At 35.1% G+C, this 130393-nt stretch overlaps 11 protein-coding genes, 2 long non-coding RNA genes and 1 pseudogene across 19 annotated transcripts; 9 read left to right on the top strand and 5 right to left on the bottom strand.

Annotated features, from left to right (window-relative positions):
* Positions 1–30705: 30705 nt before the first annotated feature.
* LOC147536075 (uncharacterized) lies at positions 30706–31485 on the top strand. The gene is made up of 3 exons (XR_015225358.1): positions 30706–30815; positions 31131–31191; positions 31434–31485. It is a non-coding gene; the product is annotated as an uncharacterized LOC147536075 (long non-coding RNA).
* Positions 31486–33009: 1524 nt separating this feature from the next.
* On the bottom strand, positions 33010–35723 carry LOC147536074 (F-box/LRR-repeat protein At4g14103-like). 2 transcript variants are annotated; one of them, XM_086643855.1, is made up of 5 exons: positions 35464–35723; positions 34267–35277; positions 33727–33891; positions 33586–33624; positions 33010–33481 (listed from the first exon to the last, which is right to left on the bottom strand). In XM_086643855.1, exons 2-5 carry the CDS (start codon positions 35257–35259, stop codon positions 33185–33187), a joined length of 1494 nt encoding a protein of 497 aa, XP_086499981.1. In that variant the 5' UTR covers positions 35260–35277; positions 35464–35723; the 3' UTR covers positions 33010–33184. The 2 variants fall into 2 exon arrangements, with proteins under 2 accessions (XP_086499981.1, XP_086499983.1); XM_086643857.1 differs by lacking the exon at positions 35464–35723 and having other exon boundaries at positions 34267–35382.
* Positions 35724–39743: 4020 nt separating this feature from the next.
* On the bottom strand, positions 39744–41721 carry LOC147536073 (cytochrome P450 94A2 pseudogene; annotated as a pseudogene). The gene has a single exon (XR_015226189.1). The product of XR_015226189.1 is annotated as a cytochrome P450 94A2 pseudogene (transcript).
* Positions 41722–46732: 5011 nt separating this feature from the next.
* Positions 46733–51058, bottom strand: LOC147536072 (uncharacterized). Of its 2 annotated transcripts, XR_015225987.1 has the most exons (7): positions 50745–51058; positions 50444–50524; positions 49560–49599; positions 48845–48948; positions 47915–47985; positions 47396–47488; positions 46733–47246 (listed from the first exon to the last, which is right to left on the bottom strand). It is a non-coding gene; the product is annotated as an uncharacterized LOC147536072 (long non-coding RNA). The 2 variants fall into 2 exon arrangements; XR_015225986.1 differs by lacking the exon at positions 47915–47985.
* Positions 51059–65895: 14837 nt separating this feature from the next.
* On the top strand, positions 65896–66442 carry LOC147536071 (large ribosomal subunit protein eL42). Its single transcript, XM_086644436.1, has one exon. It carries the CDS (start codon positions 65969–65971, stop codon positions 66284–66286), a length of 318 nt encoding a protein of 105 aa, XP_086500562.1. The 5' UTR covers positions 65896–65968; the 3' UTR covers positions 66287–66442.
* A 342-nt stretch (positions 66443–66784) lies between these two features.
* Positions 66785–70082, top strand: LOC147536070 (uncharacterized). Its single transcript, XM_086639154.1, has one exon. The coding sequence runs from the start codon at positions 67473–67475 to the stop codon at positions 69732–69734; it is 2262 nt and encodes a 753-aa protein (XP_086495280.1). The 5' UTR covers positions 66785–67472; the 3' UTR covers positions 69735–70082.
* Positions 70083–71539: 1457 nt separating this feature from the next.
* LOC147536069 (flowering locus K homology domain-like) lies at positions 71540–80323 on the bottom strand. The gene is made up of 7 exons (XM_086639153.1): positions 80137–80323; positions 78755–79053; positions 73539–73791; positions 73116–73264; positions 72755–73036; positions 72239–72433; positions 71540–71997 (listed from the first exon to the last, which is right to left on the bottom strand). Exons 2-7 carry the CDS (start codon positions 79040–79042, stop codon positions 71800–71802), a joined length of 1365 nt encoding a protein of 454 aa, XP_086495279.1. The 5' UTR covers positions 79043–79053; positions 80137–80323; the 3' UTR covers positions 71540–71799.
* An 815-nt stretch (positions 80324–81138) lies between these two features.
* Positions 81139–82771, bottom strand: LOC147536068 (uncharacterized protein At2g34160-like). The gene is made up of 5 exons (XM_086639150.1): positions 82564–82771; positions 81969–82017; positions 81808–81870; positions 81650–81714; positions 81139–81557 (listed from the first exon to the last, which is right to left on the bottom strand). The coding sequence occupies exons 1-5, from the start codon at positions 82678–82680 to the stop codon at positions 81414–81416; spliced, it is 438 nt and encodes a 145-aa protein (XP_086495276.1). The 5' UTR covers positions 82681–82771; the 3' UTR covers positions 81139–81413.
* A 5389-nt stretch (positions 82772–88160) lies between these two features.
* On the top strand, positions 88161–92888 carry LOC147536067 (protein ACCELERATED CELL DEATH 6-like). The gene is made up of 4 exons (XM_086639145.1): positions 88161–88876; positions 89536–90131; positions 91766–91864; positions 92139–92888. The coding sequence occupies exons 1-4, from the start codon at positions 88213–88215 to the stop codon at positions 92748–92750; spliced, it is 1971 nt and encodes a 656-aa protein (XP_086495271.1). The 5' UTR covers positions 88161–88212; the 3' UTR covers positions 92751–92888.
* A 372-nt stretch (positions 92889–93260) lies between these two features.
* Positions 93261–94512, top strand: LOC147536066 (photosystem II reaction center W protein, chloroplastic-like). Its single transcript, XM_086639151.1, has 2 exons — positions 93261–93482; positions 94118–94512. Exons 1-2 carry the CDS (start codon positions 93380–93382, stop codon positions 94438–94440), a joined length of 426 nt encoding a protein of 141 aa, XP_086495277.1. The 5' UTR covers positions 93261–93379; the 3' UTR covers positions 94441–94512.
* A 984-nt stretch (positions 94513–95496) lies between these two features.
* On the top strand, positions 95497–99294 carry LOC147536065 (FRIGIDA-like protein 1). Of its 3 annotated transcripts, none has more exons than XM_086639148.1 (4): positions 95497–95979; positions 97026–97927; positions 98136–98311; positions 98397–99294. In XM_086639148.1, exons 2-4 carry the CDS (start codon positions 97132–97134, stop codon positions 99111–99113), a joined length of 1689 nt encoding a protein of 562 aa, XP_086495274.1. In that variant the 5' UTR covers positions 95497–95979; positions 97026–97131; the 3' UTR covers positions 99114–99294. The 3 variants fall into 3 exon arrangements, with proteins under 3 accessions (XP_086495274.1, XP_086495273.1, XP_086495275.1); XM_086639147.1 differs by having other exon boundaries at positions 95702–95979; positions 97118–97927; XM_086639149.1 differs by having other exon boundaries at positions 95835–96410; positions 96535–97927.
* Positions 99295–102644: 3350 nt separating this feature from the next.
* On the top strand, positions 102645–106924 carry LOC147536064 (F-box/LRR-repeat protein 17-like). Its single transcript, XM_086639146.1, has 11 exons — positions 102645–103400; positions 103580–103681; positions 104288–104432; positions 104535–104719; positions 104843–104947; positions 105522–105619; positions 105718–105947; positions 106025–106091; positions 106175–106260; positions 106389–106487; positions 106610–106924. The coding sequence occupies exons 1-11, from the start codon at positions 102799–102801 to the stop codon at positions 106670–106672; spliced, it is 1782 nt and encodes a 593-aa protein (XP_086495272.1). The 5' UTR covers positions 102645–102798; the 3' UTR covers positions 106673–106924.
* Positions 106925–115108: 8184 nt separating this feature from the next.
* Positions 115109–116704, top strand: LOC147536063 (auxin-induced protein 22D-like). The gene is made up of 3 exons (XM_086639870.1): positions 115109–115481; positions 115611–115916; positions 116013–116704. The coding sequence occupies exons 1-3, from the start codon at positions 115261–115263 to the stop codon at positions 116086–116088; spliced, it is 603 nt and encodes a 200-aa protein (XP_086495996.1). The 5' UTR covers positions 115109–115260; the 3' UTR covers positions 116089–116704.
* Positions 116705–121373: 4669 nt separating this feature from the next.
* LOC147536062 (mediator of RNA polymerase II transcription subunit 14-like) lies at positions 121374–129410 on the top strand. Of its 2 annotated transcripts, XM_086641893.1 has the most exons (6): positions 122597–122978; positions 124326–124473; positions 125018–126025; positions 126531–126794; positions 127173–127542; positions 127666–129410. In XM_086641893.1, exons 3-6 carry the CDS (start codon positions 125198–125200, stop codon positions 129195–129197), a joined length of 2994 nt encoding a protein of 997 aa, XP_086498019.1. In that variant the 5' UTR covers positions 122597–122978; positions 124326–124473; positions 125018–125197; the 3' UTR covers positions 129198–129410. The 2 variants fall into 2 exon arrangements, with proteins under 2 accessions (XP_086498018.1, XP_086498019.1); XM_086641892.1 differs by lacking the exon at positions 124326–124473 and having other exon boundaries at positions 121374–122978.
* Positions 129411–130393: the final 983 nt, after the last annotated feature.

Genomic DNA, 130393 nt, shown 5'->3' with positions numbered 1-130393 from the left:
CGGTTAAAGAGTTCCGACAACGTTACTAAGAGAAAGGATATATAGTATGTCACCGAACAACTTATCAGAACAGTGCTACATGTCGAGCTCAACTTTGGTTGAAGATATCTATTTTTTTTGTAAATTTTTTGACTCCTATAGACGGGTCCTTCTGTTTCCAATCATTTTATCAATTGTTAACTGACACAAAGCTTTTATTGTTGATGCTGTAATTTATGTTTTTCGCTAAACTATTTTTATTTTACAATTGCCTTGTAAATTTCTTGCATATTCTTGACAGATCATTCTGTTTCCAGACATTTTATCAATCGCAACGGACACAAGTCTTTGGTCATTAACATTATTGAATTGGTGTCGACCATCAAATTAAATGCTAAGAGAAATACCCCACGTTCTACTCATATATTAGGTGTCGTCCAAAAGATGCTTCTAAAAAAACATTTTAACAATATAACATATATCGAAAAAGAAATTGACAATAACCAAATTGCTTTAAGAAAATATAAATTACTCGGTTTCTTCTCAAGTATGTAATTAACAGAAAATATTGTTTTAGAGCAATTTCGTACTTGCTTAAAGCAACATCCAACCTCTCGTTACATTCAACATACAACAACAGGTAATGTTAACAACAAAAACAAAGTTAATAATGTCTACAAAAAAAATTAGAATTTTCACATACTAGTGCTCCAATTTCACTATCATTTCTTCCCTACAGACACATTTCATTGAGCTTCCTCTGCCAAATTGGCCAATTCTTAGGTTGTCCACGTTCCAAGTCTGGGTTTGAATCCGTGCTCATCTTTTTGTTTTGTTTTTCATTAACTCCTCTTTGACCCTTCCTCACTCTACAATTTTGCATTCGGCCATTAATTTATCCTGGTTTCATGTTTAACGTTTTAAATTTGCCCCTTCTTGTGATCGATTTCTTTCCTAGGCCTTTACTTTTTAAGCTAACCCACCTTGACTTCAAATCTTGGCTCTGCCCTTGGGATTGTCGGAGACAAACAAACAAATGACACAACATTGTTATTTTTATTTTAGAAACATCGAAAAATGCTAACGGATGAATAAGATATTTTCAGAATATTTTCAGTTTTCTTATGTAAATATCAAAGAATGCAAAAGTCATAACACTTACGTGAATATTGTTCTTGATCATTTGGTTCCTCAAGAATTGTGGGAACCTTTGTTTTCTTTCCATGACCAGTCATTTTCGTCTCTTCCATTGCCTTCTCAATATACTTCGCATATTTTTATTTTTTTTTTGAAACCAAGGGAACCATTTCCATTAAAAGTGACAAAATCACATTGTTTACATGGATGATACATCATTCTTATTTCTCTCCTATGAAAACTTCATGAGAGTTACATACCTTTAAATGTAAAGTGTCTCATGAAGAGAAAGAAATTGGACTAGACACAGACTCAATAAAATGACCCTAAAGGTCGAGAATGAAAAGACCCTGAAGGTCGTGAATAAGAAGACCCTAAAGGTCGCGAATAAAACCCTAAAGGTCGACAAAAGAAATAATAATACAAAATATTAAATAATACAGAATAAAAAACTAATATAAATCCCCGTCGCTCTTGCCGGAAAACCGCCATTGTCGCCGAAAACCGTCGCCGGAAAACCACCGTCATCACCTGAAAACCGTCATCACCATTGAAAAAATCCGCCGTCATCATCGGAAAGCATAATTCACTCAGCCGAATTGCTTCTACTTGAAAAGAAGAACATACCCAGATCCTATTATAAATCTCCATTTTCTGGAACCAAAAGAAATCTTGATAATGTTGTTCAAACTCATCCAAAATCCTCCACTGATGAGACTCAAAAAAACCAATTTCTTCAATCCAAACCCTACATACCCAAATTGTTCAAATAGAATAAAAACTCCAAATCCCAATTTCAATTTGTAACTCCTCAACTGTTGAATTTCTTCTTGATAAAGAGAAGTAGAAATGAGACTAGAAGATGATGAAGAAGAAGGGAATAGGGATGTGATCTCTCCATTGATGATTGGTGGTGAAAGAAAATAGATTTTCGGTGAAAGGGGAAAAGAGGAAGAGGAAGAAGATGAGAATAAAGAGTGAAAATGAACAATTCTACAACATTGAAATCCCTAGAAACTATTAACGGATAAAAACAAACTACATGGGAAATATACTCCGCATATTTAATTAGCATTTGCCAAGCAAATTTTGGCTGGTTGTTTATCAAAGAACATCGAGTTATAATGCGTCCACCCCTAAAGATAGAAATCGTACACTAGCACGATTCAATGATGACCTCTGCTCTTATATCCTTGTGTAGCGTAGCACATCGTTTCACATACGTATTTTGTTGTGTTTCCTTCCACACTAGCTTTCATTTTCGCTTACAAATTCTTGTAAATCGAATCTTTGTTGACTTTTGAAATTGATCATCGTCTTCTCATTACTCACTCGTCTTCTCCTCTCAACAATCACCACGTTTCGTCTTTTTCTGGTGAATAATAGCTTTCAACCGACACTTCCTTGAAGATGTCGTGTTAGTTTTTTTTTTTTTTTTTTTTTTTGAGGAACGCAACTAATGTTAACAGATCTTCGAAAATGGAGAAGGATAGTCGAGAAAATTAGAGAAAGAAGTAGAAGATGTAGAGAGCGAAGTTAGGTTGTGGGTTTCAGGGGGTAAATGTAGCGAGAGAAGAAGACACAAGAATGAGAAGTGTTTGAAAGAGTAACGTGAGTAAATGAAGAGAGAGAAAAGGTTTTGGGTTATTAACCCAAGTCTGACATGAGAGGACTCTATAAGTTTTGGGCGGGAAGGGCTCCGAGATTTGATGGTCTTGTGTTTGTTTAACGAGGGGTAAAACTGAATTTGACCAAATGAGTTTTTTTTCAATTCTTTTTTTATGATTGGGCCTTTTCTTATTATCATCCGGGTTATGGACTTTATAATCTTTGTTAAGATTGGGCCTCTTTTCCTATTACCATCCCAATTATGGACCTTATAATTACGGGTCTTTGAGTTTGAGTTAGGCTCCTACAAGCTACAACAAGAGGGATTTGAAGAGCTCGGAATATTACTGAAGCTATTGGTCTTGGGAAGGTCTCTCCAAGAGACAACGATAAGGAGGTTAGAGTTAGGCAAGCAAGAAAAACAAAGTTAATAATGTTTACAAAAAAAATTAGAATTTTCACATAATAATGCTCCAAATTCTGTTGAATCATATTATCTCTCAGGATCAAGAGGGTCAATTCAGCTCTTCATCTTTGTCCACTTTTTTCCCAATTTGTTTTCAATTCCTCAGCTTTGTACATGTGCAAGTTGTCTTTACTATCATTTCTTACATACGTAGAATAACAAAAAGACCACAATCAGTATTGTCCAAGGGAGGAGCCAAGCATCGCTACACATGGCTGCAGCCAGGAGTAGAAAATGGTTATTAAGGAGTCAGACATACACATTTTATTAAGCTTCCTTTGCCAAGTTGGTCAATTCTTAGGTTGTCCACATTCCAAGTCTGGGTTTGAATCCCTTCCACCCCTGAAGATATAAATCGTACACTAGCACGACCTGTTGGGGTTCCTCCTTATATAAAAAGGATTCCTAGTTGAAATAGGATTTCCCTTATTTCTTATTTGGGGAGAAATAGAAGTTTCTATTCAAGCCTAAAAAAGAATCATATTTCTAGTAGAATACCTCCCTAATTATCATTATAGAAGGGAATGAAAGGGAAGAAATTATTCATACTTTCAGTCTGAGAGTATCCTTCCAGTTGGGATAGTTACAAGAGAATCCTCTCAGATATATCTTCTCAGGTTAGAGAGAGATGAGACTTTTCAGAACAAAGAGAAGTCAGAGAAAGAGAGATTTCTAAAGTGTTTCTTTCAAGAGAGATTGAAAGAGAAGAATATTTGTTTGAATAAAAGAAGATTATTAATCTTGTGAAGCAATTTAGTTTGTGGTTATCTTCTTCAGCGTTTGGTAATCTAGGATTTAAACAAATCCTAGATTACCAAAGGCTGGAGAAGATAACTCTCTATTTGTTTAGGGAAGAATTTGTTTAAATCCTAAGGAGTAAGAGATTTCTATTTCTTTGTTTCTTTGTCCAGTTTATCTAGGAATTGGTTTAAATCTTAAGGAGTAAGAGATTTATATCTTCTTCAACCTTTGGTAATCTAGGATTTGTTTAAATCCTAAGGAGTAAGAGATTTTTATTTCTTTGTTCAGTTTATCCACCATAGTTTTGGTGAAGAGTCGGTTAATCCTCTATTTGTTTAGGGAAGAATTGGTTAATCCCCTATTATTTTAGGGAGGAATTGGTTAATCCTCTATTTGTTTAGGGAAGAATTGTTATCCAAGAGTGTTTCTATACATCTTGAACAATTGGTTTATCCACCATAGATTTGGTGAAGAATTGTGTAACCCACTATTTAATTATAGTGAAAGATTTCTGGACTAGGTATCGTGGTTTTTTACCTTCTATCTTGCAGGGATTTTTTGCCACGTTAAATTATCTTGGTGTCTGCTTTTACTTTCATATTGTTTATTTTCATATTCTTGAACAAGTGAATTAGGTTATTTTTTCTAACACGGCCCAGTGATGACCTCTGCTCTAGATCTCCTTATGTAGGGTAGCACATCAATTCGCATACGCGTTCTGTTGCGTTTCCTTCCATACTAGCTTTCATTTTCGCTTACACATTCTTGTAAATCGAATCTTCGTTGACTTTTGAACTTGATCATCGTCTTCTCATTACTCTCGCTCGTCTTCTCCTCTCAACTTTCATCTTTTTCTAGTGAAGAGTAGCTTTCAACCGACACTTCCTTGAAGATGCCGTTTCAGTTTTATTTTTTTGTTTGAGGAACCGCAACTAATGCTAACAGATCTTCGAAAAATGAAAAGGGATAGTCGAGAAATTTAGAGAGAGAAGTAGAAGATGTAGAGAGCGAAGTTAGGGTCGTGAGTTTCAGTGGGTAAATGTAGAGAGAAAAGGACACAAGGCTGAAAAGTGTTTGAAAGAGTAAAGTGAGTAAATGAACAGAGAGAAACTTTTTGGGTTATTAACCCAAGTCTAACATGAGAGGACTCTATAAGTTTTGGGCGGGAAGGGCTCCGAGATTTGATGGTCTTGTGTTTGTTCAGCGAGCGATAAAACTGAATTTTGACAAAATGTTTTTTTTTTTCAATTCTTTTTTATGATTTCGCATATTTTCCTATTATCATCTCAATTATGGACTTCATAATATTTTTAAGATTGGGCCTCTTTTCCTATTACCGTCCTAATTATAGACTTTATAATTACGGGTCTTTGAGTTTGAGCTAGGGTCGTACAAGAAGAGGGACTCGAAGAACTCGGAATATTACTGAAGCCACTTGGTCTTGGGAACGTCTTACCAAGAGAAACAGATATATGGTTGACTAAAATTGCTTTAAGGAGAGAACGATAAGGCAATAAGGCAGTTAGGCTAGCAATAAAAACATTGAAAACTTAAAAAATATAAAAAAATTCAATGTTGTTATAAATATTAGATTTATGGTGGATGACCACCACACCTTATAACTCCCACCACAATAAGGTCTCCACCATTACTTTGTATTAAAGCACCATTACTCTCCATTTGTTTTGTAACTCATCAAGAGGCCTATATAAAGAGCTTTCTTGTTAGTGAATAAGAGGTACCAAACTAGTGTACCAATGCACCTAATATATCAATGTATCAAAGTAGAGAAATCATCTACAAACTTATGAATACAACTCTAGTTATACTTGTCTCTATATCTTTCGTCTATATTTCTATTGTTTTTCTTCTTCCCTCATTTATTTTTCACAACACGTTATCAGCACGAATTGCTCTATCATCAATGATCAAAGGGAAGAAGAAATTTTTCACTTATTGATCAAGATACAAACAAATGAAACATGGGTAAGTTTGGTCAATTGTATTTGGTAAATCAAAAGGTATTTACACATTTTTTTGTTGAATTTTTAAGCTTATTATTCTTATTTATCTCTAACCATTGATTTTGTGATTGTTGAGGCATAGTGAATCATATCAAAAGGATATTAGAATTACATAGCTGATAATGAAAAATGGTTGGTATTTCAAACTAATATGATTGTAGTGCAATCTATTCTATGGTAAGGTCAAGGTAATTTATGCTTCAAAAAAAATGATATTAGTCTCATAACTAATGTTTATTTTTGTATGAATACGTCATAAGTGCATATTTTGATTTGTTAAAGAAGGTTTCTCCGAAGAGGAAACTCAACCACCAAAATTTGATTAAGATCAAACTGAATCATCTTTTTGTATATGAGGTTACCAAACCTGAAGTTTGGTGTATATACTTCTTCAAATCTAGAAAATTCTAAAAAGAATTACTAGAGTAAATAATCTCTAAGGATGAAAAGATATATCCCTATGAGGATTAATTATCAACAAAAAGGGTAAATCCTTGGAAATCAAATTTACCTACACATTCCTGAAGAATGACAAGTACTGGTATTTCAGTTTGGAATTATTTTCCATTGATTATTAAAGGATTATAATTAAACGGTGATAAGAAAAATCCTACACCGAGTTCATATTGGAAATGAAGTAACAAAGTTGAGAATCTCATTTTACTATACCAACATATAGTTTGATTAAATTTGACAAAGTTCTTCATGATGGAAGACAACCAAATTTTGCGAAATTCTTTTAAGGAGAATAAGATATCAAAGTTTTGGTTGCAATATCTATTCAAGTGGTGATAATATTTTTTTTCCTCCTCTTTGGACGGTGATGATATATGCTTGCAAATTACACCTGAAGTTGTATACCTCAAAGAAAAAATTATGATAAATTTTAATTAAAAAGAAAAACAAATCACATGAAGATGATACATCTCACATAAAATCAATCACACCTGAAATTGTGATATTATAACAAATTGCTCACACCTGAAGTTGTGATCAGATAGTAGTTTTTGTCTAACGGAAAATATGATATGAAGATAAAAATCAAATTTGCCTAAAGCAATTGATTTTTCCTTCGTCTTTGTCACATCCTTGAAGTATGTGCTCGTAAATAAGACAGAAATCTATCGACATTAGGGGGAGGAAGTCCTATATTCAATGTCGTAAAATACTTGAAAATGATCGAGTTTCTCTCATTTGGAATCAATATACGAAAAACTTGCTACCTCGAGATATTAATATTTTTCAGAGCTTAATATGCTTATATCCAGATAGAGGTAATGGAAAATGATTAGAGTTTATCAAAGTGACATATACTCTGTGACACTGAAGGAATAATTTTTCCTCCTGAAGAGGCTATCAAATTAGAAATGAATGTGATTCATATTCCTAATAAAATCCCCTGAAGAGGATATGTGTAAAAAGGGACACCGACCTTTTACAAAGGCACATATATGAGATCACTGAACTATGTATGCTGTGAAAATTTGAAAAACCAAATAAATCATTTCAGACGATGTATTTCTGAATATAGTAGCTACTGGGAGCATATTGATCCGGAATTACTCTAAGTAATATTGGTCAACTATTGACGAGATACTTCATTACTTGTGGATTTTCTTACAAAATAATTAAGTCTTCAGACATGAAGTCGAAACACCAATTAAGAATTACCCCGAAGGTAATAAAGTAGACATGTGTAAGAAATGTCTTTTAGTCTATAAAAGATTTGACGTCCACTTATAAAATTTCAATGTGAATTACAAATCTCCGAATTATATTAAAGTATTTATAAATCCTATTGTGACTCCTGAAGAGTCTATCAAAGTTTGACAGTAGAGTATTGAAAAAGATTATTCGAGTAAAGAAAATCTTGAAAATGAACATATTCTGAAATACTAAAAGGATATAAGCTTCAAAGCAACTCATATTGTCTTAACTTATCATATGTCATGGAAATTCAGGTCCTGAAGTACCTAATATAGTACAGACAATACATTACGTATGTTGTAATGTGGTTTTAGAAAACAACCATCATTTATATATAAAATGTTAATCGCGTTGTACTCTTTTTCCTTCGTCAAGGTTTTGTCCCATAGGGTTTTCCTTGCCATGGATTTGATGAGGCAACTATACGTATTGAAAATTATTTTAATTTTCTAAAAGTTGTAGTCTTTTTCCTTCGTTCAGGTTTTATCCGACTGGATTTTCCTGACAAGGTTTTGGCGAGGCAACTATCTTTAAATAATAGGCATCAAATGATGAATGTAACACCTATTATGTGTGTCAGGTGGACCGTGCATAATTTATACTGAATCATATTGAAGTATGATTAATACATCAGTTCCACAAAATATTATAATTATCTTATCAATGTATATGATACACAAATATGAATCACCAGAAAGTGAATTCAACTGAAAATCCCTGAAGGATTCAACAAGCTTCAATCTAAAGTATGCATAAAGTTAAAGCATTATATGAATGCCACTTGAGATGTCAAATGATGCTTGTTATATTTTTGTGTATATATATACCAAAAGGAAGTTGATGATAAAAGTTGACCAATGCCCTCAACCTTCATGAGGGGGAGCAAGTTTATGAAGACACTGTATACTACATTTTTGTACTGTACTCTTTTTCCTTCGTTAAGAATTTTTCTCAATGGATTTTTCATACCAAGGTTTTAATAAGGCGGATTATGTGAACATCAAAGATGAATGGAGAGAAAGAATTTGTACTCTTTTTCCTTCACTATGGTTTTGTCCCACTGGGTTTTCCTAGTAAGGTTTTAATGAGGCAATTTCTGATGTGGTGGACACCCAGGGGGAGTGTTATAAATATTAGATTTATGGTGGATGACCACCACACCTTATAACTCCCACCACCATAAGGTCTCCACCATTACTTTGTATTCAAGCACCATTACTCTCCATTAGTTTTGTAACTCATCAAGAGGCTTATATAAAGAGCTTTCTTGTTAGTGAATAAGAGGTACCAAACTAGTGTACCAATGCACCTAATATACCAATGTATCAAAGTAGAGAAATCATCTACAAACTTACGAATACAACTCTAGTTATACTTGTCTCTATATCTTTCGTCTATATTTCTATTGTTTTTCTTCTTCCCTCATTTATTTTTCACAACAAATGTAAGATAAACTAATAAATATAATTAACCATTACCATGGTATGCTCCATCACTCCATCCGTTCGTTTACTTCTTCATCTGCCACTCCTCAAATGAAAGAATACAAAATAAACACTAATAAGATAAACACAAATAATATTGAAAGTAACACTAACCATCTTTCAAGTTTCAACAACCAAAAAAAAGAAAAGTAACACTAACAATGAAGGGAGATAAAGAGATCACAAAAAACTTTAACACACTTTTTTACACGTGCAAGTTGAAGATGGATTGACCACAGATGTGATTGTTTATAATTATGAGTGAAAATTTACCTCCAAAAAAGAAAAAAATAATAAGATGAAATAAATAAGCAAATAGACATTCTTATAAACAATAGAAACAAAACTTTCACTAAATTGAGGGTGTTTGATTTTTGCACTTATTAAGTAATTTTCACTTAATAAGTGTGGGCCGGTCATTTAGGCCGTTTGGTTTTTCACTTAATAAGTGAATATTATTTGTAAGTGCAAAAACGTAAGCTCCAACTTGGAGCTTATTTTTTTGCACTTACTTTCTAAGTGCCAAGAAAGACATTTTATCCTTCTCAATATAATAATTACCATTACAATTATAACTAAAAAAAAAAATCTTAAACAATTGATAAGTAAAAAATCTTTTTATGACTTAAGCGATGACTCTTTTCCTTCTTCACTTAGTAAGTGATATCACTTAGTAAGTGATATCACTTGTAAGTGCTATGGCGTTTGTTTTCTATCATTTCTAAGTGTTTAATTTTTGTTTTTATGTTAATTTTAAATGTCATAAAAATGAGAAATTGTCTATTTTGACCTTAAAGTAGTTACATTTTAGCATTTCATGCTAATTCATTATGCTCGCGAGTTTGGATACAAGATAATTACGATTTATAAATACTTTGTGTTGAAAAATATTAACCTCAAATATTAAGAATTATGAACGAGAAAAACTTACGTTGCGTTATGGAGTTTGGGTGGTTCCGTGATTAATGAAGGAAGAGATGCGAAAAAATTAGAAGAAAAGCTTAGGTGAAGGATGAGTGGAGAAGGAAAAGAGTCATCGCTAAAGTCATAAAAAGATTTTTTACTTGTCAATTGTTTAAGATTTTCTCTTTAGTTATAATTATATTGGTAATTATTTTATTCGGAGAAAGATAAAAATGTCTTTTTTAGCACTTAGAAAGTAAGTGCAAAAAAATAAGTTCCAAGTAGGAGCTTACTTTTTTGCACTTACTTTGACCCCACTTACAAGTAATATTCACTTATTAAGTGAAAAATCAAACAGCCTAAAATTGTCGGCCCGCACTTATTAAGTGAAAATCACTTAATAAGTGTGAAAATCAAACACCCTCTAAGTTTTTCTCCTAAATTTTGTTCACATCTGTTCCTTCGTCAATCACGGAACCACCCAAACTCCATCATGCAACGTAAGTTATTTCTCCTTCATAATTTTTAATTATTTGAGGTTAATATTTTCAACACAAAGTATTTATAAATTGTAATTCTCTTGTATCCAAACTCACAAGCATAATAACTAGTATGAAATGCTAATATGTAAATACTTTAAGGCCAAAATAGACAATTTCTTATTTTTATGACATTTAGAATTAATATAAAAATAAAAATCAAATACTTAGAAGTGATGAAAAACAAACGTCATTGCACTTACAAGTGATATCACTTCCTAAGTGATTATCACTTAGTAAGTGGTAGCACTTATAAGTGCTAAAAAAATCAAACACCCTCATGTTATTAAGCTTCTTAACTGGGAAGTACAGAGAAAGAAAAACCAAAACACAGTACATCAAATGTCAAAACTCCAACTTACAAACAAAACAAATAGAAAGATAAATTAGAAGATAAAACAGTTCTGTAAACTAACCATGTCTCCCATTTTTTGTCCGTGCTAAGATAATTTTTTTTTGTTGAACTATCCTTTCATTAACGAGAATAAACGTTATTACAATATTTATCAACTAAGATACAAGGAACATTATTCCACTTTTTTGCTTCTATTTTTCTTTTTTGCCCATTTTGCTAACTTGTCTGCTTGCGAGTTGAGATCTCTTCTGGTGTATTTGAATTGCACTATTTCGAACGCTCTTCTGGTTTCTCGGATTCTTCGAATATGGATCAGCGATTGCCAATGCAGTGTATGCCTATTATTATGGATGTGCTTGATGAGATTCATGTTGTCGCTTTCGATAATTATTGACTTGTAATTCTGCTCTCTAGCCCATTCCTTGCCATGTAGGATAGCCATAGCTTCACTTTCTTCACTGTTTCTCGCCCTCGAGGATTTCACTTGAGCTCCAATGAATTTGGATTCTGCATTATGAGCGATTAAGCTAATTTCCATACTGGATGTTACACTAATAAAGGATGCATCAACATTTATTTTTATGAAAGGGTTTGTCGGCGGTTGCCATTTCACATGATGTTTTTGTTTATTTTCCTGAGGTTTTTTTTTGGATTTTGGAAATGTTTTGATCATTCTAATGATTTTATCAAGATCATTTATCTCATGCTGGAAACAGTGGTCACATCTTACTTTCCATAGCATCCAAAGAATGCTCACAATATGAATACCGTCACTGCTGTAACATTGATGTGTATTGTCTTGCCACGAGAAGATCCAATCTGAAAGTGATGTGATGTTCTCAGATATAATATTAAAATTAAACCAAACATTTTTTGCCAAAGCACAGTGTAACAGTGCATGTTCAATGTCAATACTCATGCAATTTGGGCAGGTGATGTTATTGTCAATGTATTTTCCTATTTTCTCCCTTACCGGGAGAGCTTTGGTACAGATTTTCCAAATGAAGATTTTTATTCGCGAAATAGTTGGAAGAGACCAGATAAAATTCCAGTTAGGCGAATTAGGAGTATGGATGATATTTTTAGTGTTCAGATGTTGGTACATAGATTTAACCGTGAAGTTTCTCGATTTGGTTAGCCTCCATTTGAGCTGATAATTATGTGGGAGGGAAGATTTGAATTTAAATGGATAGAGAGAAGGTTTGGTTGTGTAGTCTGAACCGAATTTCTGGAGAGAGATTTTAGAGTGAAAATAGATAATTTTGGATATGGGTAGTTAAAACCGATATTCTTAGAGAAATATTTAAGGATGGCGACAGTTTATTTTTTTTTGCTCTTACTTATAAATCTAGACCATAAAATGAAGAGATGTGAATCGTGGGTGGGCGGAAAAGTTGTGACGCAGTTTAGTATCAGTAGTTATTTTTTAAATTCAAATTCAACCATTAAATCGTAAAGTTTTTAATGAAAATATGAAGTACGTGAATATCCAGGAGATAAATCTACCGCTCACCTCAAAAAAGATCATTGTGTTTTATATAATAGATCATATATAACGCAATGGTCTTTTTTGAGTTGGATTGTCGATTTACGTCTTCGATATTCGTGTCTGCCCGATCTTCATCGGTAGTTTATTGATTTAATGGCGATAATTGAATTTGAAATCAACTAAATCGTAACTTATTCTTTCATGTGGGTTATTTTCTCCCTAAATTAACTAACTACTTCCTAAATTAAATATCACACGGTTATTTTTCTTTTAACAACTCTTTTTTTATCGATCGCTTTCTCTCATATTCGAATCGAGAAAATATCCACCCAAAAAATATCTAATGAAACTAACTCACACCCTTCCCACGTATCTCTCTGTCTTCCCACCAACTACTCAAAATTCTTTCAACAAAAAAAAAAAAAAACTACTCAAAATTCATGTTAATAATATTTCTCTCTCACGTATATGACAATTGACTGCCCTTCAACAAAAAAAAAAAAAACAATTGATGGCCCACTTCGTTTAGATTTTCCAATTTCTTACCATTTATTTCTCTACTAAATTTTCTTCATAAATATAAATATAAATAATCATCTAACCTCTTTCTTCATTGTTTTAATTTTTTTGTTATGATTTTTTTCTTTGTTCTGACAAATAATTATGATTTTTATTTGGGGTATTTAGCGATACCCCCTCATCCCTAACGTCCAATTAGGGGTGTCCCTTTTTAATTGGATATTAGGGATGTCCCCTTTTTTTACTTAAAAGTACAAAACTATCCTTGTTCTTATTGTTTCTTTTTTTTGTTTGATATCTTATACCTCTTCGATGTTATGTTTATCAACTTATTTTCGTTTCTCATAATTTTTTTTTCTCTTGTCCATCTTTTTTTAATTTACCAACAACATTTATCGAAAATTTAAAATTGATAAATCACGACGACCGACCTATTGTATTTTATTTTCTTCCCTTTCATATCATTACGACCGACATAACATTCCAACTTTGGTCTTCTCGTGAATTTTTCTATCTAGTTTGTAAATTCACGACTGATTGACACTCTAATTTTGCCCGTTCTAACAATTTTGAAATCTCATTTGCAAGTTCATTGAGTAATTTCATTTTAATTTTTTTTTTACTTTTTGTTCGATTCATAATCTCAATTTTCATTTGTATTTTTTGAATGATACGGGTTATACTTAATAAAAAGAACAATAAATATCAAGAGGTCTTCTTCAAATGGGTAACGTACATTTATTTTATCGTAAAAGAAAAAACAAATGGAAAGTTAAATTTTTCTTAGAATTTATGATTTTTATTTCGAATTGTTGTGATTTATCAATTTTTTAAATTTTTGATAAATTTTGTTAGTAAATTAAAAAAAGATAGATACGAGAAAAAAATTATGAAAACCGAAAATGAGTTGATAAACATATAACATCGAAGAGATATAAGATATCTAAGAAAAAAAAAACAATAAGAACAAGGCTAGTTTTGTACTTTTAAGTACAAAAAAGAGGTATCCCTAATATCCAATTAAAAAAGAGGTAGGGATGAGGGGGTATCGCTAAATAATATTCACATTACTTTTAAGAGTACAAAGTGGTGGCTCATAGTTCACGAATACATTCGAGAGTCGTAAAGTCCCGACCTTCAGAATTTTATGGATTCAGTGATTTTGTGTTTTTAATCAGTCGAGGTTGGGTTGATATTGTTTCCATTGTTCTGTCTCTCTTTTCATTTATTTATTTTGGTTCAAATTTGTTTGTCGTCTACGTCTATGGACTATGGAGAATAGTAGTTTTGATTTATTTCTTTTTCAATTTGGCTTTTCTTTTTACTGATTTTCTATTAGTTTTAACCTTCTTCACTTTTGCAGAGACTAAAGACACAATGAAGTCCTTAAGAGATAACAAAATATTTAGAGAAGAATTTATTCTCCGCTATAACCTTCTCCAAATTAAAGTTCTAAAAGATGTTAGATACAACGAGCCACATATGTGTTTTTTCTTTTTTTGTTGAAAGGCCAAAGAGGTGTTTGAGGGTGTATCTTTAATTGTTTATAGTTTCTCCATCCTCGCGGCTAATTCAGAGAAAAAACTTCTTTTATTTGTGGTATATAATATGGAGTATAACTTTTATGTTTATCTAATTAGTGGTTTATATAAAGTGCTTCTTTTTATTTAAAGAAAAGTCTCTCACATTTTTAATATACCACAAGTGAAATTTCATTTATGAAATTTGGAGAGCTTTTTTTGTTGAAAAGAATCTAGAAAGTTGATCATAGATTCTAATAACCAGGTGTCCACCGCGTCCTACGGATGTAGTAGATTCCTTTTGGCTAACGCCGGTGTTAGTACATTATGCAAGATTATAAGACGTGTCAGTGAAACTTTTGCGGTCAACATAAGTCGGGGTCGAGTATACACTCAGACGTGCACGTAATATATGTTCAATACTTCTCGTATTTACGGCTTATACCGTTGCTCCACTGAATCTTTACGTCCGTTTACCGGATGGTACTCGTGTTCATCACATTGGAAGTGTCTCTTTCGACTCTTCTCTTAATCATAAAGATGTTCTTCACACCCCTTCTTTTAAGTTTAATTTTATTTCGGTATCTCAAATTACGAAATCTCTCTTATGTATCGTCTTATTTTATTCTTCTTCTTGTGTCTTTTAGGACCAAGCAATGACAAGGACGATTGGACTTGGTGATCAATATGGCACCTTATACTTCCTTCACACGGAATCAAGTATCTTAGCTTATTCTTTGTCTACTAGCAACCTCTCTAGTTTTAGTATTTGGCGTTGACGCTTAGACCATCCATCTATTTCCCGTTTCAAGTTTTTAGTTGATAAATTTCCTTTTAGTGACGTTGATTTTAATAAATTTAATAAGGATTCGTGCGATGTATGTCCTCTTTCCAAGTTAACTCGCTTACCTTTCCCTATTAGTACTTCTACTTCTTCCGCTCCTTTCGAGTTGGTCCACATGGACTTTTGGGGACCTTTTCCGGTCCCATCCACATCCGGTTGTAGGTATTTTCTTACGATAGTCGACGATTCCACTCGTTGTACGTGGTTTTTTCTTATGCCCGTCAAATCCGATGTGTTTCATCACATCTCCAATTTCTTAGCTTTTGTCAAAAATCAATTTGACAAATCTATTAGAACCATTCGTTCCGACAATGGAACCGAATTTATGAATCGCTCATTACAACAATTTTTCGCCACTAATGGGATCGTCCATCAACGGAATTGTGTTTATACCCCTCAACAAAATGGCGTTGTTGAACGTAAGCATCGACATATATTAGAAGTTGCTCGAACCCTTCCTATTGAAGCACATCACTCACTTAATTTTTGGGACGAGTGTGTTCTCACCGCTGTTTACTTAATCAATAAGATGCCTACACCGATTTTGGATGGGCTCTCCCCTCATGAGAAATTACTTGGCTCTATCCCCAACTTCTCAAATCTTAGGGTTTTTGGTTGTCTATGTTATGCACCCTTCCCCCACAACTAAACTTGACCCTAGGGCTTCCAAGGGTGTTTTTCTCGGTCACTCTCACGGCCAAAAGGGTTACAAAGTGCTTGATCTTTTGACCAACAAAATCATCATATCACGCGATGTGATTTTTCATGAGACCATCTTTCCCATGGCTCCCACCGAGGCTTCTTCTCCCTCTTGTTCGCCGGATGCCCCTCCCTTCATCACTATCCACGATGATGGGTCTTTTGTCTATCCGTCCATCTTCGACTTTCCTCTTTCCCGTGGCAATTCCTCATAGAGTGAGGTTTCTTCTGAAAATGCTACAGCCACCCCTCATGTTCCCGAGACTTCAGCGCCCTTGTCGATGACTATCGTCAACATCCCCTCACATGTGACTGCGGGCACCCCAGTTCGAGTGTCTAGTGACACAGCACTCTCACAGGTTTCTGAGGGCACTCCAGTCACCGAAGTATCCATCGGGACTGCTACACCGCCACCACGGGTCGAACCCCCTGCTGCGTCTCTCCCGTCGGCTACGGCCGACAGAATTGATCGAGCTAGAAAACCGTCGGCCTACTTATCCGATTATATTTGCAACGCGTTATCTCGATCTGATATCCCTTACCCTCTTCGGGATTTCATCTCGTTTGACAAATTTAGTCCGTCTCATAAGGCGTTTATTTGTTTGGTACTTTCCACTTCCGAACCCACTTCCTTTACTCAAGCGATTCAAAGTTCTCAATGGCGAGATGCCATGGCCGCTCAGATCGAGGCTCTCGAAGCTAATAATACTTGGTCTTTTGAAAATTTTCTGGCCGGCGACCTACGTCGGAGAAGAGAGGTGAGTTGGAGAGAGAGAGAGGCGAGTTGGAGAAAGAGAGAGGTGAGTTGGAGAAAGAGAGAGGTGAGTTGGAGAGAGGGAGAAAGGTGAGTTAGAGAGAGAGGTGCGATGGAGAGAAAGGGAGAGAGAAGTGACGTGGAGAGATATGTGTGGGGGAAACTACTTGATACCATGTGAAAGTTCATGTTAGTTGATAGATTAGAAGATATAAACTAAAATAAAGAACACAATAGTTTACGTGGTTCGGTCGGAGGATCACGACCTACATCTACGGAGAAAGCCATTAATGGTTGTATTATATTATCTCCACAATCGTGGTATTGATTGGTTACATACTCGAGGACTCAATGCAACTCAATGATAAAATACATAGAGGTCACTAGTATTTGCAGATTGACTTGGGAACTAGTTTCTTAGGACTTTATGTAGGATATATACAAGATAACTAAATAATATATGTTAAATCTTCATATATCTTCATCCTACCATAAGATTGATAAACCTACTCATGAGAATCACAAGAATAACTTGGACAAGAAATATCGACAAAGTGATTTATCGATTACTTAATCACAACGACTAAAAAAATGTCGAAAAATTGCAGAAGCTTAAATCAGGATTAAACTGTTGGGCATTTTGGACATATATATTGATAAAATTAATATTATAAAAGTTAAAAGAGATTTTGTAGTAGTTGTGACTATTCACAAATGATAGTTTGAATTCAAGTTTAATTACTAATAGTTACCTTTTGGAAAAGATACAATCTTTCACTACAAATGTCTTTTGAGTCCTATAAATAAGTGTTTTCTCAAATCTGATTTGGGTAATCAAGACATATCAAAGTGTAGAGAATTTGAGAGAGAAAAAACTATTATATTAGTTTGTGTGCCAACACTTATATTTGCCATAATCTTAATGTTTTTATGCTTGTATCGTGAAATCTTCATTAATTACTTGATGCAATTTCACAAAAGCTTGTTATATCTTGGGAAGCAATTTGCCTAGTAACCTTCAAGTAATCTCAATGAGAGGGGGCAAATATTTCTTTAAAGAAAGTGTACATAGTACACGTTTCAAGCCTCTATTCTCCATCCCTCTTATTTGTGTGTTCAAATACAATTTTTCTAATATAAACTACTTGCTCTGATACCATGTGAAAGTTCATGTTAGTTGATAGATTAGAAGATATAAACTAAAATAAAGAACACAATAGTTCACGTGGTTCGGTTGGAGGGTCGTGCGGAGAAAGCCATTAATGGATGTATTATATTATCTCCACAATCGTGGATTGATTGGTTACAAACTCGGAGACTCATTGCAACTCAATGATAAAATATATAGAGGTCTCTAGTATTTATAGACTGACTTGGGTATCTTAGTTTTCTAGGACTCTAACTAGGATAAATACAAGATAACTAAATAATATATGCTAAATCTTCATACATCTTAGACGGTTGATATTTGATATCTTCAGATCTCGATCCTTATAGTCTAATAAGGTGGATAGTCAAAATTCGTAACGGATGGACTGAAGAGAGGAGTAACTCACATTTATGTTCGTCTCTTGATGGATTGGCAACTTCAACTGACGGGTTGAAAAAAGGGATAACCCTCACTTAATTAAGGAGGACGGATGATTATTGCAAACTAAAGAGGAGCAATATGATCTAATGACGGTCCATGGATATCCTATTAATTTCACTTGATCAATGGTAATCAGATGGTCTTGATTCATTGTCTTGTTTACTTCTTGCATTATAGTTGCTTTACATTATATACACATAGGCCTATATTTGCATGGTGTATAGTAGCTATTTTTCAGCAACTTCATATTTTGATAAATAGTGATTTAAGTCTCTTTCTTACTATGTCTAAAGGGTATGACTTTCATAACTAGACATCTCTTGCTTGTTAACATGAGTAGGTATAAATACACATAATTTGATGATTAAAATTTAGCAATAACATTAATATTATTCGATGATATTTTGATTACATAAATCATGATTTATTTGTCAATTCTTGATAAATTAATGAATTCATATATATTATTGTCGAACATGAAAGTATACCGTATGCTATGATGATTGATTTGTGTATGCGTGTGATGCGGTGAGTTGGTGAGAAGTTGATGAGTTTGGTGGTTGGTTCGACCCTCTCTATTGAGTATTTATGCGATGACCGACGAGTTTGCATGGAAAGCGTACTGAGGTATGACCGAGTATTTATGCGATGACCGACGAGTTCGCATGGGAAATCTTGTGGACCACACTCTCATGCAACATGGGTTATGGGAGGGTTCGGATGATGGATCTGATTTCCCTGGATGGGCACTAACTTACCATATCACTCATGTTGTTTGTGGAATGTTACTTGCCTATTTCTCTCTTGCCTCAAATCTTATACATATGTATATACTGACACCTTTATATGTAATGAAGAAATCTAGTGGACTTGATGGGTCTTGAGACTGTCTATTAAGGTTTTAGGAATTTAGAAATCTACCTGCTGGGTTCTGACTCAGCCTATTATTTTTCAGATCAAGAAAATCAGAAAGTGCCACCTGCTTGAGTCATAGTTTTCCTTTGGAGAAGCTTTCTTAGGAGTTTTCTTTTGTTTTAGGTAGTTAATTATTTCTTTTATGTTCTTTCGACTCACGTGTCGATGATGTAGAGACATCGTTTTGATTTTGAGAACTAAATAAAGTTTCTTTTAGTTGATTTATCGTTACTTAAGAGCTTCATACTTGGTGTTGTTTATCTCTTTTGGTGAATACATCAATTTTGTTTACTGTTCTGCCGAGAAATGCTTTAAATTTAGGTTTTCATGGAACCGACGTGGAAATCTAGACTTGGGACGTTACAAGTACTACCGTAAACAGATTAAATCTTTAACACAGATTAGTGAAATGCTAGTATAGGAAGTGAAATTAAATCAAATTTCCAACAATTTCAGACAACTATGGCGGTGAAAAAGATGGAGATGATACTTGGAAGAACCAACCCTAGGTTCGCTCAGCTTTTGCACCTCTTCTCATCTTCTTCTTCTTCTTCCTCTGATGGGGGAAGACGATAACGCGCGAAAGGTATCTCCTCCTCTTATCTTCTTCGTTCTTCATAATTCGTAAAACCTATTCCCAAATTCCTCGTCTTAATGTTCTTTCGGTTTCTGTTTCTTCTCGATTGATGACCTTTGATCTTGTTATTAGCGCGAGGAGTTGATGACTAAACATGGGATTAATGTTCCACCACGAAAGGTTATAAAACAGATCCTAAGAGCGCTTAAGATTGATATTGGAGGAGAGCTTTTCACTATAAGTGAAATTCGTACGGATATAAGATTGTCTCGATTATATTATAACCAACTACAACAACACAGAAAACAACAACAACTACTTCGTTGTCTCACCATTCATGAATATCAGATTCTCTCTCTCTCCCTAGAATCTTACTTGATGTTCTTATAGTTCCTCTTTCTTCTGTATTGATGAATGACATAGGTTTGATCTTGTTATGAGGGCGAGGAGTTGATCAAAAATGGGATTTATGTTCCAAAAGGAGTTGTTATTTCTTCTCTTATGAAGGATGTTAATGAAGTTTTTCCTAGTCAAAATGAGGTATTGTTGAAAGATGTATTCAAAATTTTATATTCTATTAATCTTGAATTTAATAGAATATAAAATTTTATATTCTATTAATCTTGAATTCAATAGAATGTAAAATTTTATATTCTATTAATCTTGAATTCAATAGAATGTAAAATTTTATATTCTATTAATCTTGAATTTAATAGAATGTAAAATTTTATATTCTATTCATCCTGAATTTAAAAGAATATAAAATTGTATATTCTATTAATCTTGAATTTAATAGTATATAAAATTTTATATTCTATTAATCTTGAATTTAATAGAAAATAAAATCTTATATTCTATTAATCTTGAATTTAACTTAAAAGAAGATAAAATTTTATATTCTATTAATCTTGAACTTAATAGAATTTAAAATTTTATATTCTAGTAATCTTGAACTTAATAGAATATAAAATTTTATATTCTAGTAATCTTGAACTTAATAGAATATAAAACTTTATATTCTATTAATCTTGAATTTAATGGAATATATAATTTTATATTCTATTAATCTTAAACTTAATAGAATTTAAAATTTTATGTTATAGTAATCTTGAACTTAATAGAATATAAAATTTAATATTCTATTAATCTTGAATTTAATATAATATAAAATATAATATAAAATTTTATATTCTATTAAATTTGAATTTAATAGAATATAAAATTAGCAACTCCTTTGGGAATAGAATATTCTATTATAATAGAATATAATGGAATATTAAATTAGAAACAGGAATCGAAAGAACATTAAGACGAGGAATTTGGGAATAGGTTTTACGAATTATAAATAACGAAGAAGAGAAGAAGAGGAGGAGGTACCTTTTCGTGTGTTATCGTCTTCCCCATCAGAGGAAGAAGAAGAAGAAGGAAAAAAGTGCACGAGCTGAGCGAAACTAGGGTTAGTTCTTCCAAGTATCATCACCAACCTTTTCGCCGCCATGACTGTCTGAAATTGTTGGAAATTTGATTTAATTTCACTTCATATATTAGCATTTCACTAATCTGTGTTAAAGATTTAATAGAATATAAAATTTTATATTATATTAAATTCAAGATTAATAGAATATTAAATTTTATATTTTATTAAGTTCAAGATTACTATAATATAAAATTTTATATTCTATTAATTTAATAGAATATAAAATTTTATATTCTATTAATCTTGAATTTAATAGAACATGAAATTTTGAATACCTCTTTCAACAAACAAACAAAAAAAAAACATTGAATATCTCATTTTGACCAGGGAAAACTTCATTAACAACCTTCAATCGAGGAGTTGATAAAAAAAAAACATTGAATATCTCATCTTGAATTTAGGATCTCTTTTATAACCTTTCGTGGTGGAACATTAATTCCATGTTTGGTCATCAACTCCTCGCGCTAATAACAAGATCAAAGGTCATCAATCGAGAAGAAACAGGAACCGAAAGAACATTAAGACGAGGAATTTGGGAATAGGTTTTATGAATTATGAATAACGAAGAAGAGAAGAGAAGAGGAGGAGGAGGTACCTTTCGTGTGTTATCGTCTTCCCCATCAGAGGAAGAAGAAGAAGAGAAGAGGTGCACGAGCTGAGCGAACCTAGGGTTAGTTCTTCCAAGTATCATCACCAACCTTTTCGGCGCCATGGCTGTCTGAAATTGTTGGAAATTTGATTTAATTTCACTTCATATACTAGCATTTCACTAATCTGTGTTAAAGATTTAATCTCTTTACAGTAGCACTTCGCCAGTCTAATTAAAAAAATTTAATCTCTCTAATTTCAAAACAAAGGTTTAATCTCTCTTAAACAGAATCTAAAATGAGAAAAATTAGTTATAACTAACTATCTATTAAACTGACTAATGACATTCACACGGGCTTCTTAGCTCATGAGATAAACTAAATACAACGGAATGAGGAGTGCCTATAAACGGAATATAACTAGGGGTGAGCAACGTTAGGCCAAACCAACCTCACCGGACCTTTTTTTTGTCGAACTTGACCGAACAAAAACCAAATGACTTTTGGGCCGAAGCGAATAATGTTCGACTCTTTGGAAAAACGATCAATCGATCTTGATTTAGCAGTTTGTTTAATTATCTTCATCTTCTACAAGACATTCAACTGGTCCCTCTCTCTCCCTCCTCATTTCTCATTTCAAACTACAAAACAAATTTACAGGGTATAGTATCAAACCCGCTATCCCTAGTTTAAATCTCATTTGTTGTTTGCTGACGATTTGATCTTATTTGGACCAACTACATCAAAAAATTTAGAAGCTATGGAAGAGTTAATTCACCAATACTCCCGACTCTCGGGCCAACTTGTAGATCTCGAGAAGTTTTCTATCTTCTTTAGTACTGGAGTACTCGAAGTGAAGAACAATTATTGTGTATCGCTTCAGGAACCACTGATGCAGGATCAAGCAAAATATTTAGGGGCTCTTATCCTGAAACCTGGAAATAAAATTTATAGTCATCAATGGCCGAAATAAAATTTTCAAAAAGCGCTTTCAGCGTGGAAAGTTAAATTGATTCCACTTGTTGTAATGGTTGAGAAAGGTTGTCTGCCAAATAAAACAGGGAGATTTTAAAGGGTCCCCCATTGTTGTTAAAAGACCCCCTCCTTTATAAGGCCCCCCAAATCAACCATTTTGGTTAGAAGGCTCCCTTCAAAAAAAAAAGCACTCCCCCTTCCCTAGTTTGACCTAACGGCAAAGTTAACGTCGTTAGGTCAAAGTTATTCAACTCAGCTATATAACCGATCAACACAGACCACTCTTATTTCATCTTCCTCATAACTCGACCTTTGTTTGCCTTCATCTTCTCTCTCTTCCTCTCTCTCTCACTTATCTCGTTTTCTCTCTCTGTCTTTCTGTTGGTGAAAACCTAACACCCAAGGTTTAGTTTTTTTCGATTTCTTCAAACAACATTGCTTGAATACTTAAATATACTGGTTAGCAACACAAGGAAGAAGATTTGCGTACCTTATTTCGTCTGGAAGTGGATGAAAAACCCCAAGTGATCTTTCCCGTCGCTCCAGACCGAAAAGCTACTTGTGGCATTTTCGGTGGGCTCCAGGCCGAAAAATGTTGCATAATTCGGCCCGAGCTCACCGGATAATGTTGCATAATTCGGCCCGATCCCACCAAAAAATGTGGCATAATTCGGCCCGAGCTCACCGGATAATGTTGCATAATTCGGTCTGGTCCCACAAAAAATCAGGTCAGTAGCATCAGTAGCTACTGGACCAATTTTCGGTGGGGTCAGGCCGAATTATGCAACATTTACGGCTCGAGCCCACCGTAGGTAATGAATCCACTACGGTGTTTTCCCATCGATTATACTTTTTACTAAGAGAAATCATATTCGGTATGGTCTCACCGTATCATGTTCACATTATTCGGTAAAACCAGACCGATTTGAGCTTCGTGTTGAACAAAAAAAATTAATACAACCAACAAATAGATCATAAAACATGTAAAAAAAAGTGTTAGGAAATGATCATATACCTCTTGGGAGACTGAATCTTGTCCAGAAATTGATGCTTTTGGATTTTGCCATTTCTCCAAAAATTTTGGAAGTTGCTTCATCCATGGTGGTTTGCAACAAACCCCCTTTTAGGGTGTATTTCACCCACGTTGGCAATTTAGTTAAGAAAACAATAAATCTTCCCAAAACTCAAAGCCCTAGAGATTCCTCTTCTTCCACTCTTCTTCCCTATCTTTTATAGGACTCGTCATGTATCACCGACAACCATTAGTAACAGGGAATCCTAGAAGCTATAGGCCGAGCAATTGAAGTCCAGCTAAGAACTGCAGTCTGGGCAGTCGTCTTCTCGTATCTCTATTCTTGAGAAGCAGCTCGAGGCTTATAAGGAGAAGGAAGTTGGTTTCCTGGCTGAGAGGGAGAAAGACAAGTTCTCCCTCCATACTTCTCGTCGTAACATCCTTGAGCTGTCCAACTTGAATCGGGGGAAAGTGGTTGCCAACTTTAAATGTAGTGATGAATTTTTTGATATCCAGAGGAAGCAACGTAAGTTGCGCTTTAAAGCCGCCTGAGAGTGTGCTCGTCCTTTTTACACCTCTAAGGAATCTCTTCCTTTTACACAGTGGCTAGCCTTATTAACTCTGTTTCTGTCGAGAGGAGGATCAAAGAGGATCTTCCTTTCAGCGACGATGAGTGGGACAATGAAGCTGCTGACTCTGTGGTTAACGTGGATGATGACTCCGACGAGGGCTCTACTTTCTCCCTTCATCAACATCACTCGGGTGGTCCACAGGACCCTTCTCTCCTTGAAGAAGAACTCTGATTTATCTGAGTGTCTATTACTTTTTCTGTTATTTCTGTATTGTTCTTCTTTGTGCTACTTTTGTTTGATTGAGTGAAGATTTTTTTTAGTTACTTGTTTGCTTCATGTTGTTCCTAAAAATATATAAACACTCCAATCGAGAAAGACGTTCATTGTTAGTATAATCTTAGGCTTACTAATGCAATCTCCTAGCTTACTACGTTTAACTCCGAATGCCTTCTCCTGCACACGATTAAAGAGTTAAACTTATTCTAATTACGCATGACCTAACTTACTAAATCCGTCTGCAAAATAGAACCCTAGTTAGCCCTGTATAATCAGTTTATAGTTTTGTTGACTTCTTAAATTTATCTAGGGTTTCCCCTTGACCCCTTGTCGTGACTCTCGCTATCAGGGTTGTTTTGTCGGCTTAATCACGACTGGTTTAACTAGAATTTCTCCTTGACCCCTGGGCGTTGCTTTCACTATCAGGGTTGTTTCGTCGGCTTGAGCACAACTAGTTTAACTAGGACTTCTCCTTGACTCCTGTCGTAGCTCTCCCTATCAGGGTTGTTTCGTCGGCTTGAGCACGACTAGTTTAACTAGGACTTCTCCTTGACCCTAGGTTGTGGCTCTCGCTATCAGGGTTGTTTCGTTGGCTTGAGCACTACTAGTTTAACTATGACTTCTCCTTGACCCCTGGTTGTTGTTTTCGCCAACAATTTCTTCATATCAAAATCTCCTGAAAAATCTGAATCCACATATCTAACTACCGATCCAGAAGTTATTGATTTTCTTTGACTTTAGCATTATGCAGATTTTTCTACATAATCAGAAATGTTGGAGACTTATCGTAAAAAATATCAAGCATATCATCCATGGACAGAAATCCATCTTAAATGTAAAAAAAATCGAAAATGTTTCAAACACAAAGAAATCTATTAAGAGATAATCCACCTCTTTATGTAAAATCTATTTTACAATAATAAAGAACCTCAAAACCTAGATTCTTCCCCAAATAAAACCCTAATAATCTTCACCAGGTACGTTTTTTAACAAAAAGCCCTAATCGCTCTCCTCTTACCTGAAATCAGACATAATCCACTTCTTAATAAAGTTTTTTTTAAGATTCAGTATCATTCTTTTCTACCTTACGAAAGATGGTTGCTTCTCAACATCCACCACGTTTCGTCTTTTTTCAGTTAAGAGCAGCATTCAACCGAAACTTCTTTGAAAATGTCGTTTCAGTTTTAGGTTTTATTTGAGGAACCTCAACTAATGCTAACAGATCTTCAAAGATGGAGAAGGATAATCACGAAATTTAACGAGAGAAGTAGAAGATGTAGAGAACAAAGTTCAAGTAATGGGTTTTGATGGGCAAACGTAGAGAGAGAAGAAGAACACAAGAATGTGAATTGTTTGAAACGGTAAAGTGAGTGAATGAAAAGAGAAACTTTTGGGTTATTAACCGAAGTCTGATGAGAGGACACTATACATTTTGGGCGCGAAGGGCTCTCGAACTTGATGCTCTTGTGTTTGTTTTGGGAGGGGTAAAATTATATTTTGACACAATGTTTCGTTTTAATTCCTTTTTAAGATTGGGCTTGTTTTTTCCTATTACCATCCCAATTATAGGCTTTATAATAACGGGCCCTTCTTTTTCTAGGAATTGATTGATGTCGATATTGCCTATAGATAGCCGCTCGAGCTTCTAAGAGCATCTCCAATGTAACACTCAAACTCTAAATCTTAGAGTGCCACATAGGATTTTTTAGAGTTTTTCTTTAAAATCCATCTCCAATGCAAAACTCAACATGAATCTCTAAAATGATGTGTCAAGATTTATTTTAGAGATCCTCAAGAGGACACTCTAAATTTAGAGTGTCCTCTTGAGGATCTCTAAGTGCCACATAAGCAAATCAATTAGTTTTAAATCAAAATATAGGTTTTTAGAGTTTATTTTGAGTGTTGCATTGGAGAAGGTTTTGCAATAGAGTGTCTCTAAATGGTCAAATAGAAAAGAGACCATTTAGAGATCTATTTTCCACACTTGACACAAAGAATTTTTAGAGTTTTTCTTGAGTCTTGCATTGGAGACGCTCTAAGAGGGTAGTAGTAGCGGGCCTAGTAGGCGGTTTATACAAGTATAAAGGTTATGTAGGTAAAGCCCAAGTCCGCCCATCAGATATAGATGGCTGAGGCATGCACTATTAGTTATTTAGTTACAGGCTTTGATCAATCTGTTTGTCTACCAAACTCGGGCGTTCCAGGTCGGGGTTCAGACCCTGCATTAATTTCTACTCTTACCTTAGGGATGACGCTTCGGTGGGGGTGGGGGGTGGGGGGGGTGTAATTATACATTTCATACGGATCGGACATGTGTCATTTAATGAATCTTTAGTGTGCAAGAAACTATGTAGTAATTTACTTGTAGAGGTGGTGGTGTGGTGCTACCTAATGTTTAGGATACAACACCAAACAATATATATAAACTTATCACATAGGCTTGATATAGCTATAGGCATCATAGACATGTGTCCAACTTTTAAGGGATATCTTGAGGTGGTTAAGGCTTCGACCAAGATTAGTGTTGGCTTGTTTATGTTGGTCTAGCCTCTGTTGTCCAGAGGATAACTATGAAACCGAAAATTTGGGAATAATAAAAAATTAGACCCAAATCTGAATAATCTATTATATAAAATAGGATGGTGAGTGCTGACTAGGACAAACTAAAGATAAAACCAAAGACAAACCAAAGATAAATCTAGCCGTCCGATACCCCATAATAAATCTTGGCCGTCTATTTATTTAAGATTAACAAAGCAAATAATACGTGCATAACTCTAATTTGTTTTGACGGGTTCACATCTAGATTCAGCTCTAACATTGACCTTTGGATCTATCTCCCCTTCACTAAAACGTTAATCCAATATTTATGATTAAAAGAAACCCCCCAAATTAATTTCACACCAATTAAAGAATTAATACCCTCTCTTTATAACTCACTCTCCCATAACATTTATGTTCATTGTTCTTTTATGCCTGCAACTTTTCATTTCTTCCATTAAAATCTATTGTCGTTTCTAATCATTTTTCTCTTTCTAAATTTTTTCATGGCTTATTCTCTAATTGTTTTATTCATGTTTTTTTTGTATTGCTTTTTGATTATAAAGATTAATAAATTTTTCGGGTATCTTTCTTATTCACTTAATCTAGGGTTTGTGATTGGTTCTCATCAACAAAAGATTGGTGTTTTGATAAGAAAGTTTGGGTTTTGTTTAATTTTTTAATTGAATGTGTTCTAATTTTTCATTTTTGCTTGACTTTCAGGTTGGTCCCATTATTTCATGGTGATTCTAGCAAAACCGAATTCAATTACTTTTGCTGGTATTGTATGTAAATTTTCTTTGTTATTATTGTTTCATCCATCACAAAGGTCATCCCTATGTTCAAGTTAAATCTCCTTGGTTCCAACCAGTTTCATTTCGTGGATACAGATTGTTCATTGTTGGTAATTTTTGCTATTCTCTTGCCATTTCCACTCCTTTCTCTCTTTCTAAAAATTTTCATGACTTATTTCTCTAATTGTTTTATTCATCTTTTTCTTTTTTTTTATTGTTTTTTTGTTATAAAGAATCAAAAACTTTTCAGTTATCTATTCTTTTTCACTTAATCTAGGGTTTGTGATTGGTTCTCATCAACAAAAGATTGAGATTTTGATAAGAAAGTCTGGGTTTTCTTGACTTTTTTTAATTACTTAATTGAATGTGTTATAATTTTTCATTTTTGCTTGATTTTCAGGTTGACCCAATTATTTCAATTTTTGGAGATTCCATGGTGATTCTAGCAAAACCCAATTCAATTACTTTTGCTGGTATTGTATGGAAATTCTCTTTGCTATTACTGTTTAATCCATCACAAAGGTCATCCATATGTTCAAGTTAATTCTCTTTGATTCCAACCTTTTGATTTCGTGGATACAAATTGTTCATTGTTGGTAATTTCTGCTATTCTCTTGATGTTTCTACTCCTTTTTCTCTTTATAAAAAAATTCATGACTTAGTTCTCTAATTGTTTTATTCATCTTTTTCTTTTTGTATTTCTTTTTGGTTATAAAGAATCAAAGACTTTTTTAGTATTTCTCTTTTTCATTTTATCTAGGGTTAGTGATTGGTTCTCAACAACAAAAGATAGGGGCTTTGGTAAGAAAGTCTGAGTTTTCTAAACTTTTGTTTAATTTCTTAATTAAATTTGTTCTAATTGTTTTTATTTTTTCTTGATTTTCAGGTTGATCCAGTTTTTTCAATTTTCGGAGATCCATGGTGATTCTAGCAAAACCCAATTAAATTACTTCTGCTGACACTGTATGGAAATTCTCTTTGTTATTACTTTTTCATCCATCACAAAGGTCATGTGTATGTTCAAGTTAATTCTCTTTGGTTCAAAGATTACTTGATCCCTTGATATTTCTGTCGAAGTTAGTTTAACCTAAATTGATTATAATGTCGTTGATTTTGTTTTGCATTTCAGAAAATTTTTGTTGTGTGAGCTCTAATTCTTCGAAAAAAAAATCCTCAATTAATCTATACGTATTTACCAAAGTACTCAAATTTGTTATTTTCTTTATGTTCGAAAAGATGAAAATCGTGTCATTGTCAAAAATGTTTTAGACAACAGGAGATCAAATTGAAAAAAAGTGAAGTCGTATCATCTACGTCTTATTAAAAATGTGAAAAGGGCGCGTCTAAAGGGGCCTCCCCAAATTGCTGTAGGCGCCTCCTCATAAGGGTTGACCGTGGTCAAACCCCCGACAACTGTAGGCGCCTCTTCTCGGACTGATTACTCCGAGGCCCAAAGCCTCGTTACGGTCTAGACAGTCCGAAAAGAGACGGACGGTCCAGTCCGGATTGTGTTCGGACTAGGGCCAGTCTTGAACCATGCATTAGGTCTCGGACTTGACCAGTCCGAAACCATGCATTAGGTCGGACTGACGAGAGATGAAATATCACCAATCCGAAAAAAATGGAGGAAGTTGATATTTCGTCCCCAAATTTAGGTTGGTTTCTTCATCCACTATCTACTGTTTATTCATCTCAACAAAACCTAGAATCTTAAGCTTGATAATTAATGGTTTTTGTATTTCCTTTAAGCTTGAAGAGTTAAAAAGAAACCTAGGTTTTTTTGTCCTTCATGATGTTTAATCTTTGATTAGTAACGAGTTTTTGTTGATAGTTAATGAATTTTGTTAGGTTTGATCTTTGATTGATTTTTAGGTTGAGAATTGAGAAGGTAAAGAGAGAAAGAAATTGACGGAAAAGTGGGAGAGAAGAGGGAGGCGCTCGTGGAGGCGCCTAAGCAATTTAGGGAGGCCCCTACAGAGGGGAGACCCCTATAGCATTTTTGAGAGGCGCCTATAGAGGCGCCCATGTGAAAATCATTGTCAATGTCAAAAAAAAAATGTTAAAGAAAGAAATCCGTAGAAGTTAAAATAGTTGGTTGGTAAGGACTTTATTATAAATTACTTTTTGCAAAATGTATAACGGTTGCAACCAATTATAAGTTTTCAGTAAATTTTAATTTGGTGTTTTTCTATAGTTTACTTTTAGAGATTTACATTCTCAAATATATGGTTTGATTTGTTCCTGTTAAGTGGAGATGAAATATTTGTGATTACGAAAGGTTTATTTTTGCAGGCAAAAGGTCATTCATTTTGATAATTGGTGATCGACGACTTTATAATGTATAAAATACTTAGCGGAAGCTCCCGTGCCGGAGGCACGGGCTATACCTAGTCTATATAACAAAACAGAAAGAGTTTATAGTGACTGGGACAAAATAAATGAAAGCGCCGACTAGGATAAAATAAATGAAAGCTGACTGGACTAGTGCTGAATTGGACAATGCTATATCAAAATCCAATGGTCATTTTCCAAAAGTCCAACCCATTAAACCAAAATTAATGATCGTAAATGTGTTACAGACCATTCATCTCCTCCCTTTTACTTTAACATCCTCCATCTTCAAGGGACATATCCTAAATCGCTTCTTCTTCTTCAATTTCATGGCTGTCCAAATTTTCATTCTTAATGAAAATTTCGAGAGAGAAAATCATTACAAAATTATACAAAGAGGTATAGGATTAAATTTCAATTTTCTTCATGTTGGTCTTCATTTCTTGCATGCATGTATTCTTTTTGTTTTCTTTGTTCCAACTTGAATGAAAATTCGCTCCATTTCGATCATATTCTATGCAATTGGTTTAGAGATAATTAGGCTTTCGATGAATGTTTTCCTAAACCCTTAATATTGCCTTCTCAGTCTGATTTTCCTTTCACGACAATTGCTTTATTCACTCTCAGCTATTTTTGTTTTTTCAATACAAATGTTTTTTATGATGGTTTTGTTACACCTCTCTTTTCTAATCTGTTTTGTATTTGAAATTTTAGTCGATGGATCTGTGGAAGAAGTGATACGGGTTCATCCAATATATATTGTCGTTGTGGATTTGTAAGTTTTGATTACGGATAAAAAATATTTGTATATATTTTTTTTGAGAAGATAAAATAGTATCATTAATAAAAAAAAAAATAAAACAATGCAATGGTAGAAGCCTAGATGGCTAACCATCCATTACACAGACAATAGACAAGAAACTTTATATTTTCATTGATCACTTTATGTTTCAATCTTTGCTCTGTAGTCAAAGGGAGATGTATACAACACATGTTAATTCTTGAACTTGTATGCAGGTCCCAATCTTCGGAACTTACCAAGATCGTTTAATAAATAGCATTAGAAGGTAAGCACATCTTCAGGAAAATGGTGATATTCTATATACAATATAATTTTATTATTTGAGTTATATGTTTAGAAAGTTGGTTTACGTTGTAGTTAGATAATTGTCGTCTTAATTTTTTTTAATGAATTTTCAGTTTGGTTTACGTTGTAGGTTGCGTGATTTTTGAATCAACCAATGGGGTTCAAAATAGTTTTTTTTTTTCTTGAAGGCAAATCCAAAACAGTTTGGGTTATAGCATTGTCAAAGGATACGTTTGCGTTTCTTGTTAAGAAATCTCAAAGATAAATTATTCAATTTACCTCAACTTAATTTTTTTGATAGATCATTGATGACTTTCACTTCCCATGATGTTTTTAATTTATAGATGAGAGAACAATTGATGGCTGAAAACACTAAATCTTCATCAATTGACATGAAAAACAATTTGGAGGTTAAGTTCACATCTAAAACATGTTTCTGTGTGCTGAGTGTTTTGCTCTAAATGAGAGGCATTAAGAAGCAATCAATCCGTAATATATTTAGAAGCAAGAATAAGAAACGAAGGCAACGTTTTTTATTCGTGGAAGTGCAACAGGAAATAAAATCGTCAATCACTAGCGTCTATACAATTTACAAAACAATGACACAACCTTGGTGAAGAAATTATCTTCAAGTAGTACTAAATTAGCAAAAAGTAATATAAAAAAGTTGGCAATTCAAATTTTGTGGTGTCTTGGAAAAGAAGAAGAACAATGATGAGACTGGACTGAGTTTCGGTTATTCAACATCCTTCTTAGAGGCAACCTATAGTTTGATCATTCAGGGATGTAGTTACTGCTTCATGTATATTTTCGAAGGAAAACCTTTGGAGCCCAATTTTGAAATGTTTGAAGAATTGCATTACAGATTGGATGCCAAAATTTAAAGTCGTGCAAAGTTTCTTTCTTCATCATTCAGTCACCACAACCATTATTTGGAATTGATGTTGATATTCTCATGCTTATAAGATATAGATGCATCAATAGATGGAACTTACACAAAACCAACAAGAATCATATTAGCACTCTAATATCCATGAAAATAATTCATGACTAGCCATTTAAGAAAGGTCATCAAACATTAACTGAACTTTATTTTTTTAACGGTGATCCTATTAAATCAAATAAAAAGATCCTTATAGAGATTTAAAACCTAAAAGAACCTAAATATGTTAACTATAGATGAGACCAGATTTAGTTATTCCTGTTAAGCTACCAACTCTATGACAACTAAAAGATGAGGGGCCGATTCGAAGAACGGGAGTAGTATATCACGGTGACTTGGTAGGCTCTTAACCGACCAATTACCTTAAACTTCATTTAATGTGTTAGTACTTATACTTGATTACACGTCATGAGTTGGAGATATACTTTTGTTCTTCATTTGCCTCACTTAGAGCATCTCCAATGAGTTGAGAGTCTACTTTACGATCTTCCTCCATTTTTATGACGCACAAAATTGACCGTGCCGGAGGCACGGGTCATGGCTAGTATTGTAAAAAAAACTCATTTTGTCAAAATACAATTTTACCAAAACATTTCCACTAGGAATACTGTCTAGAGATAAAGTCTATACTCTATAGTCTATACATACAAGAATAAAAGATGTAAATCATGATAATACAAGTTACCATGATATACCTGCCTTATCTACAGAAAACGAGATGAGAAATCACCTTTTCCATTAAAATGTGAACTGAAGCATATCATTTGCAGCTTCAGAGGCTCTTGGAAAGCTTAGTAGCATCTCACTAAATCTTTTCATTCGTTTCTCCGTAACCGATGATTTTGGGGGATAACCACTGACGAGCTCCAATTTTTGTAAAACAACAGAGTTCTTCAACAAAATTTCCAAAAATTTGAGTTCATTCACGCATCCCAAAAGTCCTTCAATCCTGACAAACTTGAGGTTATAGAGAATACATGGCAATGAAGACCCTGCGTCCCAATACTCCACGTTGTTTCCTGCACTTAATGTTATCTAAACAACACAAACGATAAAATTAAGCGACAGAATTTCCGGACTGTTGAACTACTTAACAAATGAAAAGTAAAGCACACAAAATATAGTGTTGCGAGAGTTACCTCGTCAACATAGGGAAAATGTGGGTCGTCACCGTCCACCTATATAACAAACAAAGCGCAGCGTCAAGACAAGGTTACTTTGTCTAGGTGGGAGATATGAAACAAAATTAATGTACCCAATAAGTAAGACATTTTTATTACCCCATTTACTTCCAGTGAAAGATATTCAATATTAGGAGAAACCTGCAGCATGTATGTTATAGCACGAAAAGAAGCTCTTGAAAGCCATGTATCCATCTTGAAGCATCGTAAATTGCAAAATTGAATGGGGGAACTGTAAACTAAATCAGGCACTCCCATCATTACCTGAACACATAAAAGGCATATTATATATAAAACATCAATTTGGTTAATCCATGTCTGGATGTAAAGATGTATCCATTTTCTGGCTTTTCTTGACAAGAATAGGATAACATATATGGAATAGGGGAACCGTAAACTATTCATGCTAGTTAGCCACTTAGGTCAAACAAAATGCAAGCATTGTAGCTATTTTCTCAAGACGAGAGGAAGGAGGCATACCCTGCTAGAGCCAAAAACAATCTACAATTCTAGATAGTACTAAAATTAGGTGCTCAGACGGTGGAGTCTACCTGTCAGACTAGTCTTTTCATTAAGGACGTTAAATGCAAACATTTCAGCTTGATTTATTACGAAAAGAAAGGATGGACGCAATTATACCTCAAGGAAGCCATCTGATAAGCTAAGATCCTTTACTTTATGAAGTGCTCCTAGAAAATCCATCAGACGTTGAGCGTATAACTCTTTCAATGATAACGGAAGATCTGAAAAATCTTCAAGCGGTTCATCTGGTTCAAGTACTGCTATTTCAATATCAGCAGTTTCCAAGCAATCAAAGCTGTCTAGACAGTATTTGTGTTCAATGACATCTTTGCAAGAGAAGAATCTAAGTTTTGGCGCATACAACTTCACAATTACGACCCCATTTACCTCTGGAGATTTAATTTGTTCCAATGTAAGACGCTGAAGTATAGGAGAAGTAATGTTGAAAGTTATAGGGCTATCTTTTACACAACAATGGTCTAACGTTAAAGATTTCAAAGACGGACAACTTGAGAAGATCTTATTAGTTAAGTTCTCATCAATTGAAAGACCAAATAGATACAAATATTTGAGCTTAGGTAAATCCATTGGATATAGATTAAGCTCTGTAACATCACCATTAAAATTATTTATGAATAAAGACGTCAATGAAGTAGAGGTAAAGATAGATGGAGGAAAGTGAAAGTTAAATTCTTCAGGTAAGTGAATAGATAGCACTTGAACATTTTTTCTTACAGCAACAAGAATCCATGTAATAATATGGGATGTTCGTGTTTCCCATTCGGTACACGAAATGAAAAGAGCAAACTTTTTTATAGCAGATGAATTGTGAAGAAGCAATACAGTATCGACAAACTTTATAAACCGACTCATCCATTCTGTTTCGCTCGAATAAAACATATCGTCGTCGAAGTGTAGATTGGAGAGTGAAGTCCAGAGAGGTCTCCATCTTTTAGAAATAAGACTGGTGGTTTGAATAACATATCTTGTATCATCAAGGAAGGAGAGAATGTGAAGAATGATTGAATCAGGTAACTGGCTAATTCTATCTTCAGTAGTATTAGAAATTTTAATCTTCTTTTCTAGTCCTGAATTTGTTGTTTCTACCATTGTTTGTTCCTTAAAAAGCTGAAAAATACAAGTATATAGACAATCACAAATCAAATATGGGGTTGCTTAGATTACTAGTTACAGTAAAGCAGGACTAGTTAGTAAACCCTAATCTCTAGTTAAATAGGCAAACAATGTCTGATACTCATATACATCTATAAATGAAAGTATCAGAAAACCTAACTGAGACAGAGAGAGAGAGACCTGATATTGTGGAGGGGAGTGTTGGTGATGATGGTAGAGAGGTAGATCTTACTGCTGAAATCAGAAGCTCCTCCAAGGACTGAAGGAAACATAAAAGTGAATGGAGATAGAAACCCTAAACCTCCATTCCCAGACAGAGGGGAGTGAATCAGAAGAATTTTGATTTTGACCTAAATGAGAGAGACAGAGAGACCTGAAACAGCATATGGCAGTTTGAAATTTTGACCCAAAAACTAACATTATTTTACAAATCACCCACTAATTATTATTTTTTTTGGAAAGACCTTTTATATTTATTTATTTTTTTCATAAAAGATTCGGTTATGCCACTTTCCCAAGGAGATTGACAAGGGGTTTGCCATAATGATGAAGTGGATGTCTTTCATAAGTAAGAAAGTGGATGAAAAATTTGTTTAAATCCGAGTCGTTCGATTTGAACGGTTCATATTTGGGTCATCTACTTTCTTACTTATGAACGGCATCCACCTCATCATTATGTCAAACCCCTTGTCAACCTCCTTGGGAAAATAGCATTTCCCTAAAAGATTACTTTCATATTACAATATTGTCTTTGGAAAGAAAGAGAAAAAACAATCGCAACAACAAAGACAAATTATATCAAGTTAACTGAAAGGGTCGAATCTGAAGAGAGCCAGTCAATAGGGGCCGAAGTGAGACGCGCTAAGTTATGTGCCTCCTGATTGTAAATTCGCGGGCAGTGTAGGATCTCCACCTGTTGATATCTGAGCCTCCCACGTATAATAGAGATAATATTGGATATGTACCACGGGACGGAGGTGGAAGCCACTGTTGAACCTGCGAAGTAACAAGAGTTATGCTGAAAAATGAACTGTGTGTAGAGAAGCTAACCTCATTTTTTTTATCATCCACCAACATCGTTGTATATCTGGAGCTTTGGAGTTGAACACCATAATCTTCCACCAATTCCAGAAGAGATGAATATATAAAACCCAAGATTCATTGTTTTGTATGCCTTGATTTGATAGATCTATTATATTTACCAGTGTATCTACGTTTAAATCTTGAATAATATTGATATGTGTGACTGATATTAATGCTCTAAACTTCGGACACATGCCAAAGAGATGAGATAGTCTCTACTTCTCCACCATCACAAAATTTGCATGTTTGTTGAACAGGGTCGTGTGTGCGGGAGGGCATATAGGGCGTCCGCCCTGGGCCCCCACCTCAAAAGGGCCCACTTCCTATAAAAGGGCCAGAGTTAACGGATATATAATATACAGTACCCACTTGATCATCTAAGGAATACTAGCTCCACTGGGAAGGATGATTGTCGTCCATGCAACTGACTCGAGTGCCACATTTTGAAATTTTTTTGGATGAGAGTATAATTGCTAAATCAAACTTTATTTTTGCTCCATTACACTTTGTCTTGATCATTTTGTTATTTCAGGTGTATTTCGTTAATTTTTTAAGTGTTTTTTTAAGAAGTTAAGTGTTTTTTTCACAAAAAAACCTATAATACATAAATACACATGTGAATCATCTATGATTTTCACCATCTTACATTTTATTCAATTTTTTGCTAGTAATTTATTTTTGTACGAAGGATTCGCAATTAAATTTCGCTCAGGGCCCTCAAATTCTCAGCCACACCTCTGTTGTTGAATCGATGAGTTGTATTTACCAATGTTGTATTGGTAACTCGTTATGTAAGATTTTCCAAATAAATAGTTGGATTTTAAGAGTGATACCCGACTCTTTCCAAAGTTTAGCCCAAGGAACAGTAAGTAAATTTTGATTTAGGATTGGTCTAGTCTTGATGGACGAGTAATGTACAATATAAACTATACCTTCGTAAGGTATTGTGTGATATAACATAATGTCATGAGAGAAAAATTGCTAAACTACCTCCCATGTTGTTTAATGAAATTTTTCAATAAAAATTGCTAAAATTTGTTAAAATAGAATCGTATGTGAGATTTGTTAAAAGAATAAAGCGGATCAATGAAGAGAAACTTTTTAGGTTATTAATCTAAGTCTGACCTGAGAGGACTCTGTACATTTTGGGCGGGGAAAACTCCAAGATTTGATGGTTTATGTTTGTTTAGAGAGGGGTAAAATTGTATTTTGACAATCTTTTTGTAAGATTGGTCTTTTTTTCGTTACCACCCCAATGGTGGGCTTTATAATAGCGGACCCTTCTTTTTCTAAGAATTGGTTGATGTCGATATTGCAGACAGACACTCCGGCTTCTAAGACGGGTGGTAGTAGACGGGTTATACAAGTAGGTAAAGGTTTTCTAGGTGAAGACCAAGTCCGCCCATCAGATATAGATGGATGGGGCGTGCACTATCAGTACAGGTTTTGGTCAATTTGTTTGTCTACTGAACTCGGACACAAAATTAAAAGACTTAATAATCTTCTCGGTGAAATAGTGAATTGTTGTGAAAAATAAAGGAGGGAAGAAGAAAGATAATGGAAATATATAGATAAAGACAAGAAGAACTTAGAGTTGTATTCATATGTTTGTAGAGAATTCTCTACATTTACTATGGTACATTGGTACACTTAGGTACATCTTATTCACTAACAAGAAAGCTCTTTATATAGGCCTCTTGATGAGTTACAAAACTAATACAAGAGTTACATATAATCAATGGTGCTTGAATACAAATAATGGTGGAGAACTTATGGTGGTGGGAGTTACCAAAGTGTGGTGGTCATCCACCATAAATCAAAGATTTATAACATGAATAACATTGTAATTATACATTTCATACGGATCAGACCGGTGCCATTTAACGAATCAGTGTGAAAGAAACTATGTAGTAATTTATTACAGTTGTGGTTGTTTACTTGTAGAGGTGGTGGCGTGGTGCCACCTAATGTTTCCGATAGAACACCAAACAATACATATAAACTTATCACATAGGGTTGATATAGCTATAGGCATCATAGACTTGTGTTCAACTGTTAACCGATATCTTGTGGCGCCGTGGTGGCAAGGAATGAAACTTCCCGAAATTTCGCTGAAATTTTGCGAAACGTTTCCTAAAATGATATTAGGTGCACGAAATAACACCTACAACTATTTCTTGCATAGTTTCCACCGACATGATCGAAATTTCCACCGAAGTAGTTGGAAATATCGAAATTTTCACCGACATGATGGAAATTTCGACCGACATAGTAGAAATCTAGCAAAAAAAAATAGAGAAACTAATACTAGAAACATATCCCTTCATTCGTCTTTTTCATCTTCATTTCTCTTAAATCTCTCTTGATTTTATGTTATGTTTTACATGATATTTATATCTACTTGAATGATTTACGCCTTGACTTAACTGCCTAAATTGAATTTATCTTTGTAACACCCCTGATATGATTGTGCAAATGACGATGTCTTCTCAAACTAACATAGGTTGTTAACTATTAACTATTATCAGTAAGAATGTTATCGTTCGGGTGTTGTACCTAAAAAGTTATTCAATTTACCCCCAGAAGTAACTGTGTAATTGTTAATACTCCCTCAAACTAATAGATAATGTGAAACATCATTTTTATGCTTCATTATGGTTTAATTATTTTGTTATACATAATTGCATCATATTTCTATCATTTCTGTAGATTTGTAAAATTTACACACTGACCGAATAGAAATGTTTCTACTTTTAGACCGACCAAAATTTCCACCGGAACCAAAATTTCATTCCTTGCGTGGTGGTTAAGGCTTCGACCTAGATTAGTGTTGGCTTGTTTATGTTGGTCTAGCCTATGTTGTTTGAAATGGGTGTATGGTATTTTGTAGCATATTTGCCAGTTCGATGTACATAAATCTTTCTTACTTTTTTACTGAACTCTAATTTTTGTCAGTGAATTGTCGGAAACGTCTCTTATGAGTTAATTTTGGGCACGGGAAGTTACACTAATCCACACAGGGGGAGATAGATAGATCTGGCTCACTCTCCCTCTTCTTCTCTGTGAGAGGTGAATCACCACTCGCTCCGATCAGAGGCCAGCCGTCGACTCGTTTCCTTTCAAATCTATAATGGGTCGGTTGGCCTCTTTTTCAATTCAGAATATGGGCCAAATCTGTCTCAAATCAGATGCCGACTGTCACATTTCGCCCAACAATGTTAGAGAAAGAGAAACAGGGGCCGAAATTTTTCGCAGGCTTCGGCCTGCCATTCAAACATTTCTCAAAATATGCTGTCTTTGCAGGGAAGACCAACATGATCTGCAACAATAGGAAACTGAATAACAGAAGTTCCCCAGAATCAAACATTTGTGCACAATTTAGAATTTGAAGATGATGATTTAACCACAAAAAAGAAAGAAAACCACATAACTACTACTAGCAAGTTAGTAATAGACAACAACAAAGATATAGAATTCACCCATAGCAACAAATATCATAACATCCGAAGAAGACGGAAACTATATATCAAGCATGACTTGGACCTTTTTCTCTCTTTTCAATCCTCACAGGGAACCCACCTTTCATTTTCGAAGTAAGATATGAAACGAAAACCGGTTCAAAACCCTTACCTTCTGCAGGAACCACACGAAATCGACGTAAAATTTCAACAACTAACATCTTCATTTGTAAAAATGCCATCTCCTTGCCTAAACAAATCCTGGGCCCTGCTTGAAAAACAGGATAAGTGAATGAATCTTTGGCAATGAAGCTCAATTTCCCACTAGTTTTATCTTTCTCTAACCATCTCTCTGGTTTGAATTCCATCCAATCTAAACCCCATAAATTCTCCATTCTTCCCATTCCATATGGATGAAATGTTACTCTCATACCCTTTTTTATAATCGTCCCATCGGGTAAAATATCGTTACTAATCGCTTCTTTTGTATCGGATGGAACGGGTGGGTATAATCTCATGCTCTCACAGAGTGAAGCGTGGATATAAATCATGTTTTTTACGTCTTCATAATCGGGTTCTTCTTGAATCTCATTTATCTCTTTAAGTATCTCTTCTTCTACTTTAGGGTTGCAAGAAACTAACCAGAAAAACCATGTCAATGCTGCTGAAGTTGTATCTCTACCTGCTAAAATAAAACTTATAACAATATCAATAACAAAATCATCTTCGAAGTTACCATTATTCAAGAACCTCGATAAAAGATCGGTAGCTTCTAACGAATCCTTCTTCTCTATCAACTCTTCTTTCTTCTGCTTCACAACAATTTTCGCAAACTCTTTGATCTTTAAGTTGGATTCTTTGAGTTTCTTCTCTGATCCAATACTTAGAGCTCTTTTAAGCTTCCAAACTAATGGGGATATAGAATTGAATCGTTCTCCGCTTAATTTTGTAGCTTCTTCGAATGCAATGGCGAATTCTGTTTGTGGGAGAGACAATGAGAGATACCCAGGATCGAAACCGAACGAAATCTTGCAAATATTATCGAACCCAAATCGTTGAAGTATATCTTGAAGATCTAATACTGAATTCTCCTCTGCTGATATCGAAAGTATGGGTATTAATCGATCGTAAAGCTCCGTCTTAACGACGTTTTTAATAAACTTTCGAAGTGATTTAGTGTTGAATTCATGACTAGCTATTTGTCTTTGAAACTTCCAATTTTCACCATCACTAGTGAAAATTCCATTTCCAAGGAAATCAGTGAGAGTTGTTCTAAAAACTTCACCTTTTGGGTAAAGAGAGAATTGAGTTTTGAGAATGTGTTGAACATTACTAGGGTTTACAGTGAACACTTGACGTGCACCGAAAGAACGATGAAGAATGAATGTTCCTGATGAACTAGAGCTCAAAATCTCTGATACCCATGGATTGAATCGATCTCTATTCGCAGAGATAGCAAAGAATGAACCAATTAGTGGGTATGATTTAGGTAGTGGAGAAGATGATGAGGATGTTTTAATGAAGAAGAAAAAGAAGGAAGTGAAGAAGAGGGTAATGAAAAGAAGCCATGGTAGTAAGAATTCAAGCTCTAACATTGTTGATAAATTCTAGAACTAATTGGTTTATCTATGGAAGTGGAGAATTGGGGAATCTGGATATATATATAGACTAGGGTTTTGGTTTATCTCATGGATGGCGTCATTGGAGATCAAAGTTGATTTGATCTTCAATTTCTATCAAAATTAAGTTACCCTATTAAAGAAGAAATATAAATTGAGAGTAAGGACAATATCCACCATTAACAACTTATCCTCTGAAAGATTCCAAATCCATTTAAATGTTTTTGGTGAGACAATTTGGGTAGTTGACTGTGACACTTGTTGCAACACAAAAGTTTAAGATTAGAGAAGATGAAGAAGTTGAGGCAGTAGATAGGCTATTCAAAAAATTGTTTTCTGGTCAGTTACACTATGAGTTTGCCCCTTCCAGTAATTGATAATTGAGCTTATCCCCTTGAATTTAGATTTTTGTCAAAACTACTAAGAATATGTTTGGTATGTGATAATAAAATCAGAAAGTAAATAATATATAAATAAAATTACTCTTTACTAATCATATTCCTGACCAAATCAAACAATAAATGAGGTAGAATCCCTAATATGATTCATATTGAAGATTAGTTATTCTTGGTAGTGGCAGTTATTTCACGTACGCCAAACATAATCTTTGTGTTTTTGTCACTAATAGTAAGTCCAAGGGGGTAAGCTCAATTACCCATTATTGAGGGGGGTAAACTCAATTACCAATTAGTGACGAAGGGTAAGCCCAAAAAACCCTAAATTCAAAAGAAATTGGTAACTTAAATGTAACACATGATATGATTTCTCGTCGGCGCCACCATTATGAGTGGTGGTTTTTGAAATTCGGTGGTAGTTTCTTCTCTTTCTTCTCTCTTTCTCTCCCCAGATCCATTATCTATTTTGTGGTTTTAGTTTTGGGTAGTAGTTCTGAACCCTCGCCGGATCTGGCAAGGGTTCCTCTCTCCCTATTTTTTTTGTGGTAGTGTACGGATCTGGTGGTGGAGAGATTTGATTTTAATGATTGAATCTGGTTGTGGCAATGTTGGGGTTCGGATTTGGTGGTGGTATAGGGGTGATGTTGGTGATCGGATCTGGTGGGGGTTAGTGGTGGTGGTGGTGGGTTCTGTGATTCAGTGGTGGTGTGGTGGCGGTGGCGTGGAGCAATGAACAAGATGGATGTGGTTAATGGTAATGGTGGTGGTGGTGTGGTGGCGGTGGCGTGGAGCAATGAACAAGATGGATGTGGTTAATGGTAATGGTGGTGGTGTGGTGGTGGAGAAGAGGGTTGTGATTAATGGTGGTGGTGGTAGTGTGGTATGTGGTGTTTAGCAATGGTGGTGTTTTTGGTGGTGTGTTCCGTGGTGCGGAGAAAAGTAGAAGAGAGAGGTTATTTAGTATTTCACTATATTTAGTTCAATAAAATTGGCAGTTCCTCAGTGGTGGCGGCGATTTCTTGGTAATGGCGGCGGCGCCTCTCTCAGTTGGGGCTGTCGACTTTTAGGTTCTTTTATTCACGATCTATAGGATCTTTTTTGTCGACCTTTAGGGTCTTTAATTCTCGATCTATAGTTACTTTTGTATCTGTGTCTAGTCAATTCCTTTTCCTTCATGAGGCACTTTACATTTGAACGTATGTAACTCTCATGTATACCTCAAAGGAATAAATTATCATCCTTGTAACATTGTGATTATATCACTTATGAATAAATATGGTTTCACTTGGTCAAAAAAAAACACATGATATGATTATTGGCAGGAATTTGATTTATTTGCATTATTACATATAAATATTAGTCAAGTCCAAGTTGGACAGTAAGTGACGAAATTGCTCTAGACAAGTCGCTTGGTGGAACATTTTCGTCAATTGATCAGCGGAGCGAAGGTGATTCGTCTGAAAAAGACCAAAGTGAAGCTTCTCACTGACGAAGTGGCACTCGATCAAGCTAGATATTCTATAGAATTTGCTCTCAGATAGCCAGAGTAAGAGAAAGCTGCCTACGGAGGGATTCAGCTAGTCGGCCAAGTGCAGATGAATTATTGAGTTTCTGCCCCAAATCCCAAACTGTCTCTGCTACTCCTAAGAACCTTATAAACTAATCTAGTACTCCACAAGAATTTCACACCGTCTGGTGTGCTGAAACCTCATCAACTTCACCACCATTTTCGTTCTCAAATTCATCTTTATGGTTGCTACTATCAACATAAACTCATCCCAAATTTACAACTCCCTCATCTGGCAACCAACTGTCTCACAAACTCTTCAATCCCTCCCCCCTAAATATACAACCTCTTGCTTACAAATAAACAAAACCCGCACAGCATGACCGGGCAAAATTCCGTCACCCTTCATTTCCTTTAATAATACCTCAAGCAGAATTCTAAGTACATTCAGGCAATATATCAAACCCTCCAAGTGCATTTTTCAGAACTCGCAAAATAATCAATCATAACAGTTCAAGCCTTCGAATTAGAGTTTGCACCTTCCTCACTCATAACTGTGTAAGTTTTCGAATTACGGGTTGCACCTTCTTCACTCATGACTGTGTAAGTCTTCGAATCAAGAAAGCAGTGGAAAACCGAGAGTTAAGATAGTTATGGTAAGTGGATGAAAATGAAGTTTGAATACAAAATGGTCCACCATGATAGTAAACTAAAAGTGGGAATTCTGATTTGGGTGAGTGATTTTGGGTGAGTGGGAATTTGTGTAAGAAGGAAAAAGAAGCATGGAAGGAAAAAAGAAGCATGTATAACTTGTATCAATGATTTCGAAGATGTTGATTTAATCTATATTAAGATAAGTTTTTCTATCTAAATAGTAAATAGTCATTTTCCATTTTGATATTAGTCGCAATTTTTGTTTGAAAAGCTACATGTAAAACTAAAATATTTTTACCATCCAGTGATTTGTTATGTTAAGAGCAAGTCCAATGGGGAGCGGTCCCGGCCCTTAATTCAAATTAAGGGCCCGGGACACCCCATCCTCTCCATTGGAGTGGAAATGGTCCCGGACGAAGGGCTGAGGGAAATAAGGGTCGTCCCCTAGCTCCCCAAGGGACCGTTGGGGCTCCCCAACGGTCACATTGGGGAGCAAATCCCACCGTTGGATCACATCCAACGGTGATCCAACGGTGGGATTATTTTCTTTTTTCTTTTTTTTTGTATAAACAAAATAAAAATAACTCATTAATTTAAAAACTTAAAAATTCATTAAAAAACTTAAACTAAAAATAATCTAACACATTATTCAAAAACTTAAAAAACTTAAAAATTCATTAAAATTTAAGGGTCCGGGACCGCTCCCCATTGGAGCTGATTTTGAGAATCTGAACCCGGACCCTTAAATTTGAATGAAAAGGTGAATTAAAGGTCTTTGGACCACTCCCAGTTGGACTTGCTCTAATGGTTGAAGAGTTATTCGGGTTGAATTGTGTTGGGTTGGAGTTAGTGGAGTAATTCTTGGGAGTCCAACCTCAATCAATAGGATGTATTTCTTCTTCTAGTTGATATTCATATGTTGGTTGTGAAATATGTTGATTCATTATTCTCCCTTGGTTGGGGTTTCTAGAGCAGTAGACCAGTCAAGATGGTAAGAATTGTTATGGGTCAACGTTGGACCAGTATTAGAATAACAATCTTGGACTACTAAGACACACCCAAAGTTAAGTTTGTCAACAAATTTTGTTTAGCCTCCCCAAACCGACCAACTCGTCCTTTTTACCTTTAACCCCGAAACTTTGCCAAACCCAACTTAGACTCCCCTTTCAAATAATCTGTTAAGAAAATTTGAAGTGTTATATTGTTTTCTTTATACAAGTTTCACGATCTTTTTTTATTTCCCTTCAAATAGTTCACGTGAAAATGTGGATTTTATACTCAAGTTTGTGGTATACCGCTCTTGTATAATTTTAAGTAATTTTAATTTAGCCAACCACTGGTAGCCTAGTTGGTCAGATTGCAGAGTTTCCAGGTTCGATCTCATGGAACTGTAAATCTAGAAATATTAAATTTGGTTATAAATAAAGTAGTTTATGTAGGCTATAAGCTATTTAATTCGTCGGACTTTAGTCTCAGTAGTATTTCATCAGTTATTGTGCTTATTACATCGTCTCGATGTATCAATGACTTGTAACTTCCAACGTAGATCTTAGTCGATTTCTCAAAAAAAAAAAAATGTAATTTTAATTTAGTGATAATAAACTAAGAAAATAGATATCATGGCCTTCAAGTACTACTTATCAAGAAGTTACTTATGGATGTAGTCATGTCATTTATAAACCATTTTACGGGCCTAACAACATCCATCTTTATGATGTTTTCATGCCATATATTGTAAAACAGATAATAGGCACTCATCATTAATCATGATGTATGATCTAATGATCCTTCTGAAAATACACATAGTGATGTGAGACTCACTAGAACCGATCCATCATCGGTTTTTCTCTTATCAACGGTTCAAATGTGAGATCTACTTATGTTTAACTACTTTATTTTGTTAACGATCCTGCATGAACTACCACGTTGATACCACATTGATCGCCCTCGACTTTTTTTTTTTGTTGAAAGCCATCGCCCTCTACTTGACCATATTTAACAATGTGTTTCCATCTAACTTTATGAAATATTAAAAATTAACCAACAAATAGGGAATCAAATAGAAGGTCAAAATGGGAATTGATCTAGATTCATTTGATGTGATTAGAGTGTCATATCCCAAAATACAATCATGTCATGTATCATCTCAATATGACTTCTTCAACACTCAAAACAGTAACATTTTGTATATACTAGAATATAGCCCGTGCCTTCGACACGGCAAAATTTGTGGAACACACTATAATTTAAAGTATCCAAGTAATTCAACTCCCCCCAAATTCAAAATACATTAACAATAAAGACCATATAATGTATATTTATGCTACCTACTATGTAAACACAAAATCATCAAAATGTAGAGGAAGAAGTGTAGAGAGACAAAAGTATTAATTTTTTTTTGTAAGGGTATAATTGTAATGTTGACAATAATAAACAAAATGAGAAATAAAGGGTTCCCAAAAGATTGCACAAATAGAAAATAAGACATCTATCGTAGCCGAAATCCATCATGCAAAGTGTTCGTTCAATAAGGGATTTTACAACTTGAAGGTGCTTCTCCATCTGAGGGATGTGTAATATATTGCACCATATTAGGACCATACGACGATCCGTTCAAGGGTGGGACCAAATATATTATTGGGTAGTTGCCTAAAAACATATGAAACACCAATCCAATTCAACTGGAAAAGAATATAGCTTAACGAATTTTTTTAACTTGAAGGTAAGCACCTCAGTTGCAAAATAAATGGCTTGGAAGCAACTGAGAGTTTAGATCTCTTCTTTGCTTCAACATGAAAGAAAAAAAAACTTTTGTTGTTATGTTGGTTCAGACTTCACGATCACATTCTCTTTCTCTTCATTTCTTGCTTTTTTTTCTTTCTTTCTAGAGGCAATACACCAATCTCCGAAATTTTGGACTTTCACAGACTTTTAAAGATAAACATAAGATTCAACTCCCATATAATAGATTGTGAAGCCGAATGAAAGAGTATACCTCCTATACCAACAAAATTATCTCCGTTTTTGGTCTTCAAGTTTGTATTGTCATGTGTCTACAAGCTCTGGCATTGTCTTCTTTGGAGAGCTTAAAGCGTTTTGTGATTTTCCATGAGTTATCTGAACCTCGGCTCTCCTTATCAGTTAGACCAGGGAGATCATTCACAACCTTCACAATCCTTAAGTTAGTAACAAAGAGGTCTCGACTGTGCATTCGCCACCCAATTTCCTTCTTATTTCTCCATTTCTCCTTCCAAAAGAAACAACCAGATTATTAAGCCACAAGTTACGGTAATGTGTTAGACCACTATAAAAATGAATGTACTGAATCAACAGACAACATTATTTACTAAATTGCAACACATAAAGAAACAAATTTTTGAAATATATAGAACTCACCGACTGTAAATGAAAGAAAATGGCTATTAATCAGAAGGTTGGAAGAGTCCCTGGTGAAATGAAAGAGCCAAAAATAAAAAAGCCCATGGCAATCTACGAAACAAAATTAGGTCAGGGTATCAACAAAATTACTACTTACTCATTAGGCCAATGAATTAAAAATATGATTATTTACTAATTTTAAGTAACAAAAACAAATGAATTCTAGTGCAGCCAGTAAATCTATAGTATGTGAATCAACATATTTTACTATTTACTAATTTGAAGTAACAAAACCAAATCAATTTTATTGTTCTAGTTTCTGAATCAACGAAGCGAAATCAACCGAAATAAAGCAAATAAACTGAAATAATTTCAAAAATTTAGCAATGAGGCAAAATGAACTGAAGTAAAGCAAATAAATTGAAAAAAAGCTAAACCAATAGAGCGAAATCAGTAATTCCCGTGAATATATAGTTTATTGACCCAAATAAACAACACAAGAATTTGAAGAATAATTTTTCGTGTCATGAGAAATACCTGCAATTGTTTCTTCTAAAGCAATGTTGCACCTACAACTGTGGTTGCAACTACAATAGAAGCGACAGTATCTGGTAAAGCGTAAAACATCAAATATTTTCTTTTCCTTTGTTTAAGTGGCTTCAAATGGGAACAAATAGTGGAGTATGGATTCCTTGAAATTTATTTATTTTCTTTAATGATTTGTAAAAGTTATAACAATTAGGATCAATAAGCTTATTTAGTTACATCAAATCTCATGAACTTTAGTTTTACAAGTTTTAGGGCATCAGCCCATAGAAAACATACATATAACTGTCAGTAAGAATTAACAAATGAATCATATGCTAATCATGTACCTTACACAGACAACGATTGTTTCTTGTGGCTCCAGCCTTGCGGGTCATACCGCTTGCAGCTGGAGTCTAACCCCACTAACTGTAGAGAAGCGGTTCATAAAGTGTTGAATCTCACATTATCAAAACTGATTCGCTTTTCTCATTTATCGTTTGATGGTCTTAGATCGATTGATGAAATTATGTGAACAAAGTAAACAGTAATCAAAATTCAGAAACAAAAAAACCCAATTATTTTCTACGAAAAAGATTCGAGTTGTAGAATGATATTGAGTTACAACATATTTCAAATTCATTCTGAGCAGAAAATAACAGATGCATACGTACAAAGTCTAAAATGAAAACTGATGTGCTAGGAAATACTTGTCTGTACGTAGGCAACATGTACAAGTGTTTAGAGACACCTATATGAAACAGAAATTGGTTATCTTTTGATCTCTATGATAGAATAGATTTCCATATGCCCATAAACTCAAGTCCTCATTTGATGAGTACAATATAGTCTTGATCTCAAAAAGGTTATAGCATAAAACATGAGAAATTGGCGACAAAGATAAATAGAGATAGAGGGAGAGAGAGCATATAAAGGACTTACTCAAATATACATCCAACTTGAAATTGAATCTTCGACATGGCAAGTCTTAACAACTAATCTTCACGGCCATACATTAATTAAAAGTCCCTAAAGAAAGTTTTCGCCTACAAGAACATTATCAAGATGTAAATGATGGGAAAAAATGTTCAATGGCTCGAGCCAGACTAATATTATTCAATGAAGTGCAACGTTAAAATTCAACCAAAGCAAGAATGAAATAGAAGGTCCGGAGCAAAGTTTCAAATCAACTCTTTATAGCCTTTTGATATAACACGAAGATAGAAAACCAGGAAAAGAAACTTATCCGTTCTCAATATTTAATTTGAACACTTCGACGAAGTCATTACTCATGACAGATTGTAAAATGGTGCATCTTCTGATGTATAAACAATGTGTCAAACATCTCCACAACATACCATTGGTAATGAAATAGCAAGAAATTCAACAAAAGAATAAACAATAAATTTTATTTACAATAGAAAGAAGCAAAATGATTTGAGTTCCTCGAAATAACAGGTTCTGAATTGATTGAGGAATTTTATCGAACAACTGGAGCTCGCACTACATGAAGTTCCTTCATCGACATTAGTAATGTAAGAGTGGGAGAGTGAGAAAACATATAAAACCTAAGTTGGAATTTGAAGGGAGAAGATTTGCAAACTTTAGTCAAGTCATGGATTAAGAAGAAAAACTAAAGACAAAAGAAATAACTTACCTGGAAGTGATCGAGGAGGACAGGAGTAGGACCGAATCCCCTGAAAAATACAATGGTAGATAGAGAATTAAAAACTTTATTCCCTTCTTGAATTGATAGATCTGCGGAGAGTTCATTTGATGGAATCACGGATTCAGGCTCATCAGATTTTGCTTCTTTCGAGGAGTATGAAACCATATAGAAGAAGCAATGGAGACTGGATGGATATGAATAAACAACTTTATATAGACAAAGTCAGGATTTACTTATTGACTAAAATTCTTACTTTCGAATATGTGCAAGGATTTCCAAACTTTGTGAGCATATAAACTCTAGTCTATATAACAAAACAGTAAGATAAACCAAAAGTTGAAATTGGATTTTGAGAAGAAAATACAAACCTCAAACACAATCAAAATCGAGAACGGTAAAATCAATGCTACTGCATATTCATTTCTATCAATGAGACTTTTAAATGAGACTTTTGTGTTGATGTGGGTGAGACAGTAAAATAGGATTTTGTTGTTCCATTTGCATATGAACAGTAAAATCAATGCTCACATAGAAGATTTAAGAAAAAATAGAAACTACAAATGATACTTTTTCCATGTTTGTTATGTAAAATTATTGAGACATTTTACCAAACAATGAGAATATCTTCACATTCTTGATTGAAAATTAAGATAACTTGGATTTTAAAGTGTTTGAGACATTTTGTCAAACACTTTGTGAGCATATGAACTCTACTCTAACCAACTACAGTAACATAAACCAAAACCGAAATTATGATACAAAACTTCAAGATCAGAACGTATTTCATAGAGGAATACAAAAATCATAATTCACCAAATCAAATTAGATGGAGACAGAAACTCCGAATAAAATAATTACTTCAGAAATTGTACCTCTGACTGTTGAAGACATAGAGAAGTATGAGATACCAGAAACCCTAAAGGAGGATAATTTAACGAACACCTCAATCGTTTCTAGTCGCAGCAAGCAAAATTTCAAGATCAGAGCATATCCCACAGAGGAATATAGAAATTGTTGGACTAATAAACATATACACACATACAATGAGTTCATGGGATAAAACATGTAATCGAAAAATTCTTCCCATGACATAAAATGATCTAGAGACATCATGTTCATCACAACAATAGTTTATCTTTAAATGAAACTTGAAGTTCTTGATAAGTAGTTTACCTTTCTCCATGTTGTGTTTAGATAATAGATGATAAGCTTCTTCTTTGATTAAAGATGAACAAGTATACTCTTTCCTCTTCTTTTCTTCAACCCTATAGAGATGGAAATTCTAGCTTGAACTTGTATGAGCAAGAGCATATTTTCCATCCATATCTATCTCCTATTTATACTACAACAAAATGCATTTCCATCATTGCATTTTGTCTTGCCTACCACTAACAAGTTGTGTTCATATTGGTGTCAAACATTCCATGTGTCAAGACAACAAACCATGAGGTGTAAAGACAACATGACAAGTGCATCTTATGTGTCAAACACCAAGTCCATAAGGTGTCAAGACAACATGACAACACAACTCATTCTTGAACTAGATATAGAGTTTCCTAAGCCCAATACTTAATGGGCTAATTGGATGGGACATACTATTGGGCTTGTACGTATTAGGCCCATTCGTAAAGTACAAGGCCCAAAGTTTACAGAAATCATAAGACACCAAATCAAATTAGATAGAGAAGGTTGAGATAGGAGATCGATTCAGAAGCTTGAAACATTTAGAATGACTAATGAACCAAAAGAATTATGATCACTGAAGCCAGAACATGAAGTAAATGTTGGAGAAGTATTCCTAAAAGGATGGGAAGTGAGAAGATATGAACTGGGACGATGTGTCCATTCATTGACTATAGGCGCCCCGGTTGTCAACCTAAGATTTTGCTGAATCCAATGGCTGATGACAGAGATGATGTGGGTCGGACGGCTGGATTTATCCAGAGTTTTGTCCCAGTCAGCACCCATCCACCTATTTTATTATATAGACTAGGCATAACCCCCGCCCGGTGGGCGGGGGAATGCCCTTTACGCAACAGAATAATAGACATGATATTTGATTATTTAAATTTTCTCTTCTTTTCAACATTTAGTACTTTCTCACTGTGGTATCAACTTTTCAAATCAATATTCTCCACATTTTGTATTTTCGCCCTGTAGTTTCAACTTTTCAGATTAGTATTCTCCCCAAGTGTAGTGTTCTAGGAGTATAAAATTTATCTTAAGTTATGAACGCAGCTGAACAGTTAAATGTAAATAACTGTATACTAATTACTAATTGTGTTACTAAAGAGAGATATATACAATGATATTAAAGAATCTTGTCTCAGGCACAAGGGGAAAGAACAATTCTAACAATTGTTCTTGTGGATGAAAAACTAATTTCTGAAACACTTCCAGAACATTGCCATTAAACATCAAGCCAGCAAGATAGAGAAAGCATCTACCTTCTTCAATGTTAACAAACACCTTGCACTCTGAGGTCACTAAACATTATCCTGTTTAAAGAACCCTTCGCTACTATAATAATCTAATTAGCAAGGCATTCAACAACGGTTTTGAAGTTTGTAAAAACGCTTTCTCTAGGTGTAGTTGTGACTTGTGAGGAATATATTGCCTGGTTCATATTCTTCTCAAAAGAGAGATATCATCAGCTAGACATCTTACCACATGCACCAGTGGAACCAGCTCTTGTAGTGTCTTCCCTTAGTCCACTGATAGAAGCATACGAATGTGTGGAACAAACCAATAAATATAAATAATTTAGTTTCTTGTTTCAGTAGAAGATGACTGATATCCATTGCATGCTTGCGACTCGTACAACCATTGGCTTTCTTTTGTTGCTCACGTCGTGCATAAGCTGGTCTCATAACCTGTATGGGGGACATAGGTAGCATGCTTTGATGCATTGACCATGACATAATCAGCTAGAGATATATCACCGACCTGAAAGAGAAACAAAGAAAACATAATCAGCTAGAGATATATCACCGACCTGAAAGAGAAACAAAGAAAACATAACATTAGGATTTACCAAATTCAGATAGAATTTGGAAAAAAAAAAGTACACAAAAGAAAGTAAACCGGTTTCTTCGTTCCGAGGACCAACATATCTGACCAGAAATATTCTTACACAATGCTACCAAATAATAATGAAGATGTATGGACCTTTAGACTATATGAAACGGACGTAGCTAACTTATTGTACTTATATTATTTTTAAATTCTAAACACACACAAATAAACCTAAAAATTAACTTATGACTCATTTGTCCATCATAGCATGTGTTTGACAAAACAATGCCCGGAGATTACTTAACCACGGTTTAAACTAACAAAAAATATCATGAGCTCACAAAATAAATGCCACCTTGTTACAACAACAGATCATCTTCTTGACGCCAAGGGGATAGCAAAAATGAGCGTGTGTACAGGTCTGTCCATTCTTACTACCAACCTCAAAACCTCAAGTGGTGGAGTCAAAGATAAGGGCAGTACACTCCACTAAAGAGGTACCAGCTATCATGTTCTTGATAAAGTTACGACGTCCGAGAGCATCAACGACCGTAGATTAGTACTTGGTGGTCCTAAACTTCCACAAAGTGATGTCGATGGTAACACCGCGCTCACGCTCAACCTTGAGATTGTCAAGAACCAAGTTGTACTTGAGCGGCCTCTTGATCATCTAAGGAGACTCATTCTGGAACCTTTCGACAATGCAATTGGCAATGCTTCCCAACTTGTAAATCAAGTGACCAGCGGTGGTCGACTTTCCAAGGTTGATATGTCCAATGTCAATGATACTGATACAAATTTTTCTTTACCCATGTTTATTTCTTCATATAATCAAATAATATTTAAATAAATCAATGGTAAAGCTAAATAATTATAAAAAGAAAAGTTGGCATCTACTAATCAACAAAAACTCTTTAAGTAAGCAAATACCATAACAAAAACTCTCAAAAAAAGATAAAGGAAATAGAGTTCTGATTCACCAAGATCTTGAAGATTGAACTCATCGATGATATTTGAATAGCGCTTCTTCCTTGACAAAGAAAAATGGAGCTTACTTTGAACACCTCTATCCTAACAAAAATTGTTAATGTGTAGGGGAGCTTTAAACAAATATCAATTTGTTCTAGATATAATGGAACTCAAGATCAATTTGTAAAAAGATAAAATTAGTTCCTAATATTACCTCGACTTTTTCAAATTATAACTCATCTTTAAGCTCAATTTTTGGATCGACATTCTCCTTTGTAGACGAAGTTCTATCATTCTCTACAGAAGGTTCATCTTGTGAAGAAGTCTCCGCAAAAGTTGTTTTTTCAGTCTTAGCCTTTTCTTCTTTGTTTTCAATTTCGTTCTTAGTACTCCGGAGGTTTCTCAACTTTCGGCTTTAGTTTAGAGATTTTGTTCACTTTTCTAATCTATATAAATTCAAGTTTAGATTGTCGATAGAAGTGAATATCATGTACAAGTTTTTAATATTTGAAGAGAATCGTCAACAATACCCTGTTCTCTAAATCAAACATTCGTAATAATCGTCAGATGAGAATGTTGGAGTACTAAATGGAGAAGTCATGTCAAAACATATCGAAACTTGATTTTTAGCAAATTCAAGTATGAAACGATTAAATCTCCAAGCTCTAATCGGTGATTAAAGATTTTCTCATATAACTTAAATATTCGAAAGTGGCAGGAATTGTTCACCAAATTTACATGAAAGGAAACCCAGTTAATATATTTTATCATCTTATGAGAAGAACCACTACCTTTTCTGTTCGGCTTCCTTCTCTTCCAGCCACTTCTTGAGCTTCTCAGCCGCGCTCGTACCTGAAAAAATCATGCCACAATTGTTAATTATAAGATTTACGTTCATCTTTACTAATATAAATGGTACAATCCCGTATCGAACACTACAATTATCCAAAAAATTCGACATATATTGAATTACAAAAAGTGTACACATTGTCGATGAATCAAACCTGAAGTTAGGCACAATAGTCTGGTCATAACACATAGCCTAATTCAAATTGCAAACCGGATTTAGAGTGTAAATCTCGGGATCTAACCTTTAAGCATCCAATATTCTCCAAATTCATTATGTTTCACCTGCCATCCAAAAGCAGTATAAGCTCCAATTACATCAAAAATATGTTTTTTACTCGAGGCATTTGGTTGTTGTTGTCCTTGTCTGAGTTAAACTTGTCACTTACCCAATGTCAAATCTAACTCACCTTCGATAATCCTTCTTCACAGACCCTGAAAAAGAAAATCGGTCTAATAAAAGAGGAAATAAAGGTAAAAACAAATCAACAAGTTTGGAAACAATACAAATAAAACTATTCAAAATTAAACTTACTTGCATCCACTAATTGTCAACTTATCTTCTACTATAAGTACTTTTGGTGGTCAGAAGGAATTAAGTAGGAAACTTTTTTGAAGAAGAAAACCCAATTTTACAAAAAATCAAATTTAAAATGCAGGAGAAACACCTTTAACTGAATTCTGCTCAGTAAGATTTCTAAGTAGCATAAGAGACAGCAAGAATATGCAGAACTCAATATTAAAAGAGACAATATGGAGGATCGTGGATTGAAATGAATCATTTATCAATGTAGTATTCAGATAGAGTGCATGAGAGTGAAAGAAAAGAAACCTAAGACCATACCAATCAACAATGAAGAGCCAAGCAGAGCAAGAGAAGAAGACCATAAACATAGCAATTGATGTTTCATTGTTCTTGAAAGATATTGATTGATTATAAATAAAAAAATCAGTTCTCGGTTAAGAAAAACCTGAACCTGGACAAGACTGACATAATTAAAACAAATTCAACTATAATATACAGAAATAATATTTCACTACTACATATTCAAGATTGTAGTTCATGATCATGTAGACCCTCTATGTTAAGTTGTCTCTAGATCTCTCTCTCTCTCTCTCTCTCTCTCTCTCTCTCTCTCTCTCTCTCTCTCTCTCTCTCTTAGTTTACAAAATATATGGAGTACACATAGTTTTTATTGTATAGGTAAAAGGACTTCATAAACACCTTAGAAATCTAATTGAGCTGAGGTTAGATGTTTGATTTCAAGCTATGAAGGACCTTCCTTTTTACCCCGTTTCCCTTCAATTGTTTCTCTAGAATTCTAATTCTCTCGCTCATAGTTGAGGATGAAGGTACTCTTCTCTATGTAGTTTTGTATGGATCGTTAAGTAACGAAGACAACCAAGAAGAAGAACAAAAATTCTGCAGTTCTTTCTTCAGCTGAAAACAGAGACAAAATGGAATGTGGCATTGCAGGACAACAGGAGAAGTAGTTATAGATGGAGTCAGAGCAACGTTTTAACGTAAGGTCACTTAAGAACTACAAAGGACGACGAGTACACATATGGAGTTAGTAAAGCAAAACATATAAAAATATATAATAATCATGTTTCATGCCTACTTCACCATATTTGGAGAAATTTATTGTAAGACATGGTTACCTATAGACATGAATCGAAAGTTTGTTAATCTTGGGCTTCATAAGTTAAATATAAGAGGCAGCGCTATCACTTTTCTTTTTCAGATAAAAAGCTACTTCAAAATTGGTTGTCAGTTACCATAAAATAATCTTTTACAAAAGCGAAGGGATTCACCTAATCCATAAAGGAGAGAAAATAAGTTGGAGGTTACCACTAAATATTACTTGCATAAAAACTTGAAACTTGAAACCAATAGTCTTGATGGTTCTTCTACATAACGTCCTACATAAAAATATCAACCAACTACTCTTTTCATTTTGTTTCGTGACTAACAGTGAGGAAATATACTTTAGGGTTTAGAAAAGATAACGGTGTTCACCATTCAAAGCAGTTGTGCTTCAAAATATTGTTCTTTTAAATCAAACATGGTATACGTGATATAGAAATATTATGTCAGACTACATCATGATGTCTTGGCCAAGTTTGTTATTGTACACCAATAAGTTGAAATTGTTAGTAAATGACAACTATTAGGGTATAAAGGTGAATGCAAAGATATAGAAGAGCTAAGGATATACAAATTTCTATATGAAGTAAAAAAATGAAGTTGTAGCACATGAAGAACCAGGAGATCTGTCCAAACAACACTGTCATTGTCATTCCATTATATCTTTCTCCTTAGATAACTAATAATCCCTATAGTGGAAATTTGTGGTGACAGTCTAGTAACAACACTTAGCTGCATAAAAATCACTCAATTGCATATTTCTCTTTTGAAGCAGGTATCCAAACTTCATAGTGTAATTTACAAACTTATACCAGTGAATATGAAAAAATAAACACACAATGTCGATAATGAAATCAGTAAAACAAACTCACTGTTTAGCAATTTCACGTATCTAAATCTTCAACTACCAACAAACACGTATCCAAAGAACCAAAATCGCTTCAAATTCTCTTGTAATCATTTCTTTAATCTGCATACGTTAACAAAACATTATAAGCTACAAGAAATATCGATAAACCTGGAAGAGAAATTAGAATCCAAAGTATTTAATAACAAACAGAGGTCATGTGCGCATATACACGCTCATAATGGGCTCAAAGTATTCATAGAACTAATCTTTCATCTACTCGTGAAAACACCAAAACTTTTCAGCTTACAAGTCAAAATAACATACCACTGGAATTGTATCCACCAATTACAGGATTAGTTGTCAACAAAAGTAAACTTATAACTAATCAATCAGAAACTATTAGATTCTTGTCAAAAATTTGAAAGTAAGATAAAAGTATTTACATTTAACAACCTGATAGGGATTCCAAGTGACAATCATCGAAAGTACCGAAAATCTCAAAATATTTGGACAAAGTTAGGTTTATAGATGTGCTTCATTCCAAATCCAAGCAACAACCATGTTTAACTTACAAAACCCCGCCCCATTTCTCTATTTATTTAAACTGCTAATAAAAGTTCAATTTCTAACCAGTATTTTTATGTTTAACTTGCAGAACCCTTCCCCATTTCTATCTATTTATACAACTCAGAAAAGTTCGATTTCCAACCAGTAGTTTTTTTTTTTTTGCACACCCATGCATCTAATGCTTCTAATTATCTTTTTCTATAAATTTTCGGTTATTTCCGAAGTGACATTAGTCCAAAATAATTACCTGATCAAGAAGCAACATCTTCTTGTTCTATCTATCTTGCTTCTGTGAAATCACAGTGAATCTCACCACCTCACTTCATCAAAATACAGAAGAAAAGCAAGAGAAATATACTATGATTTTCCAGAAATGGAACTGAGTATAGGTGACTTACAAGATTGAACTTGATAAGAAACAAAATGACATTAATGTGAATTTGCTAAACTCCAATTCTAACAATCCAACCCAAACCTAATCTTATGAAAGAATACTGATCAGTATTTCAATTCCAAGAAAAACAACCGAATAATATCAAACATCATACAAATAACAATGTACGTGAATTATCTGAACAACTACTTCAATCAAATTCATTGACCTTCATGAAGATTCTTTAATCGAAGACGATTCATCAGAAACTGATTAATTTTTTTTAAATAAGAACAGATTTGGTTGACAATCGAAGTGAAGGATATTCATGATGAGATAGTTTCCTAATGTAGATTAATGGTGTTCAAACATTTGTTCTGACCTTCAAACCCTAGTTTTTGGTACCAAAGCCTATCAAAAACATTAAAGCTAAAAAAAATTAATGGTAACAACAAAAAAAAACATATTAATCAAGAAACAAAGTTGATAGAAAGATTAAAAAAACGACTATAGTCAAAGACGTTCTCTGCAACATAAAGAGGGACTGGAAAGAAGATCTGAAGTCGATGGTTAAGTGAATCTGTGTAGAGTTAATCACTTAATCCAATTGAATAGGGAGAGTTCTCAACAGAAAAAGAAACTGAATTGGCTATATATCAAGTAAATAATGTAATAATTTGTCGAGATTTAGGCCTCTTTCATTACTAACGTAGGTCGTAGTCGAGTTCTAAAAAAAAAGTAACCCCAAAAGAAACTATAGATACCCAATTTAGATCAACTAACAAACATCAGAATCAAAGTAAGAAATAAGATAAGATTTAATCTTGAAAATAGTTGAACTTCATACCTCAATTCAATGGCCGGAATGAATACCTATCAAGGGTTTGACCTTCATATGGATGCTGATAATGGTGATGCAAACGAAGATGGACCTTTGGATCCGGCATTGATAAATTCAACCCAAACGACACTTCTCTGCTCAATTCAGTTTCTAATGCTCGCTTCTGGATGATCTCTTGAGCAATAATCTCTTCTCAAATCTTTTCTTTTTCAAGTTCAATTTTAATCTCTTCTCTCAACTGATCATAATCCCTTCTCCTTATAGGATCAGCTTTTCTTCCTATTTCTTCGTTAGTATAACCCACTGAAACAAACAAAAAAATATGAAAACAAAATTGTTGAGAAATGAAAACAGAATTAATCAAAGAAGTAAAATAGGGTTTTGGGTCGTTGTCCATACTACTTAGTTTGTCCGGAGAAGTAAGTAGAACCGCCGGAACTGGAAGGAGTGGAATACGTAGAGAAAAGGTTAGGTTTATCTCAATGACTGGAAAGAAGAGGGGAAGAGGAACTGTGTAGAGTTAATCACTTAACCCAATTGAATAAGGAGAGTTCTCAACCGAAAAAGAAACTGAATTGGGAGAAGTGAAAACGATGATTGACGACTCATGGGAGAGGGAAGAACCGTGAAGGATGACGAAGACGCCAAGGGTTTTGGTTTTCAATGTGCTATTCAATTGAAGGTCTTGATTAAAAGATGAATAATCATACATCCATTTGAACGACTAAGATTAAAAGAGAAAGGGTTGTCTTTTTAAAATGTCTATGTGGCAATCAAATTATGTCCTACTCAGATTTTGTTTTGTCCTAGTCATATTATTTGTATTAATTGTGTCCTAGTCACAAGGATCTGTTTTGTATAATAGATATTTATGTATATAAACGTAGCCCTTACTCATACACATAAAATTATGGGATAAACTCTGATGTGGTCTTATGTTCCATGTCATTTAACTTTGAATGTGAGACCATGTATATTTGGAACTTCAAACTTCAAAACCCAGACTAAGTATATTCAAACTAACCCTAGTTTTAGTTCTTGTATAGTAACTTACCTGTTTACTTTGCCAAGAATATAACAACATAAATACCAACTCTTACATATAAATATATCCCCTCTCACCCATTGCTCAATATCTCCAACATAAGTTAATATTATCCATTAACACCCATCTCTCTCTCCCTCTCTCTCCCTCTCTCTCAATCTCTCTCGATCTCGATCTCGATCTCAAAAGAAAAGGAGAAACAAAGGTTTCAAAAACTAAATAAATTAACTAACAAAACCCACTTAAGTTGTGATATTAAGGACATGGGTTTATTCATTAATAAGTTGATAATGATCTTAATGGTCATAATGTGCATTACTAAACTTACTAGTCGGGTTGAGGGAGCAAGACCATTGAAATATGAAGAATGGTTAGATACTAAAAATGGGTACTTCAATTACAATAACCATATTGTTCTTAATACTCAATCACTTCAAAGAGAAGTTCCTCCATGTCCTGATTCTTCATGTACAGGCCTCCCTGGCAGACCCCAAGGATGTCACTGTCCATCGAGTCGTCCGACAAGCCAACCTAGTAGGGTTGCATTGAATATGAACATGGCTCATCAATCAAAACCTAGGGCACCCATTTCTAATTATAGTAGTAGTAAGGTTCTTACTACTCAATCATTTCAGAGAGGACATGATAAGCTACCTACTAGTAATGGCAGAACCTCAAATTAATAAAAAAAGGTAATGGTAGTCTTTTAATTTGAAGCTCATTAGATAGTGGTGAAGACTGTCATGAATAAGTGAAAGAAGCTCTTGTCATCCATGAACATGAAGAACTTTCTTCATGGTTGACCTAAACTATCTGCATGCACGTATTCATTTAATTTATTACATATGAAAATAAAACTTAAGAATAAATTTAATTAATAATAATGGGAAAAGATAGCATTTATCATTCTTTTTTTAGTGAGCATTAATTATAGAGTTGTGGATGTTCTTGTAACCATTAATTTAGTCTTTTTAATTACTTGTAATACTATTATTGAATTTAATAAATTATTTTATTTGAATTTTTGTATTTTGAAGTATTTGCTTACTTTTAATATAAGTGTAATATTATAAATGTGATATGCTTGGAACCATATGATTCAAACTTACATTATTAGGATATATAGGTTAAGCTCATAATTAGCCTTGAAATACATTAAACATTAATAACTCAAAAGGCCATGTTTACCATATTGGCATTAAAACATGGGAGATGTTAGAGTTACTTAGAGGATGACTTAAAGGGTGACATAATGACGTGGAATTCACAAAAAGATAAAAAAAATCAAAGTTTGACTATGGTGCGGATCGCTTTTGTTTCCAAACGAGGAAACATGTCATCTCCTAAGTACCAAATTCTAAGACGCTCTAGCATTTCCCCTAAAACTTTGTTTAGATCTCCAACCTCTGAGGAAGTGTTTATGAAATGATTAATCAGAGTTAAGGACTAGGTTCGGGCTGTTTTTTGGTAATCAAATCGGTGAGTTCGAACATATTTTGGTTTACAAAATTGGTTGAACCCTACAGCTACTACTAAAGAAGCTCGATTTTTGTGTGGTCCAACCGATATTAGTTCACCGAATGACTCCAAAATCTTCTTCAAGCTACTAGAGTTGAAATTCTTGAGAACAAATCGATTTAGTGAACCAAAGTAGGTTCGACCTCGTCGATTCAGAGGGCGAGGCACACAGTGTGGGGTGGTCCAAACGAATTTACCAGTCACCTCAAAGAGGTGGGGCGCTTTTAACAACAACTAGACGCCAAAAAAATGGCTTATGATTCTCCTTCTCCCACGTGTCCTTACAACCCCACAAATTTCCACATTTAATATTTAGAAAACTTTATACACTTTTCATTTTTACTCGGCTCCACGCAATGTTGTTCTTTTTTCTTTTCGAATGATGTGCAGCACGTGTGACTTTTAAGTCTATTATTTATGAGTTTAACTCTGATATCATGTTAAGTTTGTGGTCATCCAACTCAAAATCAATTGACAATGAACGGATATGACCTAAACATTATATTTTTGACTGTTATATCGGTCTTCCCCTATGTAAGACTACTCTCACAAATGTGAATGTGTCGTTTAGAAAAAACTGAGTATATTTCTTCAAAACAAAATGGAAGTTTTAAATTAAACCCTTCCAGTAACAAATCAAACAAGTACAGTAGCATCTACAACGGCAAGGAAATCACAATTTATTTGATTACCAATTTATTTGAAGTGTTATTTTATTTTTCTGATATACGTTTCACAAATTTATTTTTTTTCGTTAAAATAGTTCACGTAAAAATGTGGATTTTATACTCAAGTTTGTGGTTTACCGATCTTGTATATTTTAATGTAATTTTAATTTAGTCATAATAAACTAAGAAAATAGATATCATGGCCTTCAAGAACTAGTTATCATGAAGTTACTTATGAATGTAGTTACGTATTCATCACCACCAGTCATGATGCACGATGTAATGATCCTTCAGAAAATAAATATATTGATATGAAACTCACTAGAACCGATATTTTTCTCTTATCAACTGTTCAAATATGAGATCTACTTATGTATAACTATTTAATTTTGGTAGTGATCCTGCATGAACTACCACATTGATCGCCCTCTACTTGACCATATTTAACAATTTGTTTCCATCTATAAACTTCATGAAATTTAAAAAAAATTCGGACGAATAGGGAGTCAAATAGAAGGTCAAAATGGGAATTGATCTAGATTCATTTTATGTGATTAGAGTGTCATATCACAAACTTCAATCATGTGTCATCTCAAATCTCAATTGTTTTTTTTTTGTTGTTGAAATGAGCCATCTCAAAATGACTTCTTCAACACTCAAAACAGTAACATTTTGTATATATATAAACGTGGCCATTACTCACAAACATAAAATTATGGGATAAACTCTCATGTGGTCTTATGTTCCATGTCATTTAACTTTGAATGTGAGACCATGAATATTTGGAACTTCAAACTTCAAAACCCAGACTAAGTCAGTATATTCAAACTAACCCTAGTTTTAGTTCTTGTATAGTAACTTACCTGTTTACTTTGCCAAGAATATAACAACCTAAATACCAACTCTTACATATAAATATATCCCCTCTCACCCATTGCTCAATATCTCCAACATAAAATCACCACTTTATTTATCCATTAACACCCATCTCTCTCTCCCTCTCTCTCGATCTCAAAAGAAAAGGAGAAACAAAGGTTTCAAAAACTAAATAAATTAACTAACAAAACCCACTTAAGTTGTGATATTAAGGACATGGGTTTATTCATTAATAAGTTGATAATGATCTTAATGGTCATAATGTGCATTACTAAACTTACTAGTCGGGTTGAGGGAGCAAGACCATTGAAATATGAAGAATGGTTAGATACTAAAAATGGGTACTTCAATTACAATAACCATATTGTTCTTAATACTCAATCACTTCAAAGAGGAGTTCCTCCATGTCCTGGTTCTTCATGTACAGGCCTATCTGGCAGACCCCAAGGCTGTCACTGTCCGTCGAGTCGTCCGACAAGCCAACCTACTAGGGTTGCATTGAATATGAACATGGTTCATCATTCAAAACATAGGGCACCCATTTCTAATTATAGTAGTAGTAAGGTTCTTACTACTCAATCATTTCAGAGAGGATATGATAAGCTTCCTACTAGCTAGTAATTGCAGAAGCTCAAATAAAATAAAATAAAAAAAGTAATGGTGGTCTTTTGAAGCTCATTAGATAGCGGTGAAGACTGTCATGAATAAGTGAAAGAAGCTCTTGTCATCCATGAACATGAAGAACTTTCTTCATGGTTGACCTAAACTATCTGCATGTATTCATTTATTTAATTACATATGAAAATAAAACTTAACAATAAATTTAATTAATAATAATGGGAAAAGATAACATTTATCATTCTTTTTTATAATATCATTCTTTTCTGGTGAGGATTAATTATAGAGTTGTGGATGTTCTTGTAACCATTAATTTAGTCTTTTTAATTACTTGTAATGCTATTATTGATTTTAGTAAATTATTCATTGAATTTTGTATTTTGATGCATTTGCTTACTTTTAATATAAGTTTAGTATAAATGTGATATGCTTGGAACCATATATATAATTCAAACAATTGAAAAGGCATGTTTACCATAATGGCATTTAAAATTTAGGACCGTGTGGTGGGGGGGGTGCAGGCAGGGCGCCCGCACTGGCCCCCTACCACCAAAGGGCCTGCTTATCAAAAAGGCTAGGTAAACTTAAATATATAAGTAAAGATAGAATACCAGACCATAGAGTGCTGCTAGCTCTGCTGGTAAGCTCTACGGGTTTCATGCAAGCAGCATAGGTTCGATTTTTAACAATCATGATACAAAGTCTCAATCTTCAAAAAATCACTTTAGATTTTAAACTATACAATGTACTAAGATATTATTTTCTTTCTATCTTGAAGTCTGCTACGCTCGCTAAAAGCCTTCGTTCACCCCTAGTGTTGTTTAATATGTTGCGAAATGAATATTCGATATGAAGTTAAGATCTAAACATTCTATGAAAAATTAGAATTTCATTATGTTAAATGTAGTTATAAGTATAACTTAAAATAGAATAAAAATTATTTTTTGTTCACAAAACACAAGCGATAGTGGATTTTTAGACTAGATCTCGTATAAAAAGGATATTAAAAAAAATATTTTTTCCTACGACAATTGTCTTCAAAATACACTTGGATTTTCTTCAAACCATTATTTCCTTTTTAGCAAAAATTTGTTCCATAAATCATAACTACTTATTAAGAATTTCTAAAATCTAAAGCGATTAGATGTATTATATTCAATTATTTTCTTTCCCTGAATACAAAAATTGAGAGACATCTGTAAATCAGTCACCAAGAATTCAACCTTATATGCTTTTCACTCTTCGAAATCAATATTGAATCATGAGGACATAGTTTATATATATATATATATATATATATATATATATATATATATGTTTTTTTTCTAATTTGTGTACTTACTTTATGAAGTATAAAAGTATGAATATGTCTAAAATGTTTAAATTTCGAATCTCTTAATATCAATTATTTGTGGCTATCAATTTTATCAATAAAAATATTTATTATTAGCTTAAGTTTGTGAAGTTGTAATTTTTCAAAGAAGTTGTAATTTTCTAAAGAAGTTGTAATTTTTCGAATTGAAGTGGTAATATTTTAGACCCCCCTCAAAGTAAATCCTGGATACGCCATTGAGCACGTGTGACTTTTAAGTCTATTACCTATGGGTTTAACTCTGATATCATGCTAAGTTTGTTGCCATCCAACTCAAAATCAATTGACAATGAATGGATAAGACCTAAACATTATATTTTTGACTGTTATACCGTTCTTTCCCTATGCAAGACTACTCTCACAAATGTGAATGCGTCGTTAAGAGAAAACTGAGTATATTTCTTCAAAACAAAATGAAAGTTTTTAATTAAACCCTTCCGAGTAACAAATCAAACAAGTACAGTAGCATCTACAACTGCAAGGAAACCACAATTTATTTGATTACTAATTTATTTCTAGAAATTCCATGCACACTACCACATTGCTAATAACCTGTTCCCTTATTTCATCAAAAAAAAAACCTATTCCCTTGTAGTATAATATTTAGTTTGATTTCTTTTTTTTTTAGGTGGGTTATCCGTTATAAATAATTCCTTTCTTTGGCATATATCATGTCTGTGTGAGAACACCCGAGGCTTGTCCTCCTCGATCTAATTATCAAACTGAACTAGATAGAAAAGACAAGGTGCGCAATAACGAAAGTTAATTATTTTCTTAAGCGGTGCCTCCTTTGAGCAGTTAAACAACCATATATCGACCAAGAACACAAATTTTGGTGATTTTATTTGTAATTTGGTGCTTTATCTAGGTTTTAAGCCTTTCAATGTTATTGAGACTTTTTGCAACATTTTCGGCTACCATTAATGTGTTTCTTAATGAATTATATTTCGCTTTTTTCTAAAAAGCAATAACCACTTGAATACTAATTTTCTGTAATGTTACAAAAATCATACTATGTCAAATATATACTCATAAATTCTATTGCGAAATATGTTACAAAAATCATACTATGTCAAATATATACTCAAAAAAAAATCATACTAATTTTTTTTTTTTTTTTTTTTTTTTTTTTTTTTTTTTTCTCCATACTCTGAAGACCGCATCTCTCCGTTCCTCCACCCACTTGCAGCCATGGTGAACGTACCGAAGACCAAGAAGACTTACTGCAAGAACAAGGAGTGCAAGAAGCACACTTTGCACAAGGTTACCCAATACAAGAAGGGTAAGGACAGTCTTGCTGCACAAGGGAAACGTCGTTATGATCGCAAACAATCTGGTTATGGAGGTCAGACCAAACCCGTCTTCCACAAGAAGGCCAAGACTACCAAGAAGATTGTTTTAAGGCTGCAATGCCAGAGCTGCAAGCACATGTCCCAGCATGCAATCAAGCGTTGCAAGCATTTTGAAATCGGTGGAGACAAGAAGGGAAAGGGAACTTCTCTCTTTTAGACAACAGTTGTTTCTTGTTAGGTTTTCATTTCTTACTTGTATTCAGTATTGTGTTGATCTACTCTTTTTGACAGAATTTTGAAGTTGGAAGATACTTATGGTTAAATTGAAGTTAAGGTCTTGACTTAAAAAAAAAAAAAAAAAAAAAAAAAGAAAGTAGAAGGCTAAAAAGCTAACTGAAATTTCCAAACACATTATATATTAACAGGTTATACATTCATTATTCATTTATTACATCGATACGTATACCTAAATCTCAAAAAATAATAAAAACAACGACATAGATCTTTATCTGTTAATGTGTAAAAATAAGTTGTGTCGACCAAATATTATTGAATTTCCGAAGTTCTACTTTAGTTCAATGGTAACCTGTTAAATTTGTTAAATTGTGCAAAGAAATACCCTTGATTCAAAAATTTGTTAAATTAAGTTAAAGGGGTAGTTTAGTAATTGAGGGATTAGAGAAAAATGGTATTATATGTTGACCTAAATACCCTCTTTTATGTATGACGTAGCCCTAGTTTTTGTTCTAATAGATCGTGAATATCTTCCCAAATCTCAATCCCTTCTTCTACCCCTTTACCCTTTCAATTCTTCCTCTCCCAATCTCTGCCCTTCTCGTCTTTCTGGTTTTCCTCAATTACCCACCACCGCCAATCTCATCTTTCTCCCCCCTTTTTTTCAAATTTCAGTTTCTTTCTCTCTCCTCTTCCAAACCCTAGTTTTTTTCATTTTACCAGATCTTTTCTTTTTCTTCTTAAAGCTTGTCTAATTAGCTCTTCTAAGTTGTGGGTTTTGTTCTTCAGCTTTTGTCTGTTACTGTTCTTGATCAAAGGTTTCTCCTTTAAGCTTGGATTACTTGGAATTTGGAAATTTTGGGGGTTTTGGGTTGTTAGATTAGGGCTCAGATTGAACTTTGATTACTTGGAATTTGGAAAGTTTGGGTTTTTGGGTTGTTGGATTAGGGCTCAGATTGGAGTTTTGAAGACTGAGGTTTGCTTTTTCTGAAGTAAAGTTCTTGTACTTTCTTTTTTCTGTTTAGATTTACTCAAAGGTGTCTCCTTTTAAGTTTTTCAACTTAATTAGGGTTTGTTTTATGATGAAGAGGGATTTGGTTCCTGAATTGTAGAGGTTATTGGAATTTATCTATTAGTAATTGTAATTCTGTGAGTAGTTCATTTGTTGAATGGCTAACCAAGAATTAGTTCTTGGACAAGGTCGTGATTTAGCTCTTGGACAGAACCAGCAGTTAGCATTAGGGCATAATCATGGACTTGGATTAGGTCATAGCCGTGAACTGAATTTAGGGCAAACTCATGAACATCATCTTGATTTAGGTCATTCTCAGAGCGATGAACTAGCTCTAGGGCAGACTCGTGAAATCGCCCTACTACAGAGTCATGGTCATAATCATGGTAACCAAAATGATTTAGATCTAGGTCAAAATCAAATTCCTGAAACTGATCATGGGCATGTCGATGAGAATCATGAACATCAATTGGTTATTTCTGCACATAATCACAACTTGGGTATCGGAGAAAACCATGAAATGGTTGTTTCAGGAAGCAATGAACTTGATCAGAATCTCGATTTAGTTATGGATCAGAACCAGGAGATGGGTTTAGTAAATTCTGATGATATGGTTGATGAACATCATTTAGTTCTTAGTACTCCAGTTGTTCAATCCCGTGCTCTAGTTCCAAACCCTAATTATGAATTAGCAGTTGGGCAAGAGTTTTCTGATGTTAAGAGTTGTCGGAGGGCGTTAAGAGATGCAGCTATTGCTCTTCACTTTGAAATACAGACTGTGAAGTCCGATAAAACACGGTTCACCGCCAAGTGTGCTAGTGAGGGATGCCCATGGCGAGTCCATGCGGCTAAGCTTCCTGGTGTTCCTACCTTCACTATAAGAACCATTAATGAAGCACATACCTGTGGAGGAATCAATCATTTAGGTCATCAGCAAGCTTCGGTTCAATGGGTTGCAAATTCTGTTGAACAACGTCTTAGAGAAAACCCACATTACAAACCAAAGGAAATATTAGAAGAGATTCATAGAGCTCATGGGATCACATTATCATACAAGCAAGCGTGGAGAGGTAAGGAGCGAGTCATGGCTGCAGTTCGCGGGTCATTTGAAGAAGGATACCGGCTTCTTCCTCAATACTGTGAACAAATCAAGCGGACAAATCCTGATAGTATTGCATCAGTTTATGGTAGTCCTGTTGATAATTGCTTTCAACGTCTTTTTGTTTCATTCCAAGCATCAATCTATGGTTTTGTTAATGCTTGTCGACCGTTACTTGGTCTTGATAGAACTCTCTTGAAAAGCAAGTACTTAGGAACCTTGCTATTTGCTACTGGTTTTGATGGTGATGGTGCTTTATTTCCTCTGGCGTTCGGAGTTGTTGACGAAGAAAGTGATGATAATTGGATGTGGTTCTTATCTGAACTTCACAACCTTCTTGAGATTAATACAGAAAACATGCCTAGGCTCACTATCTTATCGGATAGGCAAAAGGGTATTGTCGATGGTGTGGAAGCGAATTTCCCAACCGCTTTCCATGGATTTTGTATGCGACATCTTAGTGATAGTTTCAGAAAGGAGTTCAATAACACAATGCTTGTTAATCTACTTTGGGAAGCTGCGTGGGCTCTTACTGTTATCGAGTTTGAAGCGAAAATTCTTGAGATTGAAGAAATTTCTCAAGATGCTGCATATTGGATTCGAAGAATTCCACCTCGACTTTGGGCTACAGCTTACTTTGAAGGATCACGTTTCGGGCATCTTACCGCTAATATAGTTGAATCCTTGAATGATTGGATACTTGAAGCTTCTGGTCTTCCAATAATCCAAATGATGGAATGCATTAGGAGGCAACTTATGACTTGGTTTAATGAACGACGTGAAACAAGTATGCAGTGGAGCTCAATACTCGTGCCGAATGCAGAAAAACGGGTGGCTGAAGCTCTTGAACGAGCACGGAATTATCAAGTTCTCCGTGCAAATGAAGCTGAATTCGAAGTTATTTCTCATGAAGGAACGAATATTGTGGATATTCGAAACCGTTGCTGTTTGTGTCGTGGTTGGCAACTTTACGGGATTCCTTGTGCTCATGCTGTGGCAGCACTTCTCTCTTGCAGGCAAAATGTTCATCGATTTACGGAGAGTTGCTTTACGGTTACTACATATCGGAAAACATACTCACAGACCCTTCATCCAGTTCCTGATAAGAGTCTCTGGAAAGAGTTGTCTGAGGGAACTCAGAATGGAGGAGATCAATCTGCTGAAATCATCATCAACCCACCCAAGTCCCTTAGACCACCGGGTAGACCGAGAAAGAAACGGGTCCGTGCAGAAGACCGTGGGCGTGTGAAGAGAGTTGTGCATTGCAGTCGGTGCAACCAAACGGGTCATTTCAGAACAACTTGTGCAGCACCTATATAAGCCTTCTCTGTGGGTTATCTCTCTTCCTCGTCGTTGTTATCAGAGAAATTGGAATTCGCCATTCGTCTTCATCTGAGAGAAACATCAAATATCAAAAGCAAAGGTGTGTCGAATATGTTCCATTGAAGCTAAAATTACTCAAGTTTTGCTTGTCTCTGTTGTATTTTAGGTAAGAATACTTAGTTCATACTAAGTACATAAGAGATTGTGATATTGAGTGATTTGTTTATTTCAACTGTTTTAAACTACTGGGTATTGGTTAGTATATAAAATTGTATGGCTATGAACTAGTTGGTTCTGTAATGTACAATTTTAAAGACTTGAAAGACCTGTTGTGTTAGCCAACAACACTGACTCGAGATCTGAATTGAATTTTGTCGATATTTTGGCCTTCGCATTCGAAGATGCTTAGCTTTCACTTTCAGCAACGCTCTGCCTTCACTTTTGGATGTACTTCTCCTACACTTTTATCATCACTTCAACTGTCACTTTAAATGATGTTTTACTTCACTACTGTGCCGGCATTGACTCCACTTTTCGGATTCACTTGGGTGACGGTTGTGATCCTCACTTTGTGTGACAGTTTTGATCCTCACTTAGCATGACGGTTTTGATCCTCATTTTGCGTGTCTAACTTTGCGTGCCGCTTTTTATTCTAACTTCGCGCGATGCTTTTTATTCTCACTTTGCACCACGCTTTTTATTCTAACTTTGCGCGACGCTTTCTATTCTCACTTTGCGCGACGCTTTCTATTCTCACTTTGCGCGACGCTTTCTATTCTCACTTTGTGTAACGCTTTCTATTCTCACTTTGCGCAACGCTTTTTATGATACATGTGTATTAGAACAATTATACAGTAAGATTTCTCTTTTGTGTTTATGTCTTTTAGATGACCTCCTTTATGGACGTGGATTTCCTAATTCATTTTCATTTATTATTGAGTTAATTCCTATATGGCCCCCTACTTTGTGACCAGCTTTCTTTATGGCCCCCAAATTTCTGTAAATTCAAATATGACTCCCTATTTTCATGGAAATGTCATAACTACCCTTCCCATTAATATATTTTCAAAATAAAATTAAAAACAAAAACCTAAATTCCACCTCACTTCCCTCTCCACCACTCATCTCTTTTCACGTCACCTCTCTCTCCAACTCACCTCTCTTTTCCGGCCGGCGACCTTCAAACTTAAATTTTTTTTTTTTTTTTCACTCACCTCTCTCTCTCTCCAAGTCAGCACTCTCATGAAGGTCGCCGGCCGAAAAAATTTTCGGCCGGCGACCTTCATGAGAGTGCTGACTTGGAGAGAGAGAGAGAGACAGGTGAGTTGGAGAGAGAGGTGACGTGGTAGAGAGGGAAGTGAGGTGGAATTTAGGTTTTTGGTTTTAATTTTATTTTCAAAATATATTAATGGGAAGGGTAGTTATGACATTTCCGTGAAAACAGGGGGACTCCCTGGTCACAACTTGTTATATAATTGGTTGTAAGCTTGTACCAAAACTCAAAAGAATTACTAACTGACGTATTCTGTGTTTTAGCAATGTTCAGACCACTCCTATCAATTTTGTATGACGCTTTTAACCCGTCTTTTTACTTAGTCACTTTTAGCCACGCTTTTGTGGAATTCTATTTCCACGCTTCGGTTCAACTTTTACCCACGATAAGGGCCGATCATTTTGGGGCGTTGGTTCGTAGCATCGGTTTTACCCGTCCCCTACCCACACATCATTCTATAGCTCATTAAACTGTAACTGAACTTGATCAGAATAGAGAAAAAAGAATTGTATAACAAGGACAGAAAAAATATAACCATTACAAAAACTTCCACTAAATACAAGTCACTGAATTCTCGACATCAAGAATTCACTAGATCACCTTTTTATTACAAAATAATGAATCATGCAATATCTTCATCTTCATTTTCTAGGAACACATTTTGTAATTTATAAGAAATTAGGTATAAAAGGTTACAACAATTAGACCTTAACCTACAAGGAAATAAAAACACAGTTTAGAACATATCAGGTTTAGTCCTCTTAAATCCACAGAAAACCCTAAGTTGTATTAATTCCAATAGTTGGAACTATAAACTGAACCATAACCTCCTCCTCCTCCTCCAGTGCCTGGTGCAGCTCCAACGTTCGAAGATGGTGATGAATAGATTGTACCTTGTTGAGGATAACTGTTGTAACCGGGGTCGGTCAGTCCACCGCTCACTGGGTTCTGTGCGGATATTGCTGCAGCAGCTTCCGCCATGAAATTCTGCAAGTTAACAAGAAATGGAGTCAACATCTTTAAATGAAAAGCGACATCAATCTTTGATTTGTGTCCAACCACATCAAGAGTGAGTGGAAAAATAAAGAACAAAAAGAACATCGAGAAACGAGGATAAGAGATCATTGACATAAGCCGGATTAGAATAAAGCAAAAAAATATGAAACAGAATGAAGATTATCTCTGCAAAATAGAAAGGAAAAAAAGTAGGCTTTATCAAGAAATATGCCTGTATGAGTTGCTGAGCAGCTTGGACTTGTGAAGCGGTTCCGTTAACTTCAACCGTCATTTCTCCGGGAACGCCTCTTGTTTCCTGTATGGTAATAGTTGCTCCACTTGCTCTTCGAATATAGCTAATATTTGCGCCTTCTGTTCCAATTACAGCATCGGCATAGGAGAGAGGTACTTGCATATGCTGTGTCACCTGCACATAGTCGGAACTCACAAAATCAAAACCAATAAAAAAAGTCGGAACTTGGATATCGCGTCTTAGCTAAGTTTATTTTATACTTTTGAACTAAGAAATGAACTATGAACACCAACTTCTGATCTTATAGAAATAAGAACACGAAAGTTAAGATTTGACCAAATTACACCTATTATTAGTAGGGTTCTCGTGCCATAAAGTTTTTCTACTTTAAACTGAGACAATCAGGAAACCGTGAACTTCACTTGTTAAAAATGAAAAGAATTTACTACTTAAAATAGGTTGACAATGCATATCTGCTTCAGGTGTAGACAAGACCTGTGTGACAGGAGCTGATTGAGGTTGAGGGTTAGTTGGATAATGAGTCCCCACGGGCGGTTCTCTCCCGTACATTGATAGACCCTGATGAGGCTGCTGCGTCTCCATAGGTGGGAAATCAGGTGGCTGATAAAAACCATTTTCATGCCGTGGAGGTGGCATATAATGGGGAGCCCCACCAAAACCGAAACCACCACCAGCATTTGGTGGTATACCTAGAGGAGGACCCCATGGCGGGAATGGTGGCATGTTCTGTTCCATTTGTGAATGTCGCGGCTGCATCTGGAAATTTTACGAGAAGGGAAAGAGTCAAATGAGGGTACGAGGTAAAGAAGATTAAATCGTAAAAGTTTAAACTTACTTGAACTTCAAATATGCCAATTACACTACGGTCAACTAAGAATTTCCTCAGTTGAGCAGCAATCAGTTCAACTGCTTTATGCACTCTTGATGGTTCTCCTACTATCTCCACCACTCTGTCATCTTCGAGAGAGAAAATAGGAAGATCTTCTGCAATGACTCATAAATAACAAATGAGAAAAAGGAGCACTAGAGACCCATTATTGAGGCATGGATCTTAGTTTCGCCAACACGATGGATAACCGATACGTTCAGCATTGTTAACTGCCATCATCAAGTTTTCACCCCATACTAGTAGTAGTCCCATGACATGGTTTGCAAAATGCACTCCAAGGATTTCTTTTTGGAAACAAAGGAAGGACAAAAACTATGATATAGTGACATGAACAAGCAGAAGGAAATAAGAGAAAGTGCGCAAGAATACCTGGTCCAAGAACTCGTACAATACAATTTGAAGCGTCTTGAATTGTTTTTATGTTGGCACCCTGTTTCCCAATCAAGCTTCCAGCTTGTGTAGCTGGTACAAGCAGCCGTGATGAAACATTACCACCAGAAACTTGTGAAGCAATCGCTGGATCACTATCTAAACCATCACAAATGCGCTTATGGACCCTCAGAAGAGCATCAATTGCTGGAGGTAAAGAAATATCAGGCTCCTCTCTCGCTGAAACCATTACCTGTTAAGGAAGCAAAGTCCCAAAGTAATCATCTACAAATAACCCAATTCTTTGAACTCGAATTTAGAAGTACTCTAGTAATCATAAAGGAAAGAAATCTAGCATTTACCCTTTTGCTTTTGTTAATTTACAACTAAGAAAAACATCTGAAATTTTAACTGTCTGAGTACATAACTATAAGACATATTCTTGTTGGAGAACAACTGGAATTTTTAGAGTTTATTCTGATAATGTACCAGCATTGTGAACTTTTGCCATTGATTACACAATTTAGTCTTTGAGTATCGATCCACCCATTTTTTCCTATTTCAAGTTTCTCAAACCATCATAGAAAAACCGAAAAGGAAATTCTATGTAACATTTTTTAAATCACGAGAGAACAAAGGTGTCGAGCACTCACTATTGAAACGGTTAAAAAGGAAAGTAATCTATGTCAGCACAATTCACAGTTCCACTTTGACTTGGGATATGACTTAACGATCTCCAAGGACAGTATATCATTTTCTTACGTGGTTAACTCATGTTCGTTATAGATGGGTGATAAAAAAAGTTGGTGATCTTTCGAACCTTTTAAGTAAATTGTTGTTTTTTAAGGATTTCAATTTAGTTATTGCTTATGACAATTCTCTTAGATTATCTTAGGCAGGAGCAATTAGAAGCAGTCAACCAAGTATTAAGGTTACCAGATAAAACGCAGAGCTTGTCGGTAAGAATATAGCTCACAACTGAGTGGGTAGTTCGATCAAAGTTTTACGGCAGACATAGTGTCAGTGTGACAGTGTTGATCCCAGAACTTCGATTCTTCTACTTTGAAGTCATACGTGGTAGGAGAAATTTGGCCTTAGGTTCACGGACAGAACCTGCAAAGACTAATTTTTGTTATAATCAAGACATAAATTTTGGATTTACAGCTTGTTCAGCATTATATTTCTTCTTGTTGATCTCCGTATACTTTTACCGATTTTTTTAAGTGATTATTTGGTCACTCAATGGTCTTAATCACATTTCCATTACATTGGTTGGTGTTAAGAGTTATTTTATTGTTATTACACAAAGAATATTAATTATAAAAGAGTAAAATTCCAAGTGACTCAAGGTAAATTAATTAACAACGGGGGCTTAATCTTAATCAGGTTTCCATCGGTTGGTACTGAGAGTCATTTGACTGGTTATGTCACCAAGAACATTAATTAGAAACGAGTAAAGTTACAAGTGTCGTAGAGTAAAATCCTTAATTAAATTCCATAACATTTTTCTATGTGTTTTACAGTGGTGCACATGAAATAAAGTAGAAGCCAATGGATAGGATAAATACTTTAGTTTAATTAAGAATTCTACTTTAAGTCACTTGGAATTTCAGTCATTTCTTATTAATATTTCTTGTATACTAACCGGTAAAATGACTCTCAACACCAACCAATGTAATGGAAATATGATTAAGCTTAAGCCCATGTTGTTACATATAAAAATAGTTACGATGAATATTGAGTGATCTAATAATCACTCAAAAAAATATCTACAAACTTACGAAGATCAACAAGAAGAAACATAAAGTTAAACAAATATAAACCGAAAATTTAATGTCTTGATTTTAGAAAAAATTAGTCTTTGCAGGTTTTGTTCGTGAACCTAAGTAAGGAATTCTCTTACCACGTGTGACTTCAAATTAGAAGAATCAAAGTTTTGCGGTCAACATTGACACTATACCTGCTATAAAACTTCAATCGAACTAACCACTCGGTTGTCAGCTATATTCTTACTGACAAGCTATGTTTTATCTAGTTATCACAGTACTTGGTTGACTGCTTCTAATTACTCATGCTTAAAATAATCCAAGGGACTGTCATAAGCAATAACTAACTTGAAATCCTTAAAAACAACAATTTACTTAAGAGGTTCGTAAGATCACCAAGTTTTCATCGCCCATCTATAACGAACATGAGTTTACCACACAATAAAATGATACATTGTCCTTGTTGATCGTTAAGTCATATCCCACGTGAAAGTGGAACTGTGAATTATGCTAACTGAGATTGCTTTCCTTTTTAAGCCTTTCAAAATAATGAGTGTTCGACAACTTTACACTCTATCATCTAAGAAATGTTAAACAAAATTCCCTTTTTGATTTTTCTAAGATGGTTTATGAAACTTAAAATAGGGAAAAAATGGGTGGACCGATACACAAAGACTAAATTATGTATCAATGGCAAAACTTATCTCATTATGCTAGTACATTATCATCTAGTAAATAAAAATCGAAGTGTTCTAAGATATTTTACTAACTTATTGTGTTAAAATAAAATATAAAAAAAGTTACATTATCACACGAAATGTGATTGTAATGCTTCCTTTCGAAGCCTGACTTAGTGAACTCGTGTCTTTAATTCTCTTTTCTTGAACATCCACGCCAGTAAAGCAATAAGAAGCAAGGTTTTCATGTTCATATAAGATTACATCAAACGCGACCAAAAAGTAAAATAAAATCAAATATCGGAATAATTTCCTTACGATGACCTTTCTATCTTGTGCTTATATTCTCAATGTTTTTTTTTAGTAAAACAACACATGTTGCTATTCACAAGCCAAGTAAGCATTGCCCATAAAAACAATATTGGTGCAAGCTTAGTGCTTATAGATATTATCAGCAGTTACTGTCTCCAAATCGACTAGCTAATATGCAAGCTAGGGGATCGTTTTAGCTTTTAAGTGCAAACAGTGGTACGTCTCAAAAGATACGTGAGTTGAAACTATTTCCTATCCACCCCTTTGCAGCTCAAGTAAGCTTTAAGATTAAGCCCTTGGATTTTCTTGGCATGTGTCGTGTACAAATGTTCTGGCTTTTAATTTTTGTAATTGATATCACTATTTTATGTTTTGACTAATATTCAACAGTAACATGTTTGATGTAGAACCATGTAGCGACAACCTCTTGCTTTGATAGACAACTATTTCACATTTTTGTAGCATCCACTAGAACAATAAAATTATTAAAAAAAAAAATCCATTTGCTTGTAAAAATGTAAATTGGGACTTAGACCCCGTTTGAGTAACTTTGTAACTTAATCCAAGTGCTTTTTATTCAGTACATCAGTAAAAGGGAATGTGTTGTTTCAGTTGTTTTTAGTATGACATTTCAAAAGTGCTTTCATATCTTAAAAAGCCACAGTGTCTCATTCATAAATATAAGATAAAAAGTATCATTCAAATCCTTTAGTTAGAATAGATGAAATATAAATTGAGAACTATGTATCCAAGGTGTACTCAAAATTGGTCCTTTGAGAACAAAAACAAATCTTCACATTTTGTTAATTACAATGACACCTTCATTTATTATTAATATGAAACATATGACGAAAATAAATAAATAGTAAAACAACACAAATTGAAAAACTCTTAAGTTTTATAATTTCAAATCCAAGTAAAATATATTTAATAAAAATATCTAACTTTGGTCCAAGAGCATCTCTAATGCAAGACTCAAATTGAAAAACTCTAAGTTTCACCTACGACTTTTTTAAAACTTTCTCCAATGCAAAACTCATTTTGGGTCTTATGATAATGTAGCAACATCTAATATTGAGATCTCATTAGGAAAAAACTCAATATTTGAAATTTCTTTTGCGGATCTCAATTGTCTACTCAATATCAAATACAAAACTACCCATCTAGGAGATGACACCTAAGCAATTTTTAAATTTTTAGAGTGTTGTAATGGAAATGTGTTTTGAATTGAGAAATGTCTTTTGAATTGAGAATCTCAACAGTGTCATCTAGGAAAGAGAATCTCTACGACCTGACATATTGGACAATTTGAGTTTTTTTAGTTTTGCATTGGAGATCCTCTAAGACGGAGACATCAGAGATATTGGTTTGTACATAATTTCAAGTCTCCACTTTATCTTTGGATATGACTAAACAATCAATAAGGACCTATACATTTTGTTGTGTGGTTAACTCATGTTCGTTTCAAATGGGTGGTGAAACTTGGTGATCTTACGAACCATTTAAGTAAATTACGGTTTTTTAGGATTTCATTTAGTTACTGTTTATGATGGTACCTTGGGTTATTTCAGGCATAAGCAATTGGACCCAGTCAACCAAGTTCTGAGGTTACTAGATCGAACGCAAAGCTTTGTCGATAAGAATATAGCTGGCAACTGAGTGGTTAGTTCGATCAGTTTTACAGCACACATAATGTCGATGTTGATGTCGGAACTTTGATTCTTCTAATTTGAAGTCACACATGGTAAGAGAATTCTTGCATTAGGTTAACGAACAAAACCTGCAAAGAATAAATTTTGTTATAATCAAAACATAAAATTTTGGATATATATTGTGTTCAACTTTATGTTTCTTTTGTTGATTCCTCGTAAATTTTACATATTTTTCGAGTGATTATTTACTAACTCAATATCCATCTTCATTATTTTTATGTGTAACAACGGAGGCTTAGTCTTAATCATATTTCCATTACAGTGATTGGTCCTGAGAGTCATTTTATTGGTTATGACATTAACTCACAAAGAATATTAATTAGAATGGAGTGAAACTCCAAGCGACTTAAAGTAAAATTCTTAATTAAACTGAAGTGCTTAGGTATTTTTTGTATAATATTAACAACTTGTTTATTTATTAAATCTTTCTAAAGAACTTCTAAATGTTAGGGCATATTGTTTTTCTCTGCTTTGTTTAAGGCACCCGTCTCTCGAAGGTGTTTTCTCAAGTGAGTCAGAAGAAACGGAGCAAACTTTTCTTCTACATCATTTTCACAAGATAACAAAAACAAAGTGTTGCATGCTTAGCATATACGACAATTCGTAAAGATACAACATAATCAATTAAACGCATGATAATGAGCTAATTGATCTTCAAAAAGGAACAAGAAATTACTTTCAAGTTTACAAACTACATAACCCCATGTGCAAAAAAAAATTCAGAGTATACAAAACTCAAAAGAACTTACAGCTCTTGCCGGAGTGCCTGGAGTACCTTCCATAACCTTAATCCTTGCCCGAGTTTCCTCGCACATTTTTTTGATGAACTCTCCTTTACGACCAATGAGTCCACCAACTTTTTGTGAGGGAACCAATATCCGGAAAACACTTTCACCAGGCCATCCAGGCCACTTCTCTTCAAGAGCAACTACAACTCTTGTATGGCCGCCGTCTTGCTCATGCTTTTGCTTGGGTTGTGAGTTCTCGGCTATCTCAATGGTATAATTTTCTTCAGAAGTCTGAACAACATCGGCCATAATGTGCACCACTGAAAAGCTCATAGAAAAACATAAAACGGAGTGGAAGCCATTCAGCCAATGTATAGGATAGAACACAAACTTTCTTCACTTACATAATGTAACAATTGAATATTAGGCAATGAAAATGAAATTCATAACAACATGAGTAATTTCAAAACATCAATATCTTTGTGGATTAACTTTGACACAGAGTCAACAGATACTCTACCACACCCCTTTGCATACTGCTTATCGATTTCCCCGTACCCTTTCTGGGTGGGTTTACTGTCCGGTGCCACAAATTTGCCGTACCGAAATCTGTAGCCCTAATTAACCCAAATAGATCTCTTGTCTAACTAGTTAACATTTTAAGTTTAATAGAGATAAAATAGCTAAGAGTAGTTGTATATATTCCATATGAATCATAACGAGTGTTTATTGTTAGTAAAAATAGTCAAACACGTACCGGACTCTAAAATAGGATGTCGCATATCAGTACTTGTAAGGTTGTACCACATACTGGAGTGATCTGCGTACCAGATAACATTGACCCCAGGAACAAAGTTCGGGTTTTTTCTCTAGAAATGATCATTCCACCAGTGTATAATGTAAAAAAGGGTAGCTCGAGGTTGGTTTTTTTCTCATTTGCCGGATCTGATTTGTCCTACTCAAATAGACCCAAAATCATCCCAGATCAGCCATTTCGACATCCACAAGTCAGAAAAAACAACTATTCTAAAATCTCACTCGAGTCAATACAAACCTCCAGTCGGATTTCAGATCCGACTAATAAAAAAAAACACTAGCAAAGTTTAATTTCATCTTAATCTCCAGCTAAAGACCAATTAAAAACCTCCCTGTCCAGTACACAAACCTCCCAAATCATCATATTTAACTCAAGGAAGCTTAGGCAAACATGACTAGTTTTCTAATTGAATAAGTAATAACAAACATATTAAGAAACAAATTAAGAAATTAACCTAAAAATTGAATTTTGTAACAGAAACAAGGATAAACTTAGGAAAATAAACCCTAAATCCATAATTTGCATAATATGTAATGAGATTACATGAGAAAACCTATAAATAAAATTGATATAAAACTTCTCTTACAGTTCGATAAGGAAGACAGAATCCGGCGATGAATCCTAAATGGCGACCGGTGAGAGTATTCCGAGCGACGGGCGGCAAAGAGGCGCTAGACTTTTTTAAGAAGAGAGCTAGAGGAAATGTGGGGGAGAGTTTTTTCAGCTGAGATAATAATAATAATAGATGAATGAATTTTTTACCTTCCGCCAACGTGTAAACAAACATATTAAGTTATAAATTGTCATCAATGGTCTGGATCTTAGGCGTGGAAAAAAATAAGATATATATCTGTAATGTGGCACGTCAAAATTTTTTTCGACTGATTTGGTCTTAGAATTTGCATTTTGTCTATCGAGATTTTAAGACTTCTTCATTACGACCGTGATACTATGTCCGGCCGAATCCCGACTGGATGACTTGTCGTGCCATGATTTAGAGAGATAGTAATTTTCACTTTCTCTTTCTAGATCATGGTCGACACGTCATCCGACGGGATTCAGCCGGATATGTGTCGGGCATAGCGTCATTTCCCTTTTTATTGAAAAGGAAAATATTTTATGTCTTAACATACATAACTTTCAACAAATCAAAATATTTGTTAAGTTTATATTGATCACCAGATTGAAAAGAAATTGTGTTTTCTATAGTGTAGATAAGAAAATTGTATCAAAATCAAATGTTAAATATGACTCGTACGTTATTTTTGGTTTTAATCGAGCAAATTTTTAAGTGTTGTGAGGTTTATAGATTTGCACAAGTGGTTCTGTTCAATCCACCCGCTTAACTGCCTAGGCGGATTGTCAAGAGTTTTGAGATTGGAGATACAGTAAAATGTCAATCTCGCAAGGCATGGGTCGAATAGTTTGCACATCAATCACTTTGTCGAACCCCATGGACTATGGCCCATAACACACCTTACTGATCGACGAATACGGAGTGTTGGGGTTTTCATATCATGTGGCTGAACAAGTCAGGTATACACAATTAAAATTTAGACGAATTAGATTCAAACACAAGAAAACCATAGAAGCTACAAATTTTCATATCATTGTGCTTTAACAACAAGATTTTTCCCCTTTTTATCACTACAAGAAACTGAAAAAAAAAAAAACAGACACAAAATCAACAAGAAGAAAAGAAACAGTGAAGAGAGATTATCTCAACATCTATCTATATTCTTCAACCAATTCTAACAAAGATCAAACATTTCCTATAATTGTCCCTCTAATCTCACACCACAACAACTCAAATGAATTTCCACACACTAAGAGCTACCAGAAACAGAAAATCACCGTTTCCGTTTACTCGCTTTCTTTTTCGTCTTTCTTCTCTTCTTTCTTCTCATCACTCACAGCAGCAACCTCAGTTGTCGCCAATTTCGCAGCAGCAGCTGCTGATTCCACCAGATTATCGAAATTCTCCGTCTTCTCTAGTACAATCTCAATCTACACAACAAAAAACAACCCATTTTAGAGAAAGAAAAAGCGAAATTCGAATGGTAAAGATTGAAGAAGATTGAAATGAACAGATCACAAACCTTGGCTTTCTGTACTAGTTTACCCTTAGTTTCATCTTTCATACCCACAGTGGAAGTTGATATCTCTGTTTTAATTAAGTAATCCCACCATTAAAACAATCGACTAAATCGAACAAAAAATAACCTTATTAAGAAAGAAGTACAAGAATATTACTTACTTTTCTCAATAGCAAGTCCATTGTTTTTTAAAATCTCAGAAATTGTCACAACAGTAGCAATTGCTGAAGTACAAAATTTCATAAGTTAATCGAACACGAAAAAAACATTCAAGTGGTGTAAAAGAAGTGTAAAAGAGGTGTGATTAAATAAATTATTATACCCATTCCTAAAGCAGAAAGTTCCACTTCATTGTGTTGTCTCATATACCTCTGTTGAATCAAAAGAATAATTAAAATCAGATCTTAATTTATACAATTAAGAACGAAATTAATCAATTTTTACATGATTATATAAACTAAATTTCATCCATATAACAAGATTAATGTAGTAATTCAAGAAATTAATCAATTCTATATTAAAATCAGATTAATGCAATAATTTATGTATGATCAGGAACAATCATAATCATCTATTTAATAAGATTATGAACAAAATTAATCATTTCTATATGAGATTATGAACTAAATTTCATTCATATGATAAAATTAATGAATAATATATGATTAGATCATAAAAAAAAGAGATCGATTTTCAGATTTTACTAGCATATACGTATTAACCAAGAAACATCATCTCAAATCAAAGATCAGAAGATTCAGGCGAAGAGAGAGAGAGAGATCGGAATTATTAGAAAATCAAAGCAGAGTAATTGACTTTGAAAATTTGATCAATAAGATCTAAAATCAATCGATTAACGAATCAAAAACATAAATTCAAGAATTAAAATTAGAAATCTAGTAAAAGAATTTGATTACCTTAGCGAGATTAACGTAAAAGAAAAGAGGTTTCTTTGTGTTAGAAACTTGAATTCTGTTCTTCTTCTGAGATCCATTCTTCATCTCTGTTACTACTCCAATCTCTACCGTCGCCATTAATCTCTCTTTCTCTCTCTAAAATTTCTCTCTTTCTCTCTCTAAACTTTCTCTCTCTAAAACTCTGAAATTTCAGTGACTGTGTCTTTTCATTTGGGGGAGGAAGTTAGTTATATAAACCGATTTTTCTTGGTTGTTAACCAATGAGATGTGACCACGTGTTATAATTTGATTGGTTGTGATCTTTATTGGTGTTTTGACAGTTATAAATTCTGTTATTGGATTTTGAAACTTTATTGTTTGGCTGAATCGTAATATCGTTTACTAGTTTATTGTTTATTTCAATTGAACCCCTTGTGTAATTCTTTTATAATAACGTTTAACACCCATATACTCAAGATTCATATTTTTTTAGTCCCGCTATAACAAACACAAAGAAAAATCAACTTGGATTTAGTGTTCTGGTTTCCTATAGTTTGGCGTGGTAACAATTGTAGTCGGTTCTACCATTTCCGAATGGATATATGATTTGCCAACGTAAAGTTAAACCAGAATTTTGAGTGTTCCCGCGTCAATATTTCAGAATCAGGTTCAGACCCTACTTTCCCCCAACCCCAACAAAACCATTCCCTTATTTCTCTACAGCGGTGCGCAGTGACATTTTTAAGTAATTTGTATTGATTGGTTTGTTTATTTTGAAAAAAAAAATGTCGAATGTAGAATACCATAATTGGTCTTTTTTCTTTCAATATTTTGAAGTTTAAATTACAATATTTTTTTCTATTTTGTTAATCTTGGGTGTATACGTTTGGTGTAGAAATTTACGGTTGGTTAAGTTCAAAATTTGCGATTTCACATTTAACCCTCGTCATTAATTTTCCTAATATTACTACTTGCTCCCTCTCTACTTTTACTTATTATCATTCCATTTCGTAGAAGAAAAAACATATAAAATTCAAAATTGTCGATTTAAACGTGTATGCAACAGAAGTTCTTTTCCCCGTAGCTTTAATAAAAGCAACTTTATATCTTAAAGGGATTTAAACGTGTCGCCCTTCAATGATCGAAACATTTCCATTCTTCCGAACCACATGCATGAGTCTCTGACTTCATCTTGAGTTCTAGTATCATTTGCAGTTAAATCATTTTCATCTTAGTTTTCGACATCCAAAAAGATTAGGTACAAAAACTTTTCACATATGTAATCTTCCACACAAATTGAGCATAGAATTCTGACACAACATATATTTTCGCTACCCAAATTCTCAAAGGAATTTGTGAAATTTCTTTGTTTAATTCGATTCGTCTACCAGCCTTTTTAACAAGGCAACCTGTTTTTTCCTTGACATATAAGTTTGGAATCAGACTAGCTAGTTGTGTTTGATATTCTATGCTCTCATTATTGATTAAAATTCTCCACCATCCTCATTTTCCCTTTTTTCAAAAGACATTCTCTTCTTTCTAAATGTAGTAGATAGTCATGGTCTAAGTCAGGATCCTTACAGTACCATTCTTTCACCCAAACCCTAACTACAACTAATCAAACTTCAAAACTAATACATAAATAAAGATAATATTAACTCTACGACGCCTCTTAAAATCTATTCGGTGGGTTGAAAATTGTACTCGTTTTTAACCTTTGTAACTTCGGTGGGTCAAAATACCCGAAAATGGGTCCTAAAATATATATAACTGTGTTTTATATAATAGATATATAAAATTGTTTTTTCGAAAGTTGGTTGACTCATACCTCATCCATACATAAATTGGACTCATCCATGTAAATCTCCTCTACCTTCTCTTACTCATTGTCTATATAAGGTACCATTTGATAAACATAATTTTCATGATGGCATCATGAATCCTCTATCTCTCTAGATCTCCTCTCTTCCTCCTCTCTCTCTCTCTCTCTCTCTCTCTCCACTCTCTCCTCTCTTTGTCACTCTAGAATGGGGTGAGGGGAATGTTGTCTGGTTCAAGATCATTCAAATGAACAAAGAAAAAACACCAATTAAGTTGAATGATTTCGGACCAGGCTTCATTCCCCCCAACTCTTAGAGTAATTATAAGATAGTCCTCATTAATGGTTAATAATTATGTGATTGCATCCATGGAGACAAATTGTAAGTTTTTTAATTTCCTTTTCTAAGTTCTAACATGAACCCATCATGATAAACATCTTCTTTTGAAAACCCCATTTACCAAATGTTCTTCTAATTACAAGATAAGAAGTTTGATTCATGAAGATTTGCTCTAATTCACCATTAATAGTGTGAACTTAAAGACCCTAAAGTTTTGGGTTTATTTCTTTTGTTTATGTTATGCTTGTAAGGAGATAACTCCTTTTGGATAAAATGTTTTTATTTTTTTATAATGACTTATGCTATTTGGGAGAAAAATAAACTATAAAAATTTGAAGTTTAATTGATTTTAGTACAAATTTCAATAGTCACCATGGTAAAGATACAAGGCTACTATTCAATCTGAATACTGGTCGGGCGACGTGGCCAAGATGAAGTAGGAAGAGTGGTCGAACATAAAATCATTTTTCAATATATAAACAGATTAATGATATAACAAAATACGTAATTTGATGATGGCTAAACTACATCTAAACGTTCCATTAGTTCTTTAGATGTTAGGAGTAACTTCTTTTAAAATAATAGACAATTATACATCAATTGACTTGAGTACATCCTAGATAAAAAATAATATACTTATAGCTGCCATGAAACTGTCATAATAAAGACTTTCATACACTCTATTTATATCCTAATGATCCAGACTCAATAACTGGTAGATTCTCACGACTATAGAATTTTAATCGTCGTGTCTTCAAATTTTGAGAGTGAAAGCACTATTATCGGAGAAAGACCTCGAGTGACTTTTTTTTTTGTCAAGATCTTGAGTGACTTACTTCTTTGACATTGGAGGATTCTTTGTAAGAGAAGATTTAAATTGATTTTCCCAAATTTTTGGGAGAAAGACCTTGAGTGACTTCCTTCTTTGACTTTGGAGGATTCTTTGTAATAGAAGATTTAAATTGATTTTCCCAAATTTTTACACATATTTTTCTTTGGTCCCATTTTAGCCGGCTATCAAATCATCATCTCTTTGGTCCAATTACAAACTTTTAATAGAGGGGGCCATCTCTCTACCTACTAGTCTTTCTTCTCTCTTTGGACTTCTCCTTTTTTTCTCTCTTTAGTTGTTTTTAAATTGGTTGTATATTGATCAAAAAGTGAATTACATGAGAAAGATAACACAATGAAGACATATTACATATTTCAAGAAATTTTTTCCAATTTCGAATGATAAGATGAGCAATTGCGATTGTTAAAACATGTTAACAAAATTCCCCCTGTGCAGAGAAAGAACTTCACCGATTTCATTATTTGAGTTACACTAGCCTCTCCTAAAAATATTTGTATATCTCTACTCTCATAGTTCTAGCGATTTAAAGGATTTCTTTGTTGAAACCTCTTTCACACGAAGATGAGAGATTGAGTTTTAGAACTGTCCGACCACAAAAAAATCTAGTACTCAGTTTTATAGTGAGACACCAAGCATCTCATGATATGGAAGGCATTTTGTTGCCCTCTACAAGATCCCTAAATCGAGGACTTGGATGAAATAGTGGTTGCGGTGGTTAGAGGTGCGAGTCAATTTGGAACAACTTTGAGTAACTAAACTCTAAATTCTCCCTACCATCTGCCTTAACAGAGCAAAAATGCAATTTCCTTCCGACAGCAATACGCTCTCGTTGCGCCACATTGTCTATCCCTCTCTAACTACTAGTCAAAAGAACTTTTATAGCCTCCCCAGCGCAAAGTTGGAGTCACCCGGTAATCTCACTTAACAAAACATGACTAAGTACGGAATACTGGCTCATTCCGGAGACACTAGCTCTGGTGTCATTGTTAGGTGGTTTTCGTTTTGGATATGGAAAGTTATAAAAAGAAAATTGGGGTTAAAAGTTAGCTTTTCATTTTGGTACAAAACAGTGACATTTCTTTTCCTTCAAGTAATAGAAAAAGAAAGAGTTGATTTCAATTTGGCCCTCTAAAGATGACTGACTGACCAAGATGGGTCTCTGATGATGACCAACTTATATTTTAGCTTTCTTTTCATGGTTTTTCCGTCAGTCAACTTTAACAGTGACATTTCTTTTCCTTTAGACTTTTATTGATGAACATATTTCCCTCCTTGATTGTCATCTCTTCATCGGAGAAGGGTCATCAGCTAACGATCGGGTGATCGTTTCCTAGAAAAAAAAGAAATATATTTGTGAAGAGACGTAAAAAATTGAAATAAAAAGGCAACTGTCAAAGTTGACTGACGAATATAAATCAAAAAGAGACCAAATAAAAACGGGCCATCTTCAAAAGGCCATTTATGATTGATCATTTTAAAGGGGGGCAATTTGAAACTAGTCTTACATAGAACATTGGGAGAGATTAAACAACCTGTCAAAGATGAAGAGACCAAAATCCTTAAATACATCTCCAGTAGTCATGATGGGCCAAAGTGAAATTAACCCTACATAGAAGATTTGAAGCATAAAAAAATAGAGAGCAAATTCAAAAATACATAAAAGAAAGAGTTATTTTTTTTTGGCCCCCTATTTTGTGACCAATTTCTTTTTTGGCCCCCTACTTTTTATAAATTTAAATTTGACCCCTTATTTTCACGTAAATGTCATAACTACCCTTCCTAATTTCAAAATAAAATATTTTAAAAAAGAGATATTTCCACCTCATCTATTTTCAAGTAAATGTCATAACTACCCGGAAAATTTTCTCTTTTTTCTTCATATTTTTTTTGATAGTTTTATTTTGAAATTAAGAAGGGTAGTTATGGCATTTACTTGAAAATAAGGGGGTCAAATTTGAATTTATGAAAAATAGGGGGCCAAGAAGGAAACTGGTGACAAAGTAGGGAGCCAAAAAGGAAATAACTCTAAAAGAAAACAAAAATAAAATAAATAATTTTGTTTGTTGTCGGTTTATTGAGTCAAACGATGTCACAAATAAAACAATATTATATCATATATAACACCATCCAGAAAAGGGGTATAACCTGTGTATGGTGAGCACAAATAGTCGTATAATTCAACTCTTGGAGATACGTTTGAGAGATGTAATCTTAGTCATTGAAGATAAGTTTGGTAGATGTAAACTCAATTTCCCTTGAAGATAAGTTGGGAGGTGTAATCTCAACCATTGAAGATGAGGGTGTATTCTAAAAAAGATATCATTCTCCCTTATTATATAACTGGTAGAGTGACTACGGCTCGGTAACTACATGTTTGATAGTGACAAATTGGTCATATGGGAATTGCACATGTCTCCATAAGTAGTTAGGCATCTCAATAGTCACTCCTTTGTATATCACCTTACATATTTCATTTGGCCCTTAAGAATAGGTGTTCAGTGTCTGAACTAGAATAGGTATTAGAACACAAAATGTGGCATATGTCCCTGAATTCTCTCTGAGATCTCACCTGTTTTTTTATAAACCTCAGTCTGTTTAAGATGCATGGTTTTTTCAGTGTTAGTTTTTGTCCCATAGACTATCCTTTCTTACATATATATGGATCGTAGGTTGTACGAAGCTATAGCTTCGGGCGATATAGATCGTCTAAGACAGATGATAACTTACAATGACAACAATTTTCTTCTCCAGATGACTACCTCTATGAAGAACACAACTCTTCATGTCGCCGCCCAATTCCAAAGAATTCTTTGTGTAGAAGAAATCAGTATGAGATATCCACGTCTATTATTACAAAGGAACATGAAAGGGGAGACTCCTCTACACATAGCTTCTAGGTTAGGAAACCATATTATCGTATCGTTCCTCATTACCAATGTTAAGTTTGAACGTAATATTTCGACTATATTTCATGATATCTTACCAAACCCTAATATTGAGGACGATGAAGGAGGAGAAGCAGAATCAGTAGTAATATCAGCAACTCAACATTTGATAAGGATGGAGAATAAAGAGAATGATACACCATTACATGATGCAGTTAGAAATTCTAGGTTTAAAGTAGTTTGCTTGTTAATGGAAGCTGACCCATTGTTTAATTACTTGCCTAATGATTTAGGTGAGACTCCATTATATATTGCTGCTGAAAATGGGTGGTTTGATTTTGTTTATGTAATGTTAGAGAAATGTCCATCCTCAACTCATATTGGCCCTAATGGTAGGACTGCTTTGCATGCAGCAATTATGTGTGGGAACTCATTAGGTACTATCTTCTTCTTGCATGGTACTTTTTTTTGTTTGGGTGATCCATATTTTCGATTTCGATATTTTGGTGAAAGCAATCTCTAATCCGACCTTAATACACTGCCGAAAAGAGGGAGTGGTGTGAACAAGGTGGACAGCTTGATATAACCCAAGTATCTTAGAAGGAAAATGTTATTTGGCCCAACACAAAACGTGGTCTGAAGGACTCGAAAAAGACAAATTGTTGACATCATGTGCAAAATTTTTTTGGTCGAGCCTTTCAGGCCACTTTTTGTCGGGTCAGGTAGCATTGTTAATCTTACAAACATAGATACTAGGCGAAATTAGTCTGACACTACAAAACAAAGTCCATTACTTTATAATAATTATGTATGCTCATGCTCAATGTGTTGTGAAATTTGTTTGGTTGTATATATATTTAATAGTAGCACTTATTATTATTGTTATGTTCAATATTAGTGACAGAAAAAACTGTCACAGATAGTGAGAAGTAAAGGTGACAACATTAAAACTGTCCCAAATACTAATTTTGGACAAGCAATCCATCCCAAATACTCTTTGTGACCTACAGGTTGCTACGTTTATTAGAACGTCCAAAATGACTGTTCGGATTGATTTTAATGGCCTTATCTTGCAGTGACATATGCATGAATGCAGGTATTGTGAAATTGTTATTGGAGAAGAAGCAATCATCAATAATAAGGGAGACAGATGAGAATGAATGGAATGCCCTCCACTATGCTGCATATGTAGCTGATGTTGAAACAACTATTCAGTTACTCGAAACCGATCCTTCAATTGCAGACATGGTAGACAAAGACGGAAAGACAGCTCTTCACATTGCAGCTAGTAGTCGAATACCGAGAAATGTTGGATATAAGTTGAAGAATTATGGGAATTCATCTTTTAATTTTTCTTTCGTTAGATTTAGAAGAGAAAGTATTGAAGTGATAAAGGAAGTGATTAAAAAGTGGCCAGAAAGTTGGGAAAAAATCGACAAAAATGGACAGAATTTTCTTCATATTGCATCAGAGCATGGAAGTTGGGGTGTGATTTATTATGTGCTCAAGAAATCAGATATGAGTGAGAATCTTATAAATGAGAAAGATAATAATGGAAATACTCCTCTTCATTTGGTTCTTAGGTCATCTAGTGTTGAATGTGTGAGACTTATAGCCACTGATCCAAGAACCAACAAGAGAGCCAGTAACAAGGATAACTTGACAGCTTTGGATATTGTTCTGAATAACCTGGTACATACTACTCTCTCTTTCTCTCTCATTACACGTCGTGTGGGCCGTAGAATTTGTGAAGTGGGTACTACGTTGGAGCAATCCTTTTCGAGTAATCAGGTTTTCAATGAGAGTTAGGCCGATGGCATCTAACATGGTATCAGAGCTAGTGTTTTAAGGATGGGTAAGGATTTTATAACCTTAGCCTTGCGTAGGACCTATGACGGGCAACTTCAGCCATGATGTTGAGGGGAGGTATTAGAATTTGTGAAGTAGAGGTGTAAGTAGGGCCGGGCTACCCAGAGCCTAATACACCCCAAGGACAGGCAAGGACACCGCACTCTGGATAGTAGGTGAGCCAGGTCAGCCCAGTGCGAATATTAGGTGAGCCACGTCAGACCAACCCGGCGGATATTATGTGAGCCAGTCTAGGCAAACTCGCAGGTTGCCTCTGGTCCGAGTGCGACTGACACCAATATTGTGAAGTGCTCTGACATCTCTTTTTATCTCTCAATGTTCCCCATCCATGAAAAGATGAAAGCATTCATGCTCAATTTATGAAAACCAATAGGAGAATTGCTGAAACCCCTCAACTCTGATAATGCCTTTACTGAAACCCCCCCACTTTAATTAGTAATTACTGAAACCCCCCAACTCCGTTTGATTTAACTTTTATATTTTAAATATTACTTTCTTGCCCTCTTACGTTTTACCCCCACTTCTGATAATTCGTTTACTGAAACCCCCCCACTTTTATTAGTAATTACTGAAACCCCCCAACTATTTGAAATGAATGGAGAAGCTCAAAATGGATGGCCAAGATGACACAAAATTATGACCGTTTTTTTACCGTTTACACCTTTTTGAGCCTTATTTTTTCTATTTAAACTCATGAAACCACCCTACAAACTTCACCCCTACCATCTCGAGCTCATAATGTATGTCGTCACGAAGCTTTTAGCTAAACCAAATCACTAGTAGTTGTAAACTTCAGACAAATAGCAAATTTCAGACATATCCAACGACATGAAGTGAAAACATTAACAAAATTAACAGTATCACATTATAAACGATGGTGGTAGTAATAAGTTTTAATGGTGGGTTTCAGTAATTACTAATTAAAGTGGGGGGTTTCAGTAATTACTAATTAAAGTGGGGGGTTTCAGTAATAAGTTTTAGTAAATGGTCTTTTGGACATTTCACTCTCTCTAACGGCACAATACCGTTAAATCAAACGGAGTTGGGGGGTTTCAGTAATTACTAATTAAAGTGGGGGGTTTCAGTAAAGGCATTATCAGAGTTGGGGGGTTTCAGTAATTCTCCCAAAACCAATTAGTAAGATAGCAGAGATGTCATGGATGTGACATGACAACTCATGACTAGCTAGTGTTTTTTTTTTGTCCATTTAAGGTATATTGTATTCTAAGTCATGAAAACTCATGACTACTCGTTATTTTGGTATCGTTTCTGTTAAACTTATTTTAAGTCACATCGACTAACAAATAACTGATATTGAATTGTTATTTATCCTCGTAGATAACTAATTAAGTGCTACTAATATGCTAGAAATTAACGATTTATGTGTCCAAAACATGTACCATTTTTTGCTCATCAAGTGGGAGTAGCTAACAAAACATTGTTTGGGTGATGGTTAGAAAGTAGGGAATGCAGCTGTTTTCAGTGGTTCCCCTCTAATCCCAGGAGATGATCCAGAAGGCGACACAGAAGACTCTTCACATGAGAAACCAGTTGAGGTGTGCTTTCGTCTTCCTCCCTCCGTCCCTCTCTCTGTATATATACACACACACACAGTACACACACATTAACAAAATGGGCTATTTCCACGGTTTGACTCAGAAACTGATGTGACATGTTATTGGTCACGTATTCTCGTCAACTCTTTTTCTTAACTCAATAACTTAAATAGAACAGACTGGTTTTGATGACACATAGAGCAAGTGTTCGAGTAACTTTAAGTGATTGTAGCGCTCTCCAACTACTAATTTTGCATTTTTTATGCATGTAAAGGATGGCAATTCAATGCAATCAAAAGAAGGTTTATACCAAGATTTCCTAGAGAAGTCATATGAATATTTATATGAAGGAGGTTCAATATGGTGTGGAAGAAGGAGATTGGGAGTAGAACAAGGAGAAGAAGAAAGATATCATTTAATGGTGCTAGAATGGAATGAAAAACAAAGAGAAAAAAGCAAAGAAATGAGTACTAGTCAAACAATTCTTGCTGGACTTATAGTAGGTATAACAAGTAGAGCTAGACCACCAGGAGGTAAAGGAATCGAAGAACATAATTCGAAAGGAATGATTGTATGGAAGACTAATAGCCCGCTTCTTAATTTTTTCGCCGTTATGAACGGAGGAGCTATGTTCTTAGCAACTACAGTTTTAATCATCCATTTCACTAATAAAATTGTTCATAATAAAGGGAAGGTTATGATTCAAACTCTTCTTACTCATGTTTTCTTGTTGGGTTCGATCTTAGCGGTGTGGGTAACATTCGTGATCCGTTACTACATTTTACTTGGTCCTTCTGTTTGTTTTTTCTTACCTTTTCTTGTACCGTTCTTTTACATCTTCGATTACTTATATGCTGTTATTCTCTCCCGAATGAAACCACTTTAAGAGCCCGTTTTGTTTTAACGGAGTTGATAGGTAAGAGGGAGATCTTGATATGCAGCGAATTTTGAGTTCATTTGTTTGGTACACTATTTAAAAATGTCGAATACTTCATAAATCTAATGATAAATTTGTTACAGAATATCTCATGTTTTTTTTTTTAGTTTTTTCTTTGTTATTGTGCAAATATTAACAAAAATAATTGTCCGGGGTTTTGTATAAATTATCATCTCTCTCTTTTACGCCTCAATTGTATATCTCTTGTTTTTGTTCAAGTGTACAACATGTGACCGTCAAATAGCCGTCGCAAAAGTGCCGATTTGGGGTCAAAATGGAGTTGAGACATATAAGAGATAAAATACCAATTTGGTCAAAATTTAGGGATCAAAAAAGGAATTGAACCATTTTATTTTAAGACCAGAAAAACGGGAATGGTATCTAAGAGAACACGTGGAAAATGATGATTGGGCAAAGGGATATCAGGATATGAGGTGGATATTGATCCGTCTATTCACTTGTGTGGTGAATATTACTACATGAGTTTTAAGTCATCACAAGTGGAATGAAACTCTGGTGAATTAAGTGATCTATCATCTCCCACCCTCTGCTCATTTTTCTTCCATAATCAAATAAAAATGGTCACCATTACTGCAACTACTGGAGCTTCGTCGTTGGTGGCCGCTAGTACTCGCATCAGACAAAAGGGTTTTGTTCGAGTTGCACCATCATCTCTTCCTGGTAAACTATTTCACTTTAGAACTTAAACTCAGTGGTCATATTTTGTCAAATTCATATGAACTAAGTAAGATTTAGTGTATATATGATTTCGTCTAAATAAACGCCACCGTTCCTAGATTTCTCTTCATATTGAATGAGAAATGCTATTTGGCCCAACATTAGGGGCGCACTGCCCCGGAAGCTTATGTGGTCCGACCACAACCCGAAAGTTGATGTATGCCGACCACAATTCGAAAGTTGATGTAGTCGGCTCCCATTGGTCCGGGCATGTGGAGAGAAAAATGCCCCGCCCAGTGGAGCCAGACACATCAACTTTGGGGTTGTGGTCGGCCCCCATTTTCGAGCCAAATAGCATTTCCCATATTAAATTCAAACCAATCACTGCTAGAAGAAATGCAAGCTTGACCTTGTGGCAGTCTGATATCGCTTAAGTGAGCTCTAGACTAGAGACTGGGTTTGATGTGAAAGCCCAATCTTGATAAGTTCGTAGACCGACTGGGCGTCAGAGTCTCTGCCAAGAACGAAGTGTTGTACTCGTTATTAGACTTGGACACAAATGACAGACATAGACAATATCAATAACGGCTAAGGTTTGACTTTTACGACTTTAAAAATTGTAATTTATACGATTGCAGTGTTGAAGGGAATGGGTAAGAGAGGAGGCATAAGATGCACAATAGAGAACAGAACAGCTAGCTCTGAAAACAAGACAAGCTCAAGGACAGGAATGACAGCAGCATTGATAGCAGTGTCAAGCTTGACCACCACCATGACTAGCCATCCAGCTATGGGTCTAGTTGATGAAAGGATGAGTACAGAAGGGACTGGACTTCCATTTGGGTTAAGCAATAACATACTTGGATGGATTTTACTTGGTATTTTTGGTCTTATTTGGACTCTTTATTTTGTTTATACTTCCTCACTTGATGAGGATGAGGACTCTGGATTATCACTCTAGAATGGGAATTTGTACTTCAATGTTCCTTCAATAATTCACTATAGAAGTATACCCTTTTCTTTCTGTCTCCAAGAATAAGGTTTTTATCATCCAAGGTGGTTATCATAATTTATATGAGATATAAAAGGTTTATCGCGTCTGTTGTCGATTGTTTTCAATAGTTCAGAGATGCTCTTGTTATGGAAAAATTGATGACCCGAGGAGGGCCCCTGTAACTAACTAAGTGATCAAACTTAGCATTCAATTTCTGCACGTCACCCATTGCTTTGGAGTTAAAAATCTAACTCTCTTTTTAGTAAACATCTTTCTTCTTCGTAATTCTTTATTTTGCTTTGTTGGCTAACATATTTGCTCACGTAAGGTAAGAATACATTTTTTAAGGTCTTTCTACCTGTCGTTGGCTTCTTTTTTCACTAGGAATGTGATTCCTGATGCATCCTCTGGTACCAAATTCCATCATGATAATTGCACACTAGTTCTGCGAGTGAGACATGATCTTGGAGTCTAATTTTTAATAAACATCTCTTCTTCGTAACTCTTTACTTTCTTATGTGGGCTAACATATATGTTCAACTAAGAACACAATATTTTAAGTCTTTATATTTGTCGTACTCACTAAAAATGTGATTCCATGATGCATTCTCTAATGATAATTGGATCCGATCACCCGATGTATCCTCTTTCTTTCTTATTCGACGAATTAGGTCGGCACAACAGTTGGCATGCCATTTCTGGCAACTTTCAATAAAAAAACATTTTTTTCAATTTCGCTTTCCTCTTATTCCTCTCACCGCCACCATCATCATCATTGTCATTATCTCTATATCTTCATAGAGAAATTGAGAGAGAGTTCCAGAATGATGATGATGATGGTGGTAGTCGTAGTGAGATTAAGAAAAAGAGAGCGACATTGAATTTCTTTTTCTTTCTTCTTTTATCGGTTGAAGGTCACCTGACATGGTAGTTTGCCCGTTGCCAACGACTTTTTCTAACAATCTAACCCAACGAGAAAGAACGGAAGAGGATAAAAAGGAGAAATACCTTTCAAACTTAACTATACTTATTGAGATTATACCTTCCAAACTTATCTTCAATGTTTAAGATTCTAAGATCAAACCTCCCACTTATCTCCAAGAATTGAAACTATCGATGTTTAAGATTCTAAGATCAAACCTCCCACTTATCTCCAAGAATTGAAACTATATAATTGTTCGTGTGCACGGTACACTGGTTATATTCTTGTTTGTTAACAAAGATTAACAGAAATATGATCTCGAAAGCCAAATTGGAAAACTTGACAAATAAGGGGTCCAAATTGGAATTAACCCCCAAAAGAAAAGTAGGTTTCATCTTGTACTACCAAACACGTCCTAAAGATAATAAACTTCCATTTCATCGATTTTAACCCCAACGGCGAAAGAACCCCTTCAGATCCTCTCTGGGGAATTGGCGCTTCAAATTCCAGTTGAAGCTTTTCATTTAAGGAGAGAGACTAAAGCAGTTTGATGTTCTTCACTCCTAGGGTTTCTAGTACCCCTGGTACGTCATAATCTTCACTGAAATTCGTTATCCTTCTGAGTCCATTTCAATCTGATTACTAACTTAGTAACTTTTTCCAGTCTTTAATCTTCATATTCATGTATGATCATCTTGAAATTGAAATAGATTTGATTAGTTGATATATCTTCATATTCCTGTTTTAGGGTTCACTTATCTTTCATATTCAATGTGATTTTCATCAAGAAAGATTGTAAATCACATTGTATAGATATTAAAAAGGGGGGTTTTGGATTTGTGTTAAAAGGGTTTAAGGGGTTTAGGGTTTTAGGGATGTATACAAAGTACTTTGTTGCAGTTTTCACATAAACAAAAAAAATTATGCTTTAGGAGGGGTAGTGTTTTTCCTTTTCTAAGTCGGATATGAATTCTGACTCGAGTCGTATTTCAAAATGTTTGTTTTTGTTTGACTCGTGACGTTTGGCTTGTTTTAATGTCTGATTCGGGTTTTAGGGATGTATACAAAGTACTTTGTTGCAGTTTTCAGATAAACAAAAAAAATAATGCTTTAGGAGGTAGTGTTTTTCCTTTTCTAAGTCGTGATGTTTGGCTTGTTTTAATGTCTGATTCGGGTTCCGACTCCAGGTCTGAATTGATTCGAGTCGGATTTCAGAATGTTTGTTTTTGTTTGACTCTTGATGCCTGACATGTGTTAATGACTGATTCAGACGAGTTAGAATTCGGACAACGAGTTGGACTTTATTTTAGAAATACCCAGGATCTCACTGCTAGATAACCTACATTCTCTTCTTGTGTAGGATTTGTGCAGATAGGAATTGTTTATTCAAGACTTTATTTTTCCGACATCGGAGTGAACTTCTTTAGCACATGAATGGGTCGTCGAATAGGAATTATTATAATCAAATTGATTGCATTGTAATTGTTCTACTGAATTTCGTTATTTCTCTCGACAAGACTACACGCAAAATCTTATTAGTATTGTGTACAATTATCTATAGATATATTGGATTTTGAAGGTCCTTTTTCTTGTTCGAGTTAGTTCTAAAAAAAAATCTCAAATTTTGTAGGATTTTTTTGGTGTCTAATAAGTACTCAATTAATATTTCAAGAAACATATGTTCCCGAATCTTAAATGGAATTTGACTATTTGAGTATGTAGGTTTGTAAGCTGAGATGGCTTCAGTACAGTCGATTTCAGCTGCTTTAGAAGCCATTGATGAGAAGAAGGAGAATCTTCGTAAGACATTTGAATCCCTTCAATCGCAGACATCTTTGCTTTCTTCTTTTACCCTTCAGTGGAAAGATCTAGACGAACACTTCGATTCAGTAAAAAAATCGATCAAAGAACGCTTTGATGAACTTGCATCTAAGGAGAAAACTTCCATTAATGAATTAAAATCTCTTGCAAAAGAATCTTTACCGCCGGCTACACAACCCAAGAAAAATTCAGATCTTTCTGACCTTGCTCCTCGACCTGAGATTATGTCTTTCTGTATCAGTATGAATGGGATGGGATTACGATCCTATATTATGAGCCAACGAGAAGAACAGGCTCTGGTTCGTCGTGAAGTTGGTATTGGTCTCAAATTAGCATCTGATCCTGCAAAATTGGTTTTAGATGCAATGGCAGGATTTTTTCCTCCAAACTCTAAAGGTAATAAAGACCAAACATTGGCTGCTACAAGAAGAACTTGTATTCTTCTTCTCGAGCTTCTGACGGATATTTCCCCTCAGATTAATCCTCAAGTGAAAGAGAATGCCACTAAACTAGCTAACGAGTGGAAAGGAAAGATCGGTGACATTGAAGAAGAAAATTTAGGACAAATGGGTTTCTTGCAGCTCGTGGCTGCCTACGGGTTGACATCTTTGTTCGATACAAATTATCTTATTGATCTTACTATATCTATTGCTCGACGAAAGCAAACTATTGAAATTTGTCGCTCACTTAGATTCGGAGATAAACTTCCTGGTAAATTTCTGTAAATTCTCTCTTCTTATGTTATTTATTGTCATCTCCGATCTTATTCGTTATAGTTTTTTGTCGTAATCGTCTTTGAGTCTTGTATGTATTTTCACAAGTGATAAAGTGATATTTGAGAATTTTCAGTATGAGTTTGGGTAAATTGAACCTAGAATAATTTTGCTTACGCATTGAACCTAGAATAATTTTCTCGCAGATCTCGTACAAAAACTTATTGACAAAGGAAAACACCTCAATGCTATTAATTTTGCTTACGCATTTGAGCTGGTTGACAAGTTCCCGCCGGTTCCCCTTCTACAAGATTATAGAATTCAAGCAAAGAAGAGTTTTAATGAAGTAATTTCGAAGGGTAACCCCTCCCTTCAGTCACAGGTATGTCAATTTCCTTATATATGTATGTCTTGTTTGTTGTCTTCTCTACCTGTGTTTATTTATCATATTGCGTCCATGAAAACAGAATGAAGCCACGAGCAAACTGATTTCTGCACTTAAGGGTATAGTCAAGTGCATTGAAGAGCATAAGCTCGAAGCTGAATTCCCACCCGGTGGAGTTATCACTCATATACAACAATTGGAAAAGGAATTCTCCTCGAGAAAGCGCCCTGCTAGTACCAATCAACAACAACGACATCAACCAAAAGGCCGACAACAGTCAAAAGGCCCGCAACAATCGGGAAATAATCAGCCTCGAGGACCAGCTCCCACCCGTACTCCATCATCAACTGCTAAAACCGGTGTGGCTCCAATCACACCTTCACAAGCTGATTACTATCACCTACCACATACCCAAGGTGAAGCGTATCACCTGCCTAGCTTGTTACTACCCCCAGATAGAGTTTCTGCATACCTTGGTGGCGGCCTGTCGACCAACCATGGCAGTTTATTACCTGAAAATGCTCATAATAGTACTGTTCCGCCCCAGTACTTGAGTAATGCAGGTTTAGCCGAGGGTTACGGTTCAGGACCTATTTCATTGAGTCGAAGATATGACCTGAGTCCACCACCATCTAGGTCTCAACTGTACTCATTCGAGCATCATCTCTCCTCTTCTGCTACATATGATAGGTTACTTGCACAGGATCCTGGTAATCATGGTTTCCCACCAGCTCCTCATCAACCATCTTCCGGGGGTTATGGTCTGCCACCAAGTAACCATCCATCTTACTATCCTTAACTATATATACACATACTTTTGTGTGTTTGAACACTAGTAAAACATCATTTTGGATATCTTTGTAGGAACAATGACAGTTCTTTTTGCTACTAACATCGCTTAGTTCTCTTCGATATTGCATTACTTGCTCGATAATATGTTTAAGCTATTTTTTGGAAGCAATGCTAGATATGTTTAGAAACTGATTGTCGATATAGTGAAGTCAAGTGGTGATTGTTATTCTCATTGTGTGCATTTGACTCAATCTCGATCACTCAATTGAATCGAAAATCTGAATTAGTCATTTAGACGAGTCAATCATCAGGGCTCATTTAAGACCCATTTCAATGGTCCCTCACTGAAGACTTCAATGTCAACCTTCTGATATCAAATCTGAGATCTAGATCTCCCAATATATATCACATCCAAACCTATGTGTAATGAAATTACTTTTGAAGGGTATTATAGTCACTTTGTTAAAGAGGAAGCTGTGGTGGGGAAGGTGAGTATCTTCCATTATTTGGCCGGCGGCTCACTAAAAGCGCCCATACGGACTAGATTCTCTTTGTATAGACCAAATTACCCTTACTAAGAGTTTAATTTACTCTCTTAGTTTTAGATAAAGCAATCTATGAATTCCTCCTACCATCACATAGCATCCACACACATATATTTCCATTTTGTTTTGTTTTTTGAGAAATCGACTACGCAATATATTTTTTTATTGAAACGCACATATATTTCAATCTAATCTTGATGGTTTGACATTTTATGAATCTTGATGAATGATTATTTTGTTAAACAAACATACGTTAGCTAAAAATAAATAATGACATAATATTTTCTAAAATAGAATGCTACTTATGGACCGTTTATGTCTTTTTATTGGAAATGTAGATTTTACGGGTGGGATGAATTGTGACTGAGGATTCTCCTTTCATAATTGTATTTGGGAAGCAAAAAACACTTTATGAGTAATAATGATAAATCAATAAGATTCGTCCAGAGAGGGGAAATTTAGCAGGCGGGTAAATTTTCGATTTACTTTTCCTCAAAATCGTCAATTAAACACCAATGACACAATATTAACCTCAGACAATCTGATTTTCCACCTAGACCAAACTGTAAAGCATCTTGAACACTAAAAATTGTGATCAGTCACCTCTCGTTCTTTGCACGCGTGACACGTCAGATGGTTTTACTTATTTCTTAATATTATTCAAAAATAGTCAAATTCAAACGCTTACTTCTTTTTGTTGAAAAATATGTACACTACTTTTTTTGTCTTGAATTTTCTTTTATTTGTTGTTTCAATAGAAAGGTAGGTATGATCTGTTCCACCAATTGTAATTGTTATAACTAAAAGTCGCGGAAGCTATCGAACCTATCCTAGAAATTGATCCGATTATGAGAATTATCGAAAAGCTATGCCAAAACTAAATATGCAAACAGAAATTAACGAGGTTCGGCCTAAAGCCTACGTCCTCGGGCGAACAAGAAATATTTATTGAAGGATAGATGAAGACGACTCACACAACCCGCAAGTTCGTCCCAAGATGGTACCGTATAGAAATCAACCTTCTATACTAAATCTTCGACGACCGAAAAATTAAACACCGCTCAAAACTATGAACCAAATTTCTCTCTTACTTGCTCACACTCTGTAACTCTTTATTGAGTTGTTGTTGTGTTGTGTTGGTGTGATGTTACAAAGACTCAAGGCCCTTATTTATATTATAATATAAGCCGGTGGGGGAACCAAATTTTGGAAACCAATTCCAATTTAGAATTGGAAACCAAAACTAAACCGCCACAAACTAATTTGGCACTAAACCGCCTATTGCATCCAAAGCCGCCTCTCATTAGTTTTGGAAACTGCCTCTTACAGTAACAAAAGAAATTCCACCCAAAGTCGTAGTTTTACTCTTTTCAATAACTATTTTCTTTAGTTCAACAAAAAAAATAAGGCCAACGTTTTGGGGAAAGCAAAAAAGTTTCCGGGGAAGATGGTGGAAAACCTAAAAAAATGAAACCAAACACTCCTCTATCTGCCTCTCCCTCTTTCTCTCTTCTTCCCCTTCCCCCCTTTTTTTTTTTTTTTTTTTTTACAGTTCCGGCAAAGGGTTTTCCCTTCGCCAGAACCCTTCGTCTGGTTTCCATACGAAGACGGGTTCCTTCTCCCTCATCAGGTTTCCATCTCCATTTCAGATATTCAGCATCACGTCTACCATTTCCTTTACAGTTAAAAGCTTCATCAACATAAGGACAAGAACCAGGTTGATAGATCGGATACTCTTCATCCCTTACCCATTTTCCTTTAAAGAAATCACATTTATTCAACATACTCATTTCCTCATAATCACCCATTAAGAAACCATTCTTATGTTATGTCTCAATATCATAAATCAAATTAATTGATGTTGTTTCAAAATCAGAAAAGAATCTTATATTGTGTCTCAATATCAGAAATCAAATTAATTGATGTTGTTTCAAAATCAGAAAAAGAAAGTGAGGTTTGTTTCTGTTTGTAGTTAGAGGTGGTGGTGGTGGTGATGAAGGTAGGTTTGGGTTTGGGGATTGGTTAGAGATAGGATTAGGTTATCTTCATAGAGTATAAGAGAGGGTTGAGAAGTTTTTTTGCTCGAGAATAAGATACAAATGAGTAAAAATAAAAGTAGTGATGATAAGAAAAGGGTTAATGCTAATGAGTGCCTATTGATGTTGAGAGATGGAGAGGATAGTGGATAAGAGGAGAGAGGAGAGAGAGAAGAAAGGAGATAAAAGAGAGAAGAATGTTGATGGTGATTGCCGGTATTAATGGTTGAAGTTGTCGGAATCCCGTAGAGGTTGTCGGAGTTCTAGTTGAGATGAGAGGAGAAGAAGAAAAAATAAAAAATAAAAAGGGTAATGTTTGGAAGTAACAAAAAAAAATTGTTTCCGCCCAAAACATATTGCCCTGAAAACTTTGTTTATTTCCCCAAAACACTGGCCAAAAATAAATTACTATTTTCTTTGAAATTGAGTTATTTCCTTTTCGGCTCCCTACTTTGTAACCAGCTTCCTTATTGGCCGCCTATTTTTCATAAATACAAATTTGATCCCCTTTTTAAAATTAATGTCATAACTACCTTTCCTATAAACATATTTTTAAAATAAATATAATTAAAAATATCTCTCTCCACCTCACCTCTCTCTTCTCCGACGAAGGTCACCGGCGGAAAATTTTTCGATCAGCGACCTTCGTTGGAGAAGAGAAAAGTAGGGTGGAGAGAGAGAAAGGTGAGGTGGAGAGATGTTTTTTAATTATTTTGTTTTGAAAATATATTTATAAGAAGGGTAGTTATGGCATTTACTTTAAAAAAAAGGTTAAATTTGAATTTATGAAAAATAAGTAGCTAAGAAGAAAGCTGATCACAAAGTAGGGGGCCAAAAAGGAATTAACTCTCTTAAGAATTACAAGGACATGAAATATCTCATTTATGTTGAGGGTATTTTGATAATTAGTAATTTCGCATGTTACTACTCGAAATACTGGCGCGAAAAACTATCTCAATCTCCCGCGCTCTTTTCCCCACCCGCGTCTTCCCACCTTTATTTCTTCTCCCTCTCCCGCCCTATTTTCATCTCCCTCTCTCTCTCTACTCTCTCACTACTTTCTCTCTCTTCTTCCTCTCTGATCAGATCCATCAAGAAGAGTGATTACGATATGCAGCGCCACCACCACCGTCATCCGGTCACCGCCACCACTTCCATCGTCGCCACCGATGCGTCTGAGATCAAACGCGGTAAGAAACGAGGGAACTATAACTGCGGTCGATGTGGTGTGCCGAAGAAAGGGCATACCTGTCCGACCACCACCACCACCGCCGCCGCCACCACTCCACCCGGTGATAACTCTTCCATGGTCACATACTCTCCTTCCTTCCCTACACCACCTCTCAATCAGAATCTACCTCGTCATCCGCCACTTCATCCTCGCCGAGCTCTTTCTTTTCACGATGATAACGATTTCTTGCCGGAATCTGACGATGATGAATACGATCAAATCGATCCAATGGAAAATCCGTCGGATCTTGATAGAAATGGAGTTCCGGCTATTTGTTTATGGGAGGTTTTGAAGAGGTTACCTCCGCCGGCGTTATTATCAGCGGCGAAAGTCTGCAAAGGGTGGCGGGATTGCTCCAGAAAGATCTGGCGGGCAGCTGAGGAACTCCGACTTAGGGTTCCAGTTAGGGCTCAAGTCTGGTTTGTTGGATCTGTTTTACAGAAGTGTACTGGACTTGTTAGACTCTCTCTTACTATGGAAAGGTTAATCCTTTTTCTAAATCTAGGGTTTTTTTGAAAATAGTGTTTTGATTTCTTGATTGAGTTTTTAATTTTCCCTCTTTGTGTTTTGATTTCTTGATTGAGTTTTTAATTTTCCCTCTTTGTGTTTTGATTTCTTGATTGAGTTCTTAATTTTCCCTCTTTGTGTTTTTGTGATGCAGTGATGTCGATTCGACGATGTTGGCTTGCCTTGCATTTTCTTGCCCTAATTTGCAAGCTATGGAGATCCATATATCGGATAAGGCGATCAATAAGATCACAGGGTATACTTTCTTTTTCTTTGGGATTGGTTCTTTCTTGCATTTGATATTCATTTTTAGCATGAATGTAGTTGATCTTCATTATAATAAAATCTGGATCTTTATCACAAGATATAACTTCTTAAATTCGATCTTAATTAGAATAAATTTTGGGGATCGGATCGGATCGGCTACCCTAGATCTTGATCCCCCAGCCCCGAAGGGATTGGTTTGGAACATCTCAAGATTGGTTTGGGATCCATCACTCTTTAATCTATGTACTATTGTAGTATTATATACATCAAATTGACGAGGGGAATCATCAATTTGATCTATTCCCGGTCCGATCTGATCCACAAATTAGTCAGGTGAAATGGGGAGATCCCAACCGTGTAGTTTGTAACTCGGCTACCATGCCACAAAACCTCATTAATTATCTGTTTTCGCCCGTGTTATATTGATTTTTTGTGATTTAAAGTAATGCCAATTACTAACGTTGTTAGTTTCATTATGTCAGCAAGCAACGCATTTATTGTACTCCAACAATTAGGATTTTAAGCAAATGGGTGGTTAGATCTGCTTTACACATTTGTTTATCTTAGATTTTTTTTTGTTTTAATTGTATATCAGGGATGAGTTAGGTCGTTTTGTGGCTGAAAAACGATGCCTTTCGAGCTTCAAGATTGAGGGGTGTTCCAACTTGGGAGCTTTTACTTTATCTTCTTCAAGCCTGTCAACTCTTTGGTTATCGGGTCTATACTGTCTCTCAAAGATGGTAATCTTCTTTTCTCCTGAAAGCATATTTCTCTTATAAATGCATCAATCTCCACTCTATATATATAGTGCCTTGATATTGATGATTTTCCTTCTCCATTAGGTTTTCAATTGCTCCAATCTAAAGGAGCTATCTCTTGATTTTGATCGTCAAGAAAATGATTCGACCGATCTTACTACCATGGTGACTTCTCTCGGGAGCACATGCCCAAAGCTACAGAATGTTCATATTGCCTCTATACGGTTGTCTCATGCTGTCGTACTTGCTTTTACAGCTTCAAATTTGAGGTATGGCTAACTGCATCTGAGCCATCATTTCTTACTACTGTCATTGAGTTATTCCTGAAAGGACATTTCTTTTTTAGCAAGACAATTTGAGTTCTAATAATGTTCTATTTTCTTTTCGAATAGGTCTTTGCGTATGCTCTCTCTTGTACTTGGCTCAGAAATTACAGATGCATCCGTGGCAGCCATCACATCAAGCTATCCCAATTTAGAATTGCTTGATCTCAGTGGGTAAGCATCTGTCATTAGTTCACTACTGTTTATAATCTGATTCACATCAATTAGCTTGCTCTTCCAAACTTTCAACACTAAACCTTGCATTCCTTATGTTACGCTGATATTGCTTAGTAACATGCTAGCTTATCATGGTAGTTTATGAATTCTTTGGAATAAAGATAAAGACCATTTAATGTTTATTAGCTAGCTAATTTCTTATGAAGGTAGCCAATTATCTAGTACTCAATTTATATATGTATGCGCAAAACTAAGGGTTTGAGACACTAAAACTATATCTAAGTGACTAAGTGAAGAAACTCATTTTGCACCTGATATAAGGTTAGTTCGTCGATGAATAGGAAGGAAATTGTTGCCAGTCGTACTTGTAAGATTCTTCATACAGCGATCCCAAGCTCTGAAGTCCAAGCTCGCCAAACCAGATGATTGATAGTTTCGAACTTAAACATTACTGATAACAATGTATAAACATTGGCCATCAGTTGTATAAGAGCTGCATCATCATTTCTTTCTTGTTTTGGCTTGTAATTTGGTCGAAAGATAGGTTTTAATGAATAGCTGTTGGTTTCAGGTCAAGTATCAGTGATGGTGGCATTGGGATGATCTGCAATGAATTACCTGAAACTCTATCTAGACTCTTACTTGCTCTTTGTCCGAACATCACTTCAAGTAATTTTCTGCCTTCATCTTACTGCATTTTTCTGATCTACCTGCCAGCAAACATCTACTCACCTGCTTTCATTGGCTTATACTTTCTCCTACTTAAGGTGGTATTCAGTTTGCTACTGCACAATTGCCCAATCTGGAACTCATGGACTGTGGAATGACCATATGTGATCCCAATTCTGAGGAGGATCTAAATAAAGAAATTACCGACGAAGACCGCAATTTCTTACAAACACCATTGAACAGAAAATCACACCTTATGTACCAGAAGCTGATTATCAAACATGCTCGCTTAAAGAAACTCAGTCTCTGGGGTTGCTCTGGCTTAGACGTAAGTTCAATTTTACGGAATAAGAAATAAAACTTTGAAATTTCAAGCGTGTTTCTGATATTTGTTTGTTATTGCAGGCCGTATATCTAAACTGCCCAGCTCTCAACGATCTCAATCTAACGTCTTGTACAAACTTAAACCCAGGTACTTGTCTAACTTCTTCTTGAACATTACAAGGTTTTCTTAGTCTGCGTAACTTACCAAGTGGTTTATCATGTTATTTGCAGGGAGGTTACTACTGCAGTGCCCTAGTCTTGAAAGTGTACATGCTTCAGGATGCACAGAACCTTTGGTAGGAGCAATTCAAAGCCAGGTAAATGATCTGATCTCACTGAAAGTTCCGAGTATTTGAAATATATAGTTCGAATTGCTATTAATGAACTCTTGTTGTTCATACTGAAGTTTCTAATGTTGGATTCAACTTCATAAACCATCTTGCAGGTCTGCTATGATTTTGCTTCTTTAGACGATCACTTTCCTCTAAAGCGATTAGCCGATGGTTCAAAGAGGGTTCGAGTTCCAGATTTCGTCGACCCCCAGGTACAACGAAGAATCACTTAAATTTTCATACCCTTGTCTCAAATCCCAATCTCATAATAGTTTTTCATTGTGGCGTCTAGGAATCCTTCTCTTAACCGTTTTCTCGTTTTTCTTTTTTGCAGACTCCTGATATTCAAAAGAGAAGGAAAATCCAACGACTACATTGTAATGTTCATGTCCAGTGATCTGCTGTCTAAAGATATCAAAATATCACTACTGTCATTATACTCGTTGTAAGTTAATGGTCGAATCACTTGTAGAGAAAGTGAATCGACCTCTTCGAATGTCATGATATACACTGTTAAATTAATTAGGGTTTTATGTGTAGAAGAATCAAATCAATTTATTAAGGGCAAGAAACCAAGTTGTCTTGTCTCTAAGGGCCCCTTTGTATGCAACTCTTTCTTTTTTTACATTAATAAATGGATCTATGATCACATTGTTGTGTTATAATATCAATCTTTGCCATTGTTAAACTTGCTTTACTTTGTTATTGTTGAAAAATGCATCATCCATCGCGGTAACTCACTTGAGCTGGATTAGTATTCTCTAACGGACTGTGTTTGGTACGACCTATTAATGGGATGTGTGTTGGCGAGGACCATGTACATGCTGTTTTAAGTCACGACTGGAAGGGTCAATAACAGCCACGGCTAGCCAAAACGGGCTGGCTGTGTTGCCCTTCTGTCCTCCACGACCCATTTGACCACGGTCAGTAAGTGGTCTGGTCCAACACCGACATAGTATGTCTGTAAACTCCAAGATGGATTAACAAGTGAATACAAAAGAATTGTTAAACTCCAGGGGCACCCGACGCTATTGCTTCCTTACTATGCACCGTACTTAGCACGACTCACTAACGGGGTATGTCGTGCAATGACCAGACTAACTATTGGATTGCGTCATGACAAACCCTCGAGGGCCTGTCAAGACCCACAAGCGTGGTTCACAAAAATGGTTAGGCCAAAAATGGGTTAGCTTGGTGCTAGCCCTATAACCCTTCCGAACCCGCTTGTTCATGGTGGATAGGGAATATAGCCTGTTTATGAACGGATCGCTTCTATCCTCTAGGCCGACACAGGCTGTGGGTAAATTCGTATATTTGGTGCATCTACCCATATTAAAGTGCCCATAAAATTCCACAAAGTATAGTTGGATCCTTGCCACACAAAATGAATGGTATATATGGTCAAAGAAGTCTCATAATTTAATGCTTCGTCTCGGGATGATGCAATAAAATTAGTTATAAATTTATCGAGAAGCTTAATTTTGCGTTATAAAATAACTAAGTGAAACCGAGCGAGACAAAGAAATCATAGTTGGGTTTATGATACTCGAGCCACTCATTCGGCTCCCCCTCTTCCACTCTCGAGTTTCATACAAGTGATTGTGGGGAAAAGTGTTTGTTTTCTTTTCGAAAAAAAAATTAGGGAATTGTGATTCTTGATACTATACAAATGGTTTCCCATCTCAAAAGAAGAAACTCGTACTTTTTTTCATTTTCATACATTTTTTCTCTTCTAAATGATTTACAATTGAATATCCTTCCCACTCTTAGAAATTCAATTTTAATCGATAAAAAGAAAATATTAACCTTTAAATTTGATCAGTAAGTAAAGTTAAACTTTGACTTCTTCAAGATAGAAAGGCGTAACAGCGTACCTAAATAAGTCTAATGTAAGTAAAACAAAGTCAATTTGGGTTAAAATCATCTCATGCAACCGCACACGTAACTACTGGATTTGTGATGTTCCCAAATCTATCTATCTGAAAAAACAAAACTCTAAATTCTATATAATAAAGGAGAAACGTAATTTTTTAGAGTATACCTTATTCTTTGATGGCAAAGTACACCTCCCAAACTTATTTGTATGTAAGAGTTGAAGTTATACGTCTCAAACTTGTCTTCAATTGCTAAGATTACACCTTCCAATTTATTTTTATATGTTCGGACTATAGATTTGTTTGTGACTCTGTGCCCACCGGACACTGATTACACCCTCGTCAACCTACAAACTTGCTAAGTAAGTTATTCACAAGAATTTAGTCCGTACACCAAACACACCTGTTCACTTTGTGCTCGAGATACGTGCAATACCAGGTACTTAAGGAGGCAGAGTATTTCAAATTAATCACGTTTATTAATCTTAATTATCCACTAAACAGGGTTTATTAGTTGGATGGTCCTTACAAAAATGAATATATTAGACATGTTAATTAAAACTGTCGATAACGTGTTTCACGGTTTGGGTCGCTGACCCGGCCACCAACTCTTACTATTTTCATTATAAAAATAAGCTGACCGAAAATGCCTAATTAATTATATAATAACAATTAATCAATTAAAACTTAGGAATATGAAACTATTTTCTGTGAAATTTGGTAGAATAACGAATTATTTTGCGCGTTTTAAGTGGTCCCCACAAAATGAAAGAATAAATTCTATTAACCTAACTTCGCGGCACCTGGTAGATCGTTTGGTAGATTATAATGCAAACAGAATGATTAGAGAAAGAAATTAAAGAAATATATTGAACTTCATTACGATATACACCATTATTAATGAAATAAATCTTAGCACTTGTGAAAATATTAGACTTTGATGGTTGAAGGATACGTGTAGGGATCAAATATGATTGTGTAAATTTGGTGATTAATTAGTCTCTAAAGTTTCAAAGTTGTTCGACTAATAGCTCTAATTAGTAAAACGATCTTAATCTTATGAAATTAGAGGGAATCAGAGAAATATACTCGAGACATCCATCCACCTAAATCCAATACGCAAACGCGATGATGCTTGAAAAAACCTGTCAAATTTCACTTAATTTCTCTTTATTTTGATAATTAGGCAAAATTTATATTTTTCGACGTCCTACCGTTTGAAAGCAAATATAAACACTACAGAAGTGATACTTACACATGTTTGGATCTGACAAAAAGGGTTTAAACTACAATGTTGTAGTATTTATTATAAAATCAAATAACTGACAAAAGAAAAGAAGACTTTGTGCTCAACTACAATCCCGCCTAAATCTCAATCGTAATTCAGTCGAAATAGTGGTCGGACATAGCACGGGAGATGCTGTGAAAAACAAGGGTTTGGGTGTTACACAAAATAGAGGTTAATCTAGATGGATGATGATGGTGTCGTGTATGGTAAATGATGTATGATGAGGCCATGATGGGCTGGATCAACATGATGAATATGGGACCTTATGGTCCATAATGGGGTTAGGGGACAATTTTAGCTGTGGGAGAAGAGGAATTAAATGCTCCAAAGGAGAAAAAGCTGAAAAGGAAACAACACAGAAAGCAAGAAAAATAGGATTTATAAGGAAGTCTCTTCCATCCTCCAAACAGGGAGGGGCATCCAGCAGTAGCACCAGGACCATACCTAAACCTAATTCCCACCTTCTTCTCATTTTCCTCCTCTGTCGGGTCCCTCCCCTATGTGCTCTTCAACATTGCTATATTTGCTCTACTTTTTTTCTTGTGTTGAACATATGTTTGCTCTACGTCTCAACAAATTATTTCATATGAGAAAATTGTAAGTAGTATATGTTTGTTTCGATTAAGATTTAAACAATGTTCGAACTTTTAATTATATGTGTAGTAAGATTTTGTATTGTTTGAAGATTGGACAAGATAGATTCTGAAGAGACTTTTCAAAATATGTCTATAGAAATAATATCTATTGGGGCATAAATAGATGGATGTCAAAATCAATACCATCTTATTGGTTTGGGGAAAGGAAGGTTTCAAAAGAACAAGAAGACATGACTTGTGCTCATTTGCCCTCCTAGATTCTCTTTTATCAAACATATCACCATTGGTATGGCTAACTCATGTTTTCTTACTACTTGTCCAAATATAGACCTTAACTATTATTATTATTATTATTATTATTATTATTATTATTATTATTATTATTTGATGTAGATTGTTGCGGAAGCGTAAAAGTAATGGAATTCACCATTGTTAATAAACTAAACTAACGAAATAAAACTGATAAAATAACGATAAACAATAAACTTGATTAATAATAAACTTGGATGATAATATTCTCTGATCTGGTTAACAAAGACAGACTAGACTTCTCTTATATAGAGATGGTACTTTCCTAGATAGACTCAAATAAGGAAATAAGATAACTACTAATAATACTTTCCTTGATTGCTAAGACTCATAATTATGGAAACCCTAAATACTTAATTATAGAAACTACGCTAATGTAGCTTCTTGACCGTGAGGCCCACTATCACCATGGCAGTGAGGCCCAATAGGAAGATGGTCTCCATCATACTCCCCCGCTGCGGAACAACTTGCCCCCAAGTTGGTGTTGTCATAAAGCGGATCGTCCAAGTAATGAGGATATATATCAGCGATGTTGAAGGTAACTTCGGCGACGAGTTTGAAGGCAATCCTTAGTTCCCACTTTTCACGAAAATTGCCGAAAATCCGAAGAAGAAAAATATTGACAATATCACCAATTATAATGTGAAACATATATTGCCAAGATACTCGCAAAAGCAATACCAACGTAAATACGTCTAGTAAATTGCGACATCGCCCGTCGTCTTTTAGTTTGACGAAAGAGGTCACATATACAACCTGTCTTGTTCTTGGAAAAACAATGGATGGCCATGAAGATTGGTTTGTATGATTCTTTGAAGTTGAAAGCCATGAAGAAATCAATGGAGGAGAAAGTATTTTATGATTCGACACAACTAATTCTTCTCCCGGGATTATATATGGAGCAAATAATTTGTGTGAGCTTGTGTTATTCATCTCATTGAACTTTTCTTTCTCCGTCATTGAAAAACTAGTATTTATTTTATCAAGAAAATCTCCTTCAACAGTGTCGACCATGGTAGTCGAAGGAATTTCAGATAATTCACTTTGTTCTTCTTTTTCCTCAGTCATTGAGAAATTTTTGTTCTTTTTGTCAAGAACTTCTTTTTCAATATTATCGAACACGGTGACCGAAGTAATATTGGAGAACTGTCTACTTGATTCAATATTTGTCTCCATATATGAAAAATATTCATCTAAAGGAAGAAAAACATACCTGAAGATGCTTTTCAATGTAGTCCAATAGTCTACGAATTTTTTTCCTTGATTAATGAGTCCCCATTGCATTGCATTGAATTGTTCATAGATTCTTTCGGACATATGTTGTTCGATGAGAAAAACCTTATCTTCATCGTGGATATCTTGGTTTATGAACCAATCTTCCATATGTTGAATCCAAAAATTTATATGATATTGACCGTCAAATAGAGGAATTTTAGAAACGGTATTAATTTTTTCTGGATATTTTCGATCAACATAAAATTGTTTAGAATCTCGAAAGGGATCCCAATCTAAATGTGGAAAAAATTTCCAGCACTCAAGGAGAGATGTATCCATGAAAAAAATTTCATCTTTTGTTCCCAGATTTTTCAAGCTCTGAATACCAGCTGATGTAGATTGTTGCGGAAGCGTAAAAGTAATGGAATTCACCATTGTTAATAAACTAAACTAACGAAATAAAACTGATAAAATAACGATAAATAATAAACTTGATTAATAATAAACTTGGATGATAATATTCTCTGATCTGGTTAACAAAGACAGACTAGACTTCTCTTATATAGAGATGGTACTTTCCTAGATAGACCCAAATAAGGAAATAAGATAACTACTAATAATACTTTCCTTGATTGCTAAGACTCATAATTATGGAAACCCTAAATACTTAATTATAGAAACTACGCTAATGTAGCTTCTTGACCGTGAGGCCCACTATCACCATGGCCGTGAGGCCCAATAGGAAGATGGTCTCCATCATTATTATTATTATCATTATAGAGTTCAAAGGCATTATCTACAGGTGAACCCACGTATTAATTCCACCAATATAATGAAAAAATATTTAACGTTTGACATGCTAGACAGTTTGTTGAGGTTGTTTTCGACAACAGTACTTCAATAAAAATTAAAACAAACTCACTAAAATATCAATGTTCTATCTCTCAACTTGGGTGTTTATTGTTGTCACAGTTTTTAACTTTCCTGCAAATTACTGATGTTAGTTTAATGTAATCTTACAAAAGTAAAATATTAGAAATTTAGTATCGTATTTTGCATTTCTTAAACATGTTTAGCAATTATTTAATCAAATATCAGAATGTGTTGTTTTTCATAATGCCACGAATCGTCTATATGGTTCCAATAAAAGCTCGACAAAGCGTGTGTCAAAACACTAGAGTTAGGTTTATTAAATCATGTTTATATGAAGTAGGGCATACAAATGATGTTTAATTAGGTTGAAATTGCTATATTTCAACAAAAAAAAAGGTTGAATTTGCTATAAGTGATTCCTTTATCAAGCTTCAAAGTATATATGGTCCTAACCTACTTTTGAAATTTGGGTGTCATTGGAGATAGACAAAAGATGGTGGGCCCTTTGTGTTTATGCTTTTTTAGGTGTTAAAAAGAAATGTCACATTGTCATTCATGTAGTGTTTTATTTGTGAACACCTAACTTTATTCTTCTTCCCTTTTTTCCATTTCTTCTACTATTTATTTTATTTTTCAATTTCCATGTTTAGTTTAATTGGTTTAGTTAGATCGATTACTCAAACTCAATCGAATCAAATTAAATTGGTTTGAACGAAGTTAGTTTATCTTTTAATCAATTCCGATTTTGCTAATGATTCAGCCGAACTATCATTAATTAGTTTGATTTCGGTTCCAAAATGTCATTGGCGCTCCCTCAATGCTACTTGGAAAAAATTGCGAGGAAAGGAAGTCCCCATGACACTGTCGTGTGTCGAGGGCCGCGTTTAAATTTCCGATATGTATAGGGATCTACATGTAATTTTGAGTTTATGGAGCTCTTTTAACAAAATAAAAGATGGGTCTCAAGAAATTGCACGAAGGGTCTCCACACGTGTCGAAACTGGAATCACCCTCACGTGGGTGTTAAATCACTGCTTTCCACTTGTCGCTTACTGATCATATTAGAATCATGAGTAACAAAAGATTCCGTACTACCTAAGAGAATGTTACCGTTGGATTCAACTTCATATCCCATGGACTGCTAAAAGCACCCGGAAATTGATGTTAGCACCCGCGAGAAGAGATTAACTACGATCGATCTCTTTTGACCCCAAACATTGGTTAGCATTCAAGCACCGACCGGAGAGTAGGGTTTCCAAGAGTATATTTAATGGTTTTTTTGGTTCAAGGGTTTAGAATCAAAATTCTTTTTCTATGTAATTCCTCATCATAGATCAAGGTTACTTTGAAATCAAGGTTCTTTCCGTGATTGTTTTATTCTATTTTTCTATCTAAAACAAAGTTTTTTTTTCTCTCTCCAACTCCTCGTTATAGATCTATGGTGATGGGCTTGGAAACAATGTCGTTTCCATAATAATTCCTCGTCTGAACTGGGCGCTAACAGACACCCGACACGAATTGTAATTTTGTCGAGTGCCTTTACCTGGTCCCAATCCAATAACTACACAACTTTCTTGGAACATCTAATATTTGGTTGAGAATTTTTAATGGTAATCCGCATCGCTGAATCATTGTTGTCCAAGCTAAATATGATGGGTCATTTTGACATAAAAGGTTACTACGTCTGCACTCCTAATTTTTTGAAACGGTTGATATAAACTCTTGTGCAGGTAGAAACAATCAAGAGTACGTCAAGTAGTGCAAGTGCCGAAAGCAGTTGCGGCTCATGAGCAAAATACATCACGACGATATAATAAGTTGATTGTGATTTGATAAATACTGCAGCTACTTGACTAATCATTAGGTAATCTCCGACTGGTGATATAATTTGTAAAATAGATACTACGTTTTGGACTATAACTTTATGTGTATATACTTCAGCAATGTAGGATAATATGACATTTCTTCTTCCTCCAACTCTCAAAGTCAGGATATACGATACTTCCCTCCACTATTATAATTCAAACGATTAGATAAAGAGTAATACTAAGAAAGACTACAAGTTAAAGTCTACTCTAAATGATTTTCATTCTCTTATTAATTTTAATTTTTTTCCTGATGAAATTTTAACTTTCCGACGGTTGATTACTAATTAGACCTAAAAATAGTCTAATTGTGTATATTCTTCGATCATTTCTTCTAGAAAACAATTCCATTGTTTGAAATTTCCTACCAAAGCAAAGGAAAAGCAAAAGAAATCATGCTATATGACTTTTGCTATAAGCAACAATTTCATTCCAACATGAATGATGATGATGATGTCCATTCTTCACTCATCATCATGACTTCCTTCCTAGTATACCCCACCACATACATGTGGTCCCTACATTCACATGGGAATGTTCAATTTCCCAAAACCCTTAATCCAACGATCCTAATTCACTACAACTACTTCTTTAAACTTAATCTTGACCATCAAAATCACAACTCAAGATAAAAGTACTAATTCTTTAACTTGTCCCATCATTGTCCCCTAATTCACCCGACAAAAACTTTATTCTTGCGCCTTCTGTGACCGACAACTGTACTTGTCTCTGCCCGAAATTCATACACCTTACCAAATTACCATTTTACCCTTCCATTGTTTTTCTTTATATTATTCTCCTTTTTCTATAAAAGATTATAGACCACCCCAATTCTTATCTACCCCAGTTCCATCCCAAAGACAAACTGAAACCTAGAGAGACTCGCCGGAATCTTACCTACGTCTCACCTGAAAGTGTTGGTATTCTTATTGAAACTATAGTGGTTGGCTTGAGAAGTTGAAGAAATGGCAGGGAAGTATGAAACTGATTTGAATTTTAAGGCAACAGAGTTGAGATTAGGGTTACCTGGAACTGAAGAAACTGAGAATCAAACACCTCAAATTGTTAGAAATAGTAATAAAAGAGGAATAGATGATTTGGGTAATGATCATAATCAGACTGGAGGATCTAATAGTAATTCTACTGTATCAGATTCCGGTGACCGGGAAGTTGCACCTGCACCTAAGTAAGTTGGATAAAAATTTGATCTTTTTTGTGAATTTGATGATTGATTTAGTTTTTATGATCTGGGTATTGATGAATTTTGATTTTTATGATGTGGGTATTGATGATTTTTACATTTTGATGATGACAGACAACAAGTAGTTGGGTGGCCGCCGGTGAGATCTTACCGGAAAAACAATATACAATCAAAGAAAACAGAGGTGGATACCAATTCTGTAATGTATGTAAAAGTTAGTATGGATGGAGCTCCTTACCTTAGAAAAATTGATTTGAAGGTTTATAATGGCTACCCTGAACTTCTTAAAACCCTAGAAAAAATGTTTAAATTTAGTATTGGGAAATACTCAGAGAGAGAAGGGTATAATGGATCAGAACATGCACCTACTTATGAAGATAAAGATGGTGATTGGATGCTTGTTGGTGATGTGCCATGGGAGTAAGTTCTCTCTCTTTCTCTAGATTCTATACCTTATCCCTCTTTCTCTCTCTAGATTTTTTATAGAGCTAACATGGGTATGATTTATAATTGCAGAATGTTCATCTCTTCCTGCAAAAGATTAAGAATCATGAGAGGGTCTGAAGCTAGAGGTTTGGGTTGTGGTTGTTAAAATCTTTAAATTTGAAAAGCAACCCACATAAGAAAAAGATTAGTAGAGATGATGAGAGAGAAAGAGATAGAGATAGAGAGAGGTCTGCCATTAATAGAAAAAGTGCAGCTTGGGCTGTCCAAGAAGATGATGAAGATTGGATTTGGACTTGTTTTATGAGTAAGATTAATGCTAGAGAACAAGAAAAACTAGACAGACGTCCATGGTGGGCATTTAGTGGATCAGAATCATCGAAAACAAGAATCACGGCAATCCAGATAAGATTTCCTGTGTGACTTGATTTGTGATAGAGAATATGAAGATGAAGAAAAATAATGAGGATTCATGGTTGAGTTTATCTTAATTTTTCTTAATTTGTGATGTTTATTTGGTTTTGTAATAATTATCAAAATCCAAATTAAACACTATATATGAAGATATAGATTTATAGATATATATTTGCTTATCATTAATTGTAAAGAGAGAGGAATTTTTTTTTCATCATCCAAGTTTTGGTTATCATTTATGTTTTTGAGAAAATTTATACAAGCATTGCTTTGCTTGCATTTTGGTACGAAGAACTTGCAATTTTCATTTCTATTCTTTGGGTTATTTCGATCTAGGGTTATATTGAGTATGATCTAGGGCTTCACTTCTCATCCACGTTCTTGAATTCTTATATTCTGAAATCTTTGTTTTCTTATTGAATAATTGGTTCTGAGGTGGTGTTCTTGAATTTGACTGCCTGAATCAAATAGACCTGCAGTTAGCCTGAATCAGTTATTCAGACGAGTTAAACGTTAGTTAAGAAAAAAAAACCTTGAATCGTATTTGAGATCGTATCTCAAAGACACAACAAACACGAAAACTTCCCAAAATGAAACTGCACATAACCTAAAAAGAATTTCAAAGATTTGATGGTTTGGTTATGATCATATTGACTTTAGGCAAATAATGTACAAAATTGTGTGTGAAACATGCATAATTGAAGCTAAAAATTGTGAAGGATTTCCAAATATACATATCCACAAGCTTTGGTTAGTTCAAGGGGTGCCAGCCGATCGATTGTTCTTGAAGGAGGTACAGTCTAGATTTTTCGAACTGGCAGTGTTGGCCTGGAGGCTGGAAAAGGAGTCGTACCAGCCTGCCAGGACCCATTGAGCTTCCATTAGTAGTGATTAGTTTGAGCCACTTCGGATGCTAGCGAAACGGTTATTTTTGAAGGAGGTAGTATAGTCTAGAGTTCCCAGCACGGCCTGTTGGCCTAGATACGTGTCTACCATAGCCAAAGGGGCCGTGGCGGATCCAAGGGCTGGTACACCAACCCATTTTAGAACGAAACAACCTATCAACCTTTTCATTTTATTTCTCCAATGACGTTCGCCTATCTCTTCAATTTCTTTCTATCCACCATGCTTCCTTATTTCCGGTTGCCTCTGGAGGTGGATTGCACTCACCACCCCCAAATACTAATCGGTTAACCAAAGTAAGTAGATGCGACTGTTGTCCCCTGCCCTTGTTCTTAGTACTTGAAGAGAAGTCTTCGTCGTGGAATTTGAAATGGTTGACTCATCGATTACTATCCTGAACAATGAGCATCGTATTATTACCTTTTTGACGAATAAACTAAATAAGAAGTAAAAACTCAGGCGTGTTTTCTACTGAAGAATAAAACCATCTCATCACTAATTGAAAGAAATAACAATAATGTTGTTCGAAGAATACGACAGATATATCTTGGAATGAAATACCAGTCAACTAAACAAAATACTTAATTTGAGATAAAAATCAAAGTTTGTATATTAAAAGCAAGATCGAGTCCAAATACATATTCAACATACTTAGTAAGATTCCGATAAACGACACTGAAATCAGAGACGAAGAAATTAACGTAATTACTAGTTCAATAAACACAACAAACTTGAAGAACTGTCAAGACCCCATCAATTAGATGACCCAGCCTGTTATTCTATGTTTGTAGTTGACTAAATTACTTCATCTCAGACCACAAACTTAAAAAATAAAAATGCATTTATCGATAACAACAATGTCATAAAGATCAACCAAAATAATTGAGAGATTGAACGGTTAGAATTATCGAATAAGATCAAATATCTCTGCGGAATAAATTCGAAAGGGGACCAAACTATGTCTATATTATGGTTTTTCATATTCCTTTAAGCACACATTATGTACTATAGGCTATGTATGGTTGTCTTCCTTGTCGTTGGGGATGGTTTTTCATATATTGTTGTCATAAAGGCAGGAAGTTGTATGTTGTATTCGCCATTATAATAGTTATTAAATCCGGTACTTAACATTATATCTTCTTTATCTACTTGTACTTTTTATACTTTAATAAGATGTAAGCATAAGAATGGAAGAGTGGTCCGAGTTTGGTAACGTAATATCATACCTCACGACTAATGAGATGTGGTCATCTTCGTTCGGTCTTAGACAGCTAGCTAAATAGCGAATTACGGGTAACTTCATCTAAGCATGATATATTCGGTTAGAGTTATCTGCGAAATGAACAAACGCTTTTAACGCCTACCCAAGATTAATCAGAGGTTTGTTAGTGAAGCAAAATGAAAGTCGTCCATACATCCAGTACCACAAAATATTTGTCTAGGTTTTCTATTCCAGAGCGAAAACGATGCCTCGAGTTATATTAATCTCAGAATGCCCAGAATTCATGGTAGCTAAGGAATTGAAGTTCTCTTTGACATTTTATCGAACGGTGAATAGACAATATCGATTAGCTTTACCATTAACTTGATGCAAACACAACTATGGGAAACATACCTGCAACTAACATTCTATTGACTACTACCCATTGTTGAAAACCCTAGATTGGATCTGAAAATCAAAATTTCCTTTTCAGATCATAAATAAAATCAGATTTTAAGGAGGAATAAAATACTCCGTTTATTTGAAAAGTCGGTAAAAACAGTTTATTCATGAACTTGATTTCCCGCGATATGATGTTTTCTTCGGGTTAAGTTTAAAGGGGCGTTTTTCTTGTGTCATTGGCGCCCCTTTCCTTCACATACTGACTCTAAAATATGCCTAAGGAGGGACGCCAGTAACACTTCAAAGATGCCCCTTTAAAACTACTCTTTTTCTTTTCTGGTGGGACTTCTGCTCATCAATATTTTTTTTATACCCATCAGTATGCCTCAACTGAAAAAATGGTTGTGTAAATCGACAACAAAAATTCTAGATATAAGGTTCGTAAGAGATCTCTTACAAACCATGAGAAACCAACTTTGATTTGTGATTTTTGTCTGAGATTTGAAACGAGTTCAAAAGATCTAATAAAAGTATTCCTGCCAAATAGGTATATATAATATATGTGTTTAGACACATCGCGAAAAGTTAAACACATACATACATATATGAGATTCATAGAAAGGTTGCATTTCTACCTACACACTACTACCATCGTTTTGAGTTATATATCTGAGTTTTTTTTGAAGGATTCCATTTACGAAACTAGTAGTGAAGAATAGTTAAAAATAGCTTAAGAAATTTTTGACAAAATTGCAGGATAATTTGTGAAGTCTACTCAAGCTTACCAATTTCTTTTGGTGTTTTAAGTAAAATTTTGTTGAAAACCATCTACATTACTTTTTTTTTTTTTGATGAAAGACCATCTACATTACTTGATTCCCAATTCCCATTTGTTGATCTCTAGAAATGGAAGTCCATTTGCTAGGGCTCTTGAGTTCATATATTCACATTTTGCAATAACTCACGTTTGTCTAAGCAACGAAATCATGTAAACATTATCATATCCTTACAAAAAAAATATGAGAGATTGTTGGACATTGCATATTAAAACTCATTCGATTAACATCATTGTACTCGATAAAAATTTGATCTTTTTTGTGAATTTGATGATTGATTTAATTTTTATGATCTGGGTATTGATGAATTTTGATTTTTATGATGTGGGTATTGATGATTTTGTAAATTTGATGATGACAGACAACAAGTAGTTGGGTGGCCGCCGGTGAGATCTTACCGGAAAAACAATATACTATCAAAGAAAACAGAGGTGGATACCAATTCTGTAATGTATGTAAAAGTTAGTATGGATGGAGCTCCTTACCAATTCTGTAATGTAATGTATATAAAAAGAACAAGAGTAGGCCAACCGAAAAATATTGGAAGAGAAAAATATTACGAAGATGAATCTGCTCTTGTATAATAGTTAGGTATTCGTGAGTAATCTCATCCCTATCGACATTTAGTTAATTACTCTCTTTCATCTTGTCCATATAAAACAGAAAATTATACGTACTCAAAAAACAAAAAAAAATTATATAGCACATGACTTTGCTTATGCAGGGTACAAATTATACGTTCACCAGATCTAGAGAGAGAGAGGGAAGAGGGATTTAAAAAAAAAAAATTAGAGAGAGAAAGAGGAGAGAGGAAAAAGATAATTTTTTTTTTTTTTTTTTATGTTTGAAGGTCGCCGGCCGAAAAATTGGCCGGCCGGCGACCTTCGCGGGAGAAGACGATGAGGTGGAATGAAGGTTAGGTGGCAGAGAGAGGTGATGAGATGGAGGAGAACTTTCAAAAAAATGTATTTTGTATTCCCCATAAAAAATTATTCCCCGGAGAACAAAAAAATGTATTTTGGGGAAAGCTATATAGTTTCCGGGGTGTGAAGTTTTGGGTGGAAACAAAAAAAAAAAATAGATTTTTTTATTTCTCCCAAACAACCAAATCCTTTTCAGCTTCTTCTTCTTTTCTCGGGCGACTCCACCATCTCCGACGACTCCATCATCTCCGACGACAATTTTTTTTTTTTTTTATGCTCCTCTCCATCTCCGATGAAGGGGAGGAGCCCCTTCGCTGGAGGTCTGGTTTCCAGACGAAACCAGATCTCGTCTGGTTTGAACAACCAGACGAGCTTCGGCGAAGGGGCTCCTCCCCTTAGCCGGAGACATTGAGAAGAAAGAGAGAGAAAGAGAAGAAAGAGAGAAGAGAGGGAGAAGAGAGAGAAAGAGAAGAGAAGATGGTGAAGTCGCCGGCAACATCCGGCCCACGACTTTTTCCGGCGACATTAAAGGGGTGTTTGGTTTAATTTTTTTTGTTTTCCACCGTCTTCCCCGGAAACTTTAATGCTTTCCCCAAAACAGTGGCCTAAAAAAAATCTGAATTCCCTCGATTCTTTATGGCCAACGCTTTGGGGAAAGCAATATAGTTTATGGAGTGTGAAGACTTTGTCAAAAACTGGTCAACTCTAGTTGACCAGTATATTTTCTAAATGATAGGGGGAAAGCAAAGTTTTTACCATTCTCCATTCCTTCTGAACTTGGTGCTATTTCTTCTCTTCGACAAATTTCGCTCTCTTCTAATAACTTTACTAAACTAATCCTTTTCCATCTCTTTAATGCAACTTCTCTTGTCTCTATGGATCTTTCTCAAAATTTATTAACTGAGTTTATTCCAAATCAAATCAAAACCCTAAAATACCTTTCTCATTTTGATCTTTCTTCAAATCTCTTGAATGGGTCTCTCCCTGATTTTCTAAGTGAACTTCCTGAACTTGCTGGAACCTTAAATCTATCTTACAAATTGTCGTACCATGATCTCGATTTAGGGTTTTCCTTTTCCCGTTGACACCATTTGGGAACAATGTTGAAGCAATTTGTAAGCAAAATCCATCGGAAGTCATCAAAATCTGGCAATAGTTCTTCATGTGGAAGTGATTCCGGCAACAATGTTGTAGCCGGCGGCAATGGAAACCAAAGAACAAATAGCACAAATGAGGTTTCGGGTAGATCAAACGTGGTTAAGAAAATGTCAGCGACTGTTTTTCCATCAACTGTTGTAGCTGGAATTGAACCTCTATTATCATTCAAAGATGCTTCAAATCCAGAGAAACAAAACTTATTAATCAGTAAGTTGAATCTCTGTTGTGTAATTTTCGACTTCAATGGTCCAAATAAAAACTTATTAATCATGGATCCCCGTGGTTCTTCATCTTCTAAATGGGATTGTTTCGCTAGTTATCAAGTAATGATTCAGTTCTAATCACATCTGATATTCTTATTTTAAATGAACCTGTTTCGTTTGCTAGAGATAACAATGAGATACAATCTTCTATTTCCCCGTCGACATTGTCTTCATCTTCTATTGTTGTTACTCCAACATCTGATTTTCTTAGTGGGAAATTCACTTCAAAGTTTTATAACTTTAGTTTGTTTAAAGTCGACTACGGACTAACTTCGTTGTTGATGGTGGTGGTTGTGGCCGGAGATGGTGGTCGGAAATGGTGGCCGGAGTTGAAGAGGATGAAGAAGAAGAAGAGGAAGAAGCAATGTTTGATTTCCCCCTAAAATTTATTTCCCCTGAAAATTTCTAAAATTCACATATTCCCTTTAAAATTTCACACCCCGGAAACTATTTTGCTTTCCCCAAAGCGCTGGTCTTCTTTATTCCCCGGAGAATTTCTTTATTCCCCCAAAGCGGCGGCCATTTTAAATTAGGGCTAATCCCAATTGGCCCCAATTATACACCTCAAATGAGAATAAGCCCAAATTGGACTGTCTAGGGTTTCCTCTCTCTCTACTTTCTCCGACGAATTCGAATTGCTAACTTTGTTAGAACAGAATCTCGATTTCTCTATGACCCCTATGATTTAGAACTCAAAACTGGTAAAGATTGGGAAAAAGAGAAGAAAAATGGTGAAATTAGGGCAACAAACGGTTGATGCATCAATGGTGGTTACTCTAGTTACTCAAGATGCGTATGAATTGTTTAATGATTTGGTGGAGCAATCAAAGTCTTATCAACAGTTTGATTCCGAGGAGAAGATTAGACTTCTGATGTATATAGACAAGAATGTATGATGAGGGTTTGATCTTGATCTTCTTCTCAAATGCTGCTATCAGGTTTGTGTTTTTTCAATATATATGGGTTTGATTTGATGAATTAGTAAGTTGGTTGCTGGTTTGTTTGATTTTTTTTTTTTTGAGTATTTGACCTAATATGGGGCATTGGGCACTCAAGAACACTCTTATTCATTTACTTATCTAGAACTGTAGAGAGCTAGGTTATTGTTTAATGAATATTGGAATATTATCCTGAGAGAAGAACCAATTACAGAATAGAGGGTGAGTTTCCTTTTGTGGGAAATCACAGTTGCGTAAAATCTAGACATTAGTTATCGCCCTGCCCTTTCTGTTAAGACGAGGTTGGGAGACACTATATTGAAAGATGCGATCTTTTTAAGTGCGTAGGAAAGGTATAGCAAAACCTACTAATAGAAGGATAGTTTTGAGAAATGTAATAATAGCATAACAATTTTTATTCAAAGTAGGAACCGTAATATCGTAATTTAATGAACAAAATCGAAATAGAATATTCATTGGGGGTCTTTTTTTAGATAGTGAGTAGAACTCTTCCATTCTATCCAATTCCCATTCTCAACCCATGACCAATATGAGCCCAAAGAGAGTTTGCCTCGATTTGTAAGCTCTTGTGACCCGTACCGCAACATTGCTTTACCCCTAGTTATCATGGTAAAGATTAGAAATGAGCAAAAGAAAAAGTCATTGGCATTTCGGTGAAAGTGGTACAGATGAATTCACAATTCCTATTCGAATTGACTCGCCCCATGGTTTCATCTCAGCAGGCGACCTCTCCCTCGTCAAATAGCTTCTGAATTTAGTTCTCCTATTGATGTTTGCGCAGAGACCCGATAGGTTTTACAGTTGTACTTACTAAATTCTATGATATGATGCTCTTATGCTTCCACATTGTCCAAGTTAGAATTGATTACTAAGAGGCTTATAAAAAATTCCAAGAAAAGGCATCCCTTAACCAAGGGAAGAAGCTTATCAAAATAAACACCAAGAGTAAATAGCTGAAACTGATTACTAAGTTTTGGAACTTCTTCTTTGTCTGTAGCCAGAAGATTGTAGTTCACTTTTGACGTTTGAATGTGCAACCTTATGAGAATATCGTCGTTGTGGAAAGTTTGCCTACATGTATTGATTTCGAATCATGTGGTTTAAGTCTAAGAGTAAAGATTTTGATTTGGATCCCATATGGAGCTGAAGTTGAGCCTTAGAATTTATTTTCTTTTGCGAATCGGATAGGTCAAATGTATAATTTAAGTCAAATCCAATGATTTGTCTCCTCTACTGCTAAAAAACCTAACGTGTTATGAATTTTGCATTTTTAAGTTTAATTTCACATCGGGGTATTTAGGGTATTTCTCTTTTGTCCTTGTACAGTATAAAAGGATAATGATAGTATGTTACCCTAAATTGTATCTCACTCAACGCCTCCCTCGCGTCACTTTCTGCTGTGGATTTTCACTCTTCTGGCTGTCTCAGAACATTCGAGGATTTGTTGTTAGATGATTCGTAGTGTTCAATAGTGGTAAACTATTCTCTCTTCATTATTGTCTTCTTTCTTAAAAGAAGCCCCAAATTATATTTTCATTTTTGTGTGATTCCCTAATAATAGCAGATAATTTAGAAATTGAATCTGTATCTTCATTTGGATTTTCTTACATTTCCACTAACATTTTAGTAGTTTTAATCCCTAAGTTTCTTAAATCACCTCTAAAACCTAGATTTTGTGAAGATACTCTTTCAATCAGTATTCCTTTTTGATTAAAAAAATCTAGGTTGACTGACGTTATATTCTTTGCATTCTTCTGATTTTTCGATCTATCGTAAAGTTTGTAGTGAAGAAAATGCAAAATGAATATATGGATCGCATGAGAATGGATGAAATTCCATATGAACCACCTTACTTGGTTTACGTAATATTGTGTGATGTATTAGTTTTCTATGATCAAGATTCAGCAAAATTTGCGCCATTCAGTAATCTAAACCTGGTCGCTGCCTAGCTGTCACATGAAACATGTTTTCTTTATCTTGTACTTTGTTGACTTCTGTTCTGTATGCCTCAATGTCAGGAACTATTTGGTTAAGCACAATCAACAACTTGCGTATACTCCGTCACATCACAATACCACATACACGTGTTTCACTCAAACCGCTCAATCCTTTTTTTCGAGCACGAGAATTGCAGCAGCCTGTAAACTTGATTATAATACTGAAAGCTGCTTTGTCGCGGGAAATTATCCAAAGTTGATATGAAACCTCTCAGCACTCCAGCTGGTGACCCCCAAGAGTCAGCTTTGCAGGAATTGAACATGCTCTTACAGTTTAAACTGCTTGAGTTCTCTATACCGGATGAGATTTCGGAAGCCAAAGTGATTAATGGCGCTCTTCTCTTTCGTGTTGATGGGGAATTTGAAGTTCATATAACTCCTGTTGATGTAGAATATCTATCTTTGTGGGAAGTGCTACATTTTCAGTGGCTTATAGGTGAGAAAAGTGGGCCTGTAAAGCTTGAAGAATGGCAGGTTCGTGCTATAGGAAACGATCTGGAATGGAAAATGGCTGAGGCAGAAGAGCCATTTATCGTTCTCTATTCAACTCTCCATGAGCTGAGTGTTTCGCTCATTACAACCACCGTGATTGAGCAAATAGCGACACTTCGCGAGAGAAGATGGGAAGATGCAATCACCTTTGGGCCTGTCTTTGATTCGGTACCTTATTTAGTTGGTTTAGAAAAGTATGGTTTAAAAATTTGGTACTGGTTCGATTTTGACATAGACATCGAAGTGTCTACTCCAGATTGTCCATTTATAATTGTTGAACCAAAAAAAAGCCTGCAAATCAAGTGCCAACATAGTGAATTTGTGATTGACCCTCAAACTGGCAGAGAGGCTGAATTATCACTTGATCCTTGTCGTATTGATGTTGAGGAATTGCTTGTAAAAGCTGTGTCATCCACTAGATACACTCGTCTACTTGAAATCCATAAAAATCTAGTGCGAAACTGTCAGATCTCTCAGACTGCAAATGATATTTTCCTTCAGTGGCATGGTGTAAAATCTGACGTCAAAAATGAAAAGGTTGGTTTAAGAAACATCACCTACTACTTTGCTGGATTGAATAGCATACATTCACTATTGTTGTTTTAGTAGTTAGAAAAGCAAATAGAGTTTTATCATAAAATCAAAAAATCATTGATTTCTTTAGAATAAAACTTACAAAGAGTCATAGGTCAACAAGAAACCTTTATACTCCATCTACTTCCCTGTTGTGTGAAGTTCTCTTTGATCTTGTAGGATGCATGCCTCATCTTAGGTACTGTTTGTCTTTTCTCTAAGTTAGGTCTGAAATCCAACTCGAGGTCTAAACTGACTTGAATCGGATTTCAAAATGTTTGTTTTGCTGAATCGTGATTTTTGACTTGTTTGAATGACGAGTACTGGTAGGTTTTCGATTTTTTTCAGTCAGATTCAGACATGTAGATTTTGTTAATGAGAAATAAGGAAACACCACCTTAGAATGCATGTCTGCATGGTTTTGATCCAATCTGCCTTCTGAGTAACATGTTTTTTGTTGTTATCATAGGAGTCTGGTACAGAAGAAGATGGAGGCAATGAAGTGTTATGTGTACGGGCGTATGGCTCATTGTATATCACCCTTGGGATTAATATAGAGAATGGGCGTTTTTTACTTCGATCATCTGGAAATATTCTTCCTTCATCTTTGTTTTTAGAGCAGGAAGATGCATTAAACCATGGAAGTGCCACAGCAGCTGAAGTATTTATAAATCTGAGGCGCAAAAGCATTCTGCGTTTATTTGCAAATATTGGGGGATTTTTAGGCCTTCAGGTAACTCATTTTCCTACTTTTGTATTTGATCTCCCATCACAGCTGTGGATATCATAGTTCGACTTAAACTTGTGATTATTTGTAATGCACTTAGTTAATATTGTTGAGTTGAAAAATCGAACTTCCATACAGAGCCAAGATGAAACTAGATATATAAGCGGGCAAAGCAGTAAACTTTAAAACCCGATCACTTGATCTCTTTATTGAAAGGAAAAAGTACTATTCATGATACCGAACATAGAAAATTGATTTAATATTAAGTACTTAAGGAGTTAACGTTAAATAAGATACAGCTCTTCAACATACTTATTCCAAATATGAGTGTCGATGCAAGTGATTCACTGTTGTCACCCACACATTAACGTATGATTCTTTCAGGTGTACGAACACGATATGGTGGCAGTTAAGATACCCAAAGTTATTTTAAATGGATCCGATTCGTTACTTATGGAATTCCCCCGGTGTGGAAGCTTGTATTATTTGCTGTTGGAACTTGACAAAGGCTTCAAACCTCTTTTTAGGCTGCTGGATACTCGGCATAGTGCTGTTGGAGAATCCCTTTCTGTAATTGACATTGATCAGTTGCAAATGCTTGAAGATGAAGTGAATCCCTCTCTTCTTGAATTGGAAGATTTCTTTACTCGTTATCTTAGTTTTAGGGGTCCTCCTTCACATGCTATGAGGTCCCATCAATCAAGTTCATCTCTTTTTGATGAAGTATTTAAGCTTGAGACTGCAAAATCTGTAGGTAATATATTTCCTCTGAAAGTTTAAATATGTGTGGCCTACTCTTTCCTTTCTATCTGTCTATCTATCTATCTATCTATCTGTTTTTTGTTCTCCCTTCCTGTTGCTAATATTCTCTTTTCAGGACAAGCGCCTAAGTTTGAAGTTTATCATAGCTCAAGTCCTTCTGAACATGATAGTAATCCTCAAAGGCGTTCAATGTCTGCTAATTTAAGGCAAATCACCTCAATCGAAGAGAAAGATGTCAGAGAAGCATTTTGTAAGAGAAGAAGGAACATATCAGATCCAGATACTCGTTTTCTTTCAGCCTCACAAGCAGTCTGTTCATCAGCTGGTATGGGTAAACCCAAAGTATATACGTACGAAAAGCTTCTAGCAGAAGCAAATAAAGGGAATGCACCTTATGGTATATATGTTACACTCCTTCTAAATGTGGTCAGACACTGTACTATTCGTATCAAGCACACTTGTTTGAGTAAGCAGTTGGATGATCCTGATATTCAAATTGTAAATGAAGATGGTTTGGGCATATATTTCCGACTTTTATCTGCTCAAGAATGGGACGTTATATGTTTAAGGTTGGGCAGACCTGGAAGCATGTCCTGGGATGTCAAAATAGATAATCGTTATTATGGAGCTTTGCATGAACTTCAGAATGGAAGTCAAAATACACTTTGGGGTCGCGATATTCTTGTTGACTCATCGTCCGATTGGCACATACGTTGTGTTCCAGATGGTGTTGTTTTAAGTTATAGAACTCTTGAGCCTAATTGCATTAACAAATTAGTTGCAGATCTCGAAAAACTTTCAAATGCCCACTCGTTTGCTATTAGAATGCTTCTTGATGTGGAACCTTACGATGATAAAATGTCAAAAGAGGCTTTGATCAGAATCGAAGCAGTTGGTTTAACGACTTTCTGCTTTTCTCTAACTAAAGCTGATGTTTATTTTGTTGTTAAGTGGGCATCTGGCAAACAAGGTGGCACGATGAATGTTTCTCCTAAAGAGGCTTCGCCTTATGCTCGACTATGTGACTATTTCAATAGGCGTGTCGCCAACTATTCATTCGATGCCCATAAAGTTGCTTCATTTATGACTCTTCTCACTCTACCCGTTTCTGTTATTGAAGAATTCTTGCAACTAATAGCTTGGAAAAAGAGACTCTTGGAGGCAGAAGTCAAACAAGTAGCTCCTGGACAGAAGCCTCGTGTCGAGTTAGTTCTCCAGAACACTGATGATAACTCAGAATGGGAAAGCAATATCTACTATGATCGGCATCATGATTTGGTGGATTTTACCCTGGTTGTTGTTCTTGATCCTGTTCATATGCCCAACATAAACTCTGATTTTGGCGCAAGATGGTTACCCTACTCTGTTTATGTGAGACTTAGGTATTCATTTGGTGAGAAACCTTGCGTCTCTTTTCTCGGAATGGAGGGAAGCCATGGTGGTCGAGCTTGCTGGTTTCAACTGGAAGATTGGGAAGCGACAAAGCAAAAGGTAGTTAAAACTGTGGAGATGCACGGAAATGCAGATGTCGAAGTTTTTCACGGCAGAATAAGATTAGTCGCAGATTGTGTTCGACAAAACCTGCATTTTTCGCTTCTGCGATTAAGGTATATCTGTGGTGTCATTGTAAGCGCTGCCACCTTATGATTTTCTTCTCTGGCATTAGAAAACTAGTTAAACTGCTTTTCTCATTCAAATTATTTGTTGATTATTTGTGTGTTTGTTTGCTTTTGATAAGTTGTGGTTGAATTAGGGTTTTGTGAAACTATGAACTTGTTTTAATTGTGAAGAAGATTTTGTGATAGAAATTACCTTCTCAAGTTCTATATATTTTGAATGATAATGGTTGATTATTGTGAAGAAGAATTTGTGAAGGATTTCCAAACATACATACTCTACGAGCTTCTGTTAGTTCTTGAAGAAGGTATAGTCTAGATTTTTCCAACCCCTAATGGACTTCAACCCGGGAGCCCTGGGAGGGGAGCCCTGGGAGGGGAGCCCTGGGGCTGAGCTCCTGCTGGGGCTGGGAGCCCCACCCTGACATTACGGCTACGGTAGTATTAGTCCGAAAAAGGGGTGATGCCAGCCTGCCATGACCCATTGTGCTTCCATTAGTTTGAGGGGTGTCAGCGGAGCCGCTGTTCTCAAAGGAGGCTGTGTTGCCGTAGATATGAGTGTGCCACAACAACCAAACAGGTCGTGGCAGATCCAATTTCTTTCTTTCTATCTACTGTGATTGCACTCGTCACCCTAAATTAGTAATCCGTTAGACAAAGTGGATGCTACGGTTGTCCCCTGGTAGTGGAACTTGAAATTACTGACAAATAAATTAAGGATAATTTAGGGAGGGAGACTCTCTCACCACTAATGTTTAATATTATTTACTTTTTTTTTTTTTTTGAAATAAATGCCATTAACATAAACCTGTTCAACATACAAAAAGAGTAAGGAACAGATACAAGTGAAAAACAATGAGGACTATTTAGAGAAATAGTCAATTCTGGGGGTCGAATTCCGATTTAGCCAAGTAGTGAGCTACCAAGTTGCAGCTTCTGGGACAATATTGGATTGCCACGTCAATGAATCTCAACCGATAACGTAAATTGCTCACATCCGTTGATATACGCCAGGGTATGGATGCGTCATCCCGTGTGAGAAATCCCACCATGAGTTCTGAATCCCCTTCTAATATAAAGCTCTCTAACCCTAATTCCTCAACCAAGTTTACTCTCATAATAAACCCTTGAAGTTCACTGAAGATAGGAGAGACGACTAAAATTTGTCCTGACTTCGCGCCGATAATCTGACCAAGATGATTACGAGCAACCGCTGCTGTCGCCGCA

This window comes from Eschscholzia californica, unplaced genomic scaffold (genome assembly GCF_041429995.1).
Source record: "Eschscholzia californica isolate CP2 unplaced genomic scaffold, dmEscCali1.0.p SCAF_5, whole genome shotgun sequence".
Classification (NCBI taxonomy): Eukaryota; Viridiplantae; Streptophyta; class Magnoliopsida; order Ranunculales; family Papaveraceae; genus Eschscholzia; species Eschscholzia californica.
This window is presented reverse-complemented; position numbering and strand designations above follow the sequence as displayed.

What these genes read in the sequence shown, in the direction of transcription:
- LOC147536066 (XM_086639151.1), top strand. Translation starts at nt 93,380, where the DNA reads ATGGTCACCATTACTGCAACTACTGGAGCTTCGTCGTTGGTGGCCGCT. An exon ending in TGCACCATCATCTCTTCCTG is followed by an intron (nt 93,483 to 94,117) that starts GTAAACTATTTC and finishes ATACGATTGCAG; the next exon opens with TGTTGAAGGGAATGGGTAAG.
- LOC147536062 (XM_086641892.1), top strand. Translation starts at nt 125,198, where the DNA reads ATGAAACCTCTCAGCACTCCAGCTGGTGACCCCCAAGAGTCAGCTTTG. An exon ending in GGGGATTTTTAGGCCTTCAG is followed by an intron (nt 126,795 to 127,172) that starts GTAACTCATTTT and finishes TGATTCTTTCAG; the next exon opens with GTGTACGAACACGATATGGT. An exon ending in TGAGACTGCAAAATCTGTAG is followed by an intron (nt 127,543 to 127,665) that starts GTAATATATTTC and finishes TTCTCTTTTCAG; the next exon opens with GACAAGCGCCTAAGTTTGAA.
- LOC147536069 (XM_086639153.1), bottom strand. Translation starts at nt 79,042, where the DNA reads ATGGCCGATGTTGTTCAGACTTCTGAAGAAAATTATACCATTGAGATA. An exon ending in CAGGCACTCCGGCAAGAGCT is followed by an intron (nt 73,792 to 78,754) that starts GTAAGTTCTTTT and finishes CTTCCTTAACAG; the next exon opens with GTAATGGTTTCAGCGAGAGA. An exon ending in TGTACGAGTTCTTGGACCAG is followed by an intron (nt 73,265 to 73,538) that starts GTATTCTTGCGC and finishes GAGTCATTGCAG; the next exon opens with AAGATCTTCCTATTTTCTCT.
- LOC147536070 (XM_086639154.1), top strand. Translation starts at nt 67,473, where the DNA reads ATGGCTAACCAAGAATTAGTTCTTGGACAAGGTCGTGATTTAGCTCTT.
- LOC147536071 (XM_086644436.1), top strand. Translation starts at nt 65,969, where the DNA reads ATGGTGAACGTACCGAAGACCAAGAAGACTTACTGCAAGAACAAGGAG.
- LOC147536067 (XM_086639145.1), top strand. Translation starts at nt 88,213, where the DNA reads ATGGATCGTAGGTTGTACGAAGCTATAGCTTCGGGCGATATAGATCGT. An exon ending in TATGTGTGGGAACTCATTAG is followed by an intron (nt 88,877 to 89,535) that starts GTACTATCTTCT and finishes GCATGAATGCAG; the next exon opens with GTATTGTGAAATTGTTATTG. An exon ending in CACATGAGAAACCAGTTGAG is followed by an intron (nt 91,865 to 92,138) that starts GTGTGCTTTCGT and finishes ATGCATGTAAAG; the next exon opens with GATGGCAATTCAATGCAATC.
- LOC147536064 (XM_086639146.1), top strand. Translation starts at nt 102,799, where the DNA reads ATGCAGCGCCACCACCACCGTCATCCGGTCACCGCCACCACTTCCATC. An exon ending in GGGGTTGCTCTGGCTTAGAC is followed by an intron (nt 105,948 to 106,024) that starts GTAAGTTCAATT and finishes TTGTTATTGCAG; the next exon opens with GCCGTATATCTAAACTGCCC. An exon ending in TTGTACAAACTTAAACCCAG is followed by an intron (nt 106,092 to 106,174) that starts GTACTTGTCTAA and finishes TGTTATTTGCAG; the next exon opens with GGAGGTTACTACTGCAGTGC.
- LOC147536065 (XM_086639148.1), top strand. Translation starts at nt 97,132, where the DNA reads ATGGCTTCAGTACAGTCGATTTCAGCTGCTTTAGAAGCCATTGATGAG. An exon ending in ATTCGGAGATAAACTTCCTG is followed by an intron (nt 97,928 to 98,135) that starts GTAAATTTCTGT and finishes ATTTTCTCGCAG; the next exon opens with ATCTCGTACAAAAACTTATT. An exon ending in ACCCCTCCCTTCAGTCACAG is followed by an intron (nt 98,312 to 98,396) that starts GTATGTCAATTT and finishes CCATGAAAACAG; the next exon opens with AATGAAGCCACGAGCAAACT.
- LOC147536074 (XM_086643855.1), bottom strand. Translation starts at nt 35,259, where the DNA reads ATGGTAGAAACAACAAATTCAGGACTAGAAAAGAAGATTAAAATTTCT. An exon ending in TATCAGATGGCTTCCTTGAG is followed by an intron (nt 33,892 to 34,266) that starts GTATAATTGCGT and finishes TTATGTGTTCAG; the next exon opens with GTAATGATGGGAGTGCCTGA. An exon ending in TTTCACTGGAAGTAAATGGG is followed by an intron (nt 33,625 to 33,726) that starts GTAATAAAAATG and finishes TTTGTTATATAG; the next exon opens with GTGGACGGTGACGACCCACA.
- LOC147536068 (XM_086639150.1), bottom strand. Translation starts at nt 82,680, where the DNA reads ATGGCGACGGTAGAGATTGGAGTAGTAACAGAGATGAAGAATGGATCT. An exon ending in TTTACGTTAATCTCGCTAAG is followed by an intron (nt 82,018 to 82,563) that starts GTAATCAAATTC and finishes TTGATTCAACAG; the next exon opens with AGGTATATGAGACAACACAA. An exon ending in ACTTTCTGCTTTAGGAATGG is followed by an intron (nt 81,871 to 81,968) that starts GTATAATAATTT and finishes TTTGTACTTCAG; the next exon opens with CAATTGCTACTGTTGTGACA.
- LOC147536063 (XM_086639870.1), top strand. Translation starts at nt 115,261, where the DNA reads ATGGCAGGGAAGTATGAAACTGATTTGAATTTTAAGGCAACAGAGTTG. An exon ending in GAAGTTGCACCTGCACCTAA is followed by an intron (nt 115,482 to 115,610) that starts GTAAGTTGGATA and finishes TGATGATGACAG; the next exon opens with ACAACAAGTAGTTGGGTGGC. An exon ending in GTTGGTGATGTGCCATGGGA is followed by an intron (nt 115,917 to 116,012) that starts GTAAGTTCTCTC and finishes TTATAATTGCAG; the next exon opens with AATGTTCATCTCTTCCTGCA.